The sequence below is a fragment of the Panthera onca genome, chromosome B2, assembly GCF_046562875.1.
Source record: "Panthera onca isolate mPanOnc1 chromosome B2, mPanOnc1 haplotype 2, whole genome shotgun sequence".
NCBI classification, from domain to species: domain Eukaryota; kingdom Metazoa; phylum Chordata; class Mammalia; order Carnivora; family Felidae; genus Panthera; species Panthera onca.
Genome location: NC_138343.1, coordinates 104547580 through 104649040, shown reverse-complemented (window position 1 = coordinate 104649040; position 101461 = coordinate 104547580). Strand labels below are relative to the sequence as shown.

The 101461-nt window shown below is 38.8% G+C and overlaps 2 protein-coding genes across 5 annotated transcripts; both read right to left on the bottom strand.

The window, feature by feature from the left end:
• Positions 1–11685: 11685 nt before the first annotated feature.
• Positions 11686–50351, bottom strand: LOC132668005 (amine sulfotransferase-like). Its single transcript, XM_078447244.2, has 6 exons — positions 50207–50351; positions 28834–29042; positions 18001–18124; positions 16926–17020; positions 14306–14489; positions 11686–12529 (listed from the first exon to the last, which is right to left on the bottom strand). The coding sequence occupies exons 1-6, from the start codon at positions 50346–50348 to the stop codon at positions 12408–12410; spliced, it is 876 nt and encodes a 291-aa protein (XP_078303370.2). The 5' UTR covers positions 50349–50351; the 3' UTR covers positions 11686–12407.
• Positions 50352–66993: 16642 nt separating this feature from the next.
• On the bottom strand, positions 66994–93290 carry RWDD1 (RWD domain containing 1). 4 transcript variants are annotated; one of them, XM_060616486.3, is made up of 9 exons: positions 92774–93289; positions 91458–91585; positions 90304–90417; positions 84760–84825; positions 81493–81623; positions 76323–76466; positions 75803–75935; positions 75206–75268; positions 66994–67285 (listed from the first exon to the last, which is right to left on the bottom strand). In XM_060616486.3, the coding sequence occupies exons 6-9, from the start codon at positions 76446–76448 to the stop codon at positions 67164–67166; spliced, it is 444 nt and encodes a 147-aa protein (XP_060472469.1). In that variant the 5' UTR covers positions 76449–76466; positions 81493–81623; positions 84760–84825; positions 90304–90417; positions 91458–91585; positions 92774–93289; the 3' UTR covers positions 66994–67163. The 4 variants fall into 4 exon arrangements, with proteins under 4 accessions (XP_060472469.1, XP_060472470.1, XP_078303369.1 ...); XM_060616487.3 differs by lacking the exon at positions 90304–90417; XM_078447243.2 differs by lacking the exon at positions 91458–91585.
• Positions 93291–101461: the final 8171 nt, after the last annotated feature.

Sequence of the window (101461 nt, the reverse complement as noted above, 5' to 3'; positions counted from 1 at the left end):
CGATACTCTTAAGGCTGTAGGTTACTAATACCATGGTTTCAGTTGCTTCTATTTCCCTAGTACTACTCTTAGTGTCTTTAAATCTTTGTGTTGTCTCTTATGAAATGGTATTGAGAATAGGTGTAGTGTGAACAATTAAGAAGTGGAGGGAAGAAATCCACATCTGTAAGTAGCAAATACTTTGAAGGATAAAGTGCCTTCCCAAATCCGACTATCATATGCTTGACACAAATCTAATACACGTCCAACTACCAATCAACATTTCCTGTCATTATTCCCTTCAAAGGGCCACCGTTTGCAAACTTCTCCATGCTAGTGATACCACAGAAGGAGAGATAAGTTATGGGATTGGCTCTTCGGGTAGCGTTTTATGTCTTCTTTTTCACACTCTATTCAATCGGTTTGTGGTCCAAATAGAATGGCCATAAAGGATTCTAAGGCCTATTCAAAATCCCTCTATACGTACTTGGGTTATGGACCTTAAATGCTGTTACTCTCTACTGATAATGCTTCCTCAATAACAGACATGGTTGTTCCAAGTTCCATAAAACCATAGAGTCTACACTGTCATTCAGCACCGGGACATGTATGGAAGTGTTGAATCACTGAATTGTAAACTGGAAACTTGAATTACAACAAAAACTTAAAAATGTAAACATAACTAAACATTGAAAAAATTAAAAAAATCAACTGTCATTAGAGTTCCAGTTTCAGTATGGTGGTATTAACCACCTTTCGCCATCTTTGAAGCATCTATAAACAACACTGGATGAAAAAAAAGAAAAGCCTCAAAACTAGCTGAGGATACTAGAGAGTAAGCAAAGGCAAGCATTTGGTGGAGGAGAGACAAAATTTGAAGAAGTGGCCAGGCAGAGTGGGGATAAATTTTTCTGGGTTTTGTTTGTTGTTTTTGCCCCCTTCGTCCCTGGAAATGGCCACAATTGCAGAACAGTACAGGTGGCTCAAAATGAAGTGGATTCTTTCATCCCCAGATGGTACTGGTAAACACAGCATTTTCAGCATAATTTACTCCATTTGGCTGGAAGATGGCCATGGTGTCCTTTCATGATCAAAAGACGTATTTAAATTTAACAAAATTTACATATTCACCAGAACAGGCAGTCTGAGGAATATACCATGTGCTTAGCAAAGGGGACTCCATTATAAACAAAAAATTCGCATGAAATGGTAATAATATATTTGCATCATATGGTAATTCAGAATGAAATTCACATCAATCTCACTCCTCCTTTTCACAACCCTTTCAGATAAGCCTCGGCATGTGCTTCTTTTCCCCGATTTGTCATCATAAAAAATATGGAACAATTTTCAAAAAAAGAAATTCCTCTTGAAGTGGTGAGGAAGCCGAAGGGACTCGTTTAGAAAGACTCCATCATGAGCAAAGAACCATCCCCATTTGGGGCATGGTAGGCTATCACTGCATCTGGATCCCTGGGTTTAGCCTCACATCCAGACCTCTTTCTGGAGCCATTCAGAGGAACAATTTGGGTGGATTGGAATGGGGTAACTGTTACCACCAGGATGTTAAAGAACTAAAAGAAAAATTAAGTAATCCCCCTGCCCTAGAAATTCCCTTTCCCCTTTCTCCACCTTCTCCTCGTGTTCTTTCCGAATTTTAGCCATTCTGAAGGGTGTGAGGTGATATCTCATCGTAGCTTTGATTCGTAGTCCCCAATGATGAGTGATGTTGAACATCTTTTCATGTGTCCTATAGTCATTTATAGGATCAGAAAGAAAGTCTACTCATGCTTTCTGCCCATTTTTTAACAGATTATTTGGTTTTGGGATGTTTTGCTTCATAAATTCTTTACTTATTTTGGATATAACCCTTTACCCCATGTGTCATTTCCAAATATTTTCTCCCATTCTAAAGGTTACCTTTAAATTTTGTTGATTGTTTCCTTGGATGTTCAGAAGCTTTTTATCTTGATGAAGTCCCAATAGTTTATTTTTGCTTTTCTTTCCCTTGCCTCAGACAACATATCTAATAAGAAGTTGCTACAGTCAATGTCATTTACAAGAGCCTTTTATCCTATACGTAGGGGAAAGAAGAGGAATCACTTTGGGTGTCCTAACCCAAAAACTGTGGCCTGTTCTCACACAGGCAATCTCTCTCTCCAAACAGATAGACCCAGTAGCAGAGGGTGGCCAGGATGTTTTCGAGTAATAGTTGCAACTGCCTTGCTAGTTGAAGAAGCTAATAAACTTACTCTGGGACGGCATCTGGATGTTATGACCCCACATCAAGTTCAAGGAGTTTTAGAGGCCTAAGGACATCAGTGGCTAAGTGGAAGGAGATTAATAAAATAACAAGCCCTTCTTCTTGGCACCCCTGATATAACCCTCAAGGTGTGTCAAGACTTCAACCCAGATACTCTATTGCCTGACAAAGACAATAAAGAACTTCTAATCCACTCTTGTAAGAACAGTATACAAGTATAGTCAAGTAGGCCTGTCTTAAAGAATAAATCTCTGTCTAATCCAGAGGCTGACTGGTTTATAGATAGAAGCAGTTGTATGCATACAGCAATAAGGAAAGCTTGATATAAAATTTATCATTGTGCAGGATGTAATCAAGGGCAAACCACCTCCTCATATTTTAGGACAAGAGGCTAAACTAACTGCTTTAATTTAAGCACTACAATTAGGCAGTTAACATTCAATATATATACTGATTCTAAATATGGTTTCTTGGGGGTGCCTGGGTGGCTCAGTCTGTTGAGCCTCTGAGTTTGGTTCAGATCACGATCTCGCAGTTTGTGGGTTCGAGCCCCGCATGGGCTCTGTGCTGACAGCTTAGAGCTTGGAGCCTGCTTTGGATTCTGTGTCTCCCCCTCTCTCTGCCCCTCCCCTGCTCATGCTCTGTCTCTCTCTCTCTCTCTCTCTCTCTCTCTGTCAAAAATAAATAAACATTAAAAAAATGTTTTAAATATGGTTTCTTAAAACTCCATGCCCTTACAGCCTTCTGTAAATATTGTTCCCTTTGTTCTGTTCCCACTTCACATCGGTATTTTTTACAAATAATAATAATTACAACAGGAATCTTCCTTTTCTGTGGATGCAATTGTTGCTGCGCGGCTTCCAAATCTAAATATCCTAATTCATGTGAGGAGGCCTCATATATTCTTCCAAGCCAGAGAACTTATAATGGGGAGCCCTTCATTTAATCAGATGGGTCGGGATTTTTATGCCTCCCAATAGACAGAGTCTACAACCCCTTTCAGCTTGAAGAATTTACAGAAGATGAGGCCTTCACCCTCCAACACCCCCTATAAGAATGAGGAGGATAAAAATCCCATAGCAGGGAGATGAAGTAGGGAAACTGAAGACACTTCATTCTAGAAAGTCTCCATCTCTGCTGTTTTTCTGTTAGGTCTCATTTACTCATGTTCTGTATTTTTCCTCTGGATAAGCCAAACTATGTTCCCACTTCCAAGGGGAAACAAAGTTTATCATTCTCTGAGTTTTGTCCTAGGCCCCTAACACCTAGTAACCTCCGAGAACAGCCAGATCCTGAACACGTCCAGCACATCAACTTCAAACAAACTTCAGCTGACGCTGGCATCAACACCCCCTGCCTTTGGTACCTCATGGAACAATACCTACGGTTCACCTGACATTCGCCTTTTATCGGACCCTACACTGGATTCCTGAAGGAACACGGACCCTACACCCCTTTCCAATATAAACTCCAAACCCCCTTCCCAGTGGCCCAGGCGCTCCATCCACTATTCTTTATCTGTAACTCACACCATTTGGTAAACTCTGTTTCTACATTCTCCAGCTCATATTGAAATTCAGTCCTACGTGAAGCCAAGGACCCTCTTGACTGGTCCTGCAGAATCCTCTCCTGGGCTCTCTGACCCTGCCTGCATCGATCTCACTCCATCACACGCACTGTGTTCTTTGGATATCGCTAACACTGAATATTCTTAAAGTATAACTGCAGAATAAGCCTTTAATTACCTCATTTCATTTAATTCTCCTATGACCCAGTAAATGAGTTATACTCCATGACCCTGCAGTATGTGCCAAAAAATAAAAAAGATTATCTTCTGTTTTCGATAACCAATCTCTTCTTTTTATCCTCCAATCCTCCTTCTCACTGTCAAAATACCTAAATAAATAAGCATATAGATTAAAGATCACATATCTTCTCCAGCGTGAAAACATTAACTTGAGGTAAGTCTAAACTCCCTGTTAGGACTGTTTCTTCCCTCCCAATAGATCTTCCCTTTTATTCCTCCTTCCCAAAAGGGCATGTGACACTGAAGAAGCCAGGTGTCCACATGTTGGTGGAGGGAGGCTCTCCTCGTCTGGCCCATATTCTGCCTTCTTGCACATTGCAGGCCTCCACTGACACTTCTATCATTCCGTCATGGTGTCCAGCACAGGTGTCTGTCATATGACATCAGCCACTCATGCTGGTGACCACAGATCTTCCTCTACCCAAGGTCTCAGATTCCTGTTACCCAGGAGCCTCCATATTGTCACCCCATGTCTCTTCTTGTCAGTAGAATCTCTTAGAACGACCCTATGACCCAGCAATTGCACTACTAGGTATCTATCCAAATGATACAGGTGTGCTGTTTCGAAGGGGCACATGCACCCCAATGTTTATAGCAGCGCTATAGCACTCCTCATCAGGGGAGCACCATGTATCTTAACCAAACGATCCAAAAGAAAACACAAATAAATGGTGAGTGTACATTATTTCTGAATGGGTAGACTCCCTGAGTGCTGATGTCATTTTTAAATGACGTTTTAAGAGTAAAGCAGTACTGAACCTGTTTGGGAAATGGTGGAGAAGTAGGGGGACCCAAAGTTCCCTTGTCCCTCAGACACAGCAGTGTTGAGACCAAAGGACTTAGAATTCCAAGAGTCCGGCCTGCAGAGTGACAGAGATATCTCCAGGGACCAAGGGGACAACCTGGTGGGCCAGAGGTGCATGATTGCAAACTGGGAGAGATAAAACAGGTCGCGAGGCATGGATGGGAGGAATCCCCTTCTGCAGAGAGACAAAGGGAAGAGAAAGACAGGCTGGGGAAGTGTAGGACTGTATCTGGACAAGAGAAAAACCACAGACCAGGATGGAGAAAGATCCGATCTCTAACTGCAGGGCTTTCTCTGGACTGGGGTCAGCTGCTCTCTTCATGCACCTGAGTTGGAGGGGAGCCAGCCCCGGGCTCAGTAACTAGTTCAGAGGCACAGTCCACAGTGGGAGAAAGCAATCCCCTCCCTGGAGTGCTGTGGGAAGAAGGTATATAACCATTGACAGGAAAAAGACTGCCTGCACCTGCCAGTCAGAGACCAGATATGAGAGGCGCAGAGCGGCACTTCCCCCGGGGGGGAGGGGGGCGGGGGGGAGAGGGGAGGGGTTAGCGCACAGAGCAGGACCCTTTAAGACATTGGGGTTTAAATCCCAGTCGAGCACCAGGGAGGCACGGGAGTTGGGAGAATGGAACACACCACCTCATGAGTGCCTGCAACACTGTGAGGATGGCCTGAACAGAGTGGTTTGGGACACCCAGCCTGTAGAGGAAAGACTAGGGTGTCACCATTTCTCTCCCCATCACCAACAAGGTGGGGCTTCAGGGAATGGATAGTGAGCCCACAAAGGAGGCAGGACCAGCCTACAGCAAACAACGCCTCTCCACGCCTGGTAACTGCATATCTACTAGAGTGGGATTGACAGCCACCGGACAGCCCCTTTGCCAGATGAGTGCTGCCATCGGTTCCAAGGCACCCAGTGGTTTTGTATTTCCTGATTTAATTCTTGGACAATTTTTATTATATATATTTTTTTTCTTCCTTTTCTCTTTCTTATTTCTTCCCTCCTCCAGTCTAGTTATTCTGGTTGTTGGGTTGTTAAGCAGACATATTTAATCTATCCCCTTTACGCCTGTTCTATAACTCCTTCTTTATTTTCCTCTCTCTTTCTGGATTAAGCTGTACAGTTTCTCTGCCTGGTCAATTTTATTTTATTTTATTTTCCCCAATCCTGTCATTTATCTCTTTCTATGGGATGAAGCCTCTTCCATCAACACCAACTCCACTCCACCCCATTGTTTTGTTGTAGCTGGTGTTCTGGGTTTTTTTTTTTTTTATTTGTGTCTTTGGTTTTTTGTTTTTGTTTGTATGTTTTTGTTTTTTTGCATTTTGCTTGTTTGCTTGCTTTCCCAGTGCTACTTCAACAAACAAATCAAAGCACACCTGGTGGAGGGTCCAAAACATTACTACAAGTAGGGAGATAAAGCAAACAAAGTCACAACAACAGAGAGCAGGAAACACACTCCAATAAAGATCTCCTGAAGGGCAAGGCTCTGGAAAGTGTATGAGCCCTCTTTAAGATAGTAGTGCTCACAGGTGCAAGACCCATAACAAGTTTTGAAACACATAACAGACAGAAAACCAGCCAAAATGATGAAACAGAAGAATTCTCCTCAAAAAAAATTTCAGGAAGAAATTACAGCTAAAGAATTCCTCAAAACATATATAAACAATATAATTGAACAAGAATTTAGGATAATAGTCATAAGATTAATCACTGGGCTTGAAAACGCATAGAAGACAGCAGAGAATCTACTGCTACAGAGACCAAGGAACTAAAAAATAGTCATGATGAATTACAAAATGCTGTAAATGAGGTGAAAAATAAACTAGAGGCAGTGACAATGAGGATTTAAGAGGCAGAGGGTAGAATAAGTGAAATAGAAGATAAAATTATGGAAAAAGATAGAGCTGAGAAAAAGAGAGATAAAAAATTCTCGACCATGAAGGGAGAATTAGAGAATTAAGGGTTCAAAGTGATTCAAAGAAACATAATATCCGTATCATAAGAGTTCTAGAAGAAGAGAGAGAGAAAGGGGCAAAAGGTGTACTTGAACAAATAATAGCTGAGAACTTCCCCAATCTGGGGAAGGAAATGGACATTGATATCCAGGAGGCACAGAGAACTCCCTTCAGACGTAACAGGAATTGATCTTCTGCATGACATATCATAGTGGAACTGGCAATATACAAAGATTAAGAGAGAATTCTGAGAGCAGCTAGGGATAAACAGGCTTAACCTACAAGGGTAGACACATGAGGATAGTAGCAAACCTATCTACTGAAACTTGGCATGCCAGAAAAGAATTGCAAGAAATATTCAATGTGCTGAAGAGTAAAAATATGCAACAAAGAATCCTGTATCCAGCAAACCTGTCGTTCAGAAAAGGAGAGATAAAGGTTCTCCCAGACAAACAAAAACTGAAGGAGTTCATCATCACTAAACCAGCCCAACAAGAGATCCTAAGGGAGACTCTGAGTGAAATGTTGCAAAGACCACAAAGGACCAGAGACATCACTACAAGCATGAAATGTACAGATAACACAATGACTCTAAATCCATATCTTTCAATACTAACACTGAATGTAAATGGACTAAAGGCTCAAATCAAAAGACATAGTGTATCAGAAAGGATTAAAAAAAAGACAAGACCCATCTATTTGCTGTCTACGAGAGACCCATTTTAGACCTGAGGACATCTTTAGATTTAAAGTGAGGGGATGGAGAACCATCTATCATGCTACTGGAAGTCAAAAGAAAGCTGGAGTGTCCATACTTATTACAGGCAAAATAGATTTTAAATTAAAGGCTGTATCAACAGATGAAGAAGGGCATTATATCATAATTATGAGGTCTATCCATCAAGAAGAGTTATCAATTATAAACATTTATTCACCCAAATTGGGAGCACCAAATGTATAAAACAATCACAAACATACTTAATCTTATTGGTAAGAATGTGGTAATTGCAGGGGAGTTTAATACTCCACTTACACCGATGGACAGATCATATGGGCAGAAAATCAGTAAAGAAGCAATAGCCCTGAATGATACACTGGGCCAGATGGACTTGACAGATATATACAGAGCTTTTCAGCCTAAAGCAGCAGAATACACATTCTTCACAAGTGCACAAGGAACATTCTCCAAGATAGGTCACATACTGGGTCACAAAACATCCCTCAATAAATACAAAAGAATTGGGATTATACCATGCACACTTTCAGATCACAATGCTGTGAAACTTGAAGTCAACCACAGGAAAAAAGTCTGGAACACCTCCAAAAGCATGGAGGTTAAAGAACATCCTAAAGAACATGAATGGGTCAACCAGGCAATTAGAGAAGAAATTTAAAAATATATGGGAACAAATGAAAATGAAAATAAAACAATCCAAACCCTTTGGGATGCAGCAAAGGCAGTCCTAAAAGGAAAATACATTGCAGTCCAGACCTATCTCAAGAAACAAGAAAAATTCCAAATACAAAATCTAACAGCACACCTAAAGGAACTAGAAACAGAACAGAAAAGAAATCCAGAGGCCAACAGAAGAAGAGAAATAATAAAGACCAGAGCAGAAATAAACAATATAGAATGCAAAAAAAAATTTTTATTTTAAAAAAAATTTTTAAAAGCATGAGACCAATGAAACTAAGAGCTGCGTGTTTTTTTTTTTTTTGAGAAAATAAGCAAAATTCATAAACCCCTAACCAGACTTCTCAAAAAGAAAAGAGAGACGACCCAAATATATAAAATCATGAATGAAAATGGACTTATCACATCCAATCCCTCAGAAATACAAACAATTATCAGGGAATGTCATGAAAACTTATATATCAACAACTTGACCACCTGGAAGAAATGGAAAAATTCATAGACACCCACACACTACCAAAACTCAAACAGGAAGAAATAGAAAATTTGAACAGACCCATAACTAGTGAAGAAATTGAATTAGTTATTAAAAATCTCCCAACAAATAGGAGTCCTGGGCCAGATGGCTTCCCAAGGAAATTCTAAGACATTTAAAGCAGAGTTAATACCTATCCTTCTCAAGATGTTCCAAAAAAATACAAATAGAAGGAGAGCTTCCAGACTCATTCTATGAGGCCAGCATTACCTTGATTCCCAAAACAGACGGAGACCCCACAACAAAGGAGAATTGCAGACCAATATCCCTGATGAACATGTATGCAAAAATTCTCAAAAAGATTCTAGCAAATTTAATTCAACAGCATATCAAAAGAATTATTCACCATGACCAAGTGGGATTCATTCCTGGGCAGCAGGGCTGGTTCAATAGTTGCAAATCAAACCATGTGATACATCACATTAATAAAAGAAAGGATAAGAATCATATGATTCTGCCAACAGACGCAGAAAAAGCATTTGACAAAATACAGCATCCTGTCTTAATAAAAACTCTCAAGAAAGTCGGGATACAAACAACATACTTTAACATCATAAAACCCCCATATGAAAAGCCCACAGCTAATATCATCTGCAATGGGGAAAAACTGAGAGCTTTCCCCCTGAGATCAGGAACACAGCAGGGATGTCCACTCTCACCACTGTTGTTTAACATAGTGTTGGAAGTCCTAGCCTCAGCAATCAGACAACAAAACAAAATAAAAGGCATCAAAATTGGCAAAGAAGAATTCAAACTTTCAAGTTTCACAGATGACATGATCCTCTACATAGAAAACCCAAAAGACTCCACCAAAGGTGCGAGAACTAATACATGAATTCAGCAAAGTCGCAGGGTACAAAATCAATGTACAGAAATCGGTAGCATTTCTATACACCAATAATGAAGCAACAGAAAGAGAAATCAAGAAATTAATCCCATTTACAATTGCACCAAGAGCCATAAAATAGCTAAGAATAAGCCGAACCAAAGATGTAAAAGATCTGTATGCTTAAAATTATAGAAAACTTATGAAGAAAATTGAAGAAGACACAAAGAAATGGTAAAACATTCCATGCTTGTGTATGGAATCACAAAAGACCCCCAAATAGACAAAACAATATTGAAAAAGAAAATTAAAGAGGGAAGCATCACAATCCCAGACTTTAGCCTCTACTACAAAGCTGTAATCATCAACATAGTGTGGTATTGGCACAAAAACAGACACATAGACCAATGGAATAGAATAGAGACTCCAGAATTGAACCCACAACTGTATGGACGACTCATTTTGACAAAGCAGGAAAGAGCATCCAATGGAAAAAAGACAGTCTCTTTAACAAATGGTGCTGGGAGAACTGGACAGCAACATGCAGAAGAATGAAACTAGACCACTTTCTTACACCATTCACAAAAATAAACTCAAAATGGACGAAAGACCTGAATGTGAGGCAGGAAACCATCAAAACCCTAGAGGAGAAAGCAGGCAACAACCTCCTTGACCTCAGCCACAGCAATTTCTTACTTGACACATCTCCAAAGGCAAGGGAGTTAAAAGCAAAAATGAACTATTGGGACCTCATCAAGATAAAAGTCTTCTGCACTGCAAAGGAAACAATCAACAAAACTAAAAGGCAACCGACAGAATGGGAGAAGATATTCACAAATGACATATAGGACAAAGGGTTAGTATCCAAAATCTATAAAGAATTTATCAAAGTCAACACCTGAGAAACAAATACTCCAGTGAAGAAATGGGCAGAAGACATGAATAGACATTTTTCCAAAGAAGACATCCAGATGCCCAATGGCCACATGAAAAGATGCTCAACATCACTCATCAGGGAAATACAAATAAAAGCCACACTGAGATATCACCTCACACTGGACAGAGTGGCTAAAATTAACAACTCAGGAGGGCACCTGAGCAGCTCAGTCAGTTAAGCATCTGACTTCAGTTCAGGTCATGATCTCACGGTTTGTGAGTTCGAGCCCGCGTCCAGCTCTGGGCTGACAGCTCAGAGCCTGGAGCCCATTTCAGATTCTGTGTCTCCCTCCCCTCCGCTGCTTGCACTCTGTCTCTCACACTGTCTCAAAAATAAATGAAAATTAAAAAATACTCAGGAAACAACAGATGCGGGTGAGGATGAGAAGAAATGGAAACACTCTTGCACTGTTGGTGGGAATGCAAACTGGTGCAGCCAGTTTGGAAAACAGTGTGGAGATTCCTCAAAAAATTAAAAATAGAACTACCCTACGACCCAGCAATAGCACTACTAGGAATTTATCCAAAAGATACAGGAGTGCTGATGCATAGGGGCATATGCACCCCACTGTTTATAGCAGTGCTTTCAATAATAGCCAAATTATGGAAAGAGCCTAAATGTCCATCAACTGATGAATGGATAAAGAAGATGTGGTTTATGTATACAATGGAATACTACTTGCCAATGAGAAAGAATGAAATCATGCCATTTGCAACAATGTGGATGGAACTGGAAGGTATTATACTAAGTGAAATAAGTCAGTCAAGAAAGACAGATATCATATGTTTTCACTCATATGTGGAACTTGAGAAATGTAACAGAAGACTGTGGGGGAAAGGAAGGGGAAAAAATAGTTACAAACAGAGAGGGAGGGAGGCAAACCATCAGAGACTATTAAATACAGAGAACAAACTGAGGGTTGATGGGTGGGGGGGTGGGGAAGAGGGGAAAATGGGTGATGGGCATTGAGGAGGGCACTTGTTGGGATGAGCACTGGGTGTTGTATGTAAGCAATGAACCACAGGATTCTACTCCGAAAACCAAGAGCACACGGTACACGCTGTATGTTAGCCAATTTGACAATAAATTATATTAAAAACAAAAAGAGTAGGGTAATACTTAGCAAAATTCCAACACTACTCTTTATGACAGTTTATTAACTTATGTTAGAAATTATGACATGGTAATGAAAAAGAAAAGTATATCATCAGAAAATATGTCATTTTGCATAAGTCAACTCATGTACATACACTTGTATAAAACAAGATTATGTCTCTTTCAATCACTAGGAAAATGGTGGCTATTAAATAAATGACCTAGGGCCAATTGGCTATCTGTTAGAAAAGTACAGGATACTGGTCTTACAGCATATATTAAGTATTCAGATTAAATAAGGATAAGCTTTATGAATACATGAAAATACTTGTTGTAGCAATATTCTAAGTTAGACACAAAACCTAGAAACCATAAAATTAAAGGTTGACTTCTTTGATTACCTAAAAATTAAAATCTTAAATATCAAGAAAGCCCATAAGTAGTTTTGCATACATTAGGAATCATCTATTTTAAGATGTCAAATCAACCACCTGTTATGACCTGCTTTTTGCTCAAGAGCTTTGGAATTTCTGAATATAAAACAAAAACCATTTCATAATCATATGCCAAATCAAAGAAAGAAATACTCTCCTGATCAGTACCTGAGGAATTCCAGCAAATGGAAAACAGGGCACAGATAGAAAATGATATAAAGGCACATATATATATTTATTAATCACTGAGGTTTGTCAATAATGAGCCAATGGTAGTCAAAGATGAAATTATACACTTCAATATATTTATTTCTGAAAGTGCTTTCTTAAAATAGTTTGCATTGCTTAAAATTCTATTCTTCATTCATATCCCAGATGAACTTCAAGGGAAAATCTTTCATTTTCCTTTGGAAAATCTTGTCAAACCTTTCATTCTGCTCAACAGTCATGTGATTTTTCCAGTCTCCAATGGTACCTGGGAGGAAAAGCAAAGAAATTGCCTCAGTGAAGATTCTGGGATGAGGGAACATGATGCCCTAGAGTTGGGAGGAACATCAGTTTTTAGTTTTTTATTTTCCTCCCCACTGAGGCCCCAGTTGCTCCTGCATATGACCATGCCCTGCCTCTCCCACCTTATGGCCAGCGAGGGGGACACAAACTCATCATGGCAATTAGGTTATAATTTAAGTAATTAGCCCAACTCCTCAGCTGTCAGCCACAGGGAAAAGGAGAAAACTCCTGCAGCTTGTTTACTATTTTGTTCCAGGTTAGCATGGGCTAGTGTTAGTTTACAGAGGTCCTTTAAAAATTCCCAAAATCAGATTTCCTTGGACAAATATTTACTGATGAGGACATGGATGCTCAGAGACATTTTTAAAATATAGCCAAGCTCATACCGTTTGGAATGGCTCACCTATAATTATTCCATCTGTACTCACTGTAGGTTTACCAAAGTCTTACTTAAACTTCTAGACACAGAGTTGTGATGACAAAAGAGGCTGATAGAAGAAGAAAGAAAAGAAACACTGATTGTAAAAGCACATGGAAGTGTAAACCAATAACTGAAACAGACTGAAATACTAATGAAACTGAAAATACAAATAGTGCAGGAATGGTAAAGCTAGGGCAAATGACATTCCATTACATAAGATGTAAAAGAAAAGTACGTGTCTGGGCAGAAGAAACATAAGAAAATGTTCCTCGCTTCCACAAGGAAATTTGGCTCCTGCTATTTGTCTTCTTGGCCATTTCAGTCTCATTTGCAGGTGGGTTAAAGATGTATAAACAGAAAATTTTCTTTTTTCAAAGAAAAAATTGCAAGTACAATGATAATGGCAGCTGAGAGGAGTCATAACATCTACAACATGACAGGGTATGCCGAGAGTAACAGGAAGGGGACTCAGTTTGGCTTCGAGTTACCAGTGATTCACATTGTTGAGCTGAATGGATAAAGATCTATAAATAGATTTAGTGAAGGAAATACTCATGTAGAGAAATCAAACCAAATATTTACTGTGACTATACATGCAAGCATAGAACCCTGTGATTAAGTAGAAAATTTATGTCTAAAATTCTGTATTATAGATGTCCCATGTACTGTTAGAATATCACAAAGTATGAAGTAGAATGATTGTATAAAATAATAAAAATATTCTAACATGTTCAAATTTATCAGTTTATGAAAGTCAATTCATTTAAAAACTCACTCAGGATGACGTAAGAGATATTGACCTAATGGAGATATTTCCATACATTTTTATGACGTAAGTTTCTGGTAGTAGAGGACACATGATAGTCATGCACAATACAAGAGAACAGCAAAAGTGTGTTGTTAAATCAGTCCTGGCGGAGGTTTGGGAAAAAATAGAGATGGAAGAGCAGCCAGTGATGGCCAACAGACCCACCATTAAACTCATCATCACATGTGCTCATCCCATGTTAATGGGGGGAAAGAATCTAACAGTAAATGAACATCCCTTTTGTGGCAGACATTGTACTAGTCTTTGGTGGAATTCTAGGGGCCATGGAGAAGGCCTTATGATTTTAGATTATTAATCAGATACATTCAGGGACCATATGATATATAGTCTCTTGAAGAGCACCAAGAGGAAATCATGGAAAATCATCTGTCTACAGAAGGGCACTGGGCCATGAGAGCTCCATGTTATAAAAGTAACCCAAGAAGCTGAGAAGCTACATTTTAATCCACTCATACCATCGTGTAGGACAGCCATTCACTGTTCAACCTCACCTTTGCAAAGGAAATGACCTTTAGCTTCTAACCCATATCGGGTCTTTATTATATTCTTGTAATTTGCCCGTGGGTCATATTTCATGTTCTGAAATGTGGCCTGTCTCACAATGGCATCCATTTCCTCCTCACTCAGCTCTTTCCCCAAAAACTTGCAGACTTTTGACAGAGAACCTTTGAGATCCTATAATAAATCACAGTATGATAAATTATTCACATTATAAGAAAGACTTACACATGAGTCACAACTAAATATCATAGGTACTAAGGCTGGTTTGATAAATGGAGTTGACTAGGTATTTATCCAAGGGATACAGGTGTGCTGTTTCGAAAGGGCACATGTACCCCAATGTTTATAGCAGCGCTACTGACAATAGCCAAAGTATGGAAAGAGCCAAAATGTCCACTGGCAGATGAATGGATAAAGAAGATGTGGTATATGTATACAGTAGACCATTACTCAGCAATCAAGAAGAATGAAATCTGGCCATTTGCAACAACGTGGATCGGACTAGAGGGTATTATGCTAAGCAAAATTAGTCAGTCAGAGAAAGACAAATATCGTATGACTTCAGTCATATGTGGAATTTAAGATACAAAACAGACGAACACAAGGGAAGGGAAGCAACGATAGTATAAAAACAAGGAAAGTGACAAAACATAAGAGACTCTTAAATATAGAGAGTAAATAGAGGGTTGCTGTAAGGGGTGTTGGTGGAGGATGGACTAAATGGGCAAAGGTCATTAAGGAAAGTACTAGCTGAGATGAGCACTGGGTGTTATACATAGGGGATGAATCACTGGAATCTACTCCTGAAATCATTATTGCACAATATGCTAACTAACTAGGATGGAAATTTAAAAAGAAAAGAAAAGAAAAAGCCAATACAAAACTTGATAACATACATAATGTTGAATGAAAAAATAAAACAATTTTAGAAGAAAAGAAAAAAAAGAACTAGAGCTGACCATAAGCAGTGACTTGCTTATCTTTCTTGGTAAATTAAACTTTGACTTGTCCACCGTTTTAGAACACATTTGGGTTAATTTTAGGAACGCTCATATTTCATTTTATCTGTGGTAACTTGGCAAGTATTTGGGGAGTAGCTATTGTGTCAAACACTGCCCTGCATGATGGTGCCGGTGATCAGAGGCACAACAGGGGATCAGTGCTGGGAATTCAGTAGTAGGACCTATGGGCCGAGAGTAATTGTGTAACAGATTTCAGAGAAAGTTTCAACAAAGATGAGAAATTTGTTCTGGGGATTAAAGCAAAAACAGGAGTTTTCTAGGTAGACAAACTAAAGGTATGGAATCTAGACAAAAGAAAGAATATCTGCAACACTGTGGTTGCATGGAAGGTATGAGATATCAGGTCATAGGGTATTAGAAGTTGAGTTTCCCTGGAGCTATATCTGACAGGCTTTGGGTGAGAAAGATGGGAGATGAGGTTGGAGGCAATGGATGGCCCATATTGTGAGGAAGGTTGCAAGGCTGGCCAGATACTTGAATCTCTTATTTGGTAGGAGATATGGTCTCAACAAGACAGTCTAGTCTCGCTGTCATGATATTGGAGCAGCTGGAACCCAAACTAGTGAAAACTATTCATCGGCCCTTCATCTTGCCTGCCTTTGAACTCTTTGTCTTCTTTCTCGCTAAGAGATCCCTGGGGGGGGGGGGGGGGGGTGTCCTGGCAGCAGTGCCCAGGCCCATTCTAGTAATGATCCTGATCAATCTAAGACCCTCATGGCAATCCAATTGTCCTCTACAAGACATTAGTCTGGGGTGGTCACATGACACCATTTTGGCATTGAAACAGAAAGAGGAAATGAAACAGAAACTTCTGAGAGGGATTTTCCTCATGGAGAAAAGGTGCAAACAGTGCAAGTCCAGAAAGCCCTTTTTCTCCCATTTCCCTTTATTTCTCCCATGCATGCTATCACCTAAGGACATGACTTTGGAGCTACAACAACCATTCTTCTAGTATGAGGGGAGACATCATAACCACACCAAATATGATATGAAGGAAAGACAGAAAATGCAGGGACATTCTCTACATGTCTGAGCTGCCACACCCAGCATCAGGATGTCCTACCTCTGGAATTCAGCCAATAAGCAGTAGAACTTCTTCTGTTTTAAGCCACTTGGACTTGACTGTCCAGGAGCTGAATTCTTTCTAATCACACACAGCCATTTTCATTTAATTTTTCTTGCAATGCTTAACCATATACAATGCAGACAAGATTAAAATTTCCCAAGAGGTGCAACATAACATGTAGAATGTTACTAGATTACATAGTGCAGAAAACAGACTTAACAATCCATGAAAGAGAGACCAATAACCTGGCTCAAAATAATCAAAGATATGCATGCCCACATACATCAACAGACAATTCCTCACACAGAGACAATCTTTGAAAAGAAAGCTCCAGTATGCTTTGGAAATGAACACCTGGTAAAGAAAGCTTAGAAGTGATACTGGAAGAACGTCTCCTGGTACACTGTATCTGGGATCTCAAATTTGATATCGTCCTTTGGATGTTCTGAGCATGAACCTTAATATTCATTCGGCCAGGATGACTTACAGCTTCAGAGAAGTCACTAATGTCACATTTCTCACCTTCTTCATCTCCTCATACATCAAGAACTGAATGTTGAAGAGGCTTTTGTGCTCATACCAACCTTTGATGTGGTCAAACCAAAGGCTTCCCAACACTGTGGGGAGAACAGATACATAATTAGGTAAATATGCTGAACCCGTTGAAAATAAGATACAGTATTAGAAGATGCAGGATGCCTCAGTAACAAAGAAGGAAAAGGAAATGTGCTGCTAGATTTCAGATTTCCACTCGCGCCTGGTTGTGGAAAAACCATCCAGCTTCCACCACGAAACAATTACATGACTCAAGGAGAAATTGGTCTCTTAAAAGCGCATTTCATATAGACAGGAAATCACCTTAACATGGGGTAAGAAAAACCAAAAGGGAACAGAAGAAGGAATCCTCTGCTTCTTCCTCTCGCTGATTCCAAAGGCACATGGAGCTATTTCCCTGCTGCGTGGAACATGAGGACTTGCTGATGAGTCACTGCAGCTGGGCACAGTGCATTACAGACTAATCTGTTAACTCTGCTGTTCCAGATCATCATCCTCAGAATCAATCCTAACGATGTGAGGTTGCCTGGCTGGCCCAGTGAATAGAGCATACAACGCTTGATCTCGGGGTTGTGAGTTCGAGCTCAAAGTTGGGTGTAGAGATTCATTAAAAAACAAATAAAAATATTTTTAAAAGTACTTTTTAAAGAAAAGAATGTAGAACGGAACTTTGTCAAAAAGCTGGGAGGTGCCCCCTGCAATACGCAGTGCAAAGTTCCCAACCAGTATCTAAACTGAGATGCTTCTCCCTTAGCTAGAACAGAAATCTGTGTGCTAGTGAAATATTCTTTTCATATTAGATGCACATATTTTCTGGTGGTATGACTGAAATCTTGACACTGTCCTGAGGGGAGAGAGAACGATCAGTGTTTGCAACAGTGGCTGAACTTGGTTACCCAAGTGACCCTACCAACTAGCTTCATATGTTGATTACTGACCCATGCAACTCTTGTTCAGCATCCTCTTTCCCTCTGCCATTCACTAAGTCTAAAAACACCACAAGACACCAGACTTATTACTTAGTTTATAAAACTTTAGTTACCTTTTCCTTCTAGAAATTGTTCCATAAATTCCTCAAAGGAACTTGTAACTTGTAATGTCACATTCTTTGAAAAGTGGAAATATGAGCACATAACGTCCTTAGGGTTTCTGTATATGTAAATAATCTGCAAAGAAAGGAAGTATTCAATATTTCTGAATCTTTCATTCTGTTATATTTTTACCCTAATACCTTACAATTGGATGAAGCCTGTTAGTTGAACTTCAGTCTCCTAACCATATCATATCATGCATATATTCAGCTCTCTTTTGTATTTTGCCTTATTCCCTGCAATGCCTCTCTCTTCACAATTGGCCTAGTGACTATCAATTACTCCTCAAGACATACCTCACATGGTACCTCTTCTTAACTCCCCCAGAGAGCGACAATATTCTCTTGTTCTTACATCAACAATCAAATATATGTGAAAATGCCTTTTAGCTATAAATCATGGCAATAGGAAAAACCTACTAAAATGTTTTCAATCATCTTAGAAACTTTGGTGTGTTTTTCTTGTTTTTAATTTGGTTTTGAGAGAGAGAGAGACAACAAGCAGGAGAGGGGAAAATAGAACTGTTATTTTTAATTTTTTAATGTTTATTTATTTTTGAGAGAGACAGAGCATGAGCAGGGGGGAGGCAGAGAGAGAGAGAGACACAGAATCCAAAACAGGTTCCAGACTCTGAGCTGTCAACACAGAGCCCGACTCAGGGTCCCAACCCACAAACCACAAGATCATGACCTGAGCCAAAGTCAGACACATAACCAACAGAACCACCCAGGAACCCCGAGAGAGAGAGAATCTTAAGAAGCCTCCATACTCAGTGCAGAGTCCAACATGAGGCTCTATGCCAGGACCCTTGGATCATGATCTGAGCCAAAATCAAGAGTCAGATGCTCAACTGACTGAACCACCCTGGTGCACCTAGAGTGTGTTTTTTCTGATGCCCCAGTGTATGGTTTACATCGTTCTTATTTATATACCTTCACAGTGTAAAGCACAAATACTGGGCAGACAGAAGTCACCAGTTCAGTATTTTCTGTATCAAAAGAATATGGGATTCATTTTAAAAATTGTTTATTATAACCAATCAGAAGGTATAATTTCATAAAACAATTAAGCAACCCAATGATGTTAGAATACAAAATATAATCAATATCTGTCCAACCCACAATTAAATGGCTTATTCAGCATGTGTACAGAATATTCAGGGGCTCTGTATAAAACCTAAGGCTTGTATCTTCATTGTGAAATGGCATGTGTATAGTTTGTTAGTTCCTGAGAGAGGAAGCTTCCAGGTTCATTATAGGAAAGCTTTTATTCATTTTCCACCTCCCTGCACATTGCCTGCTTAAGCTAGGAGATGACCTAATAGATGTCAGCCCTGAGTGATCCCACTGCACTGGAAATAGAGTCTTTCACTCAGGGGATTTACTTGATGTTACCAAAGTGGTGGATAACATCAAATAAATATCAACAGCCGTTGATATTTCCATAAAGAAATAAGAAATCCTCCTAAATGTGAAGGAAGAAGTTCTTTTCACTCCCTTGCTATGATTCTTCATGTCTCTGGCTTTGGATTGGGGAATGGCTTCTTCTCATTAATCCATATACTTATGTAAAAGTGACATCTACACAATGGGATAGCTGAGTAACTTATGCCACATACTTGATCATACCCCTGTTAAGTAGATAATGATACAAGTTATTAATAGAGGAGTGTTTTGAAGATAAAATCAAAATTCCATTTGGATATTTGAGTTCCATATTTGGATAATAAAGTCCATAGAGATATTTGAAATCTCTATGGATATAATATAGGAAATAGTAAATAGTTTACATTAGTCTAGAATTAAAGGGAGAAATCAACTGTACATACGTTGTATTTAAAGTTATGTGATTAGATACTATAACTGGGGTATTAATTACAGAGGGAGAATACACGGGAATCCTCACTTCTCAAAGGTTAGAGGAAGAAAGGAAGAAGGAAGGAACAGTATCTCAGAATGTTATTGTATATGTTTAAAAAAAACTCAAATAGATTAAAAAAGACTAAGTAGAGAGGAAGATGGCGGCGTAGGAGGACGCTGGGCTCACTGCGCGTCCTGCTGATCACTTAGATTCCACCAACACCTGCCTAAATAACCCAGAAAACCACCAGAAGACTAGCAGAATGGAGTATCCGGAGCCAAGCGCAGACGAGAGGCCCACGGAAGAGGGTAGGAAGGGCGGCGAGGCGGTGCACGCTGCACGGACTGGTGGGAGGGAGCTGGGGCGGAGGAGCAGCCTGCCGGCCAAGCAGAGCCCCCGAGTCTGGCTTGTAAAAGCGGAGGGGATGGACGGAGTGTGTTCCGACAGCAAGCGCGACTTAGCATCTGGGAGGTCATAAGTTAACAGCTCTGCTCGGAAAGCGGGAAGGCTGGAGGACAAAGGGAGGGAGAGTTGCTGAGCCCCGAGACGACAGAGCTATTTGGTGGGGAACAAAGGCACTCGCCAGCACCATCTCCCTCGCCCATCCCCAGCCAAAATCCCAAAGGGAACCAGTCCCTTCCAGGGAACTTGCTTGCTCTGCACAAATACCCAACACTCTGCTTCTGCGGAGCCACCCCTCTGGCAGCGGGTCTGACTCCCTACCGCTGCCACTGGGCCCCTCCTGAAGTGGATCACCTAAGGAGAAGCGAGCTAAGCCTGCCCCTCCTGCCCCCGTGCACCTTGCCTACCCACCCCAGCTAATATGCCAGATCCCCAGCACCACAAGCCTGGCAGTGTGCAAGTAGCCCAGACGGGCCACGCCACCCCACAGTGAATCCCGCCCCTAGGAGAGGGGAAGAGAAGGCACACACCAGTCTGCCTGTGGCCCCAGCGGTGGGCTGAGGGCAGACATCAGTGCTGACTGGGGCTCCGCCCACCAACTCCAGTTATACACTACACCACAGGGGAAGTGCCCTGCAGGCCCGCACCACTCCAGGGACTATCCAAAATGACCAAACAGAAGAATTCCCCTCAGAAGAATCTCCAGGAAATAACAACAGCTAATGAACTGATCAAAAAGGATTTAAATAATATAACAGAAAGTGAATTTAGAATAATAGTCATAAAACTAATCGCTGGGCTTGAAAACAGTATAGAGGACAGCAGAGAATCTCTTGCTACAGAGATCAAGGGACTAAGGAACAGTCACGAGGAGCTGAAAAGCGCTTTAAACGAAATGCAAAACAAAATGGAAACGACAACAGCTCGGATTGAAGAGGCAGAGGAGAGAATAGGTGAACTAGAAGATAAAGTTATGGAAAAAGAGGAAGCTGAGAGAAAGAGAGATAAAAAAATCTAGGAGTATGAGGGGAAAATTAGAGAACTAAGTGATACACTAAAAAGAAATAATATACGCATAATTGGTATCCCAGAGGAGGAAGAGAGAGGGAAAGGTGCTGAAGGGGTACTTGAAGAAATAATAGCTGAGAACTTTCTTGAACTGGGGAAGGAAAAAGGCATTGAAATCCAAGAGGCACAGAGAACTCCCTTCAGACGTAACTCGAATCGATCTTCTGCATGACATATCAGAGTGAAACGGGCAAAATACAAGGATAAAGAGAAAATTCTGAAAGCAGCAAGGGGTAAACGTGCCCTCACATATAAAGGGAGACCTATAAGACTCGTGACTGATCTCTCTTTTGAAACTTGGCAGGCCAGAAAGGATTGGCACGAGATCTTTAATGTGCTGAACAGGAAAAATATGCAGCCGAGAATCCTGTATCCAGCAAGGCTGTCATTTAGAATAGAAGGAGAGATAAAGGTCTTCCCAAACAAACAAAAACTGAAGGAATTCGTCACCACTAAACCAGCCCTACAAGAGATCCTAAGGGGGATCCTGTAAGACAAAGTACCAGAGACATCACTACAAGCATAAATCATACAGACATCACAATGACTCTAAACCCGTATCTTTCTATAATAACACTGAATTTAAATGGATTAAATGCGCCAACCAAAAGACATAGGGTATCAGAATGGATAAAAAAACAAGACCCATCTATTTGCTTTCTACAAGAGACTCATTTTAGATCTGAGGACACCTTTAGATTGAGAGTGAGGGGATGGAGAACTATTTATCATGCTACTGGAAGCCAAAAGAAAGCTGGAGTAGCCATACTTATATCAGACAAACTAGACTTTAAATTAAAGGCTGTAACAAGAGATGAAGAAGGGCATTATCTAATAATTACAGGGTCTATCCATCAGGAAGAGCTAACAATTATAAATGTCTATGCGCCGAATACCGGAGCCCCCAGATATATAAAACAATTACTCATAAACATAAGCAACCTTATTGATAAGAATGTGGTCATTGCAGGGGACTTTAATATCCCACTTACAACAATGGATAGATCATCTAGACACATGGTCAATAAAGACACAAGGGCCCTGAATGACACATTGGATCAGATGGACTTGACAGATACATTTAGAACTCTGCATCCCAAAGCAACAGAATATACTTTCTTCTCGAGTGCACATGGAACATTCTCCAAGATAGATCACATACTGGGTCACAAAACAGCCTTTCATAAGTATACAAGAATTGAGATCATACCATGCATACTTTCGGACCAGAATGCGATGAAGCTTGAAATCACCCACAGGAAAAAGTCTGGAAAACCTCCAAAAGCATGGAGGTTAAAGAACACCCTACTAAAGAATGAATGGGTCAACCAGGCAATTAGAGAAGAAATTAAAAAATATATGGAAACAAATGAAAATGAAAATACAACAATCCAAATGCTTTGGGATGCAGTGAAGGCAGTCCTGAGAGGAAAATACATCGCAATCCAGGCCTATCTCAAGAAACAAGAAAAATCCCAAATACAAAATCTAACAGCACACCTAAAGGAAATAGAAGCAGAACAGCAAAGGCAGCCTAAACCCAGCAGAAGAAGAGAAATCATAAAGATCAGAGCAGAAATAAACAATATAGAATCTAAAAAAACTGTAGAGCAGATCAACGAAACCAAGAGTTGGTTTTTTGAAAAATTAACAAAATTGACAAACCTCTAGCCAGGCTTCTCAAAAAGAAAAGGGAGATGACCCAAATAGATAAAATCATGAATGAAAATGGAATGATTACAACCAATCCCTCAGAGATACAAACAATTATCAGGGAATACTATGAAAAATTATATGCCAACAAATTGGACAACCTGGAAGAAATGGACAAATTTCTAAACACCCACACTGTTCCAAAACTCAATCAGGAGGAAATAGAAAGCTTGAACAGACCCATAACCAGTGAAGAAATTGAATCAGTTATCAAAACTCTCCCAACAAATAAGAGTCCAGGACCAGATGGCTTCCCAGGGGAGTTCTACCAGACGTTTAAAGCAGAGATCATACCTATTCTTCTCAAGCTATTCCAAGAAATAGAAAGGGAAGGAAAACTTCCAGACTCATTCTATGAAGCCAGTATTACTTTGATTCCTAAACCAGACAGAGACCCAGTAAAAAAAGAGAACTACAGGCCAATATCCCTGATGAATATGGATGCAAAAATTCTCAATAAGATACTAGCAAATCGAATTCAACAGCGTATAAAAAGAATTATTCACCATGACCAAGTGGGATTCATTCCTGGGATGCAGAGCTGGTTCAACATTCGCAAATCAATCAACGTGATACATCACATTAATAAAAGAAAAGGTAAGAACCATATGATCCTGTCAATCGATGCAGAAAAAACATTTGACAAAATTCAGCATCGTTTCTAAATAAAAACCCTTGAGAAAGTCGGGATAGAAGGAACATACTTAAAGATCATAAAAGCCATTTATGAAAAGCCCACAGCTAACATCATCCTCAACGGGGAAAAACTGAGAGCTTTTTCCCTGAGATCAGGAACACGACAGGGATGCCCACTCTCACCGCTGTTGTTTAACATAGTGTTGGAAGTTCTAGTATCTGCAATCAGACAACAAAAGGAAATCAAAGGCATCCAAATTGGCAAAGATGAAGTCAAGCTTTTGCTTTTTGCAGATGACATGATATTATACATGGAAAATCCGATAGACTCCACCAAAAGTCTGCTAGAACTGATACATGAATTCAGCAAAGTTGCAGGATACAAAATCAATGTACAGAAATCAGTTGCATTCTTATACACTAACAATGAAGCAACAGAAAGACAAATAAAGAAACTGATCCCATTCACAATTGCACCAAGAAGCATAAAATACCTAGGAATAACTCTAACCAAAGATGTACAAGATCTGTATGCTGAAAACTATAGAAAGCTTATGTAGGTAATTGAAGAAGATATAAAGAAATGGAAAGACATTCCCTGCTCATGGATTGGAAGAATAAATATTGTCAAAATGTCAATACTACCCAAAGCTATCTACACATTCAATGCAATCCCAATCAAAATTGCGCCAGCATTCTTCTCGAAACTAGAACAAGCAATCCTAAAATTCATATGGAACCACAAAAGGCCCCGAATAGCCAAAGTAATTTTGAAGAAGACCAAACCAGGAGGCATCACAATCCCAGACTTTAGCCTCTACTACAAAGCTGTAATCATCAAGAGAGCATGGTATTGGCACAAAAGACACATAGACCAATGGAATAGAATAGAAACCCCAGAACTAGACCCACAAAAGTATGGCCAACTCATCTTTGACAAAGCAGGAAAGAATATCCAATGGAAAAAAGACAGTCTCTTTAACAAATGGTGCTGGGAGAACTGGACAGCAACATGCAGAAGGTTGAAACTAGACCACTTTCTCACACCATTCACAAAAATAAACTCAAAATGGATAAAGGACCTGAATGTGAGACAGGAAACCATCAAAACCCTAGAGGAGAAAGCAGGAAAAGACCTCTCTGACCTCAGCCGTAGCAATCTCTTACTCGACACATGCCCAAAGGCAAGGGAATTAAAAGCAAAAATGAACTACTGGGACCTTATGAAGATAAAAAGCTTCTGCACAGCAAAGGAAACAACCAACAAAACTAAAAGGCAACCAACAGAATGGGAAAAGATATTTGCAAATGACATATCGGACAAAGGGCTAGTATCCAAAATCTATAAAGAGCTCACCAAACTCCACACCCGAAAAACAAATAACCCAGTGAAGAAATGGGCAGAAAACATGAATAGACACTTCTCTAAAGAAGACATCCAGATGGCCAACAGGCACATGAAAAGATGCTCAACATCACTCTTCATCAGGGAAATACAAATCAAAACCACACTCAGATATCACCTCACGCCAGTCAGAGTGGACAAAATGAACAAATCAGGAGACTATAGATGCTGGAGAGGATGTGGAGAAACGGGAACCCTCTTGCACTGTTGGTGCGAATGCAAATTGGTGCAGCCGCTCTGGAAAGCAGTGTGGAGGTTCCTCAGAAAATTAAAAATAGACCTACCCTATGACCCAGCAATAGCACTGCTAGGAATTTATCCAAGGGATACAGGAGTACTGATGCATAGGGGCACTTGTACCCCAATGTTTATAGCAGCACTCTCAACACTAGCCAAATTATGGAAAGAGCCTAAATGTCCATCAACTGATGAATGGATAAAGAAATTGTGGTTTATATACACAATGGAGTACTACAGGGCAATGAGAAAGAATGAAATATGGCCCTTTGTAGCAACGTGGATGGAACTGGAGAGTGTGATGCTAAGTGAAATAAGCCGTACAGAGAAAGACAGATACCATATGTTTTCACTCTTATGTGGATCCTGAGAAACTTAACAGAAACCCAAGGAGGAGGGGAAGGAAAAAAAAAAAGAGGTTAGAGTGGGAGGGAGCCAAAGCATAAGAGACTGTTAAAAACTGAGAACAAACTGAGGGTTGATGGGGGGTGGGAGGGAGGGTAGGGTGGGTGATGGGTATTGAGGTGGGCACCTTTTGGGATGAGCACTGGGTGTTGTATGGAAATCAATTTGACAATAAATTTCATATATTGAAAAAAAAACTCAAATAACATTTCCTAAATAGTAAAGTTATCAACTTTTCTCACAGAACACCAAGGCCAAGATGTGTGTACAGCAGGTTGGGTTAACTCATCATCTTGATGCTATCATGGACTTAGAGTCTCCCACTTTTCTACTCTGACTTGTTGAATCTCCTCCATGTCCCAGATGGCCACTACTTTTCATCCCCATGGTCTCTTTAAAGAGTGAAGAAACCTTCTCCAAGAAGACATGAAATTTCTGAAAGAAGAAGAAACTTCTTTACCTGTGTCATTGCTCATAAGCTTGTCACTTACCTGTATCTGAATAAATCACTGCAAGATTCCTGGTACCAAAACCAGGCTTTGGACCAACTAAATTGTACCCTCTCCCCAGCCAGGGATTAAACTATCAGGCCAAAAGCACACAGAGGATACAAACCCAAACAAAATGAGATTTCCGCTGACATGAAATATGAGGAGAGGAATTGGTTGCTGGATAGAGTATGCTCTAAGTGTCTACTGAGACAGGCTGTTACCAGAAATGTCCTATCTGGAACAGCAGGAAAAGAAAATGTTTAAAGAAGTAGAAAGTGATCAATTATGTCAGATGTCAGTAATAGGCCAAGTAAAATGATCAAGAAATAATCCCTGCTTTTTGAAAATTATAAAAAATAAGTGACATTGAGGGGTGCCTGGGTGGCTCAGTCAGTTAAGCATCCAGTCGTGATCTCACGGTTCATGAGTTGGAGCCCCACATTGGGAACTGTGTTGATAGCTCAGAGCCTGGAGCCTGTTTTGAATTTTGTGTCTCCCTCTCTCTGTCTGCCTCTCCCTGCTTGTGCTATGTCTCTTTGTCTCTCAAAAATAAACGTTAAAAAAAAAGTGACATTGACATTCAGGATTCAATGAAAGAGTGGAGAGTGAGGCTAAATACTTTTAAGTTGACCTCAAAGAGTAAATGAAGGAAAGTAGCTGAAAGTGAAATGGAGAAAGACAAGTTTTGTTTTATTGTTAAAATGTGCTACATGAAAATTTGATTTGGGGTCAAACAGAATGATCCAGTTAAACAAAAGGAAATCGGTGATGAATGAAAAAATGAATGTTACATTGTTCAAGCAAAATCTTTGAGAATAGAGCAAGTCTCTCAACAGTGGCACCATGGACATTACTCTCAGAAAACTCTTTGTTGTTGGGGCTACCTTGAACATCATAAGGCATACATCAGCATCCTGGGCCTCAACCACTAACAATAACACCATCACCACTCTAACCACAAATGCTTACAAATATTGCCAATATTCTGGCAACGAAAATATCTCCCATTTGTGAAACAGTGGGATAGAGAAAGCTGATCCAAAAAGGGATTCAAACCATGAGTGGAGGGGCAGATATGTAATAAGAATAGAAAGTGTCTACACACTCCACCTTTCTTCTTAAGGAGGGAAGGCAGTGAGCGGAGGCTTTGGATATGGAGGGCATCTACTGGGAATGGTTTATTGGATAGCCTTTTCCGGGATAGGTGAGCAGAATGCTGTCGAGCTTTGAGAACAGAAAAAGCATCAAAGAGTCATTTTGGGAAGGGTGGAAGCAAAATAGTTTTTAAAAAGTAAAATGTGAGAATTGTGACCACAAATGTAAAGACAAGACACACTTTTTAAGTGTTTTGGTTTTTTCATATCACACTAGGACTTTCATGAACATAGGTCCTAATATACAACAACTTTGTTTCATCAGAGTTAGGTGTTGGCAGCTGATCATAACAGAGTTGAATGGAGGAAGAGATTTTGACAAATGGGATTTGAATGTGAAATATAGAGTCATTGGTGGGTTAGGAGAAATTAAAGATATGTCTGGACATGTCTTGTATGGACAAATGTTGAGTGAGAGGGAAGAAGTGGAGGGAGAGGGGAACTGGAGACCTGAAGGTGCCGACACACCCCTGCAAGGGACACCTGAAGGGAGTAGGAGGAAAAGGAGACAGCACTCAGATAACAAGGTGCTTAAAGTCAAGATTCATGTTAGGGCAATTACTGATGATCGTTTTTATAATTTATTCAATGTACATATGCATTGCGAACTCCATCTCTCTCAAGAATTTCCATTTTGGCCAGAAACACAGACAATAAATACACAGGTAAGTATGTATTCCATCAGACAGCAAATAGTGTCATTTAAAAAAGGCAGTTTATAACACATATGTTGTCTTAGAGGGTTACTGAAGTTGGTGGAAGAAAAAGTAGCTGGAGTTGAAGTCAACCCTGAGAGACCTGGCAGGGCTAGGGGTATGGGAGGAATACCTATTCATGGGAAATAATCCCATGAGTGACAGGAGAAGAGGTAGAAAGGAAGAAAATGAGCCAAGAGCTGAAATTATCAATAGATGGAGGTGACTGATCACTCAGTAGAGACAAATGATTTGCTCTGAACTTTCCTAGGACTTCCAATGAACTAGGTACATTTGAAGAGAAAGTGGGCAAAATAGTTTGGAAGTGTCTAAAGGAAGCAAGGAGGGCACACAGAGAAAAGAAAAAGGAATTGTTAGCAGTTTATATATACTTGGTAATACAGCTAATTAAAAAATTAAAGGATATATAATATATAATGTACATGATATTATAATACATTCTATACATTACATTAAATACACACAAATATACTCTTTTATCTTTTAATGGATGTATTACTTATATAATCAGAAAACAAAGGGTGCAAGATAAAAATCTCATACTGTAAGATAAGAACACAAATGGCTATTGAAACTTTAAGTATGTGAAATGCCACATTTGCCAACAGCTAGATGAGTGCAGTATCAGTGTAATGAAATGAAATGAAACAATAAAAAAAGAGCAGTTATTTTTCAGCAGCCATGGTCTATTTCCTACCTTTGCTTTTTTGTTCTTCGGCCCCCTTGGAACCAAGTAGTATGGGAGGTGGTTAGCGAAGAGACGAGGAGATGGTCTTTCAACAAAATCCATTTTTCGAAAGTTGTACTCGAAGAAGGGGACTCGATCAACTGTTTCCAGATTCCCAATGCCTTTGCGATGTTCTTCAAAATAAATCAAGCTTAATAACTGCTGAAACCAGCTGGTTCCTGTAAAAGAAATAATTTCATTTTCAATGATGCACAAATTTCTCTAAAATGCATAGATGTGCCATCAGGTTTTTATCAGAGCTTGGTATTATAATAAGTATACTGATAATTTCATCTGAACAGAATTTTCATATAAAAAAATGCAGAATAGATGAAAGAAAACAAATAATGCTTTTATTTTTCCTTTAAAGAAGATGCTCCATTTGAAACTCTGTGGGCATTTGTCCCACAAATTTATTTTTTGACTCTTCTGTGCTTTCTTCTGCTTCATGTATGGGACTTTTGAACTATCTTCTATGCCTGCCTCTAGATTTCCTTCCACAACCCCACTCCTAGTACATCAGGTAATAGAAGCAAAGAAATAGGAATTTTACTGAAGGAGTCACCTCCCATGTTTTTCGCCATCACCATGTTTCCTACTGTGTCCATGATGTCCACTTAAGTAAATAGTGTTCATTATAAATCCCTAAAGGAGGCCCTGTGACCTGTGACATGGAGACAGAAAGGAAAAGATGATGCCTCAATTTGGACCTTTCACTGTAAGTGGGATGTAAAAAATTCTTATGATGATTGTTTCTCTTAATTCCTATTAGAGTGGACGTTTGTCACAGAATAAGTGGGTGTCATCCCAAGGTGGGGCCTCTGGGATAGCTCTCCTGGGCCCACAGTAGAGGCAGGGCCTGCCTATACCAAGCCACAGCCTTCCACAATAGGTCACTGCATTCTACTGGAGCGGGGATAGACACTGAGGAACCCGATGGCCCCCTCCTCCAGACCAGTGTTGCTCATTGCCTGGATTAATTCTAGGACAATTCTTGTTATATAGATATATTCTTCCTTCCTTTTCTCCTTCTTATCTCTTCCCTCCACTAGGCTGGTTACTCTGGTTGTTGGTTTGTTCAAGCAGACATTTAATCCATTCTCTTGATACTTGTTCTACACCTCCTTCTTACTTTTCTTTCCCTTTCTCTGGAATAATCACCTGCATAATTTCTGTCTGGGTAACTTTATCTTCATTTCTTTTTCCTCACTGCTTCTATATTTTCCTTTCTCTCTCTCTCTCTGGATTAAGACTTTTAGTTTCTCTTCCTGGTCAATGTTTATTTTTTTCTTTTTTCCCATCCCAGTCATTTTTCTCCTTGTATGTGCTCTTCCATCAGCACCACCTATACCCTGTTCTTGTAGCTGGTGTTTCTGTTTTCTTGCTTTGGGATTGTTTTTGTTTATTTGTTTGTTTGTTTGTTTGATGTGTTTGTGTCTTTGTGTGTTTTTGTTTTCTGTTTGTTTGTTTGCTTTCCTTTCCAGGGCTACTTCAAGGAAAAATCAAAGCACATCTGGTGGAGGGTCGAAACATCACTGTGAGGAGGGAAATGAAATAACCAAAGTCACAATAACAGAGTGCAAGTAACACTCTCCAAAAAACACCTCCTGAAGGGCCAAGTCCTAGACAGTGTATGACCCCCCCTTTAATATAGCAGTGCTCACAGATGCTGAGCACATAACAAGATTTTCAAACTCATAAGGGACAGATAATTAGCCAAAATAATGAAATGGAGGAACTCTCCTCAAAAGAATTCCCAGGGAAAAGTGACAGCTAAAAAATTGACCAAAACAGATATAAACAATATAGCTGAACAAGAATTTAGAATAATAGTCATAAGATTAATCGCTGGGCTTGAAAAAAGCACAGAAGACAGCAGAGAATATATTGCTGCAGAGACCAAGAACTAAAAAATAGTCATGATAAATTTTAAAAAATGCTATAAATGAGGTACAAAATAAAACAGATGTGGCCACAGCACGGGTTGAAGAGGCAAAGGGGGGAACTGGTGAATTAGAAGATAAAATTATGGAAAAAAGAGGTAGCTGAGAAGAGAGATTTAAAAAATCCAGGATCACAAGAGGAGAATTACAGAAGTAAGTGATTCAGTCAAACGTAACAATACCTGTATCATTGGAATTCCAGAAGAAAAAAAGACAGAGAAAGGGGCTGAAGGTGTATTTGAACAAATCATAGCCGAGAACTTTCCCAATCTGGGGAAGGAAACAGACATTGAAATCAAGAGGCACAGAGAACTCCCTTTAGACATAGCTTGGGTTGACCTTCTGCATGACATATAGTGAAACTGGCAAAATACAAGGATAAAGAGAGAATTCTGAAAGCAACGAGGGATGAACGGGGCTTTAACATACAAAGATAGACACATAAGGGTAGTAGCAGACCTATCTACTGAAACTTGGCAGGCCAGAAAGGAATGGCAGGAAATCTTCAATGTGATAAACAGGAAAAATATGCAGCCAAGAATCCTTTATCCACCAAGCCTATCATTCAGAGTAGAAGGAGAGAAAAAGGTTTTCCCAAACAAACAAAAACTGAAGGAATTCATCACCACTAAACCAACCCTACAAGAGACCCTATGGGTCCTCTGTGAGTGAAATGTTGCAAAGACCACAAAGGACCAGAGATATCACTACAAGCATGAAACCTACAGATAACACAATGACTTTAAATCCGTATTTTTCAATAATAACACTGAATGTAAATGGAATAAATGCTCCAATCAAAAGACATAGGGTATCAGAATGGATTAAAAAAAAACAAGACCCATCTATTTGCTGTCTACAAGAGACCCATTTTAGACCTGAGGACACCAGATTGAAAGTGAGGGGATGGAGAACTATCTATCATGCTATTGGAAGTCAAAAGAAAGCTGGAATAACCATACTTATATCAGACAAACTAGACTTTAAATTAAAGTCTGTACCAAGAGATGAAGAAGGGCATTATATAATAACTACAAGGCCTATCCATGAGGAAGAGCTAATAATCATAACTGTCTATGCACCAAATTTGAAAACACCCAAATATATAAACCAATTACTCAGAAGCATAGTCAGTCTTATTGGTAAGAATGTGGTAATTGCAGGGGACTTTAATACTCCACTTACATGAATGGACAGATCATCTAGGCAGGAAATCAGTAAAGAAGCAATGGCCCTGAATGATACACTGGGCCAGATGGACTTGACAGATATATACAGAGCTTTTCAGCCCAAAGCATCAAAATACACATTCTTCTTGAGTGCACATAGAACATCTTCCAAGATACATCACATACTGGGTCACAAAACAGCCCTCAATAAATATAAAAGAATTGGGATCATACCATGCACACTTTCAGATCACAGTGCTATGAAATTTGAAATCAACGACAGGAAAAAGTATGGAAAACCTCCAAAAGCATGGAGGTTAAAGAACATCCTACTAAAGAACGAATGGGTCAACCAGGCAATTAGAGAAGAAATTTAAAAATATATGGAAACAAATGAAAATGAAAACACAACAATCCAAACCCTTTGGGATGCAGCAAAGGCAGTCCTAAGAGGAAAATACATTGCAGCCCAGGCCTATCTCAAGAAACAAGAAAGACCCCAAATACAAAATCTAACAGCACACCTAAAGGAACTAGAAGCAGAAGAACAAAGACATCCCAAACCCAGCATACAAAGTCAAATAATAAAGATCAAAGCAGAAATAAACAATATAGAATTCAGAAAAAAAGTAGAACAGATCAATGAAACTAAGAGTTGGTTATTTGAAAACATAAACAAAATTGATAAATCTCTAGCCAGGGTTCTCAAAAAGAAAAGAGAGAGGACCCAAATAGATAAAACCACGAATGAAAATGGATTTATTATAACCAATCCCTCAGGAATACAAGCAATCATCAGAGAATACTATGAAAAATTATATGCCAACAAACTGGACAACATGGAAGAAATGGACAAATTCCTAATACCCACACACTTCCAAAACTCAAACGGGAAGAAATAGAAAATTTAAACAGAACCATAACTAGTGAAGAAATTGAATCACTTATCAAAAACCTCCCAAAAATTAAAAGTCCTGGACCAGGTGGCTTCCCTGGAGAATTCTACCAGACATTTAAATCAGAGTTAATACCTATCCTTTTCAAGCTGTTTCAAAAAATTGAAATGAAAGGAAAACTTCTAGATTCATGCTATGAAGCCAGCATTACTTTGATTCCCAAACCAGACAGAGACCCAACAAAAAAGGAGGATCACAGACCAATATCCCTGATCAACATGGATGCAAAAATTCTCAACAAGATACTAGCAAATTGAATTCAACAGCATATTAAAAGAATTATTCACTGTGATTGAGTGGGATTCATTCCTGGGCTGCAGGGCTGGTTCAGTAGTCACAAATCAATCAATGTGATACATCACATTAATAAAAGAAAAGATAAGAACCATATGATCCTCTCAATCGATGCAGAAAAAGCATTTGACAAAATATAGCATCCTTTCTTAATAAAAACCTCAAGAAATTCAGGATAAAAGAAACATACTTAAACATCATAAAAGCCATTTATGAAAAGCCCACAGCTAATATCATCCTCAATGGGGAAAAACTGAGAGCTTTCCGCCTGAGATCAGAAACATGACAGGCATGTCCATTCTCACCACTGCTGTTTAACATAGTGTTGGAAGTTCTAGCATCACCAATCAGACAACAAAGAGAAATAAAAGGCATCAAAATTGGCAAAGAAGAAGTCAAACATTCACTTTTTGCAGACAACATGATACTGTATATGGAAAACCTGACAGACTCCACAAGTTCTCCATCTGGTAGAACTGATACATGAATTCAGCAAAGTTGGAGGGTATAAAATCATTGTACAGAAATCAGTTGCATTTTTATACACCAATAATGAAGCAGCAGAAAGAGAAATACAGAAACTGATCTCATTTACATTGCACCACAAGCCATAAAATACCTAGGAATAAATCTAACCAAAGATGTAAAAGATTTATATGCTAAAAACTATAGAAAGCTTATGAAGGAAGTTGAAGAAGACACAAAGAAATGGAAAAACATTCTGTGCTCATGGATTGAAAGAATAAATATTGTTAAAATGTCAATATGACCCAAAACAATCTTCACATTCAATGCAATCCCAATAAAAATTGTACCAGCATTCTTCTCAAAGCTAGAACAAACAATCCTAAAATTTGTATAGAACCACAAAAGAACCCGAATAACCAAAGTAATATTGAAGAAGAAAACCAAAGTGGGAGGCATCACAATTCTAGACTTAGCCCCTACTACTAAGCTGCAATCATCAAGACAGTATGGTATAGGCACAAAAACAGACACATAGACCAATGGAGTAGAATAGAGACTCCAGAATTGAACCCACAAATGTATGGACAACTCATCTTTGACAAAGCAGGAAACAGCATCCAATGGAAAAAAAGACTCTTTAACAAATGGTGCTGGGAGAACTGGACAGCAACATGCAGAAAAATGAAACTAGACCACTTTCTTACACCATACACAAAAATAAACTCAGAATGGATGAAAGACCTAAATGTGATATAGGAAACCATCAAAACCCTAGAGGAGAAAGCAGGCAACAACCTCCTTAACCTCAGCCACAGAAATTTTTTACTTGACACATCTCCAAAGGCAAGGGAGTTAAAAGCAAAAATGAACTATTGGGACCTCATCAAGATAAAAGTCTTCTGCACTACAAAGGAAACAATCAACAAAACTAAAAGGCAACTGACAGAATGGGAAAAGATATTTGGAAATGACATATAGGATAAAGTGTTAGTATCCAAAATCTATAAAGAATTTAACAAAATCATCATTCAAAAAACAAATACTCCAGTGAAGAAATGGGCAGAAAACATGAATAGACAATTTTCCAAAGAAGTGGCCAACAGAGACATGAAACAAAGCTCAACATCACTCATCATAGGGAAATACAAATCAAAGCCACACTGAGATACCACCTCACACCGGCTAAAATGATCAAATTGAAGACTATAGATGCTGGCGAGGATGTGGAGAAATGGGAACCTTCTTGTACTGCTGGTAGGAATGCAAACTGGTGCAGCCACTCTGGAAAACAGTGTGGAGGTTCCTCAAAAAAGTAAAAATCAACTACTGTATGACCCAGAAATAGCACTACTAGGAATGTACCGAAGGGATACAGGAGTGCTGATGCATAGGGGCACATGTACCCCAATGTTTATAGAAGCACTTTCACCAATAGCCAAATTATGGAAAGAGCCTAAATGCTCATCAACTGATGAATGGATAATGAAGATGTGGTTTATGTATATACAACATGATACTACTTGGCAATGAGAAAGAATGAAATCTGGCCATTTGCAGCAACGTGGTTGGAACTGGAGGGTACTAGGCTAAGCGAAATAAGTCAGTCAGAGAAAGACAGATATCATATGTTTTCATTCATATGTCGATCTTGAGAAACATAACAGAAGACCATGGGAGAGGGGAATGGGGAAAAAAATTACAGAGAGGGAGGGAAGCAAGCCATAAGAGACTCTAAATACAGAGAAAAAAATGAGGGTTGATGGGGGATGGGGGATAGGGAAAAGTGGGTGATGGGCATTTAGGAGGGCACTTGCTGGGATGAGCCAACAACACTGGGTGTTGTATGGAAGACAATTTGACAATAAATTATATTTAAAAAAAATAATAATCCATGCTAATCAGCAGCACATGGTGAGCAAGATCACTCTTTGGCACACATGCTTTGCTGGCAGGGGCAGGTGGTATGCACCTCATTTGGTCCTCCCACTACCTTCATATTGGTGGTTGTAGTCCTCCAGTGTTGCCCAGGGAGGACCACGACCACATGTGCCTACGTATTACCACAGCTGGAGCTCAAACTCAATGAAAATCCACGGTTAGGAAGCTCTAAAAAGGTTGCTTACATACTTCCACCTTTCCCAGTTGACAGACACTGTGTCTTCAGGTGGTATCACAGCTTTGGGACGGGTACCAATCATGCCACATTTTTGCAGAGATTCAACAGTATGATGCAAAAATCTCTGCAGAGATTCAAAAGTTCAAATACCTGTGTTCAGCTTCTCTTTATCCACTCCCTCTTTCTTTCCTTCTTTCTCTTTCTTTCTTTCTTTCTTTCTTTCTTTCTTTCTTTCTTTCTTTCTTTCTCTGTCTCATTCTCTCTCTCCCCACCCCCCCCCCCAAAAATAAATCAACGTTAATAAAATAAATTTAAAAATGCCAAGACAGGAGAATTCATCCTAAAAGATAGAACAAGAAAAGTTAATGGCCACTGATCTCACTGAGACAGATATAATATTCATGTTCCAGAATTTAAAGCAATAATTACAATGATACCAGCTGGGCATGAGAAAAACATAGAAGACAGCAGGGAATTCCTTACCACAGAGATTAAAGACCTAAAAACTTGTCAAGCAAAAATGAAAAATGCATAACCAAGATTTGAAACGAACTGATTGTAATGACTATAAGGATGGAAGAAGCAGAGGAATGAATAAGTGATAGAGAACATAAAATTATGGAAAATCCTGAAGCTGAAAAGAAGAGGGAAAGAAAAATATTAGATCATGAATGTAGACTTAGGGAATTCAGTAACTCCATAAATTATAATAATATTCATATCATAGCAGCCTCAGAGGAAGAAGAGAAGGAAAGGGGAACAAAAGGTTTATTTGAGGAAATTATAGCTGAAAACTTCCTTAACCTGGGGAAGGAAAGAGATATCCAAATCTAGGAAGCACAGAGAACTTCCATAAAAATCAGAAAAAGCAAGCCAAAACCAAGACATATCATAGTTGGGGTGCCTGGGTGGCTCAGTTGGTTAAGCATCCAACTCCTTTATTTCAGTTCAAGTGATGACCTCACAGTTTGTGAGATCAAACCCGCATGGGACTCTGCACTGACAGCCCAGAGCCTGCTTGGGTTTCTCTCTCCCTCTCTCTCTCTGCCCCTCCCCAGAGCTTGTGCTCGCTCTCTCTCTCTATCTCTATCTTTCTCTCTCAAAGGAAATAAATATTTAAAAAAATTAAAAACAAATATCATAGTCAAACTTGGAAAATATAAAGAAAAATCCTAAAAGCAGCAAGACAAAAGAATTCCTTATCTTACAAGAGAAGACAAAGAAAATTAGTAGCACAGCTCTCCATAAAAACTTGGCACCCCAGAAGGGAATGGCATGATATATTCAATGTGTTGAATGGAAAAAATATGCATCCACGAATACTCTATCCAGTATTCAGAACAAAAGGAGAGATAAAGAATTTCCCAAACAGAAAGTAAACGAGTTTCTGACCACTAAACCAGAGCTGCAAGATATATTAATGGGGGATTCTTTGAGTGGGAAAGAAAGACAAAAGGCAATAAATACTAGTAAGGACCAGAGAAAATTTTCAGATACAACAGTGTAGCATGTAGTAAAATGGCACTAAATTTATATCTATCAGTAATCACTCTGAATGTAAATTGACTAAATGCTCCAGTCAAAAGAAATAGGGTGTCACACTGAATTAAAAACAACAACAGCAAAAACAAACCCATCTTTATGCTGCCTATAAGAGACTCATTTTAGACCTAAAGAAACCTGCAGATTGAAAACCATCCATTATGCAAACAGAAGTTACAAGAAAGCCAGAGTAGCAATACTTATATCAGAAAAACAAAGACTGTAAGAAGAGATGAAGAAGGGCTCTATACCATAACAAAAGGGTCTATCCAACAAAAGATCTAACAATTATAAATATTTATGCCCCCAAGTTGGAAACTCCAAAATATATAAAACAATTAATAACAGACATATATAACACATTGATTATAATACAATAATACTAGAGGACTTTAATACCCCACTTAGATCAATGGACAGATCATCCAAGCAGAAAATCAACAAGGAAACAATAACTTTCAGTGACACACTGGAACATATGGACTTAAACAGATGCATTCAGAACATTTTATCAAAAAGCAGCAGAATCACATTCTTTTTGAGCACACATTGGACATTCTCCAATATAGATGACATACTAGGTCACAAATCAGACCTCAACAAGTACAAAAGGATTGAGATCATACCATTCATATTTTCAGACCACAATGCTATGAAACTTGAAGTCAACCATAAGAAAAAATTTTGAAAGACCACAAATACATGGAGGTCAAAGAACATCTTGCTAAAGAATCAATGGGCCAACCAGGAAATTAAGGACAAAAATTTGAGTAAGTTTATTCATTTATTTTGAGAGACAGAAGGCTCATGCATGTGTATGTGTGTGACCAAGTGGAGGAAGAGCAGAGAGAGAGGGAAAGAGAAAATCCCAAGCAGGCTCTGCACTGTCAGCACACAGCCTAATGCAGGGCTCGATCTCATGAACCATGAGAAAATGACCTAAGCTAAAATCAAGAGTTGGACGATTAACTGACTGAGCCACAAAGACACCCCAAAAAAGGAATTCTACAAATACATAGAAACAAATGAAAATGAAAGCATCATGGCCCCAAAACTTTGGGATGCAGCACAAGCAGACATATGATGTAAGTATATGCACAGGTCTACTTCAAGAAGCAAGAAAAATCTCACATATGCAGCCTAAGTTTATGCCTAAAGAATCTAGAAAAAGAACAACAAATAAAGCCTAAAGCAAGCAGAAGAAAGTAAATAATAAAGATTAGAGCAGAAATAAATTATATAGAAACAAACAAAGAAACAATAAAAAACAGTAGAACTGATATTAACACCTGATTCTTTGAAAGTTAATAAAATTGATAAACCCAGATAAGTCCAGCCAGACTTATCAGAAAGAAAAGACAAAGGAATCAAATAAATAAAATCAGGAATGAGAAAGATCACAACCAACACCTCAGAAATAAAAACAATTATAAGAGAATATTATGAAAAATCATATGCCAGCAAATTGGGCAATCTGGAAGAAATGGGTAAGTTCCTAGAAACTCACAAACTACCAAAACTGAATCAGAAATAGAAAACTTGAACATACTCATTACCAACAATGAAATTGAAACAGTAACCAAAAATCTCCCAACAAACAAAAGTCCAGGGTCAGATGGCTTCACAGGGGGATTTCTACCAAACATTTATAGAAGAGTTAATACTTGTTCTTCTTTCTTTTTTTTTAATATATGAAATTTACTGTCAAATTGGTTTCCATACAACACCCAGTGCTCATCCCAAAAGATGCCCTCTTCAATGCCCATCACCTACACTTTCCTCCCTCCCACCTCACCATAAACCCTCAGTTTGTTCTCAGTTTTTAAGAGTCTCTTATGCTTTGGCTCTCTCCCACTCTAACCTCATTTTTTTTCCTTCCCCTCCCCCATGGGTTTCTGTTAAGTTTCTCAGGATCCACATAAGAGTGAAAACATATGGTATCTGTCTTTCTCTGTATGGCTTATTTCACTTAGCATCACACTCTCCAGTTCCATCCACGTTGCTACAAAGGGCCATATTTCGTTCTTTCTCATTGCCATGTAGTACTCCATTGTGTATATAAACCACAATTTCTTTATCCATTCATCAGTTGATGGACATTTAGGCTTTTTCCACAATTTGGCTATTGTTGAGAATGCTGCTATAAACATTGGGGTACAAGTGCCCCTATACATCAGTACTCCTGTATCCCTTGGGTAAATTCCTAGCAGTGCTACTGCTGGGTCATAGGGTAGGTCTCTTTTTAATTTAATTTTTTGAGGAACCTCCACACTGTTTTCCAGAGGGGCTGCACCAGTTTTCATTCCCACCAACAGTGCAAGAGGGTTCCTGTTTCTCCACATCCTCGCCAGCATCTATAGTCTCCTGATTTGTTCATTTTGGCCACTCTGACTGGCGTGAGGTGATATCTGAGTGTGGTTTTGATTTGTATTTCCCTGATGAGGAGTGACGTTGAGCATCTTTCATGTGCCTGTTGGCCATCTGGATGTCTTCTTTAGAGAAGTGTCAATTCATGTTTTCTGCCCATTTCTTCACTGGATTATTTGTTTTGTGGTGTGGAGCTTGGTGAGCTCTTTATAGATTTTGGATACTAGCCCTTTGTCCGATATGTCATTTGCAAATATCTTTTCCCATTCTGTCGGTTGCCTTTTAGTTTTGTTGGTTGTTTCCTTTACAGTGCAGAAGCTTTTTATCTTCATGAGGTCCCAATAGTTCATTTTTGCTTTTCATTCCCTTGCCTTTGGAGATGTGTCAAGTAAGAAATTGCTGTGGCTGAGGTCAGAGAGGTCTTTTCCTGCTTTCTCCTCTAGGGTTTTGATGGTTTCCTGTCTCACATTCAGGTCCTTTATCCATTTTGAGTTTATTTTTGTGAATGGTGTAAGAAAGTGGTCTAGTTTCATTCTTCTGCATGTTGCTGTCCAGTTCTCCCAGCACCATTTGTTAAAGAGACTGTCTTTTTTCCATTGGATATTCTTTCCTGCTTTGTCAAAGATGAGTTGGCCATACTTTTGTGGGTCTATTTTTGGGGTTTCTATTCTATTCCATTGGTCTATGTGTCTGTTTTTGTGCCAATACCATGCTCTCTTGATGATTACAGCTTTGTAGTAGAGGCTAAAGTCTGGGATTGTGATGCCTCGTGGTTTGGTCTTCTTCAAAATTACATTGGCTATTCTGGGCCTTTTGTGGTTCCATATGAATTTTAGGATTGCTTGTTCTAGTTTCGAGAAGAATGCTGGCGCAATTTTGATTGGGATTGCATTGAATGTGTAGATAGCTTTGGGTAGTATTGACATTTTGACAATATTTATTCTTCCAATCCATGAGCAGGGAATGTCTTTCCATTTCTTTATATCTTCTTCAATTACCTACATAAGCTTTCTATAGTTTTCAGCATACAGATCTTGTACATCTTTGGTTAGAGTTATTCCTAGGTATTTTATGCTTCTTGGTGCAATTGTGAATGGGATCAGTTTCTTTATTTGTCTTTCTGTTGCTTCATTGTTAGTGTATAAGAATGCAACTGATTTCTGTACATTGATTTTGTATCCTGCAACTTTGCTGAAATCATGTATCAGTTCTAGCAGACTTTTGGTGGAGTCTATCGGATTTTCCATGTATAATATCATGTCATCTGCAAAAAGCGAAAGCTTGACTTCATCTTTGCCAATTTGGATGCCTTTGATTTCCTTTTGTTGTCTGATTGCAGATACTAGAACTTCCAACACTATGTTAAACAACAGCGGTGAGAGTGGGCATCCCTGTCGTGTTCCTGATCTCAGGGAAAAAGCTCTCAGTTTTTCCCCGTTGAGGATGATGTTAGCTGTGGGCTTTTCATAAATGGCTTTTATGATCTTTAAGTATGTTCCTTCTATCCCGACTTTCTCAAGGGTTTTTATTTAGAAACGATGCTGAATTTTGTCAAATGTTTTTTCTGCATCGATTGACAGGATCATATGGTTCTTATCTTTTCTTATATTAATGTGATGTATCACGTTGATTGATTTGGGAATGTTGAACCAGCTCTGCATCCCAGGAATGAATCCCACTTGATCATGGTGAATAATTCTTTTTATACGCTGTTGAATTCGATTTGCTAGTATCTTATTGAGAATTTTTGCATCCATATTCATCAGGGATATTGGCCTGTAGTTCTCTTTTTTTACTGGGTCTCTGTCTGGTTTAGGAATCAAAGTAATACTGGCTTCATAGAATGAGTCTGGAAGTTTTCCTTCCCTTTCTATTTCTTGGAATAGCTTGAGAAGAATAGGTATTATCTCTGCTTTAAATGTCTGGTAGAACTCCCCTGGGAAGCCATCTGGTCCTGGACTCTTATTTGTTGGGAGAGTTTTGATAACTGATTCAATTTCTTCACTGGTTATGGGTCTGTTCAAGCTTTCTATTTCCTCCTGATTGAGTTTTGGAACAGTGTGGGTGTTTAGAAATTTGTCCATTTCTTCCAGGTTGTCCAATTTGTTGGCATATAATTTTTCATAGTATTCCCTGATAATTGTTTGTATCTCTGAGGGATTGGTTGTAATCATTCCATTTTCATTCATGATTTTATCTATTTGGGTCATCTCCCTTTTCTTTTTGAGAAGCCTGGCTAGAGGTTTGTCAATTTTGTTAATTTTTCAAAAAACCAACTCTTGGTTTCGTTGATCTGCTCTACAGTTTTTTTAGATTCTATATTGTTTATTTCTGCTCTGATCTTTATGATTTCTCTTCTTCTGCTGGGTTTAGGCTGCCTTTGCTGTTCTGCTTCTATTTCCTTTAGGTGTGCTGTTAGATTTTGTATTTGGGATTTTTCTTGTTTCTTGAGATAGGCCTGGATTGCGATGTATTTTCCTCTCAGGACTGCCTTCACTGCATCCCAAAGCATTTGGATTGTTGTATTTTCATTTTCATTTGTTTCCATATATTTTTTAATTTCTTCTCTAATTGCCTGGTTGACCCATTCATTCTTTAGTAGGGTGTTCTTTAACCTCCATGCTTTTGGAGGTTTTCCAGACTTTTTCCTGTGGGTGATTTCAAGCTTCATCGCATTCTGGTCCGAAAGTATGCATGGTATGATCTCAATTCTTGTATACTTATGAAAGGCTGTTTTGTGACCCAGTATGTGATCTATCTTGGAGAATGTTCCATGTGCACTCGAGAAGAAAGTATATTCTGTTGCTTTGGGATGCAGAGTTCTAAATATATCTGTCAAGTCCATCTGATCCAATGTACCAGTCAGGGCCCTTGTGTCTTTATTGACCATGTGTCTAGATGATCTATCCATTGTTGTAAGTGGGATATTAAAGTCCCCTGCAATGACCACATTCTTGTCAATAAGGTTGCTTACGTTTGTGAGTAATTGTTTTATATATTTGGGGGCTCCCGTATTCGGCACATAACCATTTATAATTGTTAGTTCTTCTTGATGGATAGACCCTGTAATTATTATATAATGCCCTTCTTTATCTCTTGTTATAGCCTTTAATTAAAGTCTAGTTTGTCTGATATAAGTATGGCTACTCCAGCTCTCTTTTGACTTCCAGTAGCATGATAAATAGTTCTCCATCCCCTCACTTTCAATATGAAAGTGTCCTCAGGCATAAAATGAGTCTCTTGTAGACAGCAAATAGATGGGTCTTGTTTTTTTATCCATTCTGATACCCTATGTCTTATGGTTGGCGCATTTAATCCATTTACATTCAGTGTTATTATAGAGAGATATGGGTTTAGAGTCATTGTGATGTCTGTATGTTTTATGCTTGTAGCGATGTCTCTGGTACTTTGTCTCACAGTATCCCCCTTAGGATCTCTTGTAGGGCTGGTTTAGTGGTGATGAATTCCTTCAGTTTTTATTTGTTTGGGAAGACCTTTATCTCTCCTTCTATTCTAAATGACAGATTTGCTGGATAGAGGATTCTCGGCTGCATATTTTTTTCTGTTCATCACATTGAAGATTTCCTGCCATTCCTTTCCGGCCTGCCAAGTTTCAGTAGAGAGATCTGTCACGAGTCTTATAGGTCTCCTTTTATATAGAGAGCACGTTTATCCCTAGCTGCTTTCCGAATTTTCTCTGTATCCTTGTATTTTGCCTGTTTCAGTATGATATGTCGTGCAGATCGATTCAAGTTATGTCTGAAGGGTGTTCTCTGTGCCTCTTGGATTTCAATGCCTTTTTCCTTCCCCAGTTCAGGGAAGTTCTCAGCTATTATTTCTTCAAGTGTACCTTCAGCACCTTTCCCTCTCTCTTCCTCCTCTGGAATACCAATTATGTGTATATTATTTCTCTTTAGTGCATCACTTAGTTCTCTAATTTTCCCCTCATACTCCTGGATTTTTTTATCTCTCTGTTTCTCAGCTTCTTCTTTTTCCATAATTTTATCTTCTAGTTCACCTATTCTCTCCTCTGCCTCTTCAATCTGAGCTGTGGTCATCTCTATTTTATTTTGCAGCTCATTAATAGCATTTTTTAGCTCCTCCTGGCTGTTCCTTAGTCCCTTGATCTCTGTAGCAAGAGATTCTCTGCTGTCTTCTATACTGTTTTCAAGCCCAGCGATTAATTTTATGACTATTATTCTAAATTCACTTTCTGTTATATTGTTTAAATCGTTTTTGATCAGTTCGTTAGCTGTCGTTATTTCCTGGAGATTCTTTTGAGGGGAATTCTTCCGTTTCGTCATTTTGGATAGTCCCTGGAGTGGTCAGAACTGCAGGGCACTTCCCCTGTGCTGTCTTGAATAACTTGCGTTGGTGGATGGGGCCGCAGTCAGACCTGATGTCTGCCCCCAGCCCACTGCTGGGTCTACAGTCAGACTGGTGTGCACCTTCTCTTCCCCTCTCCTAAGGGCGGAATTCACTGTGGGGTGGCATGGCTCATCTGGGCTACTTGCACACTGCCAGGCTTGTGGTGCTGGGGATCTGGCGTATTAGCTGGGGTAGATCGGCAAGGTGCACAGGGGCGGGAGGGGCAGGCTCAGCTCACTTATCCTTTGGAGATCCGCTTTGGGAGGGGCCCTGCAGCACTGGGAGTGAGTCAGACCTGCTGGAGGGATGGATCTGCAGAAGCACAGCACTGGGTGTTTGCGTGGTGCAAGCAAGTTTCATGAGGGGAACTGGTTCCCTTTGGGATTTTGGCTGGGGGTGGGCGAGGGAGATGGTGCTAGTGAGCGCCTTTGTTCCCCGCCAAGCTGCACTCTGTCGTCTGGGGCTCAACAACTCTCCCTCCATTGTCCTCCAGCCCTCCCGCTCTCCAAGCAGATCTGTTAACTTATAACCTTCCAGATGTTAAGTCCCGCTTGCTGTCCGAACACACTCCATCTGGCCCCTCCGCTTTTGCAAGCCAGACTTGGGGGCTCTGCTTTGCCCTTGGGCTGCCCCTCCGCCCTGGCTCCCTCCCGCCAGTCCGTGTAGCATGCACCACCTCTCCACTCTTCCTACCCTCTTCCATGGGCCTCTTGTCTACATTTGGCTCTGGAGAATCCATTCTGCTAGTCTCTGGTGATTTTCTGGGTTATTTAGGTAGGTGTGGGTGGAATCCAACTGATCCGCAGGACGCAGTGAGCCCAGCGTCCTCCTATGCCGCCATCTTCCCAGAAGCCTCTCCAAGCAGTCAATACTTGTTCTTATTAAACTGTCCCCCAAAATAAAAATGGATGGAAAACTTCCAAACTCATTCTATGAGGCCAGATTTACCTTGATTCCAAAACCAGACAGTTCTCACTTCAGCAGCACATGTACAAAACCAGATAAAGACCCCACTAAAAAAGAGAATTACAGGCCAATATCCCTAATGATCATGGTTGCAAAAATTCTCTACAAGATACTAGCAAATTGAAGCCAACAGTACATTAGAAGAACCACTCACCACAATCAAGTGGGATTTAACCAGGGCTGCAAAGGTGGTTCAATATTTGCAAATCAATCAATGTGATATATTACATTACTAAAAGAAATACAAGAATCATATGATCCCCACAATAGATCTAGAAAAAAGCATCTGATCAAGTATAACATCCTTCATGATAAAACCCCTCAACAAAGTAGGGATAGAGGGAACATAGCTCAACATTATAAAGGCATATATGAAAGACCCAAAGCTAATATAATCCTCAATGGTGAAAAACTGAGAGTTTTTCCTGTAAGGTCAGGAACAAGAAAGAGATCCACACTCACCATTGTTTTTTAACATAATACTAGAAGTCCTAGCCTCAGCAATGACAATAGAAAGAAATAAAATATATCTTATATGGCAAGGAAGAAGTCGAACTTTTATTATTTGCACATGACATGATTCTCTATAAGGAAAACTCAAAAGACTCCAGCAAACAACTGCTAGAGCTGATACATGAATTCTGCAAAGTCACAGGATATAAAATCCATGTACAGAAATCGATTGCATCTCTATATCCCAATAATGAAGCAGCAGAAAGAGAAACCAAGGATTTATCCCTTTACAATGGCACCAAGACCTATAAGATACCAAGAAATAAACCTAATCAAAGAGGTAAAGGATCTAAAAATATAGAACACTTATGAAAGAAATTGAAGATGATAGGAAGAAATATCTAAGCATTCTATGCTCATGGACTGGAAGAACATAATTGATGAAATGTCTATACTACCCAAAGCAATCTATACATAAATGCAATCCTTATCAAAATACCATGAGCAGTTTCCACAGAGGTACAACAAATGAACCAAAAATTTGAATGGAATGACAAAAGTCCCTGAATAGCTGAAGCAGTAATGAAAAAGAAAACAGAGTTGGAGGCATCATTATTCCAGTCTTCAAGTGGTATTACAAAGCTGTAGTGAGCACAAAAGTATCATATGGGCACAAAAACAGATACACATATCAATGGAATGGAATAGAAAACCCAGAAATGGACTCACAACTTTATTGTCAACTAATCTTCAACAAAGCAGGAAAGAATACCCACTGGGGAAGAAAAGACAGTCTCTTCAACAATTGGTATTCAGAAAACTGGAAATCAACAAACAGAAGAATGAAATTGGACCTCTTTCATACACCATACACAAAAATAAGCTTGAAATTGGGGCGCCTGGGTGGCGCAGTCGGTTAAGCGTCCGACTTCAGCCAGGTCACGATCTCGCGGTCTGTGAGTTCGAGCCCCGCGTCAGGCTCTGGGCTGATGGCTCGGAGCCTGGAGCCTGTTTCCGATTCTGTGTCTCCCTCTCTCTCTGACCCTCCCCCGTTCATGCTCTGTCTCTCTCTGTCCGAAAAATAAATAAAAAACGTTGAAAAAAAAAATTTTTTTTTAAAAAATAAGCTTGAAATGGACAAAAGACCTAAATCTGAGAACAAAAAAAAAAAAAAAAAAAAAAAGAAGAAAATCCTAGAGAAGAACACAATAAGCAATATCTTTGACACAGCTGCAGCAACTATTTACTAGATACGTCTCTGAGAGTCAAGGGAAACAAAATCAAAATTCAACTATTGGGACTTCATCAAGATAAAATTTCTGCACAGTGGAGGAAACAATCAACAAAACAATCAACAAAATAGGAGAAGATATGTGTAAATGACATAGGATAAAGGGTTAGTATCCAAAGTTTATAAAGAATTTTCCAAACTCAACACCCAAAAAACAAATAATCCAGTTAAGAAATCGGCAGAAGACATGAATAGACATTTTCCCAAAGAAGACATCTGGATGGCTAAGAAACACATGAAAAGATGCTCAACATCACTCACCATCAGGATAATAAAAATCAAAACCACAATGAAATATCACATCATACCTGTCAGAATGGCTAAAATGCACAACACAGGAAACACAGATGTTGGTGAGAATACAGAAAAATGAGAACTCTCTTATATCCTTGGTGGGAATACAAACTGGGGAAGCCACTCTGGAAAATAGTATGAAGTCTCCTCAGAAAGTTAAAAATAGCACTACTCTAAGTTCCAGCAATTGTACTACTAGCATACAAAAATACAGAATCGAAGGTGTACACACATCCCAATGCTTATAGCAGCATTACAAACAATAGCAAAATTACATAAAGAGTTCAAGTATCCATTAACCTCTGAATAAATAAAGAAGATGTGGTGTATGAATGTGTGTGTGTGTGTGTGTGTGTATATATATATATACACACACACATACATATATATATACATATATATGTGTGTGTGTATATATACCCTCTCCCCACACACACAATGGATTATTACTCAGCCATCAAAAAGAAGGAAATCTTGCCATTTGCAATGATGTGAATGGAGCTAGAGTGCATTATACTAAGCAAAATAAGTCAGTGAGAGAAAGAAACACAAATACCATATGATTTCACTCATATGGAAGCAAAACAGATGAATGTACGAGAAGGGAAAAAAGGGAATCAAATTATAAGAGAATCCTAACTATAGAGAACAAACAGGATTGATGGAGGGAGGTGGGTAGGGGATGGGTTCAATGGGTGATGTTACCAGGGAGGGCACTTGTGATGAGCACTAGTTGTTATGTCTAAGTGATGAATCACTAAATCCTGAAACTAATATTATACTATATGTTAACCAACTAGAATTTAAATAAAACTAGTTTTAGAAAAAATTGAAGCTAAAAAAATACACTAAAATACAAAGTTATCAAGTACTATTTATTCCAGGGATACAGGATGGTTCAACATCCACAAATCGGTGTGATGTGCCACATTAACAAAATGTGAAGCATCAAAACCTTATTGTCATTGCAATAAATGCAGAAAAAGCATTTGACAAAAGTGAACATCCATTCATGATATAAAGTCTCAACAAAACGGGTATGGAAGAAACATACCTCAGCTTACAAAGTGCCATTATGACAAGTTCACAGGATCATACCCAATGATAAACAACCAAAAGCTCTTCATCTAAGATCACAACCAGGATTAGAATGCCCATTCTCACTCATTTTATTGGAAATCATAGCAACAGAAATTAGGCTAGGAAAAGAAATAAAAGGGATCCAAGACAGAAAGGAAGAATAAAACTCTCTATTTGCAGATGATCATGATATTATATACAGGAAGACCTAAAGAGTCTACCAAAAACACTGTTAGAACTAATAAAAATTCAATTAAGTTGTTAAATTGCAGGATATGAAATAAGAATGCAAATATAAGTTGCATCTCTTTTCCTTTAAATTTGTTAAGTTTATTTTCATTTTTTTAAAGAGAGAGAGCGCATGCACATGTGTGAGTGGGGGAGGGGCAGAGAGAGAGGGAGAGAAAATCCCAAGCAGGCTCTGCACTTTCAGCACACAGCCCAGTGCAGGGCTGGAACCCACAAACGGTGAGATAATGACCTAGGCCAAAATCAAGAGTTGGATGCTGCCCAGGAGCCCTGTAAGTTTACTTTATATATACTAACAACAAACTATCAGAGAAATTAAGAAAATCTCACTTATGATAGCATCAAAAAGAAAAAAATATGTAGGAATAAATTTATCCAAGGAGGTAAAAGACTTGTACATTGAAAACTAGAAGACGCTACTAGAAGAAATGTTAGAAATCACAAATAAATGAAAAAATATTCCATGCTCATGGATAAGAAGAAACAACATTGTTAAATTGTCCATACTGCACAAAGCGATCTACAGATTCAGTGCAATCCCTATCAATGCTACAATGTCATTTGTCACAGAAATAGAACAAACAGTCCTAAAATTTGTTTGTAAGCATACAAGACCCCAAATAGCTAAAGCAATTTTGAGAAAATAGAACAAAGCCTGAGGCATCAGACTTCTTGGTTTCAAATAATATTACCAAGTTATACTAACCAAAACACTATGATACTGGTATTAAAGGAAAAAAAGACAGGTTGACCAATGGAACAAAATAGAGATTGCAGATGTTAACCAACATCTGTATGGTCAATTAATTTATGGCAAAGGAGATGAGAATATATTATGGGGATAGGATAGACTCTTCAATAAATGGTGCTGGGAAAACTGGAGAGCCACATGCAAAAGAATGAAACTGAACCACTCTCTTACACCATACACAAAAGTTAACTCAGAACAGTTTAAAGATATGAATGTAAGACCTGGAAGCATAAAACTCTTAGAAGAAAGCAGAGGTATAAGACATTGGTCTTAGCAATGGTTTTGTTATGGGAGTGGGGATATGACACCAAAAACAAATTCAACAAAAACAAAAGTAGGCAAGTGGGAGAATATCAAACTAACAAGCTTCTGTACAGCAAACTATCAACAAAATGGAAAGGCAACCTATTAAAAGGGGAAATATTTGTAAATCGTTTATCAAATAAAGGGTCAATATCCAAAATATATCAAGAACTCATACAAGAAAATAACAAAAATAACAAAAATCCATTTAAAACATTGGCAAAGAATTTGAATAGCTGTGAAAGTATATACACACATAAATAGGTATATATGCATATATACACACACATATATATTAGCCTGATATGAGTGCTATAACAAAATAAGACCCATATACTTTGGGATTATTACACACTATGGTAATTAGTATAAGTTAATTTTCCTTCTCATGCACTTGGCTATTAAATGCAGCTCAACTATATGTCTGAAGTAGCTGCCTAAATGGTACATATTCCTGAGTCCTTTCCCAGCCACTTCAGCAATTTAGTGTTTGATAGGGTGTCTTCAATCTATCTACTTCAATATTTTCTCCATTTTCTTGTACAAATAAAAAATAACTTACAGCTATGTTGTAAAAGATCTCAATTCATAGAATATTCAATTCAGTTCACACTATAATATCTAATGCATCAAGTGTTTATCTCTGTATATACTACTAGTAAAAAGACAGAATTCCAATATTATACAAGTATCATTTCATTTGTTTGATTAGCTATTAGAATACAGAACTCACCAGATTTGGGGTATGTAATAATGAAGACATCACTTTCTCTGATTACAAAATCATCTAAATTTTCTATAAATCCAATATCAAGTTCTTCACGACCAAAATGATATCCTTTAAATTTGAATAAAAATGAGTCTGCATCTTCCATATTTCAGTTACCTACAAAAAACAGACAAAACTATTTGGAAGAAATGCAGTAAAATTTTATGCAGTCTTCCTTTCCATATTTTCAGTTGGTGGCTATATATATACATGCTGAGAGAAGAAGCTTATCTCTTGTTTTCTTCACAAACACTGACAACTTACTGGCTCTGGAAGCTACTATCCTAGATTCCAGACCTGTAGAGTTTGGTCTGATGCCCAGGAGCCAGGTGTTTATGGGCTAGGTCTTAGTTTTATGTGTGTGTGCTCCATTTATGTAGGTACAGGGGAAATAGTGAAAAAATAATTATGTAATTGCAAAAAAAAATGCTCTTAATCAGAAATCATAGATAGATAATAGATGATAGATTAGATAGATAGATAGATAGATAGATAGATAGATAGATAGAATCACATATAGATAGATATCTCTAAAGCAGAAATCATATATACATTAGATAGATAGATAGATAGATAGATAGATAGATAGATAGATAGATGTAATCATAGAAAGATATTGGAAGAGACAGAGAGATTGAATATACAAAGTGGACTTGAATGGGCTTCAGAAACATTTGTCTCCCACTACTCCTTCAGCAGCTGAGTTTTTATCCCTCTGGAACTGTAGTACAATATTTTAGCTTCTAGCAGGCTTGTACAAGTTTTATTTATATACTTTCTGGGTGGGAGTTATGTATTCATAAGGTTTTTGGTAACTTTTAATTTGAACTTTGCTTTATTTCCTAACTTGCGACTTGCTTAGAGTAATTGGGGTGGAACAGGCATGAATTAATAGACATGAATATATTCCAGAATGCCTGAGAAATTGCATGTGAGCAATTAAATTGTCCATAATGACCAATGGACAATGGCACAAAGTAAGTATGGAAGAAAACATTCAAATTATGGGTCATATGCTGAAAGTGCAAACCAAACTTTGTAAGTCATCATTGATGGGTATACTTTGCCTTTCATTATTATCTGTAGGTAGCCTTATGAAAAAATCTATTTTGATACTATGAACTCTGAGGTTTTATTTGACTTGGGGGTTCTTCCAGATGACTCTGAAGTGTCCTTTATTTCCATTTCCACAAAATAGTTAGTCATAGGAAGAGTTGAAAAAATAAGACCTTCAGAATCACACAATTTTCAAAGCAATTCCAGGAAGCCTGGGCCAAGGCTCATTTTAAGAAACAGGGAAGTAAGTAACTTAAAAAAATATTTTTGCAGTCACACTATTACTAGAAAAACTAGGAATGACAGCCTCTCTTATCAAAGGAGTTTCATCACCTTCAACAAGTACAAAAAGATTGAGATACTACATGCATATTTTCAGACCACAATGCTATGAAACTTGAAATCAACCACAAGAAAAAATAAGGAAAGATAACAAATACTTGGAGACTAAAGGACATCCTACTAAAGAATGAATGGGTTAACCAAGAAATTAAAGAGGAAATTAAAAAGTATATGGAAACCAAAGTAAATGATAACACCACAACCCAAAACCTCTGGGATGCGGCAAAGGCAGTGTTAACAGGGAAGTATGTAGCATTCCAGCCTTCCTAAAAAGGAAGAAAGTTCTCAGATACAAAATCTAACATTACACCTTAAAGAACTGGAAAGAGAACAGCAAATAAAACTCCAAACCAGCAGAAGACAGGAAATAATAAAGATTAGAGCAGAAATCAATGCTATTGAAACCAAAACCAAAACAAAAACAAAAACAACAAAAGAAACAAAAAACAAACAAAAAACAAAAACATGAGAACAGATCAATGAAACCCGAAGCTGGTTCTTTGAAAGAATTAACAAAATTTATAAATCCCCTAGCCAGTTTGATCAAAAAGAAAAAGAAAAGGACCCAAATAAATAAAATCAAGAATGAAAGAGGAGGGATCACAATCAACACAGCAAAAATACAAATAAGAGAATATTATGAGCAATTATACGCCAATAAAATTGGCAATCTGAAAGAAATGGACAAATTACTAAAAACATACTAACTACCAAAACTGAAACAGGAAGACATAGAAAATTTGAAAAGACCCATAACCAGTAAAGAAATAGAATTAGTAATCAAAACTCCACAAAACACAAGAGTCCAGGGCCAGATGGCTTTCCAGGAGAATTCTACAAAGGAGATTCATGAAAGCTGCAAATTAGTTGTAAGCATCAATAAGAATTCACATCCAGGGAAGGAAGTGGGGGACCAGAGAGGGAAGGGTGGAGGAAGAGAGAGGAGGTAAGTTATTCTGTCACTAGAGTTATTTAAGGTGTCTCCTCTTTGCCATCCTGTGTTCAAAGAAACAACCTAATTTACACATCCATACCCAATGGGCTCTAATGTTAACTTCCATTATAAAGAAGCAGTGGCTCCCTAAGAGTAGTCAATTCCACGTCTTGGGATCAAAACAATAACAATGAGCTTGTAACATCTTGATCTTTTCATGAAGTAAACATAATTCTACCATCATACTCTACTCATATTAGATCCTAGTATATTTTTACTACTATCATGGTGAATTGTACCTTTCTTTCATATATGTGCTTAAATATCTAAAGTACTTGGAAACATGTATTGGCTCAATTTATTGAAAATCAGAGCAAAGAGTTATAGTATATTTTTGTTCCATATATAAGAGCTGATAACTTGGCCTACTGTTTGATATAATCACCAAACACCTAAAACAGCATAACTAGTACAGTTCAGAGAAGTGACGGGGGGGCAGAGGAATTTTTTATTTTGCTGAAAGCAATTAAGGCCCCCCAGACTCACAAAACCTTTTTACATTTTCCTTAACTGCCTAAAAGAATTTAGATACCGGCCTGTACCACAAAGAGAGTTACTACCACATATAACTTTTTATTTCTGAAAGACTCTAACCACATGGCAGGACACACTTCTGTTTATCCAACATGTGTTCTTTGCATTTCCTGTGATTTCCCTTTCTCAACACTTTCACCTGCTTCTCCTTAGCTCAGGATGGCAAATAAACCTCACTTGCGATACTGTCTTTGACTCTTCATGCTTTGTGGGTCTCCCATACATATGTCATTACATTTTTCTCCTATTAATCTGTCTTATGTCAATTTAATTATCATAACAGTCAAAGAACCTAGAAAGGAAAAGTGAAAAGATTTTCACCCCCATCAAGAATGAAACTACTCACCAATAGTTTGTTCATTCAAATTAAGTGTTAAATTCTAATATAAATGCCAGTGAGAAGAATAATTGTGTTGCTGCTGATAAAGACACAAAGACTAAAATTTCCACAAAGAGATTTAAGGATTCACCCATTAGCAGAACTCCCAGAATCAATAACCCATTAAGAAGGAAGGATTAGGCTGATGCTAACCAGCAGATCATCCAAATGACTGGGGGGAAGCCCTGATGCATTTACTACAAATAATGGACGGTAAATGGTTCAAGCAGGTCAGTGCTACTCAGAGCTGCTGGGCATGGTTCAAAATCTCTGCTTTCGAGTGATACCAGAAAATAAAGATGTATTTTCTTGCTGTCCCATTCATGATACTCTAATGGCCATAGTCCGGAGTACAATGGATTGAGTTGCCTCTATTTCAATAGCACTACTATTGGTGTCTTTAAGTCTTTGTGTTGTTTCTTATGAAACAAAATTGAGAATATGAGTAGTGTGAACAATTGAGAAGTTGAGACAAGAAATCCACATCTGCAAGAAGTAAATACATTTATTTTGAAGGATTAGGGACTTTCCATAATTCTACAATTTGCTTGACACAAATGTAATACTCATGTAACTACCAATCACCGTTTACCTGCCATTATTCCCCTCAGTTTTGTCACTGTTGAGTGAGTGGTGAGGTCTTCATACCACATAGGGATGTGGTATCACAGAGGGAATGACAGGTCCTGGGGTTGGCTGTTCAGGTACTGTTTTGTGTCCTCTTTTTCAGGGGTTCCACACTCTATCCAGTTTGTCTTCTGAACAGAATGGTCCTAAACGATAAACATCTAAGGTTTATTCAAACTGCCTCTGGATAAACACCTAAGATTTATTCAAACTCCCTCTATATATACTTGGGTTGTTGACCTTAGATGCTGCTTCTCTTCTGTTGTTAGTGCTTCCTGAATAACAAACATTTCCTCATTTATACTAAGATAAATCACCAAACTTTGGCATCTGTTGATGTTACTGCATGCACACTATCTGATTTGGAACTGGACTCAAGTCCTTCCTAATACATATCCTCTCACCCTTATTTGGGAAAAGTAGATTGTGTTTCTTATTTAGAACTACTCTCAGTAACTTTGGAATTCATGGTTTCATCTGTCCTATTGTCACCTTTCATTAAATAAAAATTTGATCCAAAGAAATGATTTAATCCCTTTTATTGAAGTAATTATTACTGTTAAGAAAATGTTTAAACCATAGAGATTCAACAATAGAGAAGAAACTGAGATGGATGGAGGGAGAAGGGTGGGAGATGGGATATATGAATGATGGGTATTAAGGAGGGCACTTGTTATGATGAGCACTGGGTGTTGTATGTAAGGGGACGAATCGCTGAATTCTACTCCTGAAACCAATATTGCAATTTATGTTAACTAGCTAAAATTTAAATTAAAAACAAAGAAGTCTTTAATGTGACAGAAATTGGACCCTGTAATTATGAAAACAAACTTTTTCTCACAGTATTTCCTAAATTAAAACATAACACATTCCTGAAGCCAAAGTTGTTAATTGCTAGAAAGGAATAATTGTGATTCACTAAAATAAAAAACTTGAGAAAAGCAAACTGATCCTTATGATTCTTTTTTTTTTAATTTTTTTATGTTTTTATTTTACTTTTGAGAGAGAGACAGAGTGCGAGCAGAGGAGGGGCAGAGAGAGAGGCAGACACAGAATCCGAAGCAGGCTCCAGGCTCTGAGCTGTCAGCACAGAGCCCAACGCGGGCTCCAACTCACGGACTGTGAGATCATGACCTGAGCCGAAGTCGGACACTTAGGCAACTCAGCCACCCAGGGGCCCCTGATTCTTATGATTCTCAAAAATTTTAGTTATTTGCCAAACTTGTAAGGCTGAAAAGTGGGAAAATTACCCAGTTTTGAGTTTAAGCACAACCTCTGACCTAATATTGCCTGACTACTAAGCTCTATTGGCCTTGTCTTAACTATAACACAAAAATTTAAAAAATTTGAGTAGTGATATGAAAGTGTGTATGCTGTTGGTGATAGACTCCATAATTAGTTCTAGTAAATCACTAAAAAGAAAGTGAAAAAAAAAAAGGCAGAACAACCACTTCTAGGACAAGATTGGAATCTAGAGAATGTATATTACCTAAAATATCCAGTTTCTGACAAAAGTACCATATGTCAAAAAACAAGAAAGCATAACACATATTCAGGGGAATAAAGGGCAATTAGTAAAAACTCTCTCTGAATGGACCCAGATGCTGGACTTAGCAAAAAAATAAAATAACAGCTATAAAACAATGTTCATTTATTGAGTCCTTAGATCTCAACAAGTTTGACCCGACAGAAGAAAGAATCATGGAACATGAAGACAGATCAGTAGTGAAGAGAAATAAAAAGAACAGAAACACAAAGAATGAAGAAAACTGAACATAACCTCAGAGACCTGTAGAACATATCAAACAGAGGAACATATACAGAAGGAAAGGACAGAAAAAAATCTTTGAAGAAAGTATGGTCAAGAATTTCCCATATTTGAGGAAAAATATTAATTTACACATCCATAAAGCTTGACGGACAAGTAGGATAAACGTGAATAGGACAAAAGCTACACATATCACAGTTAAACTACTGAACCATACATTTTAGGATTGTTGCTTTTGGTTTTTTGTGACTGATTTTGGTATTTTAATGAGTATTGAGTTCAATCTCTTGATTGCTTTGGGCGGTATGAGCATTTTATGATATTAATTTTTCCAATCCACAATCATGAGGTGACTTCCATTTGTTTGTGCCTTCTTTGATTTCTTTCAGCAAAGTCTTGTGCTTTTCATCATATAGGTCTTTCACTTTGCTGGCTAAATTATCTAGATTTTATGTTTTTATTTTTGATGCTACTCTGAACAAGATATTTTTATTTTTTTCAGATGTTTCATTATTACTGTAAAATAATGAAACTGATTTCTGTATATAGATTTTGTATCCTGAAACTTTACTCTGATTAATTTGAACAGTTTTATGATTGACTCTTCAGGATTTTCTATACATAAAATCATATCAGTTGCACATAGTGACCATTTTACTTTTGCCTTTCTGATTTGGATGCCTTTTCTTTCTTTGTCTTGCCTAATGGTTCTAGCCAGGACTTCTAGTACCACAGTAATGGTGAGAGTGGGCATTCATGTCTTGATCCTGATCTTAGAGAAAAAGCTTTCAACTTTTCACTATTGAATATAATATTAGCTGTGGCTTGTCATATATAGCCCATACTATGTTGAGGTGTATTCCTTCTATACTCAATCTATTAAGGCTTTATAACATGAAGGATGCTGTATGAGTTGCATTTTTCTGTGTCTAGTGACATAATTATGGTATTATCTTTTATTTTATTGATATATTACATTTATTGAAGTGTGTGTGTTAAAGGAAACTTGCATCCTAGAGAGAAATCTAATTTGGTCCAGGTGTTCTTGAATTTAATTTGCTATTTTGTTGAGAATTTTTGCATCAGGGATGTAGGCCTATAGTTTTCTCTTCTTGTGGTATTCTTATCTGGTTTGGGTATGAGGGTAACAATGGCCCCACAGAACGAGTTTAGAAGCATGCCCTTCACTTTGGTATTATGGAAGAGTTTGTGGAGGAATGATGTTTCTTTAAATGTTTGGTAGAATTCACCTGTAAAGCCATCAGTTCCTGGGGGTTTGTGTTGGGCTGATTATTAATAAATCTCCCAATTTACTCATTTGTCTATTTTTCTCTTTCTTCTGGATTCAGTCTTGCTAAGGCTGTGTTTCTAGAAATGCATCCTATCTTCTAGGTTATGTAATTTGCTGGCATACAATTGTTCATAGTAGCGTATTATGCTCCTATGTATTGCTGTAGTATCACTTGCAATGTCTCCTCTTCCGTTTCTAATTTTATTTGAGTTATCTCTCTTTTGTTCTTAGTCTAGCTAAAATTTTTTCAACTTGGTCGATCTTTTCAAAGAATCAGATTTTAGTTTTGTTGTTTCTTTTTGTTGTTTTGTTGTTGTTTGGGTCTTCATTTCATTTCTGCTCTGATCTTTCATCTCTATTATTTCCTTACTTCTAATAAGTTTGGACTTATCTTGTCCTTCTCCAGTTCCTTATGCTGTAAAATTAGGTAGTTTATTTGATGTCTTCCTAATTCTTTGATTTTTTGATTATTAAACTTCTATCCAGAATAGTATTTTTCTCTAGCCCATAAGATTTGATCTGTTGTCTTTCCATTTCATTTGTTTTGAGATAATGTTTTATTTTCCTTTTGATTTACTTTTGACTTTTTGGTTATTCAGAAGTATTTTGTTCAGTTTCCACATATTTGTGAATCTTCTCACTTTCTTATTGTCAGTTCCATAAATAGGAAAGATAGTCTGAAATTTGAGATTTGTTTTGTGTCCCATCATATAATCTATCCTGCAGAATAAAGAGATGAGTGTGTACTTGGCAAATATTGGAGGGCATGTCCTATAGATGTCTCTTACGGGCACCTGGGTGACTCAGTTGGTTAAGCGTCTGACTTCGACTCAGGTCATGATCTCACAGTTCATGAGTTTGAGCCCCGTATCGGGCTCTGTGCTTAGCTCAGAGCCTGGAGCCTGCTTCGGATTCTGTGTCTCCCTCACTCTCTCTCTCTATCTCTGCCCCTCCCCAACTTGCTCTCTGTCTCTCTCTCAAAAAATAAGACAAAATTAAAATTTAAAAAAAAATTCTTTTTTAAAAGAAGTCTCTAAAGCCCATTTCTTCTAAGGTACTTTTCCATTGCAATGTTTCCTTGTTGATTTTCTGTCTGGATAACGTATCTACTGCTGACAGGTAATGAAGTCCCCTACTATTAATGGATTGCTATATGTTTCTCCCTTAAGATCTGTTGGTATTTGCTTAATAGACTTCAGTGCTTGAATGTTAGGAGTACAAATACTTGTGGTTTTTACATCTACTTGCTGTATTGATCCTTTTATCATTACGTAATGACCTTCTTGTCTTTTGTTACCACTTCTGATTTTGACTTGAAATTCAGTTTGTTTGATATATAGTAGGCTGCAGCTATTGTCTTTTGGTTTTCACTTGCTTGGAAAATCATCTGCCATCACTTCACTTTGAGCTTATGTATGTCTTTAGAGCTGAAAGGTCTCCTGTGACATATAGTGGGTGACATATAGTTGGGTCTTGTTTCTTTAACCATACAACCACTGTGTGCTTTATGATTGGTAAATGTATCCATTTATTTTTAGGGGGATTATTAATATGTAGAACTTACTAGTGTTCATTTGCTATTTCCCATCTGTATTGTTTCTTTTTCATTGTTTCTGCCTCCCTTGTTAATTGGTGGGTTTTGTCGTGACATGTGGCTTTTCTTTTTTTCCATGTTTTGTGTCTGCTCTAGATTTTTGCTTCAGTGTTTCCTTGAGGCTTACATAAAACATGTGGGCCTTTTTCTTTTGCTAGCAACTCATATTTATTTGTATCTGCTCTACATTTTTGCTTTACAGTTACCTTGAGGCTTAAATAAAAAATGCTAGCCCTTTTTCTGCCACTAGCAGCTCAAATTAACTTGTCTATGTTACCCTCTTTTATGTTTTTGATGTCACAAATTACCTCTTATTATGCTATGAATTTGTTAACCAATTATAGTGCCTATCATTATTTTTAATGCTCTCTTCCTTTACCCTATTCTGTAATTTTTTGAGAAACTATTCTTAAACAGAGTTAATGTTCTAATTTTGACTGTATCACCTTTATCAGAGTTTTATGTGATTTCATTTATTAGTGTCTTTCATTTCAGCTGGAAGAGTTCTTTCTGCATTTCTTGCAAGGCAGGTCTAGTGGTAAACTCCCTCAGCTCTGTTTGTCTGGGAATGCACTTTTTTTCCTTCATATCTGAACATCTTTGGTGGATAGAATATTCATGACTGGCATCTTTATCTTTCAATACTTAGAATACGTCACTCAATTGACTCCTGGCTGTAGAGTTCCTGCTGAGAAATCTGCTGATAGCCCAAGGCATAGGGGGTAAAGGGTAGGGGGTTCTTTGTGGGCTAACTCTTCTTTCCCTTGCCTTAAGAATTCTATCATTGAGTTTGGACACTCATCATAATGTGTCATTGTTTTCCCATTGAGATAATAAAATGTTCTATGAGCTCTGTTGACTTGTATGTTAAATTCCTTTCCCAGGTTTCTCTGACCCCTTCCTCTGTTCTCCTGATACACTCCTTAATCTTATATTGGCTTTTCTAATAGTCTGATAACTCACATAGGGTTTTGTCACTTGTTTGAAATCCTAGCTCTCTCTCCTTTTCTACTTGAATCATTTCTAAATTCCTATCCTCCAGGTAACTTAATCTCTCTTCCATGTGACCTGCTATATTTCTAATGCTTCTTACTGCATTTTTTCATCTCATTTGAGTCTCTCAGCTCCAGAATTTGCTTGAGTCTTTTTTTTATAATTCCAATCTCTTTGGTAAGTACTCCTTCTGTTCATTAGTTTTATGCTTCAGTTCATGGAACTGCCTTCTAAATTTTCTTGTAGCTTATTGAATTTCTTCATAAAAGCTGTCTTGAATTATACATCAGATCACAATATTTTGTCTTTGAATTTGGCTCTGAAGGATTGCCCTTTATCCTGTGTGATACTGTATTACTATGATTCTTCATAGTGGATGAAATGTGCCTTTGTCATCTCACTTGAAGGCCTGAATACCTTTCTTGTGTAGAAAAGGCTTTGACTCTAACAGTTAAACAGATTGGCAATCTGAAACTTACCTTTGCTTCTCAGTTCATGATATAGCACAATTATTTTATTTTCTCTAACTGGATCTGACTCACCATTAAATTAGGAGCATACCTAAAGGATCTGGCATTTTTTAAAAAGTGGCAGGAGAGTTGTGGGCTTAGCCCTTGGGTCTTTGGGTGTGCCCAAGGACACTGGGATGGGTGGAAGGTATCTCAGAGGTCCCAGACCTCTTCCTGAAATACCAAGGCAGACAGCAGAACACATCTTCTGTCAATTCTTTCTCTGCCTTCTTCGCTTTCTGTCCTTTGTCCCAGTCGCAGAGTTCTCTTCACCCAGGTGCTGCTGAAGAGCAACAGGCCCCTCCAGCTGCACCTGAGCAGTCGGGAGGACTTCACTTACCACCTGTGCTTTCCACCTCCTCTGCCTCCTCTGCTGGTTCCAGCACTGCCGCTCTGGCTGCTGCACCTCCCTTGGCCCTTTGGCCCCATAGCCTCTCTGGTTCTCAATCCACCCACTTTGGATGCACATGGATGATCTCTAATGTCCCCGTATGCTCTGTAGAGGCACTTTTATTCAGTCATGGATGTCCAATTACACGTAAATTGAGGGGAGAGAAAAATGAACAACTTACACTGCCAAGATGCTGATGTCACCTATTACTCCTTTTAGTAAGGCTGAATGAAGAATCTCCTGTCTGGAATTTTATCTAAATGCAGACTGAGACGGGGTTTTAATGCAGTACAATTGTTACGTGGAAGAAGAGCCATATAAGAAAGATTAGGCAAAGAACCTAAGAAAGACCAAGGGTCCAAGGAACAATGATAGGTGCTTGTTTTATCTCTACGAAAATATTATTCCTCCTGGAACAGGGAGAACGCTACTGGGAAGGCTCTGACTTTATTTTGAAATCAGTCCATTCTAGATGTGCTTAAAACACATCATAGTTGTCCAAACTCCATTTAATATCCTAGAATCAAAATTATCACTCCAGGTCTGGTATGGTGGCCTAAATCCCCTTCAGCCCATCTTTCACTATCTATAAATTCTGGAGAAGTACAAAACACCCCACAACGAGGTAAAAGTAACAAGGAATGCATGGGAGACATAACATGAACAAGTGCAGTATAGGGAATAACTATAACTTTTTTTAACTTTTGAGCCTTTTGTTTCTGCAATAGTTTTTCCTCTTGTGGGACTGTCCTCACAGCAGAAACTGTTAGGATCCCTGGCTTCTTCCCAACCTGATATGACAAAGAAAAATGCTCCCATACATTTCCAAACCCCACCCAGAACCACTTCCCTAGCACCACTTGGGGTGTGTGGGTAGCCAGGGGCCCTAGTCAACAGCCATCCCACCAAACTCTGCCCTCAGCCAGTTCTGCTCTAGTGCTGTTGTGCCATAGGTCACCACGATGCTGTAACTGAAATCATAAGATGTTTTAGTTTGCGTTCTCCCAGGACACACACTGAGATTTGCATGAAGACTGAGAACTGCCCTAAGGAACAACACCTGTGAGGGAGTGAAGGCAGGTGCTCTGGGCAGAGGGAGAAGTTGGACTGCGATGCACTAGCAACAAAACCCACAAGTGATCACACAAGGAGCTAAGGAGTTGGGCTGCCCTTCAAATTGTTTTAACCTGAGGCAGTTTGGCTGCTACAGATGTGAAGGCAGGTAACATTTGTGTAACTGCAGCTGAAGGAGGTGCCATCTGCACTACTAAATGTTTGGTTTTCTCCCGGATTCAATATGTTAAGGAAATATTGGCAAAAGGAAGTGGAGCAGTATTTGTCCTAGTCCAATCAGGCTGCTATCACAAGACAGCATACACTGGGTGGCTTATGAAGACACTGATTTCTCACAGTTCTGAGGCTGGGAAGTCCTAGATCATATCACCAGCAGATTCATACCTAGAGAGAATCCCCTTCCTTCGTAGTCTTCTCACTGTGACCTCACATGGCAGAAGCAGCAAGGGAGCTCAAGTCTGCTTTCATTTTTATAAGAGCCCTAATCCCAATCATCATCTCCCCCAAGCTCACCTCCTAGCATTATCGCCTTGGGAGTTAGGATTTCATCATACGAATTTCTGGGGGGACACAAACATTCGGTCCAAGGCAGTACACTTATTCCCTATAATTTCATTGTGTGAGGCAGGGGGGAAAGGTGGTGTGGGAAACATGAGAAGATTTATAGACAAAGTCCCATGAAAAATTCACCAAGTTTTGACCATGTTTATTAACTGTCCTTTTTGAATAAAATTGTCGTGTTCTAGAAGTATTGTGATCCCCATCTTACAGGTGAGGAAGTTGAGGATCAGAGATTAAATGAATGATCGGAAGCTCCCAGTTAGTAGGAGAGCCTATTCCAGTTCTCACCCCTCTGCCAGAACCATCTCTTAGATTTTCATACTAGACAAGGCATTAACCTTCAGTGGTGAACTAAAATATGAAGTATTAAATATTAAATATTCACATTTTCCCCTTGTGTTCAAACTCTCTGGGGCTGGCTCAACGTGTGCTGGCACATTTTCAATTGTGCATCTATGTCTAAGAGAGAGAAATACAACCTCCTTCCATAAAATACATGGACACAGAGAACTTCCTATCTCAGACAGAATCCACTAAAATTAGTTGCTAATAGGGGCACCTGGGTGGCTCAATCAGTTAAGCATGCAACTCTTGAATTCAGCTCAGTCATGATCTCACAGTTTTTGAATTTGAGCCCCTCATCTGGTTGTGTGCTGTCTGCGCTCTCAGCGCTCTAGGCACAAAGCCTGCTGGGATTCTCTCTCTCTGCCCCTCCCCTGCTTGCACTCAAAATAAATAAAAATTTTTCAAAAATTAGTTGATGATTGCAAAAAAAAAAAAAAAAAAAGACACTAAATGCATACCTTTGAGAATGTGCCTAACACTCTCCTTTAATGTCATTTTCAAGGGCCATAGCATCAATATTTATCTTTTTAGAAAACATCCTTAGTAACAGATCCTCAAGTGTTAAGGGCCTTTCCAAATAATAGAAACAGTCTGACCTTTAAAAACAAAATTTAAATGTCAAAAGATACATCGAAATTAATATCAAGAAGTTCTTTTAAAACATTATCCCAAAAGTATAGGTGGAAAATTTTGTAGATCCATACTTTCTAGACAGTCTGAGTTCTACAAGAATCAATTTGTTCAAGAGACCAACAAATCCGGGTGTAATTCATTTTTCTTTAATGATTATATCACATCTACATAGGCTTGGACTCTTATGGTCAAAGCCATAACCTACCAGCTGGTATCTCAAGCATGTGCAGTAGCCCATAATCTAATAATTTCCAGGCCCTTAATTACTTCAGTTTAACTCTCTGCTTGAAGTTGGTAACAGTATGGCTCATTCTGCTTGTCTTCCGAGCATCTTCATTTACACAAAGAAGCACCCTTTACCTAAATCTTCACCAGGTTCCAACTCCAGGCCTTTCTCCCTAATATTCTTAGGATGGAGGCCAGGAAACCCTGAAAGCCTTTTCAACCTACCAAGGACTACGATAATGTGAGTGAGGCACTGATCTTGGGTGCAAAATTTTAAAAAGCACCAAAAACTCAGTTATTAAGATCAACATTTTAATGCAGTATTTAAAAAAATAAAGACTTAATGTAAAATCCATGATAAATAAAATATCCAAATTTTAAGTAATTACTGATTTTTCCTTTTACTTCAGGTGCCAAAATGGCTCTACACAGCACTGTTAATTAAAATTTTGATTTGGTGTTCCTTTATAATAGTCATAAATGTTTTCCAACATATACCCATTTTTCTATTAATGGAAGGTGCACTAAGTCGTGCATTACCACCCCACCTCACCCCTTTTCTTTCCAAGTCCTTTGCCCAACAAAGGGGAAATTAAACTGAAAGCTATAAACTTCATGATAAACCTTATGGCAGTATTCTGCATCTCTGTTACTCTGACATAGGTCCTAAGGCAGCAAACAAGCTAATGTCATTCCCATTTACGTCTTTATATGGACTCCTACTCCATGTGCATTGGTGAAAAAACATTCCCTATCACTTTAGAACTCAATGGACTCTCTAAAATTACTCCCTACAGTTCTGGAAGTGTGTGACTCATTTTTATATATAATCATATGATGTTTACCTTTGTTGCTGGACATTTATGTTCTCTGAAAGACAAACAAAACACTATGAGCTACTTGAGATAGTTTACCTGTTTTCTGTTTGCACCTCCATAACACAAACAACGGGCTAGCACATACATATTGAAAACTCACACTCTCCTTTCTCCTAGAATCCAAGAATGTATCTCTTTGCCGCTTGACACATATACCTTTGGAGTTTGTGACAGTACAATCAATGAACTCATCCTTTCATCCATAAGAAATGTTACTAATCACTCTTTCTGGTTTTACCTCAAATAGGAAATGTTCATGTAACCTTTTAGAGGTGTTTGCCTTAGATCAGTGCACTCTTTTCCTAAGGCACCTCTCCTGGCAGAAGAATATGAAGTAATGCAGAATCTGCAGGCATTACTCAAAGCTACATATGGCAAATAAAACACTTCCTTGAACTGCCATGGTTTACCTTTAAAATGCAGGAGAACTTTGCATAATTCACTCAATTCAACAAATAATAGATGCCTATTCGGTGCCAGACATTGTCACAGGCATACAGCAATGAATACACATAGTAGTATTTGTTTTTAATCTTATAATACTCCATGCAACTTAGCATAAGTAGAAAAACAAAAGCAAAAATTTTCCCAAATCCAAAAGCAAAACTGAGAATCCAAGATGGCCAATTACTGCTTCAAATACTATCAGTCATGCTTTTGCACATCCTGGGATTATGTGTGCTCCAGTTTGAGAAGTAGAGTCTTTGGTTAAAAGCAATATTAAAGTTAATATTTACTTTGGATGAAAATACTTGGGAGTATCATTACAACAAACTCTGAGTCTTCATTTCCATATCATCAGGTTCTGCCTACATTCTGAAATGACAAAGATGGAATCCACTTCAATACTTAGAGAAAACATATAAAACTTACACTTTAGGGGCGCCTGGGTGGCTCAGTCGGTTAAGCATCCAACTCTTGATTTTGGCTCAGGTCATGATCTCATGGTTCCTGAGTTTGAGCCCCACGTCAAGCTCTATACTAGACAGTGCGGAGCCTGTTTGGGATTCTCTCTCCCTCTCTCCCTCTCTCCCTGCCCCTCCCCATCCCTTCTCAAAATAAATAAATAAACTAAAAAAAAAAAAACAAAACCAACCATATACTTTAAAAAAAGTCTTGTGTGAGAGGGAGGTAGAATCATTCTTGACACTTTAAGGTCAAGTCCTCACTGACCTCAGAACTACATTGTTCATCATTGCTTTTCTTACCCTTAATTAAACTACTCTCAAGTCCTTTTTTTTTTTTTTTTTTAAACATTTATTCATTTTTGAAAGACAAAAAGAGACAGAGTGTGAGCAGTGGATGGGCAGAGAGAGAGAGGGAGACACAGAGTCTGAAGGAGGCTCCAGGCTCTGAGCAGTCAGCACAGAGCCCGACACAGGGCTCAAACCCACAAACCGTGAGATCATGACCTGAGCCGAAGTCAGACACTCAACCAACTGAGCCACTCAGGTGCCCTAGCGGCTCTCAAGTTCTTAATGCATCTACTGATCAGCTTCAGAAAGGATCTCTTCTTAGAAAAAGTAAATTCTCACACAACACAAATTTTTGGACTTCTCTCTGTAGAGAAATGACAAACACTACTGGTATTCCCTTCTATTGGTCAGAACCAAAGCTGGTGAAAAAGTATTACATTCCTCAATGATAGTATCATATTCCTCAATTTTGTCTTAAATAATTTGATTTTAACCATAAACCTAAATCCAAAAATAAACATGGGATTGATACTGCTTATCTGTGGATGTGTAATATGTGTATTTTTGAAAGGAGGCAGCTATTTGTAATAGCACAAGTAATTCCCTATTAGGATTAAGATTCAATTTTCCAAAGTTGCAGTGCCTAGATAACCTGCATGAAGCCTGGCTCTCCTACCTGGGGTCCCCAAATCAATCATTCCAAGCTATGATGAAGAAGGTCTCACAAGTACATGAATGTGGATGTGTGTTCTCTTGCAGACACTGTACAACCCCCAAAATCCAGACCTTTCCAGACTGGTTAAATTCGAAGAGTGGAGGAACATCATAATGTATCTATTTCACAACTACAGGACTACGGTTCTGAATAAGGAGTATGCAACAGAATCACCTGTGTCACCGGCATGAGATTTCACTGTTTTAAAATTCAGATTAAGGTCAGTGTTTAATAACCTCACCTGCGGAGGGCCTGCAAGTGCACACCTTGGAATAACCACAAAGGATTCTGATTCAAACACTACCATAAGACTAAAGGCCTTTGTCATTCTGACTATATTCAGGTTTCTGGTTTTGCAAAGACTTAAATATATCATGCCCAAAGGCTAGAATTCAGAAGGCTTAATGTTCTCTTCACCTCTGTTCTCTGACATTTTATATTAATGACAACACTTAGAATCCAAAAGGCATCACTGTCTCTCACATAAAAATTCCAAGTTATTACAACTCCTTGTATATGAGCCCACACCTGTACACAGTAGCAGACTGTCTTCTAGTCTTAGTGTTATAGGCTGGATCTCTAACGCTACATGATTTTATATATATATATATATGACCTTACTCCTAACAATAAGAGGGACTCAACATTTTATATTTGAAATTTTAAGGTCAGTTTATTAAGTTCAATGATGAAAGCTATCAGAAGAATATTCTCCTGAGAATTATTTTTTCTTAGAAAAAAAGAAAGAAAATCAACACCTCAGCACAGCCACAGATGCTGTGGCAGTCACGCCTCTCTGCGGATGCGGATAGTCCATTAGTCAGTCAAATCGCTCTCTGGGTCAGCAGGATTGTAGTCCGGATCATCCTCATCATCCTCTAGCTCCAAGTCATCCATTTCCTGGAACAGAGATTCATCTACCTCCACATTGTTTCCAGCTGTAAAAGACAAAACATTTCACCTTCAGTCCTATGCTCAGGAGTAAAAGATGTAACGCACTGGCAATAGCAAACAAACTTCTAAATGTGCCAGCGAGATGCCAGTGATGAAATCTGAAACTACTACTGCAAATCATAGTTACAATGATCTAAGCAGCAGAGACACAGTTTTAATTTTTTTTTAATGTTTATTTATTTTTGAGAGAAACAGAGTGTGAGCGGGTGAGGGGCAGAGAGTGAAACAGAATCCAAAGTAGGCTCCAGCCTCTGAGCTGTCAACACAGAGCCTGATGCGGGGATCTAACTCATGGACCACGAACGAGATCATGACCTGAGCCGAAGCCGAACGCTTAACAGACTGAGCCACTCAGGCACCCCCTTTTTTTAAATGTTTATTTATTTAGAGAGAGACAGCAAAAGCATGCGCATGAGCGGAGGAGGGGCAGACAGAGAGGGAGAGAAAGAACCCTAAGCTGGCTCCGCATGGTCAGCGCAGAGCCCGATGCGGGGCTCAATCTCACAATCCATGAGATCATGACCTGAGCCAAAATCAAGAGGCGGACATAACTGACTGACTGAGCTACTCAGGCACCTCAGAAGAGACACATTTTAAAAACAACTTCCTGCTTCCAGTTCAAATTCTAAAAAACCCCATTATAAAAAAAGCCTTCCTAGAATGAGTTATTTATGATGTGGCATTTTATAAGTTGGAGATGATGATATGTCCTGGATTTACAAAGTTGATTATTACTGACAATGGTGCCTGTACCAATTTATCTCTTCCAACAGTGGCAGATACATACATCACCAAACTCAACTCTACTTGCTATTTAATTGATAGGTATAACTTGATCTTCACTCTCACTCAGTTCCCATTATAACTAATAGTATGCCTTTCTCAAATTCCAAATGTCTGAGTCCTACAGGAAGCAATACATAGGCCTTGCATTAAACATCTTTACTTTTCAGTTTGAAGTACATAAAGGTCAGATATTACAGTACTTAAATCACCAAAAATTCTTCATCTTCCTTTCCTATGAGACTCTAGTCCACTGACATTGAGTCTTGCTTCATGCCTATGAGCAACTGAGTAATAAAATACACTTTTGTAGGGGTGCCTGGGTGGCTCATTCTGTTAAGCGTCCAACTTCAGCTCAGGTCATGATCTCACGGTCCGTGGGTTTCAGCCCCATGCTGGGCTCTGTGCTGACAGCTCAGAGCCTGGAGCCTGCTTCGGATTCTGTGTCTCCCTCCCTCCCTCCCTCCCTCCCTCCCTCTCTCTCTCTCTCTGCCCTTCCCCCACTCATGCTCTCTGTCTCTCAAAAATGAATAAATGTTAAAAAAAATTTTTTTTTTTAAGAAAATCTACTTTTGTTAAGTACAGGCCAAAGAATAACTCACTCTCTCGGGGAGAGGCAGGGAAGGCTTCCCAGAAGAGATGACATCTGAAATATCTTTAAAATAAATTTGAACTCACTAAGAAGAAAAGGGGCCAGATAAAGCAACTATAGGTAGAAGTATATGCAAAGGCAGAAAGAAAAATAAGACTTTGAATACTTCTAACCGGAACAAAAGATTCTTGAGGAAAAATATCTAGAGATATCATAAATGAAGGCCAAACAGAAGGATTGTATAGGTCAACCTTTTCCTCTAAGCAACAGAGAATCCTCAAAGGATTTTAAGGAGAGAAGTATCATGATTACACATCAGTTTTAGGAACGTCAGCTCAGGGGCGGTGACTAAAGGCAGTAAAAGAGAAAGACACTGAAGCAGGGAGACCATGTAAGAAACCACAACACACACCCAGGTAAAAAATGATAAAACCTCCACATCAGGAGGAAACAGCTTTTGGTGAGTGATTGGATATGAAGAGATACTTGATCTGTTAGACACAGTAAGGAGTCAAGAATGAGTGAAGACAGTAAAACTTCTAGAGTGTAAGAGAGACTGAGACACACACAGCTTTTTGGTTCCAGAATTTCTCAATAACAGAGGAGAAAAACAAGCTAGTAACATGCGAGGGGGATAGATGAGGATATCCTTGCTGGGTCTGTTTGTTTGTTTGGGGGGTGGGGGGGAGTTGTTGGTTTGAGACTAACAAACATCTTGGAACCAGAATGCAATAAATACACAAAACAAAATGCTGAGTGTCCTAAGGGTCCAGCTCAGGTTAAAAACTATGATTTAGGGTGGAAGGGTTAAGACAGCAGAGCAGCATGAAGACCCTGAGCTTGTCTCAGTCCTTGAAACACAGCTAGATCAGCACCAAATCATTTTGAACACCTAGGAAATTTATCTGAGGATTAATGCAACAATCTGCAGAAAGTAACCCACAGAAATCGGCAGGTATGTGGTACAGGAGAGGTGAACAGGGGGAGAGAAAAGCCACGCAAGGTAGGGAGCTATTTTCGCAGAGAGAGAAGAGAAAGAGAAAGGGGGTGAGTGCAGCACATCAGGATTGTGCAAGAAAAGCACTCCCCCGAAAGTAGCTAGAGAGAAAAAGAGTGAAAATACTCGCAGGGGACTGAATAAGAAATCTGTTCACCTAAACCCTTGATGGGGAGAAAAGAGAGGGTGTCAATACCACCAGGATTCTGTTAACAGTGCAGCGCAGAATCTCAAGTTCCAGAGCTCCGTGCCTGGCATTGTTCTGGTGAGGAAGCAGGGCGAATCCCCAGGAGCAGGCAGCACAGTCTGAGGGGCCTGTGTCCCACACAGGGAGAAGTGTTTCTCCTGCTTGGAGAACATTTGGTAGCAGCCATATCGCCTCCCCATAAGCAAAAGATCCCAGCAGACCCTGGAGAGCAGTCACAGTCACTGATACTGGGACAAAGACACCAGACTGCAGTGAAAACTGGCCCTAGCTGCGTGTTGCATTTGCCTTAATCTCTGAACCTCTGCAGCCGTGCAATCGCACGAACATCTTCTGGGGGTAAGCAGGCACCCAGCCATTGCTCAGTGAGACCCTCCTCCAGAGTTAGTGCAGGTCCAAGCCACAGGAGTCTCTCAAGCGTGCGGTTTTGAAACACAGTCTAATCTGAGGTAAAACTCTGGAGGGAAGTGCCTGCCACCTGGCAGGCAAACAGCCAGGGTAGAGGCAGGAAGTGGACGGAGGCCTGAGATACAGGAGGAGTTTTTGATGGCAGGTCGGTGAGAATGCAAAGTTCCCGCGCCAGAGACTAGTGAGCTGGCTGAAGCCAATTCCACTTCCCAGGAGCACCCACGCAGATCCACCCCAGTAACCTAAGTAGCACCACCTAGCGGAGAACGGAGCCATTACATCAAGCCCCGCCAAATGCCCTCCAAGCACATCCCCTAGAAAAGCACAAGTTTCATTGTTGGCTGCTTAGAGTTTCATTAGCGTTTCATTGTTGGATGGTTATAATTTATTTGTTCGTTTTCTTTGTTTCTGTTTTTACTTAAATAGTTCTCTTTTTTCTTACTTTTCTTTCTCTCTCTTAGATGCGGAAAGAGAAAAATTTATTTTACTTTGTTTTTATTTTTTTAAATTTTTTATTATGTTTCATTTTATCTTATTTTATTCTATTTTATTACACAAATTATTTTTCATTTTTAAATTTCTTACTTTTTTTTTCTTTCCCTTTTGTCCCTAATCTATCAAGCCTCTTTCAACAAGCAGACCAAAACACACCTAGGATCTAACTTCCTTTGTTTTTTCTTGTTTTAATTTTTTTATTTTATTAATTTTTCTTCTTCCTCCAAAATGACAAAACAAAGGAATTCACCCCAAAAGAAAGAACAGGAAGAAATAGCAGCCAGGGACTTAACACATATATGTTAGAGCAGAAATCAATGATATCAAAATCAAAAAAACAGTACAACGGATCAATGAAACCTGGAGCTGGTTCTTTGAAAGAATTAACAAAATTAATATGCCCGTAGCCAGAGTGATCAAAAGAAAAAGGAAAGGACCCAAATAAATAAAATGAAGAATGAAAGAGAAGCGATTACAACCAACACTGCATAAATATAGACAAGAGACTATCATGAGCAATTTATATGCTAACAAATTGGGCAATCTGGAAGAAATGGACAATTTCCTAGAAACATATAAACTACCAAAACTGAAACAGGAAGAAATAGAAAATTTGAACAGACCCATAACCAGTAATGAAATAGAATTAGTAATCAAAAATCTCCCAACAAACAAGAGTCCAGGGCCAGATGGCTTTCTAGGGAATTTTACCAAACATTTAAAGAAGAGTTAAGACCTATTCTTTTGAAGCTGTCCCAAAACATAGAAATGGAAGGAAAACTTCCAAACTCACTCCACAAGTCCACCATTACCTTGATTCCAAAACCAAAGACCCCACTACAAAAGAGAACCACAGACCAATTTCCCTGATGAACACGGATGCAAAAATTCTCAACAATATACTAGCCAACTGGACCCAATAATACATTAAAAGAATTATTCACCACGATCACGTGAGATTTATTCCTGGGATGCAGACATATCAATACCTATAAATCAATCAATATGATACATCACATTAATAAAAGAAAGTATAAAAACCACATGATCCTCTCAAGAGATGCTGAAAAAGCATTCAACAAAATACAGCATCCTTTCTTGATAAAAACCCTCAATAAAATAGGGATAGAAGGATCATACCTTAAGATCACAAAAGCCATATAGAAAAGACCCACCGCTAATATCATCCTCAATAGGGAAAAACCATGAGCTTTCACGCTAAGGTCAGGAACACGACAAGGATGTCCACTCTCACCACTGTTATTCAACATAGTGTTGGAAGTCCTAGCCTCAGCAATCGGTCAACACAAAGAAATAAAAGGCATCCAGATTGGCAAGGAGGAAGTCAAACTTTCACTCTTTATAGACAACATGATACTCTACGTGGAAAACCCAAGACTTCACAAAAAAAAAAAAATGGTAGAACTGACACATGAATTCAGCCAAGTCACAGGATATAAAATCAATGTACAGAAATTGGTTGCATTTCTATACACCAATAATGAAGCAGCAGAAAGAGAAATCAAGGAATCAATCTCATTTACAATTGCACCAAAAAGCATCAAATACCTAGGAATAAACCTAACCAAAGAGATGAAAAATCTATACATTGAAAACTATAGAAAGCTTATGAAAGAAATTAAAGACACAAAGAGATGGAAAAAACATTCCATGCTCATGGATTGGAAGAATATTGTTAAAATGTTGATACTACCCAAATAATCTACATACTCAATACAATCCTATCAAAATAACACCAGCATTCTTCACAGAGCTAGAACAAACAAACCTTAAATTTGTATGGAACCAGAAAAAGACCCCAAAGTAAGGCTGAAAAAGAAAACCAAAGTTGGAAGCATCACAATTCCAGACTTCAAGATGTATTACAAAACTGTAATCACCAAGACAGTATGGTACTAACACAAAAATAGACACATGGATCAATGGAACAGAATAGAGAACCCAGAAATGGACCCACAAACAAATGGCCAACTAATCTCTGACAAAGCAGGTAAGAATACCCAATGGAAAAAAAGACAGTCTCTTCAGCAAATGGTGTTGGGAAAACTGGACAGCGACATGCAGAAGAATGAACCAGGACCACTTTCTTACACTATACACAAAAATAAACTCAAAATGGATGAAAGATCTAAACGTAAGACAGGAAGCCATCAAAATCTAAAGAAGAAAGCAGGCAACTACCTCTTTGACCTTGGCCACAGCAACTTACACGTCTCCAGAGGGAAGGGAAACAAAAGCAAAAATGAACTATTGGGACCTCATCAAGATAAAAAGCTTCTGCACAGTAAAGGAAACCATCAGCAAAACTAAAAGGCAACTGATGGAATGGGAGAAGATATTTGCAAATGACAAAGCAGGTAAAGGGTTAGTATCCAAAATCTATAAAGAACTGATCAAACTCAACACCCAAAAAACAAATAATCCAGTGAAGAAACAGGCAAAAGACATGAACAGACACTTTTTCCAAAGAAGACATCCAGATGGCTAACAGACACATGAAAAGATGCTCAACATCACTCATCATCAGGAAAATACAAATCAAAACCACAACAAGATATCACCTCACAGCTGTCAGAATGGCTAAAATTAACAACTCAGGCAACAGATCTTGGCAAGGATGCCGAGGAAGTGGAACTCTTTTGCACTGCTGGTGGGAATGCAAACTGGTGCAGCCACTCTGAAAAACAGTATGGAGGTTCCTCAAAAAATTAAAAATAGAACTACCCTATGACCCAGCAATTGTACTACTAGGTATTTATCCAAAGGATACAGGAGTGGTGTTTCGAAAAGGCACATGTTTACAGTAGTATAATCAACAAGAGCCCAAGTATGGGAAGAACCCAACTGTCCATCAACTGATGAACGGATAAAGAAGATGTGGTGTACACATGTGTGCGTGCGCGCGCACGCACACACACACACACACACACACACACACACACACCACACACACACACTGGAATATTACTTGGTGATCAAAAAGAATGAAATCTTGCCATGTGCAACAATGTAGATGGAACTAGACTGTATTATGCTAAGCAAAATAAGTCAGTCAGAGAAAGACAAATATTGTATGATTTCACTCATATGTAGAATTTAAGATACAAAACAGATGAACATAGGGAAGCAAAAATAATATAAAAACAGAGAGTGAGACAAACCATAAGAGACTCTTAAATACAGAGAACTGAGGGTTTCTGAAGGGGTGTTGAGTGGGGGGAAGGGCTAAAGGGGTGAGGGACAATAAGGAGGACACTTGTTGGGATGAGCACTGGGTGTTATATGCAAGTGATGAATCACTAAATTCTACTGAAATTATTATGATACTGTATGTTAATGAACTTGGATTTAAATTAAAAATAAATAAAATAAAAAGAAACATGATTTAGCAGGGAGGCCACAACAAAATTTTTAAAAAATTTTTTTAGAAGTTTATTTATTTTTTGAGAGAGAGAGAGAAAGTACGAATAGGGGAGGGACAGAGATAGAATCCCAAGCAGGCTCCAGACTGTCAGCATGGAGTCCACTGTGAGGCTCGAACTCACAAACCATGAGATCATGACCTGAGATCATGATCTGACCTGAAGTCAGATGCTTACCTGACTGAGCCACCCCAGGGGTACCTCAACATTGCTTCTTAACCTTTTCCAGGAGCTAGTCCAGGAACAAGGTTGAAAGACCAGAAGCTGTAGTACCCAACTGGCAAGACAGGCATGAAGAAGGCTAATGAAGTGAAGAACTCTAGGATGCTATCAGAAGTGCGACTGTGTATTGAGCCCAGTTTAAGAAACACACAAAGGCCATAAGCTCTAGGAGGGCAGGGAAATTTGTCGATATTGCTATATCCTCAGCAGCCAGGACAATGCTTAGCTTATACTAGGGGTGCAATAAATATCTGTGTATGGATGAATAACGGATGGACAGAAAAATGAAAAGGAGTAAAGTCTAAGATAAAAAGAAGAAGGAAAGCACAAGGAACTAAATGTTCCGGAAAGTAAGAATTGTATGAAATTTAAGATTTTTGGTTAGAAGGCATGAGGAGTTTCAGATTTGAGGTTTTTATAAAGTCCCATGACCATGAAATACAGTTTCCACAGATTTCTGATACTAGAAATTTGAGTAAATTGGGTGTTACAGAGGCCTGGTTTACTAGTTATTAGAGGTGAATGTAACCATAGCTATTTACGGCTATCTTTGATGTTGTTTAACTTACCAGAAAACTTTAAAAAATACATTGCTATAGGTTAAGGTATAAATTGATAAAACATTACAATTTATTCTTCAAAATGTATTTGACTATAGTCTTTGGAGAAAAATTTTACACTAAGTTAGAACTTTGATTTTCATGGTTTAATATTAAAAATAGTGGATTACACACACATGGAATTTTAGTATTATCTTACCATCCTCCAAAAACTGGATATCAGATGTGTCAAGATTATGGTCTGTTTCAAATAGCTGTTTCCCTAAAAGAAATAAGTATGTTTAATTTAAACATACCTTTCCTCTATGTTCCATAGTTTCCCATGTTTCCAAATTTTCCTCCATCTTCCCAAACCCTTTAAAAAGTATAATAATCCAAGAAAACAAGTCTGAAAACTTATTTTTGTAACTTCTAATAAATGTATCAACTCAGTAAGTAGCTAAGAAGCATGTGATATGTATTTGCATTAAAATGGAAGAAGTGAAAACCCAGTCTGCTTTAGAGTCTTAGAAAAACAAATGCATTGGACTCTACCACTCCTAATGCCTGTCAGATTCTGAAGGTCATATAGCAGCTGTATCTCATGATCTATCCATTGTAATATTTAGATCAAAGATAAGCCACAAAAATTAATTGTAATTATAAACAAAGAAATATCATCATGCAGACAGAATGCTTTCTTTTTGTCCTAGATCCCTAAGTACATTCTTTTCTTAAAGAAATTTGTCTATGTGATCATCTTGCTGTGTAAGAATTAGATAACTGAAGGGAAAGTCTTGGGGAGGGAGTCTCATACCACTTAATTTATTTTTTCCTGCTTGCTCTTCTTCTTTCATTCGTTTCTTTTTAATTTCCAAGAGTTCTGCATCAAACTTGGCCTTCCAACTTAAGAAATTCTCAATTGTAACAGGAGTGCCATGAAATAATTGCTTAGAAAATAAAAAAGACATGCGGCCAGATGAGACATTTATAATTTATAACAGAATTGTTAACTTATAAAAAAATAACGTATAGTTCTCAATTTTACCTGCATGAGCTCTACTAACCTTTAATAACTGATTATTAATTAATTACTCATGCTATGTAACCAATGCAGTGAGGGACTTCTAACATTTTACTTAGTAAAGCCTAAATAAAATTTACTTTTATTTTGTAATTATATGCCAAACATGTACTGCCAAACATGCCAAAACATGTACTGAAATTTCCAAAAACAAAAACAAACCCAAACCCACCAACTAACCAAAACAAAACAAAACAAAACAAAAAAAGCAGATTAAAAGAATAATGAAAGAAAACCCAGCTTTATAATATACCTTTTCAGCTTCCTCCGCTTCTTTTTCTTTTTGTTTCTTTTCTTCTTCTCTTCTAGTTTTAATCTGATCTACTATTTCATTTAATTTTTCTTGCACAGCTGTCACTAAAGTAAAGATCATCACCATACCAAGATTTTCTTCTGCCTATGTAACCAAAAGAAACAAAACAAAGGTTGTAGTGAGAAACATGCTTTTCAGAAAAATTAAAAAAATTAAACAATGAAAAATATTTCATTGTTATCACTAAATCCCATACATTTATAATATGATTACTAATTCAGTTGCACCATAAGTCCAGACACTTGGATAAATGATCATTTAAGAAGTGAGCACAGATATACATGTAGATGAATAATTATATATTGAATTTTAAAAGATACGTAATTTGCTACAACTAACCTAAAACAGACATTTTACTAAATTCTGTTAAATAATCATAAATGTAGGTGGAATTCAGAAAACATTTTCCTACAGCAGCTAGTAATATGAGTTTTCTAGCATATTTTCATGATTTTAGATCTTTTGAGGTACTTTAAGAGCTATGGGAATAAACTGAGCTTTGAGGCCAAAGTGATTTTCTAATATAAATAAAGAATGTAGGTACTTTTGTGATTTATCTTTACCTACCTTTTTTTTCTTCAGTTTGACATGGCTTAAAATCAAATATAAAAGCTCTCCAACTCATGAAAGGGGTCTATAGTTGCCCTTAAAACAATATAGGTTTGAATCGCATGGGTCCACTTACCTGCAATTTTTGTTTTCAGTAAATACAGTATAGTACTGTAAATGTATTTTGTCTTCCTTATAACTTTCTTAATAAAATTTTCTATAGCTTATTGTAAGAATATAGTATGCATGTAGTACATATGTCATACAAAATATGCATTAATTGACTATTTATGTTATAGTTAAAGCTTCCTGTCTGTTAATAGTTTTGGGGGAGTCCTAAGTTACACGCAGATTTTCGACTGTGTGGAAGGTCAGTGACCCTAACCCTCTGTGTTGTTCAAGGGTCAACTGCAATTCAAAAGCTATCCGGAAGGTGGTCATTTCAAAGCAGAATAAAATAAAACAAGATACCTTGCTTATCCTCAGAAACAAAACACACATGCAAAAAAAAAAAAAAATTCCAAAATATACAAGCCAGAACCTTAATCCTAGAAGCAGAAGAGATTTCCAAACATTCCTTTGACAGGCTGGACTCAGCAGCATCTGAGTAGGTATTTCATCTCCTGGGCCCTCTGTGAATACAAGGCTTCAAGCCAGCTTCTCTTCCCTGGAGCTTTTCTTATGGTGTGTCTGTCCATGCTAACTATTCTAAACCTGACACTAAACAAACCTCTCTCCCAAAGACCAAATCCATATTAAAACGACCCAGTGGACAGCAATATGACGTCCCAAAGGCATGTCAACACTGAAACCATCATCTTCTCCAAAAAACCTATTTGGGTTCTCTAACTCAGAGAACCAACCATCCACCCGGCATGAACACTCACGTCACATCATAAATTCTATCACCACCTCTAATCTATTCTTAAATATCATTTAAGTCTGCCTACTGTTCTCGATCAGCACGGTTATTACCCTAACCCAGGATACCATCAACTTCAACTTGGAATATTACAAGAAAATCCTAACAGGTTTTCTTAAAACCTGTGGTCTTGTCACCCTTGACATCAACTTCTCTGGCCACTCAGTACACACCCAAAACTGATCTTGTCAGTCTCTTCGTTAAAACCCCTCAATAGTTTCCCAAACCCACCGGCAGCAAGACCATAGTTTTAAAATAGTTCAAAAGACCCTTAGGGAATTAATCGCTTTAGTTCCATCATATAGTATCAATAACCCCAAATTTCTAAGCTCAAGAAATTTAGTATGACTGAAGTTCTGGAAGGAAATAATGAGCTCTTCTCTCTCACTTACATGACACTTAACAAGCTTGCTCCTCTACCTTAAAACTCTACTCTTTATTGCCTGGCAAACTCTTCCTCTTGAAAGCTTCTCCAGTGCCTCAAGCCTATGTCCACTCTTATAATCTTGTACTTCACCCATCACAGCACTTTTCACACAGAACAATAATTTCCAATGTGCTAGTCCACATTCCTCACCAGAACATAAAATCTATTATAGGGAGGACTGTGTTTGCCTTAAGTCACTTAATCTAATGCTTAATACATTTCAAAAACAAATCCCAGTAGGATCTCTTTTTTAACAACCTAAGTATTCCAATAGAAAAGCAAAAAAAAGGGGCATGTGGGTGGCTCAGTTGGTTGAGCGTCCCACTTTAGCTCAGGTCATGATGCCACAGTTCGTGAGTTCAAGTCTTGCATGGGGTTCACGGCTGTCAGTACAGAGCCTACTTCGGACCCTCTGTTCCCCCCCCACCCCCGCCCCTCTCCCATTCATGCTCTCTCTCTCAAAAATAAACATTAAAAAAAAAAAAGAAAAGCAAAAAAAAGAATCATTCATGGAACTAGAAAACTAGAAGTCACACAACAGATTTCCCTATCACTACTAACTAAAGAATTTCAAATTATGATTCTACACTCTCTTCCATCTTGTCATCATTTTTTCTTTCCAAATGAAATAATCTAATGTTAGCAGATGGAGGCAGATACCTCAAGGGCTACAATGAGATCATAACATGGTACAATCATTCTGAAGGTTAATTTGGCAGTGTGTATAAAATTAAGTAGGCATAACCTTTAATCCAGTAATCTTACTTATAGAAAACACTGAGCTAGTATACTCATCAATAATATACTCTTTTCATCTATTCAAAAAATATCTAAGTGTCTACTATGTGCCAGGCACTAAGGACTCAATGGAGACTCTGCTCTAAGGATTTAAGCACCTGGGTGGCTCAGTCGGTTAATAGTCCGACTTCGGCTCAAGTCATGATCTCACGGTTTGTGAGTTCAAGCCCCATGTCGGGCTCTGTGCTGACAGCTCAGAGCCTAGAGCCTACTTTGGATTCTGTGGCTCCCTCTCTCTCTGTCCCTCCCCAACTCACACTCTGTCTCTATCTCTCAAAAAATGAATAAATGTTAAAAAAAAAAATTTAAGGGGTGCCTGGGTGGCTCAGTCAGTTAAGCATCTGACTTAAATTCAGGTCATGATCTCAAAGCTCGTGGGTTCAAGCCCCGCGTCAGGCACTGTACTAACAGCTCGGAGTCTGGAGCCTGCTTCGAATTCTATGTTTCCCTTTCTATCTTCCCCTCCCTCACTCGTGCTCTCCTCTCTCTCTCAAAGATAAACATTAAAAAAAAATTAACAACAAAAAATTTTTTAAAAAGAATGTTCAAAGACTTAAATATTAAATCAGGCAAAAATGAGAAGTAATTAAGTTGTTTCAAAAAAGATGTGTGTAATTACACATATAGTGAAATTCTATGCGGTTATCAAAAATGATTCATATACATGTTTACTTAAATGGAAAGATACCCACATATATTGTTATGTGAAAAAAAGGATATTATGAGACATTATGTATAGAATGATTTAAATTGGGGTAGAAGAGGGGTATTATGAATAGAAGCATAAGAAAAAAAGTCTGGAACTATATCACACCAAAATGTTAATAGGTAGTTCTACCTCACTGGGAAGATGAAGAGTATTTTTAATTTTCTTCTTCATGAGTTTCTGTATTTTCTGGAGCTTTAATAATATGAATTTATTATTTTGATAACTAAAAATCAATACTATTTTGAGAGAAAAAGTACAAATATTCCCTCAATACATCTGATCTCAGCTAAGTAGGAGAAAGAGATCAAAACTTTTCTGAAAGGAAGGAGCTGGAGTATAAAAATATAAAACACACAGAAAGCAATCACTCAGATCAAATAACTTACATTAGTATATGACTGAATATAAGCAAGCATATATCCCAGGTTCTCTGCAATGTCTTAAAATGAAGCATTTTAAGCCAAATATTAAAATTAGTATAATTTCATACTGAGTGGCAGAGTGAACACAGCCCAGGATAAGCATAAATTCATGTTTAATATATCTTCTTTTACTCTTCATTCTCTAATAGCTCCAGATATTTTTCAAATATCAGCATTCAGAGGGCAAACAGTCCTTGAAATATACCAGTCACATTTAAGGTATAGACAGGGCTTCTGTCAACTCTTGTTAGAAGAAACAAACAGTACTAGGACTTCTGTTTATAACATGGTGGAGTTAAGATTTTACTTGTCCTCCCTACTTCCTACTTTGAAGAACCCATGAAAACTCTTGACCCAAGCAAGAGAGAGCTTTAAATACTGGTTAAAACCAGACTGCAGGTAGCCTATCCCACCATAGAACTAGCCAAGAACTTTCCAGTACCCATTTTTTCTTCCATACACCCGCGCCCCCCACCCCCCACCTCAGAGGGATCATAAATCCTTGTTGCTGCTTGTAAGCTTGGGGAGAAGGAAAGATAAGAAGAAAACAAAACAAAACAACTACCAGTCCTCATCCCAGATTACAAGCAACTAGCCTGCAACAGGTCAGAGGCGTTGGGAATTTTAGTTTTTTTTAAAGTCAGAATTTTTAACCACACATGGGACTGGAAATTCTGAGAACCACATCAAAACTGCATTTAAACTTAAAGTACCTATTAGATATTTTATTAACTAAAAGTCATGAGGTGACACCTGGGTGGCTCAGTCAGTTAAACGTCCCACTTCAGCTCAGGTCATGGTTTCTTGGTTTGTGAGTTCAAGCCCACATCAGGCTCACTGCTGTCAGTGCAGAGCCAGTTTTCAGATCCTCTGTCCCCCTCTCTCCCTGCCCCTCCCCCCCACATGCATTCACTTGCTCTCTGCCTCAAAAATAAAGAAACATTTAAAAATATACTTTATAAGTCATGAGGCTGACTGGGTTTCAAACCAGGATATAGGCACTTTTCTTACTCAAATTTTAAATGTATAATGAGACACAAAAACTAAAAATGTTTGTGAATATGTATATATATTCATATATATATATGTATATATATATATATGAATATATATATATATATATATATATATATATATATATATATATAAACAGATACATCACAAATTCTCCCTGTTCAGTGTATTGGTTATACATATTTAATAGCATTTTCTAACTCTTAAAATTAATGTATACTCTTTAATGCCAGTTAAAAAAAATGCTATTACAAAACTTATTTCCTTACCTGTAATGCTAATAGTTTTAAAATGTCTGAGACATCATTATCTTCTAGATTTTCCTGGGAGAATATTTCATAAAGAGGGGCTTCATCTGGGTATTTTTCACTGTATGTAAACTTGAGGGTAGTCTGGACAGCTAAAGACATAAGAGTTTGAAAATGAATCTCTTACAATGTAAAGTGCAGAGAAGTCACCATCTTTGTTGAATCAATCATTAATTTACAATGTGTCAATGAAAAGTAGCACAATAGATTTTCCTGCAAAGAAAAACAAGGCTACTATGAAATCAGACAGATAATCTAGAATAAGTAACATATACCACAAAGGTAAGTGAAAATAAATCATGGGAATAAAAAAAAAATCACCTCTAACACATGAAATACATTTATTACTTATGAGTATTTTACCATATTGCATGTCTAAGAAAGAGAATGAATAAAAGCCTCTCTTTTTGAAACCCCCCTTGGGGCTCCTGGGTGGTTCAGTCGGTTGAGCATCTAACTTCGGCTCAGATCATGATCTTGTGGTTTGTGAGTTCAAGCGCCGCGTTGGGCTTTGTGCTGACAGCTCAGAGCCTGAAGCCTGCTTTGGATTCTCTGTTTCCCTTTCTCTCTGCACCCAACTCCAACTCACACTCTGTCTCTCTCTCCCTCTCTCAAAAATAAATATTAAATAAATAAATAAATCCTCCTTAAGACAAACAAAAGGCACAGAATATAACACACAGAAAAAGTACTACCTAACAACGTGGATGGAACGAGAGTATATTATGCTAAGCAAAATAAGTCAGAGAAAGACAAATCTCATATGATTTCACTCATATGTAGAATTTAAGAAAAATAGATGAACATAGTGGAAGGGAAGGAAAAATAAGATAAAAACAGAGAGGGAGACAAACCATCAGAGACTCTTAAATATAGATAACAAACTGGGGGTTGATAGAGAGGAGGTGGGTGGGGGGGATGGGCTAAATGGGTGATAGGCATTAAGGAGGGCACCTGCTGGGATGAGCACTGGGTGTTATATATAAGTGACGAATCACTAAATTCTACTCCTGAAACCAACACTACACTGTATGTTAACTAACTTGAATCTAAAACAAAACGAAAACAAACAGAAAAAAAGAAGAAGTACTAACTTGGGCTCATTGTCAGGCCCTACCAGAGCCAGTTCCCAGGGCAGAAGATCTGGTGTTAGCCCTGGAGTCTTTATTCCTATCTGCACAATGCTAGCAGGGCATTGTTAAGTGGTTGCTGCTAGATGACATGGTTTTGAACTGGATGGTTTGAGAGGTTGTCTGAGACACTTATAACCTGACTCATCTATACACTGTCACTTCTTTTCACCTGTGTCATGCATACATCTGACACTTGTATAGGAGTGAGATTCTCACAGGCACATCAGTGCAACGTATCTCTCTACAGCCCAGTCTGGTGAATTCTCAATTCCACCAGCCAATTTGCAACTAAGCAGCAGTGCTTAACATTCTGTGTTAAAACTTATTAATCACAATGATCCTTTGTCTATACTTTGCCTTTCTTATAACTTACATTTTAATTTTTTTTTAAGTTTATTTATTTTTGAGAGAGAGAGAGGCAGAGCACAAGTGGCAGAGGGGCAGAGACAGAGGGAGACACAGAATCTGAAGCAGGCTCCAGGCTCTGAGCTGTCAGCACACAGCCCAACGTGGGGCTCAAACTCATGAACCGTGAGATCATGACCGGAGCTGAAGTCGGACACCCAACCATCTGAGCCACCCAGATACGCCATAACTCACATTTTGATTATTAAAACCTAATTTTGATAATTTTAACTCAAATCCAGATTCCTCTCCATGAAAGGGAAAAAGAAAAACCTTAAAATATGCAGGTTTGAGATTTTCTTTTAATTTTTGTGTATGATGTCAAAAAAGAATTTTATGAGTCAATGGATATAAGAAACACCGTTATCAGGTCAGTAAGGATACGGTGTCTTTTGGCATTTTCTCTTTTTTTAATTACCATATTTCTAATTTTATTGTTAGAATAAGAACTTTTTAAAATATTTATTGATTTTACTATATGATGTAATAGATATTCATTATAGAAAATTTAGAAATACATTAAGGGAAAAATAAAACCAATAACAATCCCACCATCAGAAAGAGATCACTGTTTCCTTTTGGGGATATTTAAAGTATCATAGAAGTATTTTTTTAATGTTCATTTATTTGGAGGTAGGGGAGAGGCAGAGAGAGAGAGACAGAGAGAGAGACAGAGAGAGAATCTCAAGCAGGCTCCATGCCCAGAGCAGAGTCCGACATGGGGCTTGATCCCACATCCGCGAAATCATGACCTGAGCCGAAATCAAGAGTCGGAGACCCAGCTGACAGCCACCCAGGCACCCCACCTTAGAAGCATTTTTAAAAAGATAGGTTAAAGTATCTTCTATGTATTTATTTACATTTCAAACAAAATATAAAAGGATACTCATGTTGTATTTGAGATTCTATACATAAAACCCATATAGATAAATACATATATAAGTAAATGACTATATCCAACATTCTTTTAATTCAGACTTTAGTAATATCTCGGTGCTAATCTCATTTTCAATTGTACAAGACAGATTTAGAGTTATCAAATGATACCACTATTTGAGTGGTATCATTGTAGTTGTATCAAATGATACCATTAAAATTACTGACTGTTCATGGAAGTGGTAGAATTTTAATTGACTAACTTAATGTTAAAAAAAAAAATCCTTGGGGTTAACACCAACTTACATGAAGTTTTTACCAAATTCCAATATTAACTGAACTGCACTAAAAGTGGAAATGAACTTCAGATGCTCCCCCAACATCTGCCACGTTTAAATCAATCTATTTAATTTTAATTTATTGGTTTTATAGCTGCTTTGTCTTAGTTCTACAGTTGGCTTTTATCTGGCTTTATGTATATACACATTTAGTATATGTGCTGCCGAAGCGAGCACAATGTATATACACATTTAAACATCAGTACAACACCCATCCTAAAAAGAGAGAGAAAAACATGAAGAGAGATATTTATTCAGTCTACTTTATAACAGCAAATGTCCAATAAGCAATCTAAATACCCAAAGAGGAGAAACAATCATAGAAAAATAAGTCGCTCAATGGAATACCACATAATCACTGAAATATGTGTGCATTCGAAGTCTTGTTTAGGGCTATAATCCTGACTACATATAATCCAGGACTACATTCCTGAGAGTGACTTAGGAAAACCACAAGTATTTTTGGTTGGACTTACTTTCATCATTTTCTCCAGCCTCAGATGTCACAGTAATGGTGAAACTGGGTGGATTTTCTGATAATACTGTAAGAAAATATACACAGAGATTAAGTTATTAAGATGCTTCCTAAGGCAAATGTTTTTATTTATTAGCAAAATATCACTACCAGGTTCTGGAAACATCCCAGTCTGTAATTCCACTTCCACAAATACAGACTAAACAGAACATTCAAATGATAAAACACTCATAAATTTTCTATTTAAACCTAGGGTTACCTTTAATTTGGAAAAAAAAAAAAAAAATACCTATAGTAGATACACTCTTGGAGTTTTATCAAACCAATTAAAGTAAGTAGTTTACCTTTTACTTCAAAATTTCCATCTATACATAGAAAATTGTATTCTAAAAACTTCCAAAATGGAATGACAAAAAAAGTTTGATGTTTTCATCAGAAACTACCCACTGATATTCAGTATTATCACTAATTTTTAAACTTATATACTCTAAGATATAATTCAGAATCTCCATGACAAACAGTAAATATTAATTTGTTAAAGTTTGTGTTTTCTACCTCTTTCTTCCCCATCATCCCTAGAACCAAACTTTATTGATTCACCAATTATTGAGTCTCTACCATCTTTCACCGAATTACAAAATGAGCCATGAATCCAACATCAAATTGTTTACAATTTGTTAAGCAAGTCAAGACATGCAAATCAACATTTATATAAATAAGGAAGTGTTATATACCATTTTATAGCCTGATGCCTACTTGATACTACAGTATCCGTTTACATCTCTTCCCCCACTAGAATACTATACTATGAGAGCTCCTAGATCAGTGCCTGGCAGATCCAGAAATTCAATAAATTCCGGCTAAACAACAGCGCTAAAACAATGGAATGAAAGTTGAAAAGCAAAATCAAATTAAATTTATATTCAGAAACATTAGAAGAGTAAACAAGAAAAATCCAGGCCACCTGTGATTGCTGCTGAGCCCCTGAGAAAAGCCTGTGCCTCACTCCAGCCCTGAGAAGCACTGGCCCCTGTCAAGGCTGGTAGCAGCTCAACAAACTCTTTCTGAAATGAAAGGCCAAGGAGATCTCTGAAGAAGTCATCAAGGAAACTACTCAGCTTTTCCTACTCAAGAACTTCTGAAGCCTTCCTAATTATTCATGATCAATAAAGCTTTCAAGACATATGCCTTCATTTTAATTGAAGTTTAAAAGTACTGTACTTGAAGCACTGATGAACACCTAAGATTACTATAAAAGCATTTGTCAAGAAGATAAGCCTCTCTGGACTCAAATTTTTTTTTTAATGTTTACTTATTTTTGAGAGAGACAGAGACAGAATGTGAGTGGGTTAGGGGCAGAGAGCGAGGGAGACACAGAATCCGAAGCAGGCTCCAGGCTCTGCGCTGTCAGCACAGAGTCCGATGCAGGGCTCAAACTCACAATCTGTGAGATCGTGACCAGAGCCAAAGTCGGACACGCAACCGACTGAGCCACCCAGGCGCCCTTCTGGACTCAAATTTATTTTAATAGGCCTCAGATAGTCCAGCCCATGCTAAAAAGTCCCTGAAAGTTAATTATAATAAAGCTTTAATAATAGGATTGACCCTACTTTTTTTTTGACAAATGTGTGCAAAACATATTAGATATATTTCATTCCTATTTCTTTCCATGACCAACTTTAGCATTTACATGTCATAAAATGTAAACATAACAACTATAGAAATAAGGGTTCAACCCAATGATATCCCAACTTATTACCATTTTTAGGACTCTATTAGGCTATAATTTAAGGGTTTCCTAGTAACAACAGCTAACATTTATTAAGCATTACTTTGTGCCCGTTATACTACGCATTTACATAAAGATCCTTTAATTCTTACACCAAGACCATGATTCTATAATGTTACCGTATTTCACCAAATTTAAGATGCTACCAAGTATGAGATGCACCCTACTTTATGTACTAAGAAAGATCTGCCAATTAAACTACAATATGTAATTGATTATAAGACAAAATTCATATTTCAGAGATGTTAAAACATAAAAATGTCTTACAGCCAATTAAATATAGCATCATCCCAATTGTATAGATGTGGAAACTGAGATAAAAGAGCCTTTAAATAATCTGCCCAAGGTTATTCAGCTAGCAACTGGAAGAACTGAATAGACAATAGTGAGTGTCATGTAAAAAGAAAATATTTTTTTCAGCTGAGAAATTCCAAAGAAGTCATTTGAGCTAGGCTGTGAATTAAGGCATACTGGTAAGTAAAGATGGAGAAAAATGTAGGCAACAGTAACACAGCAGCAAGGGCATAATGAGGGAAAGCTTAAGGAATACATATGGAACAAGAAATTATTCCATTTGGTGAACGTATACGTGGTGAAAACTAGTTAAAAATACAGTTGATGTGCTCGCTTCGGCAGCACATATACTAAAAAAATACAGTTGAAAGTTTCATTGTGGACAATAACAATTTTTTTTGCAGCAGCAGTATGGTCAGAATTGTACTTCTAAATGTAGGAAGATAAGTCTAGCAACAGAGCATAAATTGGAAGGACAGAAACAAGACTAGAGGCAGGATGAAAGTAGAGAGCTATTAAAATCATCCCAGCAAGGTTAATGAGGTTCAGAACTAGGTCAGCAGCCATGGGAATAGCAGGAAACAGGGAGGACTCTAAGATGGTGATAAATGACATTCCGAATTTGCAGTCAGAGGATGGTAGTGCCACTAATAAAAACAAAAAATACAAAAGAAAAATCAGAGGTGATATATTTAAATGACACAGGGAACTTTCAACTGGAGACAGTGAGTATGCAATATACAATCAGAAATTGGCAAATGGAGCTAGAGAGTTGAGTTTGAATTTAATTTGGGGTCAAACACACAGAGGTGATAGCTAAAGCCATTAGACTAAATGAGATCACCAGAGAGAAAATAGAGAAACAGGGCCAACACCAGCTTTGTAAGGAATCCTAAATTTGAGAAACACAAGAGGAATAAGTGCTAGAAAGAAAAAGAAAAGCAGCAACCATGAGAGGTCAAGACAAACTCAAGGTAAGTCTATTTTATTTGTGAAGCCACTCCAACTATTGAGATCCAGGCCTAGCATGGCAGTGTCTACAAAGTGTACCCTATGTGTCTGTGTAGCTCTGTCAGGAGGAAATGAGTGATGGACCCCACTGGCCCTACAAGATCAGATCTAAATCCCTAACAAGGCCCTCTGTAATCTGGCCTCTGCTTACCCGACAGCTCTCACTTTCCATGACTCTCACTTCTTATTTATGTTCTAGTAATACAAAGCCACTCTTGCTTTGAATGCATTTGCTTTCACAGAGTCCTGCTTCTGCACATGCTGTGCCCCGTCCCCCAGTTCCATTCACTTGTTAGCTCCTCATCACCCATCAGTTCTCCAAAACAATCAAGAATCTCCCCTTTTCTTAATGCTCTGGCTGCATGCCATATATTCCTCCAGGAAAGAATCATCACACTATGTTGTAAATTACTTATCTGATGTCTTTTCCCATTAGACTGAGATTCTAACAATGTATACAATAAATATTTGGTAAATGAGGACTTGGGCATGCTAGCAAGAACATCACTGAACTGCCTGACCTTGGGACAAATATAGAATAAGGTGGCAAGACAGACAAGAAGCTGAAAAATTCTCAATCCATGAGAAATCACGATGAGAGGCATGTTCAGTAAAAGAACTGGAATGAAGAACTGCAGGGGTACAAAGTTTATGGACAGAAAGAGGAATTTCTGAGGCCAGTCTAAAGATGGTATTTACATGCTCCCCTGCAGTTGAAGGAAATGGAAATCAAAACTGTTCGGGCGCCTGGGTGGCTCAGTCGGTTGAGTGTCTGGCTTTGGCTGCGGTCGTGATCTCATGGTTTGTGAGTTCGAGCCCTGCGTCGGGCTCTGTGCTGACAGCTCAAGAGCCTGGAGCCTGCTTCCGATTCTGTGTCTCCCTCTCACTCTGCTCCTCCCCCAACTCATGCTCTGTCTCTCTCTCTCTCTCTCTCAAAAATGAATAAACATTAAAAAAAAAAAGACAAGGAATTATGAAGCTACGTCATTAAAAAAATCAGCAACTAAGATGGTAAATTTCTAGTAAAGAGCATCTTATATTTGTTGTAACAGTTATAGAATATTTGCACATACATTACTCCTCATTAAACACATAAGAAACCAAAGCTTGGAGAGGTTATATGATTTGTCCAAAGACACAGAGCTAATAATATCCACTACACGAAGCTGCCATTACAGAAAAAAAAAAAAAAAAAAAAAAAAAAAAATGTGATCCAGGAACAACAAAACATATTGGAGAATGCTACTAACATCCCCCAATATCTACTCACCTCATCTTCTAGTTATACCATTTTTAACTGAGCATATTAACCACCCAGAATAAAGACTACATTTCCCAGCCTCCCTTCCAGTTAGGTCTCACCAAGGGACTATCTGACTAAAGTTCCAGCTAATGAGATGGAAGCAAATAAGTTCTTTGACAGCTTCCAAGAAATTTCCTTAAGAAACTGCGGTCTTTTTTTTTCCCCCCCTTCATTCCTTTATCTATCCTACTGCCTGGAAAGGAATGTGAGCATCTTCACCATGAGGCAGAGACTACATCTTAGAAATTACAGGGAACTAAGAAGCAGCCTGGGTACCGGAGGAATTCCTGGACTGGAGCTATACAACTATCTTTTATGTGCAAGAGCAATAAAACTTTCACCTTTTTAAAACCACTGTTATTTGAGGTTTTCTGTCACAGCTGAACCTAATCCAAAGGATGGAAGGAAGGAAGGAGGGAGAAAGGGAGAAAGGGAGGAAGGAAGGAAGGAAGGATGGATGGATGGATATTCCCAAGTCTGGAGACTAATGAAGGGATGGGAAAGTTACTTAATTGGATTGCAAAGATGAATGATTCATCAGCACCTAGGATCTCATGAAGGAATAATTCCACTTCAGTGCATTCCTGTAAGTTGGGATATAAATTAGCCTTCACTAGAATACCAACTTCCACTACTGTAAGTGGATCAAAATATTTTTGAGAAAAAGAGTAAGATTGTTGCACATAGAAGGAACCAGTGGAGGAGCAGTACAAATGTTAAGTGACAGTGGGACAGATGATGGTAAACCGGAAAGAATTAAGGACAGAAATAATGGAGATGGTAGCTGAAAGGTACACTAAAGGGATACACAAATGACATCAAGGTTTTCACAAAGAACCAGACAGCCCATATTAAAATAAGTCCCTTTGGTTCTTAGGGAGCGTCTGTCTTAGAAAAACTACTCTTAAAAGATGACTTTTAGAGATGACTGCCCCATCTCTAAGATGCAATTATAACTGTTATGTGCTCATGGATACTACTTAGAGGTACTGACATAAGCAAATACAGAATTATGTACCCCTTTTTGAAGACCAAACAGATTCAAGGGAACTTGACTTTTGGTTAGCCTGAAGCCAACCAATGTGTTTCAACAAAATTCCCCATAGTCAGATTTTGATACAGAAATGGAAATAACCAAATTCTACTACCTTAGCAGGGCCTTGTCAAGTGAAGCACTACTGAAGGAGAATGTGGTATCAGAAGAGTCCATTTACATTTTGGAAGACTAGTTGTTAGGAGGATTGGATCAATGTGCAATCAAGCTACAGAACAGGCAAAAAGAAGAAACTGTATTACGATTTGTTATAATTCACAACAAATGCAACACTGGACCAAAAGTTCTTTGCAAATATTCAAGCAAATAAATTCTGGGGCCAGGCTAGGTCTATGTGGCTAGGATTGTAGGCTGGCTGAGATTGTGCCTCTTAAGCATCCACAAGGAGGTCATGACATGCTTAACAAGGGCTTCTCTGTCAAGCACTAAGCTATCTAGTGGGGGAAAAAAAAGCATATCTACTTCCTTAATCAACAGCATTGAGCATTTACCAAATCTAGCATTAAATGTGATTCAAAATGAAATTAGAAAGCTGCCAATTAGTGTTCCTTGGCAAACTGACACAAGTCAGCTCTTTCTTAAACCTGGTAGGAAAATATGAAATCATCAACACAAAAGAAGGTTATAAAACAGTGAACCTTGCAAATCCTCATGATTTCAAAAGATCAAACATGAAAGCACTGTATTCCAAATTCCTCTGCCTTTTCCCTGAGAGGTTTCATAAACAACACAATCATGAGTAAGGGAAAGTTTCTGCAGAACTACAAATCAAAACATCTTATTGCAAAGTTTATAGGAATGCTGGTAGGAATTAGAGACAGATGGGCTCAGCTGATGCTGCAGAATACTTAAAGGCATCAAAGATTTGTAAACTGTCTTTCATTACCCTGGCTCAGATTCCTCAAACGCTTTTGCATCTGACAAGAATGTCACACACTGAACTACATCAGAGCTTAGTACAATTTGAAAGAACCGTAAGATTGGTTTAGGATTAAAAATGGATCACTTTCTAAAATGCTTCTATGCACAGTATTTAATAAGGGATACCTTATGTCCATAGAAGAATAGCACATCTTTATGCTTTCTTAACTCTGCCTACACAGTGCCTATCACATTTCCAAATGTACTAGAAATGACCAAATGTCACAATTAAGAATATATCTGACAACTGACCCTACATTCTATTTTATTTAGACATTGACATATAAGCAAGGATAGAGAAGGGAGCCAGACTCCATACACACTCACCCAGTTAATGACACTCTCAAACCCCTCTTCACTCATCCCCTTAACATCCTCACAGCACAGCTGTACTGCTGGAGAGAGAGAACATGAACAGGACTGGAGCTATACAGGGGTAGTTGAGAGACATCTGCCTGTTGGCAAAGCAGAACAAAATTTGCTACCGTTGCAAGTAGTAGGTGGAGCTAAAAAAAAAAAAAAAAACTAAGCTAAACAAGAAAGGGAGAGGGATTGGAGTTAAACATCCCTTACATTCTGAATTCTGACCATCAGTGATGGACAACAGTCAAAGGAAGGGAATGTAAATCCCACAAACCTAGGTCACACATGTTAATTTTACTTGATCACTTCTCAAACACTAAGTGTAAAGGGAGAAAAGCCGTATTGATATGGTCGTCTTGCTGCACTTTCAAAATCATCTGAAGCAAGGCTTAATGCAGAAAAATTCTCTCCCTGTAAAATGCACCTAATGAGCCTCTCAGTATTTCACATTAGCCCAACCTATCAAGTAATCTTCTGCTCCCCCTTATCTCAGCTGGAGCTAGATCCCAAGTTCCACATGTCTGCAACGTGAAGGAACAGGAAAGGGGGTTCAGACCTAACTCTTAGTACCAGCTCTGCCGCTAACTTGCTAGCCAGACGCAAAGCAAGCCACTTTTCCTGCGCCTCCTAGATGCCTTGCTTGTAGCAAGAGACATCTAGGCTAGATGTCTAATATTCCTTCCTAAAAACCTGTGAATCTGCAGTGGAGCTAAAATTTGTGCCACATCATTCACTGGGCATTTGCAGAATACCAGAATATAAAGAAAACGAGAAACTCCAGGGACAATACTACTCTCAGAACTGATTCTGGGTAACTTTGAGAACAGCACTCTGAATCCCATAAACTTTAAAACACCATCGTATGAAAAACAGCTTCTACCCGAGTAAAGGCGAAAATGTGAAAACTGACACCAATGCGGCTCTGGAAAAACTACGCCCACTTGGGAGTATCTGTTTTCGTGTTTCTCACTAAATCTCGGGTTGCTTAAGTTACACAGAAACCAAAGTGCACTCGACTCAATTCCAGGCCTGACACTCTCCAGGGACCTCGCCAGCCTCTTCTGGACTTTCAGATTTCAGGGAGTAAGCGGAGAAAGGGAAAAGCTGTGCAGTTACCCCTAAGTGCCTGAACACGTCGGGAGAAGAAGATGAAGAGTAGCGGGCGAAGTGGCCACGCGGCCTCGCTGTCTCCTTCTCCATCCCTGGCCCGGGAGGCCGAGGGCTCCGGCCCATCCCACTCCACCCCCGGGCCGCTCCCGGCCCGCAGCCGCGGAAGTCACCTGTAAAGGAGTCGGGGTAGATGGACTCCAGAGCCTCCAGCTCGTTGCGCTGCTCCTCGCCGTAATCTGTCATCGTGGCCCTCGCTGCTGCCCATGGACCGCCCAGCCACCCAGGCGGCGCGCTGCAGCAGGGACCGCGGCCGCGCGGGGAGAGCAGGCCGCGGCCGCACGGGCGCAGGCGCAGAGTCCCAGGCTGGGAGGCCCGGGGCCCAAAGCCAGGCCCGGCCTGCTGAGCAACAGCCCTGAACGAGGCTTCCGCCTGCTCGCTAGTTCCGCGTTCGACTCGTTAGGCCTGGCCAGCGGAGCGATGAGTAGCCGCCCGTCCCACGGCCGCTTGGGATTTGCTGGGATGGTGAAGGTACCCGCTCTGGCATTCGCTACGGACACGTAGGGGCCCGTTCCTGGGCTTTTCAGGGCCTGAGCCTGAGAAGCCACTCAGCGCGACATCCTCGCTCGATGAGTCTAGACTGAAAGCTGGCCACGCGTGTCGCGGCGGGACGAAGTCGCTGCAAGCGGGAGGAGGTGGCTGCCGGCTGGGCGCGTCCACGAACTTCGCCATTTCCGGTTTCCGGTTTGCGACCCTGTGGCCGCGGAGGGGCAGACAGGTGTACTCCCTACGTTAGCTAATAGGTCCTGGTGATTTGTGCCATCTTCGAACCTCCCAGTTCCTTGGCATCCCACGGGAGTTGGGCGACAGCCCGAGACGAGGGTAGACTGCAGTGGGCAGAGATTCCGGAGGAGTCGGCCTTGCTGCTGAATAGCCAGTTGCAGTGAATCCAGGGGGAGAAATTGACTGGAAGTCCAGAGAGCTGGGTTCTAGATTCAAATCTCTGGGCTTCACTTTTGAATTTGTAGAATGAACGCGGCTGGACACAGTTTTGAAATGTCTGTGATTTATTTCTGCCAATTGATGAAGGGAGTGTAGATTATATAACAGTTTTGATAAGCAATGTAAAAATAAGTATCAATACTCCGGAAAATGTGCAGAACCTTTGATTTAGGGGAATAAAACTGAGGAATTCATAGTTAAAATATATGCATCTGCCATCTTAAAGTTTAATCACAGTAGTTAAAGAAAAATTTCAGAGTGCCATAATAGTAGAAGCTAAGAAAATGGCTAATAAACATGGTACTTTTTGGAGAAGAATATTAATGAACTATTTATATTTCTGTTTGTAATAAAGGAACATGAATATGTTAAATCAAAAAGGAACGGGGGGATGTAAGATAATACTCCAACATGGTAAAAACATTTTTCATACTCTTGTATTTTCCTCCATTTTCATTAAAGCTGATTTCACCTGTGTAGTGGGGGAAACAGTTTTTAAATAAGTTCCCCAATGATAAAGCCTCTGAAGTTTATCTCTTGTTTAACCATCTGAGCCACCCAGGCACCCGTTGAAGGTTTTCTCTTGTTAAAATGATGATGTACTATGGACCAGAAGGCATCTTGATCTTCTTTAAATTTTTTAATGTTTTTATTTATTTTTGAGACAGAGAGAGACAAAGCATGAGCAGGGGAGGGGGAGAGAGAGAGGGAGACACAGAATCCGAACCAGGCTCCAGGCTCTGAGCTGTCAGCACAGAGCCCAACACGGGGCTCGAACTCACAGACCGTGAGATCATGACCTGGGCCGAAGTCGGACACTCAACCAACTGAGCCACCCAGGCGCCCCGCATCTTGATCTTCTATTGGGAAGTATTACTTAGAGCAGAGGAATGCTTAAAACAAGCATAATCAGGTGCACTCTAGTACTGATTCTGCCTCTTAAGGGTTAGTTTGGGGTTGGGGCGCCTGGGTGGCTCAGTGAGTTAAGCATCTATCTGACTCTTGATTTTGGCCCAGGTCATGGTCTCATGGTTCATGAGGTCATGGTCTGACAGCACAGACCCTGCTTGGGATTCTCTCTTCCCTCTCATTCTCTCTCTCCTTCTCTCTTTCCCTCTCTCTCTCTCTCTCTCTCTCCCAGCCCCCCCTCACTGCCCCTCCCCCGACAAGTGCACACTCTCAAAATAAATAAACATTTTTTTAAAACGTTCATTTGGAGCAGTGTTTTAAACTTTAAGGATAAAATTGGAAACTCTACTGACGATGGTGAGAATCAAATAAAATATATGATGTAATTTGCAAATATAAAGTGCTTATTTTTCTGGATATCCTGAGTTCACAGAAAGCAATGAATTGTTGTCGGGGGAAGAGCTGGATAGAAAGAACAATCAGTGCAAAGGTTCTAAGGTAAGAGCCCACTTGGTATTTTGGAAGCCAATGTGGCTGATGCCCAGCAAATGAGGAGGATGAGAAGGAATTTGCAGATCATGTAAGATCAAGATTTGATGTGGGTTGTAAGAAAAAGAAGTAAAGGGGCGCCTGGGTGGCTCAGTCGGTTAAGCGGACGACTTCGGTTCAGGTCATGATCTTGCGGTCCGTGAGTTCGAGCCCTGCGTCGGGCTCTGTGCTGACAGCTCAGAGCCTGGAGCCTGTTTCAGATTCTGTGTCTCCCTCTCGCTGACCCTCCCCTGTCCATGCTCTGTCTCTCTCTGTCTCAAAAATAAATAAGACGTTTAAAAAAAAATTAAAAAATTTAAAAAATTAAAAAAAAAAAAAAAGAAAAAGAAGTAAAAAATGGTTTTTGGCCAGAACAACAGGAAAGATGAAGTTCTACTAACCAAAATGACAGATAGTGAAGACAGAATGAGTTTGGCACAGAAGTTGGTAACACCTTTAAATAATGGATCAAAGCAAAAAAAAGTCAAGTAAAACTTTAAAACTTTTCCTAACTGATAGTAAAAACAACCTATCAAGATAGATAAGATACAGCAAAACAACCAACTTAAGGTTTATATTAGAAAAAGATTAATGTCGATTGCAAGTTTTAATAAATGAAGTGCTCCTTTATATTTACTTTACTATTTTATTAACAGAATTTTTGGTAAAATACCCTTTTCAAACCTGTTACATCTTCACTATAAAGCCTTTATATTTCCAAATGCTCATATAGTGATTTGGTTTAGTTTCTAAATACTGGAGATAACTCCCTAAGAGAGTTCCAGTGCTAATATAATCAAGAGAACAAACACCCCTAAATCTTTGTCACACCTACATGGACATCATTAAGAATTTTTGGGTTGCTCTCTAATTTCATTTTGACAATGACACAGACCCTTCACAGACATGGGAATGCCGTTAACTCCCTGAGAGGGGAGAACTGTTATGAGGCAAATTGGCTTTCTTTTAGTGTTTTGTTTTTACTTTGTAAAGATGTTAAAGGACAGGGCAGTTAGGAAAATGGTATAGTGAGAACATTATGGGATTTGGAGTCAGAGGTGAGAAGCCCAGCTTTAGCTATTTATAAGCTTATGAGATGATTCAGAGACTATGAAATAATGATATAAAACACATTGCAAATCCAAAAATAGGATATTAGTGTTGTTTATAATTTTAAGTGTATATGATGTCTTCTGAAGCTCTTCTGTTCTCTATTGCCATTCTCTGTTCATCTTCATTGCTAAAGAAAAATGTCCCTAAGATACTTGTCTTACTCATTTGTATTCATCTAAGTTTCTTTGCAAGTAATGCAAACTCCTACTTGCTATTTCCTAATATTACCAGTCTTTCAAAATTGTTTGGGAGTTTATTTTTAACTTAGCTGTGCCTATGATTTCCCTAGGCAATCTCACTACTCTCAGATACACAGAATTGAGAATTCTTAGTTCATGTGGCTACTGTTTCATTTAGCCAGGTGTCTCAAAACTCATCATAAGTCACAAATACAAATAGCCATATGAAGTTCTAATTTTGTATACTCTGAAGAGTTCCCCTGAAGGGTGGTGCCTCTCAGCATCACAGCTTGCCTAACTGGCCTCCCTGCTCCCACCCTCATTTCCTACAATCTACTCTGACTCCACACGGCAGTCAGAGTGAGCCTGTTACAGTATAAATCAGGTCGTGTCACTCTACTCATAACTGACAACACCCTCCTCAAATTAAAGTCCCATCTGGCTCCCCAACCCTTAGCTGCACGTCTTCTTTCTTCTCTGACCCTATCTCCTACTGCTCTGACATCTACTCTCTGTTCCAGCCATACTAGCCTCCTTACCATTCCTCAAACGTGTAGTACAAGTTCTCTTCCTAAAGTCTTTGCACATGCTTTCCCTCTGCCTGGCATGCTTTTCCTCCCATACTTATGAGGCTCATTCCCTCACCTCCCATCAAGTCTTTCCTCAAATGTAGCTTTCTCAGGTTACCCTGAGTACCCTGCTTACAATTGTTAGTACTCTTCTCAGTACGCCCTATCCTCTTTACCTAATTTTATTTTCCTCATGGCACGTTAAGATTGGACTAGAATTACTTATTAATATTATCCTCTCCTCTCTCACACACACACGCATACACACACACGTGCACATGAATTCTATAAGGACAGGTATCTGTATTTTATTCTAGCACATAGGTCAGTGCCTGATACTGAATAGATGCTCAGAAAATATATATTCCATGAATGAATGAATGAATGAATGAATGAATGAATGAATTCAATGGAATGGTAACGTGGTTCGGTTCTAAAAGCCTGGACCAAGGGATTATAAGGCTAGTTTATAACCCTTCTCTACAATTGATTTACCATATGTGTTTGGACAAGCCACATCCTCTCTTGGTCTCAGCTTCCCATCTGTACAATTAAGGAGTTGAGGAAAATTATCTCCATGATACCTTCCAAGTATAAGAGTCTCCTCAAGATCGTGCATATATTAGAGCTGCTTACATGGAACCAGACTTCAAAATTAGCAGTTAACATCTCTGACCCAAGGTATCATGGCCAAAAGAGTCGTGTCTGTTGGTGGAGTTGTTTACTCTCCTAACAGCTTAGAGGCTAATGTTATTGAACCACATAACAGATGGGGGCCTTCGTTCTGGGCAACAGCAAAGCAGGGACAACACTACTTTTAAGTGGGCTATGCTTTCAACATTACCTTATATGTAAGGATGAAGTATGAGATGGGCAAACAAGAAATAGCATTTGTACATATTCCTTTTGGTCATTTCAATCTTCTCTTTGACTTTTCCTTCTCTTCTTCCTCCTCCCTCCTCTCTCTCTCTCTTCCCCCCGCGCGCCCCACCCCCCGCTTTCACACACACACACACACACACACACACACACACACACAACACACCTTTGCTTTGGATTTGAAAGGGACTGGGTGGAGAAGGAGGAGAGAAAATGAAGGAGCAAAAAAGTATGGAAGAAGATAGGATTCGTGAAATACAATGTAAATTACTTAAAATGTAGAAGGAAAAGGAACTTGTGAGTTAAAACAAAAAATTAACATTGAAGTCAAATTATTTTTTTGGCTTCATGAGAGACAATATAGTGAAGGGTTGAGTCAGATATACCCCTAAGGGTATGTAGATTCCCGGGCAAACATGTTTTGTGGGGTGCCTATCTATAAAAGCAATTTTATTAAAAGATGTATTTTAGAACTTCAGGGGCCCAAGTAAGATACGGTGGATTACTGATAGAGATTAATAGAGGCACTTCATGCATTTGTTTATTGTTTAATCAGTGAGCATGAAGATTCTCTGCAGTGTCCATGCACGGTCTCTTCGTGTTCTTTATCATCAAGTGTATTATTCCTAACTTCCTGTTTCCCACCATGAAAAACAAAGTGGCAGTGCTGTTACTACTCACAATGCCATGACTCTTTGTAACTTCTACCGGAACAATATAGTTCTCCTTGCCTCTACGGTATCCTAATACAATTAAGGTCACATCATTGCTCATTAAGTTCCATCACCCATCGTGCTGCTCCTCAATGCTGGCTTTCAGTGATTTTCTCAAAGAATGTACTCTCTTCATGATGTCGGCAAGTGCAAGTCTTACCCAGAGTATGCAGGAAAATGTGAATGATCGTTTGCTTTCTAGTCACACTACACTCACTACACAACTTCCAACTATGTCTTTTCCTGATTTCTTTAGGTCCTGATCACTGCATTCCTAGAATGCGATCTCTGTCAATGTCAGCTGCACCCTACCTTCCAGACGGGCGGATCCAGTCCAGTGGTCGCATTCCTGCGTTGAGGATGCGCTCCACTAGGGTGGGAGAGCCCAAAGTCGCCACGTGATCAGGGGCCAGGAAGGAAAGCGGTGTGAGGGGACGGTCATAAGCCTCGGAGGACTTGACGCGCCACTCCAGTGGACTGCCTGATCCGAGACACGCAGAGTGGGTGTCCACGCTAGGTGCTGGCGATGTGGCACACTGAGCAAGGGACCCGCCACCACCCCACCCTTTGGGCGCCCTAGACATGGGTGGAAATACCCCCGGGCTCACCACGCTCGGGGAAGGCAAGACGGGGGTCCCCGTGATAAGGTTCGGGTCTGAGCGCCCCACACAAGTAGGTTCCAGAAAATTTCTGAGAAGGAGCTCAAAGCCCCTGATGCCCTGATGGCAGGTAGTACTGAATTGCATACTGAATTTTAGTATATTCTAGCTCTGCCACTTGCATGGTTTTGCTTTTGGCTTTCTCTTCCCCACAAGTTACAGACCTTTCTCTGATCTGATAGGACCTCATAGGATCTATAAAATCATTATTGGGATAAAGATTTATATTGGGCAGCTGTCTCAAATTCAAGCTATTTCAAAGTGAAAGAATGGCAAGCATAAACTAGAGAATACTTGATTTGTAAAATTTATATAATCGAAAAACACCACATAGATCCAGATTAGTTTTTCTTTCCTTTGGCATTGTTTTCCTCATATTTCAGATGCTGGAATATGTCCATGTTATGAAAGAGTTTACAGTATATAGTTCTGTTGATATCACTAACGGGCAACTAGAGAAGAAAAATAGATTTAAATGTTTTTTATTTGTAGGCTAAAACGTCTATCAATACATATAAAAGGTGTATTCAGCTGTTCTTTCTGCACGTTAGAGCAGTTTCAAGTATAAGAACACATTGTATTATACATATTTATAAAGTATCACATTATAGATATATTTATTCTCCAGGAGCAAGTTTTGGCTTGCTAGGGCAGAGCTTCAATGCATGTAGGATCACAGGGTGCTTGTGCTAGCAATTACCTTGAAGAGGCCCTGATCCAGGACCTGTCACTCATGACCAACTGTGGGCTCATAAATCCTGAAATGTGTCTGCCCCCGAAACAAATTACCACCAACTTTGGGACTTTACTCAGTGCAGATTTATTATAGTTCTGTTAACTATAAAAACCGTATATAACTCTGTTCTGACACACGTTAGACACAGGTCTCAGTGGGTTAACGTCAAGGTGTTATCAGGGCTCTTTTCCTTCTGGAGGCTCTAGGGGGGAAATCCATTTACTTGCCTTTTGCAGCTTCTAGAGGCTGTCTGCATTCCTTGGCTCATGATCCCTTCCATCTTCAAAGCCAGCAATGACTGATTTCTCAGGCATCACTCTGATACTCCTTGACACTCCTTTGGGGTTGCCACTTTGCCTTCTTTCTGATTCTGATTCCTCCTGTGCCCCTCTTACAAGGAAACTTGTGATTGCATGGGGCCCACCTGGATAATCCTGGTTAATATCCCGTTTCAAAATCTTTACCTTGATCACACCTGCAATGTCTCTTTTGTCATATAAAGCATAAAGGAACATTCGCAAATTCCAGGGATTATAACGTGAACATCTTTGGGGAGTCCATTATTTAGTCTGCCACAGTATGTAAACTCTGAGGTATGTGAGTATGCACAGTTTTCCTGGCTATTTCTTCAAAACAGCTTTCCTTTCCCCAAAAATGGCATTTCAAAGAGCTCTGTGACTTAAAATACTTTAATCACTCCCATAATTTTATCACCCTCCCCTATCTCATGTAAGGGAACATTAAAGTTCCAGAGAGATTGACTTATACAAAAACCCTATGATGATGAGAGACGTTTCCCTGACCCCTGTTTTTGACCGACTTTTTTATAACTATGGGCTGCTGAAAACAAATTGGCAAATTATAGTGGCTTCCTGCCCATTCTTTGCATACATTGAATACCTGAACCTCTGGGGTAAACTGGCAGGTAGTCTGTGGCTACAGATTCAGTGCCACTGGCTGTTGAGTACCTCAGATCCAAAGTTATGCCCCAGCGAGAGTGCACAAATCACTTTGTTAAGAAGCACAGTGCCTTGGGGCACCCGGGCTCAGCTGAGCATCTGACTCTTTATTTCTACTCAGGTGATGATCTCACTGTTCATGAGTTCAGGCCTCAGGTCAGGCTCTGCGCTGGCAGTGCAGAATCTGCTTGGGATTCTTTCTCTCTCTCCCTCTCTCTCTCTGCCCCTTCCATGCTCGCTCTTTCTCTTTCTCTCCCTCAAAATAGTAAAAGTAAACTAAAAAGAAAAAAGAAAGCATGATGCCTTGAAGCTGAGCCCTTATACATGCCAGGAGAGTGGAAGTGGAAGGAGAGGGACTCAGATGTGATATAGCACCCTACTTTTTTTTTTTTTTTTTCAACATTGTTTTTTTTTTGGTTTTTTTTGGGGGGGGGGGGACAGAGAGAGACAGAGCATGAACGGGGGAGGGGCAGAGAGAGAGGGAGACACAGAATCGGAAACAGGCTCCAGGCTCCGAGCCATCAGCCCAGAGCCTGACGCGGGGCTCGAACTCATGGACCGCGAGATCGTGACCTGGCTGAAGTCGGACGCCCAACCGACTGCGCCACCCAGGCG

Bases quoted from the DNA above. Each gene is read 5' to 3' on its own strand.
- LOC132668005 (XM_078447244.2), bottom strand. From the start codon at position 50,348: ATGGAAGATGCAGACTCATTTTTATTCAAATTTAAAGGATATCATTTT. The intron at 18,125-28,833 runs GTAGGAAATAGA...CTTTCTTTGCAG, and splicing joins CGAAGAACAAAAAAGCAAAG to ATTATTTACATATACAGAAA. The intron at 17,021-18,000 runs GTAACTAAAGTT...TTCTCCCCACAG, and splicing joins ACAATTTCTAGAAGGAAAAG to TGTTGGGAAGCCTTTGGTTT.
- RWDD1 (XM_060616482.3), bottom strand. From the start codon at position 92,846: ATGACAGATTACGGCGAGGAGCAGCGCAACGAGCTGGAGGCTCTGGAG. The intron at 81,624-84,759 runs GTAAGTCCAACC...TTATGTCTTTAG, and splicing joins GGCTGGAGAAAATGATGAAA to CTGTCCAGACTACCCTCAAG. The intron at 75,936-76,322 runs GTATATTATAAA...TTATTTTCTAAG, and splicing joins AAGCGGAGGAAGCTGAAAAG to CAATTATTTCATGGCACTCC.